General features: G+C 41.2%; 2 protein-coding genes and 1 pseudogene across 3 annotated transcripts; all 3 read right to left on the bottom strand.

The window, feature by feature from the left end:
* Positions 1–23,444: 23,444 nt before the first annotated feature.
* On the bottom strand, positions 23,445–23,876 carry LOC124972375 (60S ribosomal protein L26-like; annotated as a pseudogene).
* Positions 23,877–58,454: 34,578 nt separating this feature from the next.
* Slc25a5 (solute carrier family 25 member 5) lies at positions 58,455–61,413 on the bottom strand. Its single transcript, XM_047536960.1, has 4 exons — positions 61,214–61,413; positions 59,726–60,212; positions 59,365–59,505; positions 58,455–58,878 (listed from the first exon to the last, which is right to left on the bottom strand). The coding sequence occupies exons 1-4, from the start codon at positions 61,322–61,324 to the stop codon at positions 58,721–58,723; spliced, it is 897 nt and encodes a 298-aa protein (XP_047392916.1). The 5' UTR covers positions 61,325–61,413; the 3' UTR covers positions 58,455–58,720.
* Positions 61,414–71,841: 10,428 nt separating this feature from the next.
* Slc25a43 (solute carrier family 25 member 43) lies at positions 71,842–117,317 on the bottom strand. 2 transcript variants are annotated; one of them, XM_047536958.1, is made up of 5 exons: positions 116,986–117,317; positions 110,471–110,712; positions 107,813–107,985; positions 73,821–73,955; positions 71,842–73,122 (listed from the first exon to the last, which is right to left on the bottom strand). In XM_047536958.1, the coding sequence occupies exons 1-5, from the start codon at positions 117,258–117,260 to the stop codon at positions 72,922–72,924; spliced, it is 1,026 nt and encodes a 341-aa protein (XP_047392914.1). In that variant the 5' UTR covers positions 117,261–117,317; the 3' UTR covers positions 71,842–72,921. The 2 variants fall into 2 exon arrangements, with proteins under 2 accessions (XP_047392914.1, XP_047392915.1); XM_047536959.1 differs by having other exon boundaries at positions 107,813–107,952.
* Positions 117,318–144,179: the final 26,862 nt, after the last annotated feature.

Here is a 144,179-nt window from a genome sequence, read left to right as displayed (position 1 = left end):
AGTTCCATCCATTTACTGGCAAATGTTATTATTCCATTCTTTATGACTGAGGACAACTCCATTGTATATATAGCCCACTTTTTTTAATCCATTCATCTATTGACAGGCACCTCAGCTGATGTATAACTTGGCCATTGTGAATTGTGCTGATATAAACATTGATGTGCCTGTATCACTATAGTGTGCTGATTTTAGTTCTTTTGGGTGTATACCAAGGAGTGGGATAGCTGGGTATATGATGGTTCCATTCTTAGACTTTTGAGAAATCTCAATACTGCTTTCCAAAGTGGTTATAGTAATTTGCAGTCCCACCAATAATGTATGAATATACCTCTCCCCCTACATCCTTACCAGCATTTAGTAGTATTTGTATTTTTTGTTGTGGTGCTGGGGATTGAACTCAGGGCCCTGTACTTGAGAGGCAAGCACTCTACCAACCGAGCTATATCCTGAGCCCTATTTGTATTCTTGATTGCCATTCTAAGTGGAGTGAGATGAAATCTCAATGTAGTTTTGATTTGCATTTCCTTGATTACTAAGGATGTTGAACAGTGTTTCACACTATTTGTTGGCCATTTGTATTTCTTCTTTTGAGAAGTGTCTATTTAGTTCTTTTGCCCATTTATTATTGGATTTTTTTTCCTGGCATAAAGTTTTTTGAATTCTTTATATATTCTGGATTATAATCCCCTATCTGAGGAGCAGGTAGAAAATATTTTCTTCCCATTCTGTAGGCCCTCTGTATACATGCTCTTAATTGTTTTCTTCGTTATGCATAAGCTTTTTTAGTTTGATGCCATCCCACTTATGATTCTTGGTTTGATTTCCTGAGCTTTAGAAGTCTGTTAAAGAAGTCGGTGCTTATGCCAATATGTTGGAGGTTGGCCCTATGGTTTTCTCTAGCTGTTGCAAAATTTCTGATATAATTTGTAGGCCTTGATTCACTTGGATTTGGCTTTTTTTAAAAACATTTTTGTAGTTGTAGATGGACAGGTTGCCTTTATTTCGTTTGTTTATTTTTATGTGGTGCTAAGGATTGAACCCGGTGTTTCATGTGTGTTAGGCAAGCACTCTACCACTGAGCTACAGCCCCAGCCCTGGATTTGACTTTTGTTCAGGTGAGAGATGGACCTAACTTCATTCTTCTACATATGGATATCCAGTTTTTCCCAGCACATTTGTTAAAAATGTTATCTTTTCTCCAACATATGTTTTTGTCACCCTTGTGGAATATCAGATAGCTGTAAGTATGTGTATTTGTCTGTGTCTTCTATTGTCTTCATGCCTGTTTGATGCAATATCATGCTGTTTTATTACTATAGTTCTGTAGTATAATTTGAGGTCCAGTATTGTGATGCCTCCAGCATCACTCTTCTTATTCAGGATTGCTTTGTCTATCTGGGTCTCTTATTCTTCCAAATAAATTTAAGGACTGTTTTGTTTTTCTAGTTCTGCTTTTTTGTTGTTGTTGTTGTTTTGTTTGCTTGTTTGTTTTTGGTACTGGGGATTGAATCCAGAGACACTTGGACCACAGAGATATGAGCATATTTTTATGCTAATTTGCCATCTATCTTCTTTGTTCAGATCATCTACCCATTTTCTATTTTGAGTTTTAAGAACTCTTTATATAGTCTGGATGTCAGTCCTTTATTAGATATGTGATTTACAGTATCACTCAGTCTACACCTTGGCTTTTCATTCTCTTAATAGTGTGGTGCTTTTCATGACCCAAGATCATGCAGATTTTCTTCTGCAAGTTTATATTTTACATTTATGTCTACAATACATTTTGAGTTGTTTTTTTTTATAAAATGTGTGACTCGTATATCCATTCATCTTTTTTTTGCATACAGATTTCCAGTTGTTCCCAACCCATTTGTTGAAGAATTTTTCTCTACTCATTTGCTTTTAGACCTTTGTCAAATATCAGTTTACTTAGGCTGGGATTGTGGATCAGTGGTAGAGTGCTCACCTAGCATGTGGGTTCAATCCTCAGCACCACAAATAAATAAAATAAAGGTATTGTGTCCATCTACAACTAAAAAATATATTTAAGAAGTCAGTTTACTTTATTTTTAGATTTTTTTAAATTTTCTGATATATAGGGTCTTTATGGTTCTGGTGATCAAACCCAGGGCCTCACAAGTCCTAAACATGCACCCTACTGCTGAGATATACCCTGAACCTCCTTTACATTTTTTTTTGAGACAGTGTCTTACTCTGTTGCCCAGGCTGTCCTAGAACTCCTAGGCTCAAGAGATCCTCCTGGGCTGGGAATATGGCTCAGTTGGTAGAGTGCTTGCCTTACAAGCATAAAGCCCTGGGTTCAATCTCCAGCACTGCAAAAAAAAAAAAAAAAAAAAGAGAGATCCTCCTGCCTCAGTCTTCCAAGTAGCTGGGATAAAGGCATGGGCCACTGCACCTGGTTGTTATACAGTGTCTTGATTTGATTATGGTAGCTTTATAGTTAAAATTTTGACATCAGGTAGCATGATTCTTCCCACGTTGTTGTTTTCTGGAGGCACTTCTGGCTATTCTAATTTTTTGCCTTCCTATATAAATTTTAGAATCGGCATGTTGGTATATTGTGTTCTTTCTGATTGGTTTTGTGAAGTCTGAAGATCACATTGGGGAGAACTGACACTTTGATAATATTGAATCTTCTGACCTATGAACATGATGTATCTACTTTTTATTAGAACTTTGATTTCTTCCATCAGTGTTTTGTAGTTTTTCATGTTCAGATCCTGCACATACTCTTCAAAGTTATACTTGGGTATTTCATTTTTTTCTGGTGCTATTGTAAATTTTACCTCTTTTTAATACTATATCTAACATTCCTCCTGTAGCCTCTCAATTTAGAATAAGTCCTACAGTGTGTTTTCATTGATTTGTTTTTAAATTTGTTATTTTTTTATTTTTACAGACTGCCTTTTGATTCATTGTACACAAATGGGGTACATCTTTTTGTTTCTATGGTTGTGCACAATGTAGATTCATACCATTCATGTAATCATACATGCACATAGGGTAATGCTGTCTGTCTCATTCCACCATCTTTATTGCATTGATTTGTTTTTAACCCAGATATTTGAGTGGCCACGTCTTGTAAATGAGTAGATGTTTGACTCTGTGAATTGATGTTTCCACTTCCAAGATGAATTCTCATCACAGTCAAGCCATTATATTTTGGGTCAGCAACTCTCCCATTACCTATTTCCTCAAACCTTTCCCTGCAAGCCATCTCACTCATCAGATGGCTCCCCTCCCCAACACACCAAGAACATAGGGGCATACTTGGTTGCACCCATCATTTTGTCCTTGCAGTCTTTTGGGAAAAGGTGCCCTCTTTTTTGCTCAAGGCCAATCCACTATATTTTAGTCATTCAGCTAAGATATACTGAGTATCTGTTGTGTAGCAGATACTACAATAGGAACTGGGGACCTAGTGGAGAAAAAAGTAGCTGACATTTTGAGGGCAGGGATGATCAACAAATGAACTGGAAAAAATATTAGTTAAAACAGTGTGATGTTCTGGTCAGATGTGGAGGTGCACATCATAATCCTGGCAACTCTGGAGCCTGAGGCAGGAGTATCACAAACTTAAGGCCAGCCTGGGCAACTTAACAAGACTGTCTCAAAAATTAAAAGGGCTGGAGATGTAGCTTAGTGGTAAAGCACCCCAGGTTCAATCCCTAGTATCCCCCCCAAAAAATACATGCACACACATCTATATACACACACATGCATACACACTGTGATATATGTGATGAGAATGATGGGTAATTGGGGATGGGCACTAAAGAGGGCCATGTAAACTATATAATACCCAAGTATCTGAGTGAGCCAACCACATAAAGACGAGGGGAAAAGCATTCTAGCAGGTGGCATTAGAAAGTACAGAAACCGGGCTGTGGAGATAGCTCAGTTGGTAGAGTGCTTGCCTTATAAGCACAAGGTCGTGGGTTCGATCCCCAGCACCAAAAAAAAAAAAAAAAAAGTACAGAAACCCCTACAGAGAGAAAGAATAAGCTTACGAAGAAACAGAAAGAAGGCCAGTGTGACTGATTGTAGTGAGCACAGGAGCACAGGAGCAAATAGGCAGCAAGAGGTAAGGTCAGGGGAGTAAGGAGAAACCAGGTCACATAGGATCTTGAAGGCCTGAATAAGGACTTTGGATCTTAAAAGTGGTGGGAAATAATTGGACGATAAGCAGAGGAGTGACATGATATGATTTGTGTTTAAAGTCATTCTTGTTGCTACAAGTGAATGACTTGTTGGGAGGCAAGAATGGAAGCATAGAGGTCAATAGGAGGTTATCACAGTAATCCAGCTGAGAGGGGAGAGTAACCAGGGCAGTAAAGGAAGACTTGGAGAAAGGAAAGCAAATGCTTTTGAGATGAGTTTTAGAGGTTTACTATCAGAACTAACTGATAGATTGGATGTGGGAAATGAGGGAAGAGGGGAATCAAGGCCAGCTCCTTGATTTGTGACTAGAATAACTGAGGTAATTGAGGTGCCCTTTACTGAGCTGGGGAGGAACAGCTTTTGAGAGAAAGTCAAGTGCTCTGTTTTGGACATATTATATTTGAAATACTTGTTGGCTATTTAAATGGAGGTTTCAGGTAGGCAGGTGAATATGTCATCTGAAACTCAATCTGGGAGATCTAACTAGAGATGTAAATTTGGGAGGTGTCAGTATATAGATGTTATTTAAAGCCATAAGACAGGGTGAGATTGCCAATGTAAAAGTATAGATAACAAAGAGAATAGGGTGAATAATTGAGGCCTGGGGCACTGCCTCATTTCATGGTCAAGAAATAACAAGTTAGCAATGAAGACTGAAAATAATGGCTAGTAAGATTGGAGGAAATCGTGTAACTGAATGGTAAGAGAAGGCAAGTGTTATGGATGTGGTGGTACACTCCTATAGTCCCAGAGAATTGGGAGGCTGAGAAAAGAGGATCATAAATTTGAGACCAGCCTGGGAATTTAGCAAGACCTTGTCTCAAAATAAAAAATAAAATGACTTGGGATGGGGCTGGGGTTGTGACTCAATGGTTAAGCACCCCTGGGTTCAATCACTGGTAGAGAGAGAGAAAGAGAATATGAATCAAGTGTTTTATATCAGTCAAGGTATAATTAAGAAATCAAAAACTACACTGAATTTTATTATTTGTTTATTCATTTTTGCAGTGCTAAGGATCAAGCACAAGGCATCTAGCACTGAGCTACATCCTGAACCCTATATTCCAAATTTTAAATAGAAAGAGTTTAACATGAGGAACTAGTTATTCAGGTGATGGAAGAGCTGAGAAGCTAAGGAAGGGGATGGTGAATTAACCCAGAGATTGGCAACAGCAGGAAGCTTCCCTTCAAGGGCTGGAGGGATAAAAGTAGAAGGTGGTGTTATTTAAGTCCGGAATCTGGGACCAGTCAGAAGAGTCAGGAAGGCTGGCCCAACAGGAGCTTGGTCTATGGAGGGAGCACATATCCAATGGGAGCCACAGAGGAGATATAGTCACTGCTGGAGATAATACTCAAAACATGATGCCTAAAACAGGGGGAAAGGAAGGGAAATATTCTGACTTCCCACATGCTCTCTAATCTGTCAATAATGTCCATTGGCCAAACCTGTCAAATCAGAGTCTAGCCAGGCACAGTGGCGCATGCCTGTAATCCAACAACTCAGGAGGACTGAGGCAGAGGATCACGAGTTGAAGGCCAGACTCCATAATTTATTCCTGTCTCAAAATAAAATTTAAAAGAAGGGTTAGGAAGGTCTGGGGTTGTGACTCAGTGGTTGAGCGCTTGTCTAGCATGCATGAGGCACTGGGTTCATTCCTCAGTACCACGTAAAAATAAATAAAGGGAAAAAAGAAGGACTAGTTCAGGGGAAGAATGCTCCTGGGTTTGATCCCTAGTACTGCAAAAAAAATTAAAAATTAAAAAAGTCAGAGTCAAGAAAGGAGCCTGGGAAATGTTATCATCTGCTATACATAGCAGAGCAGAGGAGGAAGGGAATGGTTCTGAGAGCAAATGGGCAAATGACCAGTCCATGTTTAGAGGAAGAGGAAATGACCATCTGCCAAATGCCACAGATAAGAAAGATGAGGATTTGGAAATGCCCTTTGCATTTAGCAATGAGATGGCTGGTGACCTTGACAAGAGCAGTTTGAATAGAGAGGCAAGAGCAAAAGCTTGACTGGAGTGAGTTCAAGAGAGAGGAATTTGAAGCAGTGTATATAGACCCCCCCCCCTTTTTTTGAGTTTTACTGTGAAAGGGAAGGAGAGAAATGGGGTGGGATGTGGAGGGGGAAGTGAGATTACAGTAGATATTTTCAAGATGGGAGGGAAAAAGCATTTTTGAATGCTGATAAGGAAAAAGAAAAGAAATAAAAGTTGATAATGCAGGACAGGATTACTGGAGGGAAGGACTTGAGTAGAAAGGAGGGGGGCGGGATCTGGTACAGAAATGGTCCAATAAATAGGATTTATATAAACTCAGTTGGGGCTGGGAGTGTCCTCAGTGTAAATCACCTGCTTAGCATGTGTGAGGCCCCAAGTTCTATCCCCAGCACTGCAAAAAAGGGAGGGAGGGAGGAAGGAAGAGAGAGAGAAAGAAACAGTTACAAATTTGGAAAAAGACTATAAAAGTCATGCACTCTAGCCTTTGCCTGCATGCAGGAATTTCCAGTGCAGCTTCCCAAATATATATCCGTCCAGTCTTTGCTTGAAAATCTCCAGTGATGGTAAACTTAGACTTTCCCAAAGCAGCCATTTCCATTTTAAGACAGATACAATTATTAGAATTTTTTTCCTTTAAAAATCAAGCAGATGTCTTGTTCTGGTTTGGATTATGGTTCAGACAAACCAACTGTCAGGGTCATTTTAGGGTCAATTGGGAAAATGTAAATATGGGGTATTAGATGGGAAGAAAATGTTATTAAAATGGTAGAGATTGTTGACTGAAAAAAGCATTTTGTAGAACAGTATGTACAGTAATGTTAATATATATGTATATATACACACTTATTTGTGTATATCATACAGAGGGAAAGAGGGAGAGGGAAGTGGGGAGAGAGGTTAGAGGAACATGGTAGAGATTCAAACAGGCATTAAGATGATAAAAACAGTGGTCTCTGGGTAGTCAGTGTGTGGCATTGAGCTCCAGAAGAACTACAATGAACAGATAGTTATTAAACTGTTTCAGAGAATAGAAAAAGATAGCTTTCTCCTACATATGAAAATAGAAAAACTAGCCAGGTAAGGTGGTGCCAACCTGTAATCAATAGCTGTAAAGTGTCAGACTGAGGTTGAGGCAGGAGGATTGCAAGTTTGAGGCCAACCTCAGCAATTTAGCCAGACCCTAAGGAAGTTACCAAGATCCTGTCTCAAACAAAAGGGACCAAGTATTGAACCCCTTGGTTCAATCCCCAGTACCAAAAAATAAAACAACTTGCCTGCTTATATTGGAAATGAGATAAAGATTCCCTTTGCTACCATTGTATTGGGAATCCTAGCCAGTATGATAAGAGAGGAAAAAGAAACAAAAAGTTTAAAGCTTGAAAAGGAAGAAATTATGCTATCATTATTTGTAGAAAACATGATTGTGATAACTCAGTGTTGGGACTAATGACACGTTAACTAACTCAGGCTGACTCCTTATTCCCTGGCGGGTGAGCAAGATCAAGGCCTCAAAGGCGGTTTCAAAAGTTAATGAGGATGAATCGGACCACCGTCAGGGATTGGTTAACAACAGTTCCGCGAATGTGATCAGCTCGTGCTTGCTATATAGTCCTATGGGACTCTCGCCTGCGTGAACCCCCCATGCCTTGCTGACCTTTAAGCTGATTTTCCTGCCTAGCCCCCACCCTACATAAAAGCTGTGTGACTTCCTCAATAAATAAGTTCCTGCTGTGACTGGTCTCCCTGATGCGTCTGATTGTCCTCTGCCCGGAGGGCTGGGTGCGGGCGGTCAGTCGGCCCTACCTTTCCGGGTCTGGCATTGTTGGGGAGTGCTCCCTTTCCTTGTTGCTGTTGGAGAAGAGCAAGGGGGCTAAAGACCCCAACAATTCAGGTTTCAAGCAGAGGATATCTGTTTCTTGGTGAGGCAGTTTTTGCTGCTTATCAATCCCCTGCTGTTTACCCCACTTGTCTACTGCGATCACCTGCAGTCTACCAGCATATTGACACCTTTTTGAGTACAGATTGCTCACTGTCAGGTGCCTATCATCCGCCATTTGCCTGCCTCTTGCCAGTCCATCGCCTATCTTTCACCTACCCATCACCCACCACCCGAGGTTCACCTCCCGATCGTCCAACAGCAGTTAGTAGACTGACCACAGACAGCCAGTGGAGCACCAGCTGCCTGCTGTTGCCTGGAAGTTCACTGTCACAGTACCTGTAGGTTTGGTTACACGTGGTTGCCACCGTTTTAAGACAACAGCCAGGATTTGTAGGACCCCTGGCCGAACTGACTGAGCCCTGTCTCCAGGATCCCTCAGCCCGACTGATCACTCCCTGCCTCTGGGGCTCTTACATTGACTGACTGCTCCCTGCCACCAGGACCCCCAGACCGATTGACTGCAACCTATCACCAGGACCCCCAGACCGACTGATTGCACCCTGACTCCAGGATCCTGCAATGAAACCAAACACACCCCACCTCCAGGACCCCTGTCTGACCAACCAAACCCCGCCTCCAGGACCTCCAGCTGACCACGTCCACCCCTGAGCTGCAGCTCCCCATTTGCCAACACATTTGGAAGCCAGAGTGGCCATCTTGGATAATCCTGGAAGTCGTATCTCCCATCTTTAGGTGGGCAAATCCCATCCTGAGATGCCTGCTGGAGACTTGAAGCTCATTGTCAGGTACCTCTCATGCATCAGGCTACTGAACACTGGGAGGTTTGAATACTATATGACTGTTAGAGTGTAAATTTTCTTTTTCTCCTTATTGAAAAATTTTAAGTATTTATTTCTTTACTTTTCTCGCTCTCTTTTCCTTTTGTTTACTTGTTCCCTCAGAGTCTCTTTCTCCCTTTTCCCATGCTAACAACCAACTTCTTTTGATTGCACTCTCACTCTTTCTATGACCTAGAACTTCTGTATATTCTTTTATTATCCCATTAACAGCGACATCCTACACCCCGCCACATCCTCTTTGTCCTCCATTAGAAACTGTAGATCTTATTGCAAACCTATTTGTTATACTGAAGATAATAATTGAACTCATTCTGTTTATTATGACAATATTGTTAATGTCTTCATAGGGACTGTTTGGTTTCAGGTTGCATACTGTCTGAACTGGGCACTGCTAATATTGATCTCCCCCTTATAAAAAGGGTTTTGGAAACCTATAGGGCCACTATAAGCCTATAGGGGGGAAATTGCAATACCCCAGATCTGCACTACTAGAGGGGAAGATACATGAACAACATGAAAAAACAAGGGAAGAAAATGATCCAAACAAATCTAGAGTCTATATTAATAGAATCCAGTGACAGTATGGTAGAAGAAATGTCAGAAAAGGACTTCAGATTATACATAATTAAAATGATTCATGAAACAAAGGATGAGATGAGAGCAAATGCAGGCAATGAATAATCATACCAAGAAGCAGTTGAAAGAGCAACTGCAGGAAGCAAAAGATCATTTCAACAAAGAGATATAGATTCCCCCCCCCAAAAAAACCCAGAAATCCTTGAAATGAAGGAAACAATAAACCAAATAAAAAACTCAATGGAAAGCATCACCAAAAGATTAGACCACCTGGAAGACAGAACCTCAGACAATGAAGACAAAATATTTAATCTTGAAAATAAAGTTGCCCAAACAGAGAAGATGGTAAGAAATCATGAACAGAATCTCCAAGAACTATGGGACATCATGAAAAGACCAAATTTAAGAATTATTGGGATTGAGGAAGGCACAGAGATACAAACCAAAGGAATGAACAACCTATTCAATAAATAATATCAGAAAATTTCCCAAACCTGAAGAATGAAATGGAAAATCAAATACAAGAGGCTTACAGAGCACCAAATGCACAAAATCACAACAGATCCACACCAAGGCACGTTATAATGAAAATGCCTAACATACAAAATAAAGATAGGATTTTGAAGACTGCGAGAGAAAAGCATCAGATTACATATAGGGGGAAACCGATATGGATATCAGCAGATTTCTCAGTTCAGACTCTAAAAGCTAGAAGGGCCTGGAACAACATATTTCAAACTCTGAAAGAACATGGTTGCCAACCAAGAATCCTATACCCAGCAAAAACTAACCTTCAGATTTGAAGATGAAATAAAATCCTTCCATGATAAACAAAAGTTAAAATAATTTACAAATAGAAAGCCTGCACTACAGAATGTTCTCAACAAAATATTCCATGAGGAGGAAATGAAAAACAACAATGTAGGTCAGCAAAGGGAGGAACTACCTTAGAGAAAAACCACTCAAAGGAGAAACCAAGCCAACTTAAAAACCAAAAATAAGCCAAATGACTGGGAATACAAATCATATCTCAATAATAACCCTGAACATTAATGGCCTAAACTCATCAATCAAAAGACATAGACTGGCAGAATGGGTTAAAAAGAAAGACCCAACAATATGCTGCCTGCAAGAGACTCATCTCATAGAAAAAGACACCCACAGACTAAAGGTGAAAGGATGGGAAAAAACCTACCATGCACATGGACTCAGTAAAAAAGCGGGGGTTTCCATCCTTATATCAGATAAAGTGGACTTCAAGCCAAAGTTAGTCAGAAGGGATAAAGAAGGACATTTCATACTGCTTAAGGGAAGCATAAATCAGGAAGACATAACGATAGTAAATATTTATGCCCCAAACAATGGTGCATCCCTGTACATCAAATAAATCCTTCTCAATCCCAGGAATCAAATAGACCACAACACAATAATTCTGGGTCACTTTAACGCACTGGTGTCACCACTAGATAGATCTTCCAAACAAAATCCAACCAAAGAAACCGTAGAACTCAATAACACAATCAATAACCTAGACTTAATAGACATATATAGAATATTCCATCCATCAACGAGCAGATTCACTTTCTTCTCAGCAGCACATGGAACCTTCTCAAAAATAGACCATATGTTATGCCACAAAGCAGCCCTTAGGAAATGCAAAAAAAAAAAAAAAAAATAGAGGTACTGCCTTGTGTTCTATCAGATCATAATGGACTGAGAGTAGAAATCAATGACAAAAAAAAAACAGAAATTACTTCAACACCTGGAGACTAAATAATATGCTATTGAATGAAACATGGATAACAAAAACATCAGGGAGCATCAGGGAGGAGATCAAAAAATCTTAGAGGTCAATGAGAATGATGATACAACATATCAAAATCTGGGACACTATGAAAGTGGTACTAAGAGGAAAATTGATTACATGGAGCACATTCCAGAAAAGAATGAAAAGTCAACAACTAAATGACCTAACATTACAGCTCAAAGCCCTAGAAAAAGAAGAACAGAATAACAGCAAAAGTAGTAGAAGACAGGAAATAATTAAAATCAGAGCTGAAATCAATGAAATTGAAACAAAAGAAACTATTCAAAAATTGACAAAACAAAAAGTTGGTTCTTGAGAAAGTAAACAAAATAGACAAACCCTTAGCCACACTAACAAAGAGAAGGAGAGAGAAGACTCAAATTACTAAATACATGATGCAAAAGGAAATATCACAAATATCCACTGAGATACAGAACATAATGAGAAACTACTTTGAAAATCTGTATTCCAACAAAATAAAAACTACCAAAGACATTGACAAATTTCTAGAGACATATGCTCCTCCCAAACCAAACCAGGAGGACATACACAATTTAAACAGATCAATATCAAGCAATGAAATAGAAGAAGCCATTAAAAATCTACCATCCAAGAAAAACCCAGGACCAGACAGATTCTCAGCCGAGTTCTACAAGACCTTCAAAGAAGAACTCATTCCAATACTTCTCAAAGTATTACAGGAAATAGAAAAGGAGCGTACCCTACCAAACTCATTCTATGAAGCTAATATTACCCTCATACCCAAACCAGGAAAAGACACATCAAGGAAAGAAAACTTTAGACCAATATCCTTGATGAATATAGATGCAAAGATCCTTAACAAAATATTGGCAAATTGTATCCAAAATCATATTAAGAAAATTGTGCACCATGATCAAGTGGGGTTCATCCCTGGAATGCAAGGATGGTTCAACATTCGTAAATCAATAAACATAATCCATCATGTCAATAGACTTAAGGATAAGAATCATACGGTTATTTCAATTGACGCAGAAAAAGCATTCAACAAAATACAACACCCCTTCATGCTCAAAACACTAGAAACAATAGGGATAATAGGAACATACCTGAACATTGTAAAGGCTATTTATGCTAAGCCCATGGCCAACATCATTCTTAATGGAGAAAAACTGAAACCATTCCCTTTAAAAACGGGAAGAAGACAGGGATGTCCTCTTTCACCACTACTATTCAACATTGTCCTTGAAACTCTAGCCAGAGCAATTAGGCAGACTAAAGAAATTAAAGGGATACGAATAGGAAAAGAAGAACTTAAGGTGTCACTATTTGCGGATGACATGATTCTATATTTAGAGGATCCAAAAACCTCCTCCAGAAAACTTCTAGACCTCATCAATGAATTCAGCAAAATAGCAGGCTATAAAATCAACACACATAAATCTAAAGCATTTTTATACGCAAGCGACGAAACAACTGAAAGGAAAATGAGGAAAACAACCCCATTTGCAATAGCCTCAAAAAAAAAATAAAATACTTGGGCATCAATCTAACCAAAGAGGTAAAAGATCTCTACAATGAAAACTACAAAACATTGAAGAAAGAAATTGAGGAAGACCTTAGAAGATGGAAAGATCTCCCATGTTCTTGGATAGGCAGAATTAATATTGTCAAAATGGCCATACTACCAAAAGTGCTATACAGATTCAATGCAATTCCAATTACAATCCCAATGACGTACCTTACAGAAATAGAGCAAGCAATCATGAAATTCATCTGGAAGAACAAGAAACCCAGAATAGTTAAAGCAATCCTTAGCAGAAAGAGCGAAGCAGGGGTATCGCAATACCAGATCTTCAACTCTACTACAAAGCAATAGTAACAAAAACAGCATAGTATTGGCACCAAAATAGACAAGTAGATCAATGGTACAGAATAGAGGACACGGACACAAACCCAAATAAATACAATTTTCTAATACTAGACAAAGGTGCCAAAAATATGCAATGGAGAAAAGATAGACTCTTCAACAAATGGTGCTGGGAAAACTGGAAAACCATATGCAACAGAATGAAACTAAACCCCTATCTCTCATCCTGCACAAAACTCAACTCACAGTGGATCAAGGACCTTGAAATCAGACCAGAGACCCTGCATCTTATAGAAGAAAAAGTAGGTCCAAATCTTCAACTTGTTGGCTTAGGATCAGACTTCCTTAACAGGACTCCCATAGCACAAGAAATAAAAGCAAAAATCAACGACTGGGATAGATTCTAACTAAATAGCTTTCTCTCAGCAAAGGAAACTATCAGCAATGTGAAGAGACAGCCTACAGAGTGGGAGAATATCTTTGCCACTCGTACTTCAGATAGAGTGCTAATTTCCAGAATGTATAAAGAACTCAAAAAACTCTACACCAAGAATACAAATAACCCAATCAACAAATGGGCTAAAGATATGAACAGACACTTCACAGAAGAAGATCTACAAGCAATCAACAAATATGAAAAAATGTTCACCATCTTTAGTAATAAGAGAAATGCAAATCAAAACTACACTAAGATTCCATCTCACCCCAATTAGAATGGCGATTATCAAGAATACAAGCAACAATAGGTACTGGAGAGGATGTGGGGAAAAAGGTCCACTCATACATTGCTGGTGGGGCTACAAATTAGGGCAGCCTCTCTGGAAAGCAGTGCAGAGATTCCTTAGAAAACTTGGAATGGACCTACCATTTGATCCAGCTCTCCCACTCCTCGGCCTATACCCAAAGGACTTAAAATCAGCATACTACAGAGATACAGCCACATCAATGTTCATAGCTGCTCAATTCACAATAGCCAGATTTCCACAATCTAGATGCCCTTCAATTGATGAATGAATAAAGAAACTGTGGTATATATATGTACAATGGAATATTACTCAGCTATAAAGAATAATAAAATTATGGCATTTGTAGGCAAATGGATGAAATTGGAGAATATCATGTTAGGTGAGATAAGCCAATCTCAAAAATCCAAAAGGCGAATGATCTCACTGATAAGTGGATGGTGGGAGGGGGGAAAGAATGGAGGAAGGAGGGACTGTATAGAGGGAAAAGAGAGGTGGGAGGGGTGGGGGGAAGGAAAAAATAACGGAATGAATCAAACATCATTACTCTATGTAAATGTATGAATATGCAAATGGTATGCTGTTACTCCATGTACAAACAGAAACAACATGTATCCCATTGTTTACAATAAAATAAAATAAAATAAATAAAATACATCCTTGGGCTGGGTTGGTTCAGTGGTAGAGTGCTCTCCTAGCACGTGTGAGGCACTGGGTTCGATCCTCAGCACAAAATAAAATAATAAATAAAATAAAATAAATAAAATAAAATATTAAAAAAATCACACTTTATTTTGTAACTGATAAAAGAAGGAAGAGTACACAAAGAAATTGAAAAAATTTCAAACATCCTCAACATTCACAGCAACTATATTTTTGCCTTGCTTACTTAAAACAAGTGATAGATTTTTCCATAAGCTCTTGTGCAAGAACTTCTTCTCATTCCTCAGTTTGCCCAGAACTCTCCCACTCCTACGTGTTTTTCACCTTCTCTCTACTCTGAAACCCATTACCCGATTCTTTCCTTACCTACCTTTTACTCTTCCTTCCGACCATTCTGCAAATGTGTTCCTAATGTCCCTTGACTAAAACAAAAAATCTGATCTTTAAATGAATAAAAAATCCATGAAAGATCAAAAAAAAAAAAAAAAAAAAAAGAAGACATAGACTGGCAGAATGGATTGAAAAGAAAGACCCAACAATATGCTGCCTGCAAGAGACTCATCTCATAGAAAAAGACACCCACAGACTAAAGGTGAAAGGATGGGAAAAAACCTACCACGCACATGGACTCAGTAAAGAAGCGGGGGTTTCCATCCTTATATCAGATAAAGTGGACTTCAAGCCAAAGTTAGTCAGAAGGGGTAAAGAAGGACATTTCATACTGCTTAAGGGAAGTATAAATCAGGAAGACATAACGATAGTAAATATTTATACCCCAAACAATGGTGCATCCCTGTACATCAAACAAATCCTTCTCAATTCCAGGAATCACATAGACCACAACACAATAATTCTGGGTCACTTTAACACACCACTGTCACCACTAGATAGATCTTCCAAACAAAAACTTAACAAAGAAACCATAGAACTCAATAACACAATCAATAACTTAGACTTAACAGACATTTATAGAATATTCCATTCATCAACAAGTGAATTCACTTTCTTCTCAGCAGCACAGGGAACCTTCTCAAAATAACCATATGTTATCTCACAAAGCAGCCCCTAGTAAATGCAAAAAAAATAGAGATACTGCCTCGTGTTCTATCAGATCATAATGGAATGAAATTAGAAATCAATGGCAAAATAAAAATCAGAAATTACTCCAAAACCTGGAGAATAAATAATATGTTATTGAATGAAGCATGGATTACAGAAAACATCAGGGAGGAGATAAAAAAATTCTTAGAGGTCAATGAGAACGACGATACAACATATCAAAATCTCTGGGACACTCTGAAAGTGGTACTAAGAGGAAAATTCATTGCATGGACCACATTCAAGAAAAGAATGAAAAGTCAACAACTAAATGACCTAACATTACAACTCAAAGCCCTAGAAAAAGAAGTAGAAGAAGGAAATAATAGAAAGTAGTAGAAGACAGGAAATAATTAAAATCAGAGCTGAAATCAATGAAATTGAAACAAAAGAAACTATTCAAAAAATTGACACAACAAAAAGTTGGTTCTTTGAAAAAGTAAACAAAGTAGACAAACCCTTAGCCACACTAACAAAGAGAAGGAGAGAGAAAACTCAAATTACTAAAATTCATGATGAAAAAGGAAATATCATGACAGACACCACTGAAATACAAAACATAATGAGAAGCTACTTTGAAAATCTGTATTCCAACAAAATAGAAAATACCGAAGACATTGACAAATTTCTAGAGACGTATGAGCCTTCCAAACTGAACCAGGAGGACATACACAATTTAAACAGATCAACATCAAGCAATGAAATAGATGAAGCCATTAAAAATCTACCATCCAAGAAAAGCAAAATAGCAGGATATAAAATCAGTACACATAAATCTAAAGTATTTTTATACATAAGCAATGAAACATCCAAAAGGGAAATGAGGAAAACAACTCCATTCACAATAGCCTCAAAAAAAAAAAAATGGGAATCAATCTAACCAAAGAGATGAAAGATCTCCATAATAAAAACTACAAAACATTGAAGAAAGAAATTGAGGGAGACTCAGAAGATGGAAAGATCTCCCATGTTCTTGGATAGGCAGAATTAATATTATCAAAATGGCCATATTTCCAAAGGCGCTATACAGATTTAACGCAATTCCAATTAAAATCCCCATGACATTTCTCATAGAAACAGAAAAGGCAATCATGAAATTCATCTGGAAGAACAAAAGACCCAGAATAGCCAAAGCAATCCTGGGCAGGAAGAGTGATGCAGGAGGTATCACTATACCAGATCTTCAACTCTACTACAAAGCAATAGTAACAAAAATGGCATGGTATTGTCACTAAAATAGACAGGTAGACCAATGGTACAGGATAGAAGACACAGAGACATACCCACATAAGTACAGTAACCTCACCCTAAACAAAGGTGCCAAAAACTTACAGTGGAGAAAAGATAGCCTGTTCAACAAATGGTTCTGGGAAACTGGAAATCCATATGCAGTAAAATGAAATTAAACCCCTATCTCTCACCCTGTACAAAACTCAACTCAAAATGGATCAAGGATCTAGGAATAGACCTAAGACCCTTCACCAAATAGAAGAAAAGTAGGCCCGAAACTCCATCACGTTGCTAGGATCAGACTTCCTTAACAAGACCCCCATAGCACAAGAAATAAAAGCAAGAATCAATAAATGGGATAGATTCAAACTAAAAAGCTTTTTTCTCAGCACAGAAAACAATCAGTAATGTGAAAAGAGAGCTACAGAGTGGGAGAAATCTTTTCCACACACACTTCAGACAGAGCACTCATCTCCAAAGTTTATAAAGAACTTAAAAAACTTTACACCCAAAATACAACGAACCCAATCAATAAATGGGCTAAGGAACTGGGCAGACACTTTACAGAAGAAGATATACAGGTGATGAACAAATATATGAAAAAAGTGCTCATCATCCCTAGTAATTAGAGAAATGCAAATTAAAACCACCCTAGGATTTCTTCTCACCCCTATTAGAATGGTGATTATCAAGAACACAAGCAATAATAGGTGTTGGCGTGGGTGTGGGGAAAAAGGCACACTCATACATTGCTGGTGGAGTTGCAAATTGGTACAGCCACTCTGGAAAGTAGTATGGAGATTCCTCAGAAAGTTTGGAATGGACCCACCATTTGCCCCAGCTATCCCACTCCTTGGTTTATACCCAAAGGACTTCAAATCAGCATACTGCAGTGATGCAGCCACATCAATGTTCATAGCAGCTCAATTCACAATAGCTAGATTGTGGAACCAACCTAGATGCCCTTCAATTGATGAATGGATAAAGAAACTGTGGTATATATACACAATGGAATATTATTCAGCCATAAAGAAGAATAAAATTATGGCATTTGCTGGTAAATGGATGAAGTAGGAAAATATCATGCTAATTGAAATAGGCCAAGCCCAAAAACCAAAGGTCGAATGTTTTCTCTGATAAGTACATGACAATATATAACAAAGGGGTGTGATGGGGGGAAGAGACGAATGAAGGAACTTTGGATTGTGTAGAGGAAAAAGGGGTGGGAGGGGGTGGGGATGGAAAAAGAGTAGAATGAAACACACTGTATTACCCTATATATATATATGTATGATTACATGAATGGTGTGAATCTACATTGTGTACAACCATAGAAATGAAAAGTTGTACCCCATTTGTGTACAATGACTCAAAATGTGTCTGTAAAAATAAAATTTATTTTAATTTTAAAAAAAGAAAGAAAATATGATTGTGAGGTGGGTGTGGTGGTGCTTGCCTGTGATCCCAGCTACTGGGAGGCTAAGGCAGAAGTATCACAAGTTTGAGACCAGCCTGAGCAACCTAGTGAGACCCTGTCTCAAAAAGAGCTGGAGGTGGGGGCAGGGGGACACCTGGGATATAGCTCGGAGATAGAATGCTTGCTTAACATGTGCAAGGCCCTGTGTTCAAACCCTAGTACCAAAACAAAACAAGACTGGGATGTAGCTCAATTGGTAGAGTGCTTGCCTTGCATGCAGAAGATCCCAGGTTGAATCCCCAGCACCCCCCAAAAGAAAACTTTCCAAAACAAAACACCCATGATTATGCATATAGAATATCTAAAATAATTGGAGAATAAACACATAAACTGATAAATGAACATGGAAAGTTTGCTGGACATGTGGTCAGTATAGAAAATCAGTTCTATTTCTGTCTATAAGCAACAAGCAGTTGGAAACTTAAATTCAAAAAATATATTGGGCTGAGGGTGTAGCTCAGTGGTAGAGGGCTTGCCTAGCATGCATGAGGCCCTGGGTTTCATCCCCAGAACTGTAAAAATAAATAAAAATCAATAATGATAATATTGTAAATCATTACAATAGCATAAAACATACCTAGAGATAAATCTAGGGAAGATGTATGATACCTTTACATAGTAAATTATAAAGCAGTATAGAGAAAACTTAGAACAAAAATAAGCTAAATGATAAACTGTGTTCATGGATTAGAAGACTCTATAACTTTAAAGTGTCAGCTCTCCACAAACTGCTATATAGATCCAATGAGATCCCAATCAAAATTTCAACAGTTGTGTGTGCAGAGGGGGTACTGGGTTGCAGAGGTACAGGGGACTTCCCAAAATGATTTAAATTTGTACAGAAATGAAAACCAAGACACTCAAAGAATAAGATGAGAGGACTTGTTCTACTAGATATTTTCTTATTACATATTGAAAGTAATTTTAACAGTGGTATTGACCCAGTGATAGACAAATAGACCAATGAAACAGAAGACAGCCCAGAAATTCCATTTTTTGTGGTTGTACATGATGTGGAGTTACACTGATTGTGTAATCAAATATGAACATAGGAAGGTTATGTCCAATTCATTCCACTGTCTTTCCTATTCCCACCCTCTCCCTTCCCTTCATCCCTCTTTGTCTAATCCAATGAACTTCTATTCTTCCCCTCATCCCCTTATTGTGGGTTAGCATCTGCATAGCAGAAAGAATATTTGGCCTTTGGTTTTTGGGGATTGACTTATTTCACTTACATGTATGCAATGTGTAATGAACAGATCAGTGTAATTGGCATATCTGTCACCTCCAAGATTTACCATTTCTTTGTATTGGGAACCTTCAGAATCCTCTCCACTACCTATTTAAACAGAGGCTCTTGGGACTGGGATTGTGGCTCAGTGGTAGAATGCTCACCTAGCACACATGTGGCACTGGGTTTGATCCTCAGCACCACATAAAAATAAAATAAAGGTACTGTGGAAAAAACCCCAGAGGCTCTTAAGCTCGGCTCCACAGGTTTCGGGGGTAAACTTCAGGAAGTTCCTGAACCCCTTGAAATTAAACGTGTCTAGTATGATTGTGAGCAGATAGAACATTTTTCTAGGAGGAAGATTCATTGATCACTTGATTTTGGTGGGGCATGAGGAAAGAATGGTTAGGAATCATTGGTCGAGTCCTCAAAATGTGAGAGGCAGCATAGTATTATGGGAAATTTACACCTTTACCAGCAGATTGCCTTAGTTTAGGTCCTGCCTCTGTCACCCACTGGCTATGATTTTAGGCACAACGCTTTACCTCTTTGTACATCAATGTCCTCATCTATAAAATGGGGATCATAGAAGTACCTCCTTTATAGGACTCTCGAGAGATAAAAATGAGGTAGTAAGCACATGACCCTGAGTAGATTGCATGGAATGTGATAAAGTAGGTATTATCTTTGAAGATCCAGAAGATCACTGGTACTTCTGTGTGTGTATTTCTGAAATTGGGGGTGGGAAATAGTAGTTGGAACTTCCGGATTGAGGCCTAGAGGTCTGGCAGGGTTAGTGGGAAGGAGTTGTAAAATGATACTTCCTGGGAGTAATTCACTCATGGAGGCTGCAGGTATCCCCATCTCTCCTCCAAAATTGGGCCGGAAGCAGGACTGAACCCCCTTGTATCTAGAGTGATCTTAGGGTGCAATGAGGTAATGACTCCTGAATAGCTCCCCTATAAGTCTACCATCTTCTACATCCTAAAATTTCTTCAATTAGAGTCTCTAATACCTTGAGCAACAAAGCATTTGTTGGCCTGTATGCCCAGGGACAAATCTGTACAGGGAAGCGGGGTGAGGCTTCCCTCACAAATGTTGACTTTGTCCTGAGTTAGATATTTCATTTTTTTCCCCCTAAGAGTCATATTGCTACTGCTGGCTGAGAAAGTTCTTAGTGCTTGTATCTTGTTACTCATGGATGACAAGCTGTTTTCTTGAGCAAGGCACAGTTCGGTACTTGGCCCACGCTTCAGGCCCAGAGAGTTCTCATTATATGTTTGCCCTCAGGTGGGGACCCTTTCTTCTCAGAACAGTGAGGCATTTTGAATGATTATCCATATAATTCTTGGATGGATTTTAAAAGCCTATTTAATTGGGCAGTGTACTTGGCTATTGTCACTCTAGTACGTGATGAGCCACCTGTCCCATATTTCATCATTATAGCAGTGTTTTTTCCTTTGTAGCTTCATAATTAGTTTTCCTTTGAAATTTTCTACATTCTGTATTTGCCTACTAATTAGGTTTAATCCCGACTCCTGTAATTTTTATTCATCTGCTTGTAGACAAGTGTTTATTTCCTTCATTGTCAAGTTTGAAATAGTTTTCTGATTGGTTTATAATATTTTAATATCCACACAGTTTTGTTTGCCATCAGCAAGATTGTTGTCATTAGCATTGGTAACTATCGTCATAACAAAAAATAGTCAGTATAGACTGATGTCCTTGAATTTAAGTCTTGTTCAGGAAATAATTTAGATTTTAAAAATTGGGGAATTTAGGAACATAGTCTCATAAGATGTTGCTCTCTGAGTAATATAAACATATCCTGGTATGAACTAATTAACTCTGAGGGAGAGAGGACAGATCTAAGTGACTAAGGACAAAGGGATCTTGAAATGTGAACAGTTTGGGTTTGCTAAAATGATTTGTTCTCTAGTTCCAACTGAGACCCCAACACCACTTGGCAATCCTATTGTATGTCCCTGGTCAAGCGCCTCTCCAATATCCCAAATCAGCCAGCCATCTCACTCTTTGGTCCCCAACCTGAGCTAGCCCTCTTTTCAGCAGAAAGAATCCACCTTCATTTTCGCAGAGCAGAATTCAGTCCAATAGGGTGAACTCAGCCTCAGGCCCTCTGGCATTGGATTCACCTCAAATGCAACAGCGCCCTCTTCCTCTCTGTCATGGACACTGTGATGTGCTTTCCAGAGCCAGCTTCTGGATAAGGACTCTGCCTACAGCAGGCAGCTCTTGCTGTCAGACAGACCCCTTTGCAGACTGCCTCAGCTGAAGAGAGCTCTTCATCCAGGGACATGCTCCGTCCCCAGGGACGCCAGCATCTAACGAGTGACTGATACAGGGGAATAAAGGCCCGGCCCCCATGTTCCAAATCCTAATTTCAGAGCTTGCCATAGGCTGGCAGCCCAATGGCTCCCTGCTCCTTTCTTGCTTCCATATATTCCTTTCCACTCTGGTCCCCAAAGCTCTCCTGAACAAGTCTACTTGCCAATCTCATCCCTGAGTCTGCCGGTCCTCCCCTCCCCTCCCCCAACTTCCCTTCCTGCCCGAGGCTGATTTCCACCTCCCTCACCTGCTCAGGCCTAGGTTCCCTCACCGCTCCTTGGAATTGATCACTTATCTCCTGTCTTTCCTGCAGCTTCAACTTCTCCATCCCTTTTCCTCCGCATGTAAACTTGAACAAGAAATAAACACCTCCTTTGACACAGAGCCCCTTTCTGCTGTTTCCTGCCCTTTTCCAGTTAAGCTTCTTGTACCAGCTCTCTATAGTCTGGCTTCTGTCTGCACCACTGCTAAAATATCTTTTTGTTTCAGTCCTGTCTTGTTGTTTTTCAACTTATGGTTTTCTTGGTGCTTTATAGTTTTACATAATAGTGACATTCATTTGGACACATTCATAAATACATAGAACATAATTTGCTCCATTTCATTCCCCAGTATCAACCCTGTCTTCTCTTGCCTCTGTGGTACCTTGCTCAGGTGGCCACTCCCTCACCTCTAGGATGCTTGGCTCTCTGCTACTTTCTTTAAATTCCTTAAATGTTTGTGATCTCCAGGGCTCCATTCTTAGCCCTCTTCTCTTCTTGTTCATTATCTCATTCATGACCTTGACTTCAGGGACCCACTGTGTATTAAAGACACCCAAATTTGTGTCTCCTGGCCAGACCTCTTTTACTGAATGGAACACTTGTACATCCAAGTGACTATTAGACATCCCTACATCAATGTCCCACGGGTATCTCAAACCCAGCATATCCACAGTGGCTCTCATTGTCATCCCCTGATCCAACCTGGGTCCTCTCTGTGCTCCCAGTTTCAGTGAAAGCCACTGAATGAGGATAGAATGGCATGGGTAGTGGAATGACTAGGCAGTCAGGATGGTGGGCCTCATTCCGCCATACCAGGAAGCTAACCAGTAAAGGGAACAGTGGGCACCATTAAGGCCCCCCCCCCCCTTTTTTTTGTGGCACTGGGGATTGAACCAGCACCTGTGCTTGCAAGGCAAGCACTCTACCAACTGAGCTATATCCCCAGCCCTAAGCCCTTCTTCAGATGTAAAAACCATGAAGCTCACCTGTGGGAACAACTGGGAAAGTGGGGGTGAACCCAATTAAAACTCAAAGTTGCTGGGGATATAGCTCAGTTGGTAGAGTGCTTGCCTTGAAAGCACAAGGTCCTGGGTTCAATCCCCAGCACTGCAAAAAAAAAAAAAAAAAAAAAAAAAAACCCCAAAAACTCAAAGGGGATAACCTTGGTGCTTTTTCTTTCTTTTTTCTTTTTTCATTTTAGCAGTTTTAATGCAAGTTGTAAATATGGGCACTTTATTCCTGCAGCTTCTCAATTGTTTCTTCTTTATATTTGCCCTTTTCTTTTCCTACTTGGCGAGACTTGGCCTTCCGTTCCAGGATCTTTTTTGCAATCTCTGTCTAGTTTTAGTCTGGTGATAACCACCTTGCTGGGGTGAATGCCCACATGGACAGTTGTGCCATTAGCCTTTTCCCGCTGTACCCATTCAGTATAGATGACATATTTCTTCCTGTAAACCTGGACCATTTTGCCAATATGCTGAACTTATAGTGACCTAGCACAACCTGAACTTCGTCATCCTTTCGGATGGGCATAGATCAAACATTGTACTTCTGTCTCAGCTCTTTGGAAAGAGGGGAGGACATAATCGTCCTGTGTGAAGGTGCACTGAAATGCCTTTTGCGGTTCTTGCTTCGGTCAGAAGTCACAAAAGGATTGAACTTCATTTTAGCCGATGCTGCTTCAGCGATGGCCGCAAGAGGGAAGAGAGCCTTGGTGCTTTTTCAATGCCTGTTTCACATAGATTTTGATGGATACTCATCCAAAACCTATATAAAACCCTAAGCTAGCACACCAAAGTGATATCCTGCTTCCAGGTCCCCTCCCACATTGTGGGGATTTTATCTCTTCTCTTCTCATTTAAATACTTCCTACTCCCTTTGTTCTTCCCTTCCGTGATTGTGAACTTCATTCTTCGAATTTGTGAGACAAAAGCCCAGAAGAAAATTGGCATGTAGTTACTGGGGTTTGCTGCAACACGCCACTCAAGAGTAGTGGAAAAATCCAGCTTTACCAGGGGCAAGCCTCGGGGCTGACACGGGTAGCTAGCTCCTATGGGGCGCAGCTGCTAACACTGAAGTGGGCTATTGCAGCTTCAGAGATCTGCTGCTAGCACAAAGCCATCCCTAAGAGAAGCACAGAATTCGGCCTCATCTCAAAACTCCGGTTTTACCACCATTATATATCCAGTCACTCTAGCCAGAAAAAAAGATTGTTCCTGGCATGATCCCTGTCCCTTATCACCTGCTTCCCAGTAACTCCCAGGTCCCTGTTGATCCTGCTTATTTAAGGCTTCTCAGCACCACCCCTCCCACACCCCCAATGTCCTAGGTTGACTTTGAACCCATATAACCCAAACGTCTGCAATAGCCTCTTCCTCAATCTCCCTACCTTAATGCTCTGTCAACACTGCCAGAGCAGTGTTTCTATTTTTTCCCTTTTATGGCACTGGGAATTGAATCCAGGGGTCTGAGCTACACCTCCAACCCTTTTTATTTTTTATTTTGAGATAGAGTCTTGCTAAGTTGCAACACTGGCCTTGAACTTGTGATTCTCCTGCCTCAGCCTCCTGAGTAGCTAGGATTACAGGCATGTGCATGGTTAGAGAGCAGTGTTTCTTAGAAATAATTTGGATCATCATGCTCCACTTCAAATGTCCCAGTGACTTCCTGTTGCCTTCAGAATGAAGTGAAACCTCCTTTCATTGGCACCTCTCTCACCTGGCTCCAGGCTGCCTGGCTTCATTACCTACCCTCCATCTAGCAGTTGGTAGTCTAGCACAACTGAACTTTGTGAAAAGGATTGAACTTGCCTCAGTCTCCCACTTTTCAGGGCCTCCTTCGTACATGTCCCTCTCTTTGGAAAGCTACCTTGTTACTCTCTGGTAACTGTCCCCTCCCCCACCCATCAGTGGGGCTTCAAGTGTCTTTGCCAAGTTTCCTGGCTCTTTCAGGCTGACGTAGGCCCTTGCGTTTTGCCTCCTCTTTACAGACATCCATTGGATCTACCGCAACCTCCCCAGCACCCCTTTCCATGCCTTTCTACCAGGCTGCTTTCCTTGAAGCCAACAGTTCCATCCTCCATCTAAGGACTTGGCACAGGGATTGGCATGTGGTTGCCACTCAGTCAGTGCATGTCGGATGAATGAGTCAATGAGGTGTGAGTGGGTAGCAGCAGGAGAAAGGGAATGAGAGGCGTGAATGGAGACAGAAGGCAGATTCCCCTGTCTCACAATTTCGCTCTGGCTAGACACCCTGTCTTTTAGTTCTGACAGACTCAGATTATCTCAGTGCAATCAGCTTTTGCCTAGAGATCTGGGGGTGTCTCTGATCTCTTCTCCTTTGTGTGTGTATGTGGTGCTGTGGATAGAACCCAAGGGCCTCGCACATGCTAGGCAAGCACCCTACCACTGACCTACAGCCCCAGCCTGTGACTGTGATCTCTTAAATTCTCTGCATTAGAGAATGGCCATGGACCAGAGCCTGGGAGCCCTGCCTTGTTGCCAGGGCCAGGCATATAAGACCCTTGCCCAACTGCTCTGTAACCATTCCCACTGGTGTCTACGGACACTATGGGTCTCTAAAAACAGGGCCACCCACCTAAACCCTCTGCTGATTGACTTACATAGAAAGCAGGGAAAGATGATCCTGACAATGCTCACTACTGCTTCTGCAACTGCTTTTGTAATGAAACAGCAGCATTTGGTACCCTGGCTGCTGTACAAGGAGTTCAGGAATCCTGCAGCATTAATGCCCTCATCCTTTGGACTGGCTGGGCTGTCTGGGGCAGCTCTGGTCACAAGAAGACACTGTTTGGTTTGGTTTGGTTTGGTTTGGTTTGGTTCTGGGGATTGAACCCAGGGCCTGGCACATGCTATGCAAGCACTTTACCATTGAGCCTCGACCCCAGCCCCAGGAGTCTTTCCTTATCATTGTTGTACAGGTGAGGCAACCAAGGTACAGTGAGATCAAGAGACTGATCCACTCAGGACTGTCAGACAAATCAAACTGAGTAGGGAGGGATAGCTGGCTTCTAACAGAAGAGTAGCTGGTCGAGGCCTGTGCCCGCTAAGGCTGACCAGCAGCAGTGCATTTACACTCTGCCCACAAGAGGTCAGTAAGCTCCACAGGAGCAGAGGGGTCCAAGGTGGAGCTGGCCTTCTGCCACAGAAGCTCTGGGTCCTGGTTGCGCAGTAGCTCTCTAAAAGGACATCCTTCTACCACCAGGACTTCTGGGAAGTGCTTCCTCCAGTGACATATCAAAGGTTGTGGGTAGTAAGGATGTGCTTAGCCCAGGAAGGCCGTGAAGTCCCTAGGGGCAGCCACCTTATTGTATTGCAATCCTCACGATATAATGAGCCATTTGTGGAGGGTTGCCACCATATCCACAGGAGTAACTGGAACCAGAAATATCACAAAGCTGTATCTGCTAGGTCAGAACTGTCCTGGATAAGGGAGGTTGTGGGGGAGACTTGAAGAGCCTTGTATAAACCAAGTCTAGGATTTAGAATCAGGTTGACCTGGGTTTGGAGTTTGGATTCTGCTATTCTCTCTCTCTCTCTCTCTCTCTCTCTCGTCTCTCTCTCTCTCTCTCTCTCTTTCTCTTTCTGTCTCTTAGTACCAGGGATTGAACCCAGAGTCACTTAACCACTGAGTCACATCCCTAGCCCTTTTGCCCTTTTTTATTTTGAAACAGATTCTTGCTACATTGCTTAGGGTGTCCCTAAGTTGCTGAGACTAGCCTCAAACTTGTGATCCTCCTGCCTCAGCCTCTGGAGCTGCTGGGATTACAGGTGTGCACCAATGTGCCAGGTCCAATTCTTTCTCTTATTAACTGTAATCTTAGGCAAGTTACTTAACTACCCTATGCCTTAGTCTCTGTTGTAGCTTGAATATGAGGTATCCCCCAAAGGTCTTATTTATTTATTTATTTATTTTTTTTGTGGTGCTGGGGCCAAAAGGTCTTATTAATTCAAGAATATTCAGAGGTAAATGATTAGATTATAAGAGCCAATCCTAACCAGTCTGTCCTATTTGAGTGGATTGGGTGGTAACTATAGGCAGGTAGGGTATGTCAATGGGGGTAACCCTAGAAGTGTGTATCTTCCCTGTAGCCCCTCACCCCACTTCCCCACCCTGCCATGAACTGAGCAGTCTTTTCCACTGGGCCCTTCCACCATGATGTGCTGTCTCCTCTTGGGTCCATAGCAGTGGAGTCCACCATCTATGGACTGAGACCTCTGAAACTATGAGCCACAAATGAACTTTTCCTCCTCTAAGTTGTTATGTGTTTTGGTCATAGTGATAACAAAGATGAACAAAACGGTCTCCTAATTGTTAGAACAAGGAATAATAATACCTGATTTTCAGGTTGTTCCAAAGATGTATTAATTCATTCCTTTGACAAATAGTGGCGTGCCTATCCTCGACAGACACAATATTAGGTTCAAGGGATGCAGTGATTAGATTTAATGCATGTCACATAGTAAGTGCTGAATTAATGGTAACTTCTCTTTGGAAGCCAGGCCTTGAATTTGGACTCAATAGCAGGCAGGTGGAAGCATTCTGAACAGAGGAGTAGGAGGAAGAAAACACTTAGGGGAGGCTCTGCCCCTTTTTGCAGAACCAGGATTGAGAAATGCCAGTCTTGTCATTTTCATAGGGCACATCATAAATACAATACAGGTAGCTTAGTGGTAGAGCAAGTGCTTAGCATGCCCGAGGCCCTGGGTTCAATCCCCAGCATGAAAGGAAGGGAAAGGAGGCAGAAGAGGCCAAGGGTTAACAACTTGTCAGGAATTGAGCCTATATTGCAATTGGCAAAATCACAAGCCTTATAGTCTCCCTCTCTCCTGGGAAGTGGTGAGGAATGAGGGGGCTGAGAAGAAGCCTCTGCCTGCTCTCTGGAAACTGAGGGACCATTTTTTGGCCTATTGCCTTGCTTGTCTTTGGGCAGTGGCTTTAGGATACCGAAAGAAGGTGTGGACATGCATATTTGGCAGGAAGACCTTAAGCCTGAACATTTGAAGGACACAAGGACACAAGAACATAAAAATACCACACTGCAGCTGAGCCCTGAATGGGATGCAAAGACCCAAACATCCTGGCATCCTTTAATAAGCTATCAGCAACCTATTCATCCGTGGCTTTTGGAAGCTGCAGTATTCCTTTTCAGCCTGTCTCACCCATTAGAATATCTCACATTTTTGCTTCCTCTAAAAGAGAAATTCTGTTATTAAAAACACTGCTTCCAAGTTTCCTCTGGTATGTCACAATTCTCTCTCGCTCCTCTTGGATTTCAGGTTAGTAGTCATCCCCAACACCAGCAAAGCCAAGGATATCTTCTAGGTAGGCCCCTTGCATCATTTTCAACATAAGCAGACTGAGGATCAGGGAGGTAAAGTGAGTTGGCCAAGGTCTCCGGCTACTAAGTGTTAGACAGAACTAGACATTCTCATAAGTTTCTGGTCAAGGATGCCAGTTTGTGCTTTTTCTTCCCTCAAACCAAATAGCTTCCCATTTTGGCTATACTTTTCTAGACTTCCCCATTTCCTGACTCTCCCTGCCCCCACCTCCTGATTTCTTTTAATTCTGTCAGTAAAAGTCCAGATGACTGCTAGACAAGAAGGGTTTGTCAGATGCAGGAGCAGGAGATGGAGGTATCAAGCGAGCTAGGTGCCTCTCCTTTGGGAGAGTCAGCCAGATTTATTCGATACCAACATCAGGGAAGTCCAGCAATGAACTTGCCTGTCAGGACCAGTGAGACCTGCTGGAGCTGGAGTCCTTTCAGAGTCAGACTGAGGGGGAAGCAGGGAGCCTGTGCACCCACAGGCCTGGTTTTCCAGTCAGGGCCATCACCTGGGTGATATTGTGAAGAGTGAGACCAAAGTTAGTTAACTAGAAAAGCCACTACATTTCATTTAAAAAAAATTGAGCACCTCTTATGGGTCAGGTGCCAAGTAGGTGCCCAAGGATGCCACCATGAGAGAGGCAGCCTCTACCTTCCTAGAATTTATAGCGTAGTAAGATCAAAACAAAGTTTTATTGGTTTGCTTTTTGAAAAGAACAAATGTTTTCTACTCACGCATCTGTCCTCTATCAGGTTTAGTCAGGGTTGGAGTTCCTCTGGGACCTTTGAACCTCATGTTCCTGGTGCCAAAGTAGTTCTGAACCTTGGGCTTAACCAGTATTTTGTTGGTAAATGTTTAACGACTGACTTTCTCAAGTGAAATGTGTGGTGTGTATACATAAGTTAATTATAAATTTTACTGACGGAAAGGATGTATAGTACACAAATTACACATAATAACACATAAAATTATTTATTTCAAATTCCATATAGCCAACTGATTCTCAGAGAATGCTTTCATTGATTTTTTTTGGGGGTACTGGGGATTGAACTCAGGGGCCCTCACTACTGAGCCACATCCCCAGTCTTTTTTTGTATTTTATTTAGAGACAGGGTCTCACTGAGTTGCATAGGACCTCACTTTTGCTGAGGCTGGCTTTGAACTCGAGATCCTCCTGCCTCAGCCTCCTGAGCCGCTGGGATTACAGGTGCTAGGATTACAAGCACACCTGGTGCTTTCATTGATTTTAATGTAAATTTTATGATTTTTATTTATTTATTTGTATGTGTGGTACTGGGGATTAAACCCGGGGTACTCTATCATTGAGCTACACCCCCAGTCCTTTTCAATTTTTTTCCAAAAATTATTTTCCCACATATTTTATTGGTGCATTATAGTTGTACATGTTGATGGGATTTATTGTTCCATATTCATGCAAGGTCTTGCTAAGTTGCCTAGGCTGGTCTTGAATTTGTGATCCTCCTGTCTTGGTCTCCAAAATTTCTGGGATTAGCAGGTACACATGACCATGCCCAACTCTTTCATTGATTTGTGCCCAACTCTTTCTGTGGTTGCAACTGATGAACAAATGTAGTTCTGACATGAATGTTGGTTGATATTTTCAATTATGTGTGAACAATGAAGTTAGAAGAACCTCATTTATTTGTCAATGACATGAGTGATTTCTTTGCTAAATAGGTTAATGAGTTTTGAACACTGGAAGTCTATTTCCTCATATTTTGGCATTATTCACAGTGTAACATCTACAGATACACCACACCTTTGGGTTTAATCTGTATTATTAACATTTTCCCCTATCACTTTTTCAGGTCTAGATAGTCAGCAAAACAATAAATTAGGCTTCAATTAGTAGCACTGTTGATTTCTGAATTGTAAATAATCCTACCATGGCTGATTACAAGTTGCCAACTTCAGCATGATGTTGTAGAGATGCAATTGCACACTATTTTATACAGCATTTCAACAGATATTGTAAATGAAAATAATCTTAAGAGCACAGGTAATAATAAGATATAGTAAAATGATTAGAAAGTGATGAGTTTGGAAGCATCCATTATCTTAGGTTTTAATAGAATTTACTTAATTATAATTTTAGGCATTTTTTTGTGGTGCTAAGGATGGAACCCAGGACCTTGCCCATGTTAGGCAAGTGTTCTACCACTGAGCCAAATCCCCAGTAATTGTGTATTTTTTAGCAAGATTTTAAATTTTATTTTGGGCTTGAAACTACCCACCAAAAATTAAGTCTAGGCAATGAGCTGAATATAATTGTATATTTTTAAATAATAGCTGTACCAACTAGGCACAATGGCACATGCCAATAATCCCATCAACTAGGGAGGCTGAGGCAGGAGGATGGCAAGTCCAAGGCCAGCCTGGACAACTTAGTCAGACCTGCTCAAAATAAAAAAAGGGATAGAGATGTAGCTCATTGGTAGAACACCCCTGGGTTTAATTCCAATAAATAAATGAATAATAACTGTGTTTAACAATTGGCTCACAAACTTTCTGAAAATGTAGTATCTGGTTGGGCTCTGTGGTACACGCCTGTAATCCCAGCAGCTCAGGAGGCTGAGGCAGGAGGATATCGAGTTCAAAGCCAACCTCAGCAAAAGTGAGGCACTAAGCAACTCAGTGAGACCCTGTCTCTAAATAAAATACAAATAGGGCTGGGGATGTGGCTTGGTTAGGTGCCCCTGGGTTCAATTCCTGGTACAAAAAAACAAAAACAAAAGTAGCATCTGATTCTTGAGGACGCGAAGGAGAAAGCTCAGCACACCCATGGATCCAGCCGTATTTCCAGGTGTGAATAGCCCTCATCCCTACTCCCACTCCCCTTTGTCCTTCATTCCGACTGCCCCCAGTCCACCACCTTGGATGGGAGCACCTGGATTCTATAGCTAACCCTAGCTGGCACCAAAGCCTGACTGCTACCTTGAATGATGACCCTGGGAATCTACAACAGTGACTTTTCCATGGATGGGTGGCCTGGGCAGGGTGGAACAGAGCCAGGGATGCTTGCAGTGATTCTGGAAGGCACATCTGGCAAGCGCTCAGGCCTAAAGGGAAGATGGAAATCAAGGAAGAAGTCCAGGATAGCTCTGGCTCAGCACTCTCTCCACGTGGCTCTGCTCCTAGCTGGGCTGAAATTAATTGTTCAGGGCTTTTCCGAAAGGCTGGTGACACTGGAGACTATAGGTCATGGGGGTGGGGTGGGGGAATCAAACCCTTCTTTTCTGCCTCTGGGATGGTACCCAGAGCACTTGAAGCTACTCACAAGGGCAATCGGAGTTTGCCCTTGGAGTCTGCATTGGGGTTCTGTTTTCTTCTTCTACAGGAGTGGGTGGCAGTGGGACTTTGATTCTGTGGTTGGGCCTCTGACTGATCTAGGAAAGGCCCAACCTTTCCTGGTGGAAAGCCAGCCCAGCGTTCTGGCAGTCCTCTGCGCACAAGCCACGTGGGTACTCTTGTCTCCTTCCGGGCCACGTGCACTTGTCTCTTCTCCTCAGGTAACCCCTAGGTGACTGACTTATCAGGGATGACTTCTCTGATGCAGTTGTGGCCATGTTGCCATGTACTGCTCTGATGTCATTACACAAGTGAACGTTCCATGTTGGCACCTAGGCTGGCAGCTCTCCAAGGGCACAGTCCTCAGCCCCGCCCCCACCCAGCACGCTACAAAAACCAGCCCTCAATGACTGAATGAATCAGTGAATACAAGCCTGGCTGACAGTCAAGATTTCTCATGGTGAAGCAGAAGCACAGTGAGGAGTCCTGTGGGGGAGCCCTCGTCTTGTAATCTTGGGCAAGGAGTATTGTTTATTATTGCTGACACTTGGGAAAGGGGAATCTCACCCCCCACACACACACATGTGCGTCGGTTTTTACAAGCCAGAACTTCTGTAACCAAGAAGTATGGATGCCAGTTTTTTTCCTCCCAGCCTCTTTCCCCTACCCCCATGCACACTGCTATGCCCCGTGCCTGCCGAGGCTTGTGGAAGTGCTGACTGGGAGTGATTTGCTCTTGGCATCATTCTGAGAACATCCCGTGCAACCCAGAGGGCAGTGCTGCCCTCTCTGTAACACCTAGGATGGGAATTGACCAGAGTGAGGACATGGACATTAAGGGTTCAATATGCTCTGAAAGGGGAGGGCTCAAACCTCAATAGAACCTTGCTACCAAGCCCTGCCCTGTATGATACACGTACCCCAACAGTCACAAGTGTCCATACATGCCTTCTGACAGCAACTTTCACTGGAATTTGGAAGAGTGGAAACTTGCTATGGTGTGTGCAGAGAGGTATGACTCTGGAGTTTCAATATGTGAAAGTCTCCAGGCCCATGGTTTCTCTTGTCATCTGTCAACAGGTCCTGGGGCTGAATGACCTGTGAGGATACCCAACTTGGAAGTTCTGATATTTGCATGCACGTGTGCAAACGTGCATATGCACACACACATGTTAGAATCTTAATACTCTATTTCTACACCAGATATTGTTCCTGAGCTTCAGACCCATCTCCCAATTCAAGTGCCTCCTAGACAGCCCCACCTGGATGTCCCCCAGGCAACTCAAATTTAATATACCCCACAAAATGTACCCTTCTTTCCTTTCCCCTTGAGCCCAGAGTTTGTCCAGTTCGACGATCCCTTTCTCAACAGATGGCACTGTCACTCATCTGCTTGGCCAAGCAGGAAACCCGGGCACACCCTTATCTCATCTGCAGATGTCTACTCTCCAGGTCAGGCCTGTTCTGTGCTTCACATATTCACTTCATGAGTCTAGCCCTGCATTCAGCTTCATGCACTTTAGGCCAGGCCGCCATCTTAAAGTGTGGCAAGACCCACTTAATGAGCCGTCTCGCCTCCAGTTTCCCCATCCTCCCTAGCCCAACCTCCAATTCACTCTCAACCCTTTTGACAAACTAGTCCTAAATGATGTACCCAAGATAGCAGGAAGAGTGCCTGCCTCACAAGCAGTTCCCCTATTTTGGTCAATTCTGGCCAAATATATACTGCCATATCAACTAACTAACAGTCTAGCTTATCCGATTCGCGCAACTGGCACCAGATTTTCTTGACTGAAAGGAAGGAATGTGAAAAGAAGTGTTGACACCAATGAGTAAAGTCAGGGAAAGACCCAGAATAGGGTAATGTGCATGTCCAAGGTCAAAGGAGAATCTCAGGATTCAGGGGAATGGTTTCCAGAAAAGGGGTGGACTGAGTGGCTCCTGAATGGACCATCCAGGAGAAAGCACGGTGACCAGGAAGGCTGCTCCTACAGTGACTGTGCCTCCCTCTCAGAAGCTGTCTGCGAGTGAAGTCTAGCACTAGTTCTCAGAGGAGTGTTAAGAGCTCTTACCCAAGACCTGCATCCTAAAGAGTTAACTGAGCCCACTTTCCTTCTCTGGCTGGGTAAGTCCTGATCCTTCCCAGAGTCTGAAGGAGGCATTCCCCTTACTTGGTAAGGCCTTTCAAAACTCACTTCCTGACCTCCATCCTCTAGGCCATCTGGAGAGTTTGTTGAAGCTACAGCACTCACCAGCCCCTCCATGACCCTGCAAGGTGAGGTTGACGCCCTAGCCCTTTCACGGCTGCCCATGACATGTCCAGGACACTACCCCAAATAGCCCTCTAGGATGCTGACAGCACTGGACTTCTCGTGCCTCAGTCACCTTTGCATCTCTAGTGTGAAGTGTCCCCCCAACACAGACAATCCCTATGTCCAGCCGGCATTGTACCCATCTTTGCTTCATCCTTGCACTTCCTCAGGGGCCAACCGTTTTCCCTGAACTCTTGAGGATCCATGTAAAGTCCAAATTCTGACCATAATGGGCAGTCTCTTCGAATCTGACTGCTGCTTTCATTTCTCACTACTCCTCTCATGACCCCATCCTTTGTAGCCTATGTCTGGTCATGTTTGAGAAACTTCATTTAGAAATAAATTTATAAAACATTGCAAGAAATTTAAAGTACAAGGAACACTTGCATAATCTTTCCCAGTTTCATGTATGTTATCATTTTATTGCATTTCCTTTATTATTTAAGTGTGTACACTCTGGGCACACTGTTAGAGAGATACAGGGATAGAAATATAAAAAGATACATACATATACACACTTATATACACGTTTATATATGTATGTACATTTATCTATTTATACTACATACACATTTATATGCACATTATATACAGATTATATATACACACACTTATATATTCTATACCTATATATTTAGTATGTATATTAAGATACACTTTTTTCTGAACCAATTGAGAGTAAGTCATATGAATCATGGACCTTTCCCCTTACACTTCAGTGTGTATTTCCTAAGAATAAAGATATCATCATCCATAGCTAGAGTTATGTAAGTCATCATTTCATAATCTAAAACTTAAAATAATCTGTCCCTATTGCAATTTCATCAGTCATGTCGTTTAGGAACATTTTTCTCCTCCAGTACCAGAGCTACTCTAGGGTCAGATTTTATATTAGTTGCTCTTTTGAAGTAGCTTTCTTTAATTGGAACATTTCAGTAGCATGCACTTTTGTGTCTTTTTGACCTTGATATTTTGAAGAACACAGTTCCCCCTCCTGCTAACATTCTTTGGCAGAAATTGCCTCCTCTTATGTTTGCCTGATGCTTCCTCCTGATTAGATTGGGGATATGCATCTCTGCTGGCACACAGTGTAGGTAATATGGTGCCTTATCTGCAGGCTCCCAATGTACATCTGTCTCTCCTCGGTGATGTCAGCTTTGATCACCAGTTAAAGGTAGTGCCCAACTCCTCTACTGTTTAGCTACTTTTTACCTTCAATTGGCACATGGTTTGTGGAAGCTATTTCAGAATCATTGCAAATATCCTGTTCCTCATTACAATTCCCCTTAGTTAGCACCCTTTGATATAGTTTTTGTCTGATCCAGTCTTCACAAGTTACTTTGCAAAATGAAGTTTCCAACTCCCACGCTGTCTTCATTCACATTTACCAGTTGGACTACTTTTGCTTCTCCACACCTGTTAAGTCCTCTTGGCTAACTTCCTGTTCATCCTCCAGCCTGGGTGACCACCAATGGCGGCGCACAACTACAGGGGGTGCCATTCACATTGTAGCTATGCCTGTGGCAGTCATGGATTAGGTTTATTTATTTAGATGTTTGTTTGGTTGGTTTTCATATTGGGATTGAACCCAGGGGTGCTTAATCACTGAGCCACATCCCCAGCCCTTTTTATTTTTTATTTTGAGACAGGGTCTCACTAAGTTGCTTAGGGCCTTGCAAAGTTGCTTGAGGTTGGCTTTGAACTTGTGATCCTTCTGCCTCAGCCTCTCAAAGTTGCTGGGATTACATGGAATCCATGCCCAGCTATGGATTATGTTTAGAAGAATTTCCCCTGGGAAGTTTTCGCAGGGTCCCCGAAATGTCAATCAGGGCATTCCTCTCCTTTCTCCAAAGTACTGTCTGCTGATCCCTATTGTCACTCTTGTTGCACTATATGTAATTGTCCTCCTACATCTCTGCCTTCTTCATTTGGAATATAAGATCCACAAGGGTCAAGTTTTTTTTTCTTTTTCTCTTCTGCCTTTTAGCCCCAGAACCTAGCACAGTGCCCAGCCCAGAGTGCATGCTCAGAAACATCAGATCGATTAGTGAGTTTGTTCTCTTAGCTAGTATACATGTATATGTCTGTCTGACTTCTCTGGTAGAGGACAGAGTACTTAAGGGCAAGGAATATACGTACTTGTCTTCACGTCTTCTTCCCCTCCCCTCACTACTTGCACAGGGCCTTGTTCATTACAGGCACTCAGTAAATGTTTGCTGAGTGAGTCCATATGTTTACTGGTTGTTAAGGACACACTTTATTTTCCTTTCTATAGAACTGCACTAAACCATGTGTGGGCAAGACCTGAGCACTTGGGAGAGGTGCCCTCTGAACCCCTACTGTTCTGGCACACCTGGGCCCAGGTGTAAGCATGACGGAAAAGGAATGCAATTGTATGTGAACAGGGTCATTAGGGTTCCCTTAATTGAGGGATTTGAAAACCTGAGTGAATCTCTGAGGATGATCGAGGGCTGTCCTGGCTGACCCATCCTGTTCTCAAGTCTTCCTGGATGACAGTCTCTGGCTTGTCCCATGGAGCTTCCTCCAGCATCCCCTAGCAAAGCTAGACAACTGAGCTAGTTGAGCTGACTTTGCAAGTCTTTTGGTGCTCTGTCATTTGGAAGGCATGCTATTGTGTTGCTATAATGCAAAAAGGAGAGGTCTAGAGAGGAGGCCTAGGAGGGGCCAAACTGACAATCCAGCCCTTTGGAGAGCACAGCAGCACCTCTGTGGTCCAGGACACAGCATGCCAGTCTGACCAAAGGAGCTCTGATGATGGAGTCCGGGTTGCTGGGCAGTGCTACAGGGCCCAGGCCTGTTGCCATAGCAGCACACATATCTTTGGGGAGACTGAGATTTTGCCCTGCCCCACAGCCAGACCAAATCTTCCCAGAAGGCATTGCAAGGGAAACTCTCCATGGACTCTTCTGAGCCCTCTAGAGGCAGAGTAGGGCCCTAGAGCAGCCCCAGGAAAAAGTGTGGTATGAAATTTCACTGACAGAATCCTGCTTTTATACAGGAAATTTAGCATAGCTATGGGCTATTCTTCAGTTTTTTTTCTCTCTAAGAAATATACCATACTGTTGGGCATGGTGATAACATACCTGTAATCCCAGTGACTCCAAGAAGCCAAGGCAGGAAGGAGGATTGCAGGTTTGAAGCCAGTTTTCAGCATCTTAGGGAGATCTTGTCTCAAAATAAAATTTAAAAAGGGCTTGGGATGTAGCTCAGTGACAGAGCAACCCTGGGTTCATCCCCTGGTGCCACAAAACAAAAAACAAAAAACAACCATATAACACAGCAACCAGCTTTTTCCCCACTAGGAATAAAAAACAACACTAACAGGCCCGAGCTTAGAAAGCAAAAACCTTGAAACTTATAGCCAGGAAATAGGGGAAAATGGGTAAAACACAGGAGCCACTGACATGGAAAATTGTATTTTATTTAAAAAGTACCAAACAGGATGCGGGGGTGAAGGCCTGTAATCCCAGCCACTTGGCGAGGCTAAGGCAGGAGGATCACATGTTTGAGACCAGAACTCAGCAATTTAGTGAGACCCTGTCAAAATAAAAATATTAAAAGGACTGGGGATGTAGCTCAGTGGTAAAGCACCCCTGAGTTCAATCCCCGGTATAAAAAAAAAAATCAAAAAGTAAACAAATGTTTAAAAGGCATTCACATAGCCCTTAACATCTACCAGTCACTGTTCTAAATGTTTCACAACCTGTTAACTCAATGAATTCTCATAATAATTCCCTAAAATAGGTACGGTTATCAGCCCCACTTTATGGTGGAAGAAATGAAGGCACAAGTTAGCTAACTCTCCTAAGGTCAAAAGCTGAGAAGTGGCAGGGTTCTAGCCCAGGCAGGCTCTGTTCTCTTCACCGCTCAGACCTGCCACTTCTCTGACTTCACAAGCTTTGTTGTAATGGAGCAGGACAAGGAGTGGCTCTTACTCCTCCCTTTTCCTTTCTTCCATAGGCTCTTTATATGGATCAAGTGCAGAAGTCCAACCCATCTCCAAGTCACATTAGGACAGGGGAGGGAGGAAGGAGAGACAGGCAGTGGCACTGTCTGGATGCTTCTGGAAAAGCCAGCTGTGGTAGGGGCCGAGGAATACTTAAGTACTGCAGTAGTTCAAAAACTCCTGTTTTGCTGGGCGCGGTGGCGCATGCCTGTAATCCCAGTGGCTCGGGAGGCTGAGGCTGGAGGATCTTGAGTTCAAAACCAGCTTCAGCAACTTAGTGAGGCCCTAAGCAACTTAGCAAGACCCTGTCTCTAAATAAAATACAAAATAGGACTGGGGATGTGGCTCAGTGGTTAAGCACCCCGGGGTTCAATCCCCAGTATCAAAAACAAACAAAAAAACTTCTGTTTTATTTCCTGAACCAGAATTCTGAGATGAATGTGTTTAAATACTCCCTGTAGATGACAAAAGCATCTAAACCACTTTAACTCACCTCAGGGAACAATCCCACAAAGAAAAGCTAAAACTAAGCTTTTGCTTGACACTGAGCAGAGCAGGGAAGAAAACTCAGGGTATTCTTTAGAGCTCTACAGTGAAAGATAATGACTTGTTTATTTTAAGCAAGGTCCAAGTGGCCTCCGTAAATCTCAGTCCTGAGAAAATCCATCCGTCCAGAGCTGCAAGCTCAGACAGGTAAAATGTTAATGAACTTGTGGAAATTTCTATTGGAGATCATGGCTGGGATGAAGGCAACAAACATTCAAACCAACAAACTGGTGTTTGAAGGCACACTTTAGCTCCACAATCTGAAAGGCACTGGGGATACAAATACCAGTACGAATGCTAGCATTTGTGCTAAAATGGCTTGCATATGCATGGGTGATCTCCAGGCAGGGACACCAGAATTTGCAAACAAAGATTACCTAGGGGGGATTAGGACACAGGTGGGAGAGGAAGCTACTTTCCCCTGTAAACAAGTGATGCCTTGGGAATTTGGTGTCAAAGGCAGGCACATTTTATCCATGTCATCTATTCAAAGGATAACAGATTACCCACTCTGCCCACAACACACAAAAGATAAGGTTTGAAGGAGAGACAAATTATGTAAATGAAGAAGTGAACAGCTGCATAAGAGTCACACGACATGACTAAAGTGCAGGGGTTGTTCACATCTATGGAGGAACCAGGACATAAAGACTGAATTTACCAATTTCTCTTTCTAGCTTGGGACAGAGTTTGGGGTTATCACCAAGAGGTTTTTTTGTTTGTTTCACCATGTCCTAGCTGCTGGGGGGTGGGGGGAGGTGTGTTTTCTAGTCTTTTCTGAATTTATAACCAGGTGAGACCTGCCTAAGGCAGAGGATGTTGTCCTTTCACGGGTTTGACCTCCTGTTGCTCCTCCTTCTACGGACAAAGGTGACTGTGTAAATGACAGTCATTCCCCTTGCAAACACACACACTGCTCACTGGGCCTGCCCCTGGCATGGAGAACAACTTCCTGACAGACTCTGTGTCAGTGGGTCTCAAACCAACAGTACATGCTCACTCCAGCCTAAACCTGCCCAGGAACTAGCACAACCCTGAGAACCAAATCAAGAAATCAGATTCTGAGCAAGGCTGCTAGCGCATGCCTGTAACCTCAGTGGCTTGGGAGGCTGAGGCAAGAGGATCACAAGTTCAAAGCCAGCCTCAGCAACGTATCAAGACCCTAAGCAACTCAGCGAGACCCTGTCTCTAAAATATAAAAAGGGCCGGGGCTGTGGATCCGTGGTTTAAAGCCCCTGGGTTCAATCCCCAGTACCAAAAATTAAGGAAACAAAAAGGGAAAAGAAAAAAGAAATCAGATTCTGGTGGCTTCAGGATAACAAGTGGTTAACTTGTTCTAGTGTGGATTGTTTTTCCTGGATTACATGCTGATGGGATTTTTAATCCTGGCCTGACTTGTGATCACATACCCCTACCCCCAGGGTACCTTTCAGCTTCCTTTCTTCAATGGTATGCTGGGGAAATAATAATGTAATGATAACTATGATCCCTACTCTTCACTGAACGCTTCCAGGGACTGGGCATTGGGTTAAGAGGACTACCTGCATTATATTTTTTGTTTGTTTTGAAGTACTGGGGACTGAACCCAGGGTCACTCTACCACTGAGCTAAACCCCCAGCCCTTTTTATTTTCTATTTCGAGACAGAATCTCACTAAGTTGGGGAAGCTGGCCTCAAACTTGTGATCCTCCTGCCTCAGCTTCTTGAGTTGCTGGAATTTCAGGCATGCACCACTGCACCTGGCTATGCATTGGATTTCTTGCAGGCCTTACAAACACCCAGTGGGAGAATTCTCCGCCAGATGGAGGAACTGAGCCTCCAAGAGATAAGTAGCTAGTAAATGGTAGTGACTGGATTGGAAACCAGGCCGAGTGGGTATGAGCCCATAACCACTGGCTTTTACCCGCTCTACTCCACTGCCTCCCGTGTAGTTCATTTTAGTATTAGCCTAATCCATCCCTATTTAGGAAGTGAAAGATGCTGCCAAGAAATCACTTATCATCTCCTAAAGCTAAATATAAAAGGCTTTTCTGACATTTCTTATTTGGAGCTATTTAGGCCAAAGCTTCCTTCCAAGGGTCTGTGAAGATAAGAGTTACTTGGAGCATAGCATTTGGGCGGACAGCAAAGCGCCCAGCTCTTTTGGCCCTGAGTCAGGGTCCTAAAAGGTTCTGCTCACAGGGAAAGTTAAGCTTATGCAATCAGTATGGAAATGAAAACATTAGAATAGGTCCTGGGATCAAAAAAATGTCAAGAACCTCCTTCCATTTTACTGCCCCTCGTTGAGAGGCACAGGTCCAGGGATGAGCATTTTTCCACTGTGATGTTGTGCGTTGGCCTCTAATTTCCATTGGGTCATTTTGGAATTCAAGGTGCAAGTAGGCCCTCTGTTACCACAGGTTCCATATCCACTCGCCATGGACCCAAAATATAGATTTGTAAAATTGCATCTGGGGCTGGGGATACAGCTAGTGGTAGAGTGCTTGCTTAGCATGTGCAAGGCCCTGGAATCAAAAAATATTGATGAAAAAAAGTGTTGCATCTGTATTGGACATGTACAGACATTTTTCTCATCATTATTTCCTAAACAATACAGCATAACAACTATTTACACACCATTTACATTGGATTGGCTATTGTACTCTATGGATGATTTAAGTATACAGGAGGATGTGCATTAATTATATGCAAATACTATGCTTTTTTTCCCCCAGTACTGGGGATGGAACCCAGGACCTTGCACATGCTAGGCAAGCGCTCTTCCACTGAGCTGCATCCCTAACCTAGCCCTATGCTGTTTTATATAAGGCACTTGGGCATTCATGGATTTTAGTATCCTGGTGGGGGGAGGGGTCCTGGAACCAATGCCTCTTGTCCAGGATGCAGACCAAAGAAGCTTCCTGGCTGTCTTATTCCATATTCTTCTTTCCCCAAGGTCTGTACCTGCAGAGGAAGCCTTGGGACTCACTTTCCTCAACCTGCTCTCATGAATTTGCCTTCCTCTTCTAAAATGCTGAGGCTGGGAACCAGGAGACTTCTCTACCAATCACCCTAGACACTCTTTCTTTCCTGCATATCACTTCCCTGGCTGCTGCTTTTCCTTCCATTCCACTTCTCTTTCCCCTCCCCTACTCCTTCTTGTATTTGTGGTACTGGGTATTGAATCCAGGGTCCACTACTATTGCTCTATATCCCCAGTCCTTTTCATTTTGAGACAGGGCCTTGCTAAATTGCAGAGGTTGGCCTCTGGCTTGTGATCCTCCTACCTCAGCCTCCTGAGTAGCTGGGATTACAGACTGGCTCCACCACGCCCGCTTGCCCTGGCTTCTTAATGCTGACATGAGGAACTAAGCAGCCTCCTGGTTGGGCCTCTCAGCCCCATCCCAGCAGCCACCATCCTTGTCAATGTAGACCCATTGGGGCCAGCCCAGTGGAGTCACTCGTCAATCCTGGATGTCACCTTTCCTTCTGCCCAGAGTGCCCTCCATACTCTGCTCTCCCAGTTCCTTTTCCTTAACCTTCAATGACTCAGAGCCCTTCACTTCCCACTCATCTGTCATTCATATCTTCTAACTTCTTCTATATTCAATATATTCAGCAGTACCACATCACTTTACTGTTATTACTTACACCAACAAGGATTCCAGCTCTCATTTACTTAGCACTGTGTGTGAGGCATCATCTCACTTATGCACGATCTCATTGAAACCTCGCAACTACCCTGCGACGTGGGTACTGGCATTACTCTCCCTACAATGGTGAGGAAACTGAGGCTCAGGGGGTTAAGCAGCTTGCCCTGAGCCATATTGCTAAGAAGTTGCAATATGGAGCTGAGATCTGAACCTAGGGCTCTCATCCATCCCAGAGCCACTCTCTGAATCAATGTGGGCTCGCTGTTTCTCTTCCCTCAGATTCAGTTTGTTAAAGGAATCTTTGAAATCTTCTGGATTTTCACCTCCCAACACCAGATCCTGGGTTCTGCTTGTGGCCCTGTTGATCTCAGATTGCAGGAGCTTTGCTACCACCACCATCAGGCATGCTGGGCACCACACTCTGCATCTCTAGGGAAATGCAAATGGTGAGGCAGACAGGAGCAAGAGGCAGGAGGAAGTGCCACGTTTGAGCCTTAACCAATGTGCCCCTGACTAGGGCAAGGGCTCTGCAACTTCCCACCTCGTTGCCACATCCCAATTCCTATGCCTCTGGCATTGCAGTTCCTGCTAATAGGGCATGAAAAAAGAATGACGTCAATACCTTCTTTGTGTTTGTTCAGCTAGCTGGAGAATCTAGGATGAAGATTGCCTTTTATTCACTTTTTAAAAAATGTGTTCTTTTTAGATATACATGATAGTAGAGTGTATTTGGGCATATTCTACATACATGAAGTATAACTTAGTCTAATTAGGATCCGTTCATGTGATTGTGCATGATATGGGTTTTAATATCACCACACTTCCATTGAAAGTGGGTTTTGCCAGATAGCATCTGCCCCCTTGTGGACTGTGCTTTCCTGACATTTTGAGGGAAGAGGAGAAAAAAAAAAAACGCAGTCTGAAATTCCTGGACAAATACCATAGCCTGAGGATCTCACAGGGTCTGGCATGGGCCACTCTGACTTTCACTGACAGGGAACCCCGACCTGTGTTCTGGTTTCTTTATTCTGCCATGGAGGGTGGCTCAGTGCTTTGCTCTTTGGCACTAAAACACACTTGTCAGGTGTCTGTATCTTCCTGAGCATATACCTAGCTCCCTTTAAAAACTTGCAGTTGTCTCCCTATCTCTTTTAAAAAGTAACAAACCCTAACTGAGCACGGGGGCACTTGCCTGCAATCCCAACGGCTAAGGAGGCTAAGGCAGGAACACTGCAAGTTCAAAACAAGCCCCAGCAACTTAGTGAGGTCCTAAGCAACTTAGTAAGACCCTGCCTCTATTCTTTCTTTTTTTTTGGGGGGGTACCGGGGGTTGAACTCAGGGGCACTCGACCACTAAGCCACTTCCCCAGCCCTATTTTGTATTTTTTTTCACATAAGAGAGTTTATTAAGCAAACAGGCAGAGTGTCTCCCTGCAGGGTAAGAGAGAAAATGAGAGGAAGAGAGAGAGAGAGAGAGAGAGAGAGAGAGAGAGAGAGAGGGAGAGAGAGAGAGAGAGAAAGTGAAAAGCCAGGAGGAGAGAGCATGAAAGTGAGGAGAGAAAGAGAGAGGCTATTTTGTATTTTCTTTAGAGACAGGGTCTCACTGAGTTGCTTAGCGCCTCACTGTTGCTGAGGCTGGTGAATTCACGATCCTCCTGCCTCAGCCTCCGTCCTGAGTTGTTGGGATGAGACCCTGTCTGTAAATCAAATATAAAAAAGGACTGGGATGTGGCTGAGTGGTTAAATGCTCCTGGGTTCAATCTCCAGTACCAAAAGTAAAAAATAAAAAGTAACGAGTCCCATTGATTGCCCTTTTTCTGCCATGCCTTTCCATTCCCACTTCAATCACCCCAGCCTGTCCCTAATCCCCTCACACTTGCAACAACCTTCACACCAGCATCTCCTGGCCCTCCAATTCAATCCATGCCTCACCCCCCCATCCACATTAGTCACCCAGCATCCCATTTTCCATACAAGGCTCCCTCTTATATAGGAAGATCCCAATCTTCCTATCAGTTGATTAATACCAGCTGACTACCTACTGTATATGCAGTGATCTCCACATGATCACAATGGTTACCCCGTGTCCTTAAGGGCTACAGAAGGTACTTTATACATGTTATGTCATTTCATCTCCAGGACAACTCTGTGAAATGGGTATTGTTTTTCAGAAAAGAAGATGAGTCTCAGAGATGTTAAGCAATTTGCTTGAGGTCACTCAGTCAATAACTGGCAGAACCTGGACTCAAACTCAGGGCCCTCTGACTGCACAGTCATTCCCTTTTCCACAAATGGACACATTTATCCACTCCTTCAATGAACCTTTACAGAGCTTTTTCTATGTGCCAGTTATTGTTCTTGGTGCTAAAGATATAGGGATGTGCAAGCCAGGCATGGCTCTGGTCTCACCTTCTTGGACCTGCTTATCTCATGGGAAAAACAATGTTTTTGCTTCAAGCATCTATATCCAGCCAGGTGTGGTGGTGCACCCCTGTAATCCCAGCAGCTCGGGAGGCTTGCGAGTTCAAAGTCAGCCTCAGCAACTTAGCAAAGTCCTGTCTCTAAATAAAAAATAAAAAAGGGCTGGGGATGTGGCTCAGTGGTTGAGTGCCCCTGGGTTCAATCCCCATTACCAAAAAATAAAACCCAAACAAAACAAAATAAAAAAAACCCAAACCAAAAAAAAAAAAAAAAAAAAAAAAAAAAAAAAAACCAAAAAACAAAAAAACCAAACCAAACCATCTATATCCCCCTAGTTTCTGTTGCTCTGCTTGTGTTGACTCTCACAATTTGTGGGACACTTTGATTTCAAACGACCAGCTCCTTCTTTTCTTCCCTCTCTTCTTTCCTTCCTTCTACTTTCACATGGCCGAGATCCTATTCTATGCCAGGGATGGCGTTAGGCACAGGACTGAGTAGAAACAGAAGCCCTGCCCTCTGGCACTTGCAATCCCCAAGACTTCAGGTCTTCCTGCTTCACACCTTTACTCACACCATTCCATCACTCCAGTCTGCGTTGCCTTCCTCAGGTCTCTTTACCAAAACGCAATCCAATCATCAAAGCCTGCCTCAAATCTCACCTCCATGGTGGACCCTTCCCTCATGGCCCATCCACAATCATTGTTTCCTTCTCCTCCTTCTTCTTCTTCTTTTTTTGTTCGTTCGTTTGTTTTTGGTACCAGGGATTGAACCCAGGGGTGCTTAGCCACTGAGTCACATCTCTAGCCCTTTTTAAAAATTTTGTGATAGGTTCTTGCTAAGTTCCTTAGGGCCTTGCTGAAGTTGCTGAGGCTGGCTTTGAACTTGCAATCCTCCTGCCTCAGCCTCCCGAGCTGCTGGGATTACAGGTGTGCGCCATCATGCCCAACTCATCATTCCCTTCTTGAATTCATTTAGCACTTAGCATTTAGACAACACAAGCATCAGGACAACTTATTTAGCACATGTCTGGTGCTCTTAAGTTTTGCATTTATATATGAATCTTACTGCTTTCACTTGACTATTCCCCTTGTCATCTACCCGGGGAAACATTTTCATTCTCAAGAAAAAGTTACTGAGTTTTTATTATGTATTTAGCATTGGGGAAAGTGACAAAACTTTGTAGAGCCTCTTTTAGTTAACAAAGAGCTTTCATAACTATTTTATCATTTGTCACAAAACACTACCACTTCCGTTTTACTTTTCAACTTGAAAAATGTAACCTAAGTGACTTCATAGATAAATATATTCTTATCATGAAAGTGAACACATTATAGATCTGGCTACCTATACAGCCACCCCACACCAAACTCCTGCAGAGATACAGAGGAGGAAACTGAGGCTCAGAGAAGGGACATGGGGCCAGGTACAGTGGCACACATCTGTAATCCCAGTGGTTTAGGAGACTGAGGCAGGAGGATTGCAATTTCAAAGCCAGCCTCAGAACATAGTGAGGCCCTAAGCAACTTAGTGAGTCCCTGTCTCAAAATTCTAAGAAAGGGCTGGGGATGTGACTCGGTGGTTGAGCACCCCTTGGGTTCAATCCCTGGTACCAAAAAAAAAAAAAAAAAAAAAAAAAAAAAAGGAGGTGGGGAGAAGGGACATGGTGTGTCCGAGGTCACATAGCTAATGGTGTAGGGGATTTTCTGAGTCAATCTTTTGGTGTTCCTATTTTTCCCAGCTGCTTCCTAAGAGGGTAAGGCCCCTATTTGTACTGGGCTCTGCACCAAAGCTAGTCTCAGCAAATGTTTCCCTATCAATGGACACCCTGCAGATGTCTTTCCTTTGCCCAAAAGCATTGCCTTCTGCGGTGGGCTGTACTGACTCCATCTGGTCAGCGCAAGCTCAGAATGGCAATTGAGGCCACAAAGGCATCCTTGTAGATGTCCCTTCTGCCACCCTTAAATTCTGAAATCAGGGACCCTGAGAGTGTCCTTTGGGAGTCACTAAAGCAAGGCCTAGTAGAGGCACGTCAATCATTGGCTGGGCACAGGCCACGTGGCTACCATTGTGCCAGAGGGAACTATACAAGGTACGATACCATTGCGAAGCCAAGATTTATCCATACATCCGACACACACAGCCCACTGGCTAACGTATGTCCAAGTTCTAAATTCTGCAGAGCTTTGATGATGCTTTGGGGGTTAGGGGAGCAAGAGCGTGGCTGGAGTGGTGGGGAGAGGCTTCTTGCAGGAGCTGGCTGGACGGAGGTAGGCGGCAGGCAGCCAGTGTTGAGAACACAGCCCTCTCTGCCCGGCTGGCCCCGGCGCACGGGCCGAGGAGAGGCGGAGCGCGCCCCCTGCAGGCAGCTGCGCGAAGGCGGCTGGAGCCCGGCTGTGCGCGCTGCGTCCGGGAGGCGGGAGGAGCCGGGCCTTGGCTGCCACAGCGGCTGCAGCTGCGCTGAGCTGCGGCTTTCTCAGCCTGTATCTTTCATCCAACCTGGCGCCGTGGCGGCTTCGAGTCATCACTAGCGCCCACAACACTCGCATTTTCCCCTCAGTGCGAGCCCAGCCCACTACTCTCCTAGTTGTTCTTAGTTGCAAGTGTGGCGAGTGGGGACGTTTCCATCAGTTACTAGCCATAATCCCAGCAAAGACTGTTTTAGCCACCACGCTGACGGCGTCCCCTACAGTTTGCCGTGGAAAAATCCGACACCTAAAAGGCACCAGGCCATTCAACAAATGAGAGGCTCCGTCATTCAACAAATTCTTAAGCACTTTTGTGCCAAGTTCTGTGCCAAGCGCCTGGCAAATGCTAACTCATAATCCTAACCACTGGGCCAGCCAGGTGCCATTCTTGAACCCATTTTACAAGTGAACAAACTGAGGCACTGAGAACTTAGTGTCTTGCTCAGGTTCTCACAGCTGGAGAGGGGCAGAACCTTGCTTATAACCATTGCTCCAAGTGCCTCTTCTTAAGCTCCTGATATTGGGTCAGTCCCCAAACAGGGCAGTGGTTCCCATTCTGAGCTACTCCCCTTCCTCTGGGTCTCCCTAGTCATTTTCCAGGTAGCAAATCATCCTGCGGCCCTCTCTTAAGTCTTAAACCTCTTTCAGGGGCTTCAGCTGACAGGGGCTATATGTGGCTTGCCATGTGCCTCTGTTTCCCCCGCTGGAAAATGGTAATCAGAGCATCTGCATTATAAGGCTGCTGAGATGTTTAAATGACACCAAGCACAGTTTGAGGAACGCCTGGTCTATAGTAAAATCTCAAGAAATGATAAGGAATGTTTTTGCAAGAAGGAACAAACCAGGCTGGGGATATAGTTCAGTTGGTAGAGTGCTTGAACAAGGCACAAGGCCCTGGGTTCAAATCCCCAGCACCACCAAAAAAAAAAAAAAAAAAAAAAAAAGAAGGAACAAACCCCACAAACCCCACTTGAGCAGGTCAAAGAGGGCCACATCCACTCTAGGGTTCTCATTTGGTGACAGGGATTGTCTTAGGAGTTGGGAACATTAGGCCCAGGTCTGAGAGCATGTGTGGTCTAATCAGCCCTAATCAGTCACATGGCTGTGCAGTTGGTACAGCTTTAATGGCGGAGTCCTCAGGTGCCGGAGTAACATGCCTGCTCCTCTCCCCTTGGAGTGGCCTGAGTCATCTTAGGTGATACAGTGTTCATTATTGTCACCATCACGACCAGATACCCTTTGAGTACTTACTATGTGGAGGACTCTGTATTAGGAGCCCATGATCAAATGGCTAGCATATGATCAGAAGATGGTAGAACTTGATATGGAGTCATATATGATTTTCACACAGATGTGTGGAAGGGGGAATCCCAAGGTCCTGACTCTCTAGTTCTCTAGCATGGACAACATAGCAGCAGTACAGGAACCACATGATGTCCAAACAGTAGATGCAAGTCAGAAAGACTCTTAATAATTTATTACTGCAGAATTGTCCCCAGGTATCAAAGGGCTGGATTCAGGTCAAATTCACTGATGCTAATTAATAACCAAAGGAACAGTGCTGGGTGTGGTGGTGCACGCCTGTAATCCCAATGGTTTAGGAGGCTGAGGTAGGAGGATCACAAGTTGGAGGCTAGCCTGAGCAACTTAGTGAGACCCTGTCTTAAAATAAAAATAAAAAATAAAAAAATAAAAAAGGGCTGGCTAAGTGGTTGAGCATGCCTGGGTTCAATCCCTGGACCAAAACCAAACAAAAACAAACAAAAAACCCCGAAGGAACAAAACAAATCCTACAACATGTCATTTATTCATTCTCTCATTAATTTCTCCCTCCAAGGAACGTTTACTATACATCCACCATAGGTGGGTTTCTACTCTCAGTGCTGGGAATGTAAACAGGAAAGAGTGATAGCCCCTAATGGAGACAGACAAACACTTAAGTACCATAACATGAAATAAACACTGTAATTCATTCATTGAACAAATGTTTCTTGAACATCTACTAGGTGAGAGGTGCTGTCCTAGGTACTGGGGATACAACCATGAATGAAACAGACAAATTCTCTGGCCTCATGGAGGTGACATAAATAGAATGCTTTGGGGATCCAGAGGAGAGAGCAATGAATACCAGCTGCTGGGGGTGGTGGCTCACAGAAGGTCTGGTGTGCACTGGGTCTCAAAGGAGTGCGTCCTGGCAGGCAGAGAAGGGCATATTGGGGGAAAGTAATCACATAACAAACTTGGAAAGCGGAGAGGGGCATGGTCAGGGAATGACTAGGGGACTGTGAGCACGTGCAGGAGGAGCAAGAGAACAAAGGGCATATGTTACTGTCTCTCCATAGACGGTGCAGAGAAATAGCCCAAAGCTCAGGACCCAGCATTTTTTCTGAGAGAAAACCCTGACTAGAGGTGAAGGGGCGTCCAGTGCTGCCTGTTTATGTGGTTGTGTAGCAGGTTGGGGCCCCAGCCAATGGCCCAGTAAACCCAGCTTCAGCTTGTAACCTCAGAGCATTCCTTGCTAAGGACCTTAACTTTTTTTTTGGGGGGGGATTGGTTTTGGAGATTGAACCCAGGGCCTCAGGCATGCCAGGCAAGTGTTCCACCACTAAACTACACCCCCCGAAAGAGCCTCCATTTAAAAGGCAGGCCTGAGTTGGAAAAGCTAAAGAAACTTGAATACGATTGAATTCAAATCTAGAGCTTTAGGTTTAAGTAGTTTGTCCAACAATGATTCTTAAATTGACTGAAAATAGAAAATCACCCACACTCTAAAATTGAACTCTGTAAACAGTGCTTTGGTGATTACAATTTGTATTTAATATTTGTCAAATGGATTTTGTTGGTTGCTACTGAAACTAGCTGGCTTTCCTATTTGAATACATTTCATGGCTCAAAATAAATAGTTGCACAGGATCACTTTGAAGTTCTCTTTGAAATCTACTGTGGAGTGTAAAGCACACTATCTCACCTTAGTAAACCTCAGTTTCATCAGCTGTGAAATGGAGTGAATACCATACCTCAGGGCTGTTGAGAAAATCAGGAGAGTTAATCCATACAGAGTGACTAGCACAAAGCCTGGCACAGAAGAGGTCAAAATAACAAGCCCTATACCATCTGAACTCCATAGCTGATTATTTCACCAGCAAAAGCAGGCTTTACTTAATTCAACCTGGCTAGCTCTAGAAACCCTGAAAGGGACTATAGTCCCAGTAAAAAATTTAAGAAATGATATTGCAGCTGGACATGGTGGCCCACGCCTGTAATCCCAGGTACTTGGGAGACTGAGGCAGGAGGATCACACATTTGAGACCAGCCTTGGCAACACTGTCTCAAAATAAAAACAAAATAAAATTAAAGGGGTTGGGTGTGGTTTAGTGGTAGGGCGAAACTTCTTTCCCCAGTACAACTCCCCATGCTAAAAAAAAGAAGTAACATATCAACTCAAATAGAAGAGTTGTTTTCCCATTTCCCTGGTAGACCAACTGAGGTACTACTAACTAGGAATGCATGGGATGTGACCCAAGAAAGAGAAATGTGGAGTTAAGTGGGATTATAATTTCAGGGGCCCCTCTTCTTATCCTAATTGGCAAGCAGGATATTTTTACCCAGAAGCCCACACACCTTTACCCCCGACCTTCATTTCTAGGGTAAAACCATTGTAAGGCTCAATTTGTATAATAAATGGGCTCCTGAACCCTGAGCTTAATGGCAAAAATGAAAGGAGATCTTTTGCCTTTAATACGCCTTAGTTCTTTGTCATCGTTTCTCCCCAGCAACTTCTTCCTAGGGATTGAAATCACAGGGTTGAGTAATCAAGCTGGAGCCTTCTGGATTCCTTGAAATACTGCATGAGAAAAGGGAGCTGGGAGGAGCCTGGTGATCCCACAGAACTCCCTGGCTGGCTGGGCAGTGCAGTCTGGTGGTGAGACAGGCCAGATATATTTTTGGCCTTTATTCCCTTTCATAAGCAGTGTTGTAAAACAAGGGCTCTGAGTTGGAGCTTGGGATTATCACTGTAACCACATGCTCCTGTTCAAGCCATTCCAAGATTTTCTTTCGTTACAACCTTTTTTTTCTCTTTCTCTGTGTGTGTGTGATTCACTTGCCATGGTAGCATTTCTTTGAAACTTAGAAAATCTGCAGATCGGGGCTGGGAATGTAGCTCAGTTTTAAAGTGTGTGCTGAGCTTCTTTAAACTGTTTTGGAAAATCTGAAGACTGGGGCTGGGGGTGTAGCTCAGTGGTCGAGAGGGGCTTAGCCTGCGTGAGGCCCTGGACTTCACCCCCAGCACCAAAAAACAAAAAACCAACCAAACAAGAAAGTTGTTTAAAGTAGGTCCCCCGTATTGTTCTAAGCACTTCACACATAATAATCCCTTTAGTTTGGGGGCTGGGGATGTGGCTCAGTGGTAGAGTGCTTGCTTAGTATGCACAAGACCTGGGGTTCCATCCCCAGCAACCCCCAAATCTCTTTAATCTTCACAGATTCCTACGGAAACCAACTGAATTGGTTCCCTCCCTCTGAATTAGGAACAAAAGTTCCCCCACTGAGAGTGGAGGCTGGAGGGGCTTCCACTCCAAACTGTGACAGGCACCATAGAAATTGGGAACTGAGACTGCCCTTTCAGACAGGTCTACCTGCAGGCTAACTAAATCTGCATATGCACATTTCCTCCTTCTTGTCTCACTAGCGGCCACTAGCTCCTCTCCCCTGCCTCTTCCTCTTTAAAAGTTCTGCTAATTTTCAGGGATTGCCATGATAGAACTTTTGAAACAATGAAGTTTCTTCCATGTTGCTTCAAAGCTGGCTTTGAATAAAACCTATTTTCCTACCAATTTAACTCTGAATATCCCTGAAGCAGAAAACATTATTGCCTAGCCTCTTTCTCCCTAGGCAGGATATTGTGCTGCCCTGTATGCAATACTATGAGGTAGGTACTATTGTTATCTTCATATTCCAGATGGGGAAACTGAGGCACAAGACAGTTGAGTAAAATTTGGATAATTGACAAGTGAAAAAAATTAGTATTTGGGAATGAAACCTCTTATTTATTTATTTATTTAATTTTTTTAACGAAAGCTTCTCAGGAGCCAGTCCTGAGCAGAAGATGAAGAGCAGTGTGCTCCACTCTGGGCAAGACCAGGAGATAAGAAAGTACTAGACCTTGGTCTGCCTCTGTCCTGATGTACAGAACTGACTCCACATACCTTCATCTATTCCAGCTCCACGAACAGGAGTGGATCCATGTTTTGTGGAGGTATCAGTTTATAGGATTTTGGCACCCCTTCCTTTTATATTTTTTTAGGTACTGGGAATTGAACCCTGGGTACTTTACCACTGAGCTACATCCCAGTCCTTTTTTTTTTTTTTTTGTAAAAGGGATTGAACTTGGTGGCACTTAACCACTGAGCCACATCCTCAGTCCTTTTTTATTTATTTATTTAGAGATAGGGTCTTCTTAATTTGGTTAGGGTCCCCACTAAGTTGCTGAGGCTGATTCTGAACTCACCATCCTCCTGCTTCAGCCTCCTGAGCCTCTGAGATTACAGGCAGGTACACCACAATGCCCAGTATCCCCAGTCCTTTCTACTTTTTTTTTTAAACCTTTATTTTATTTCAAACCCGGTGCCTCGCACATGCTAGGCAAGTGCTCTACCACTAAGCTACAACTGTAGCCCCTTTACTTTTTATTTTAAGACAGGGTCTGGCTAAATTGCTGAGGCTAGCCTCAGACTTGTGATCCTCCTTCCTCAGCCTCCTAAGGTTGTTGAGATTACAAGTGTGCATGACCATACCCAGTGGTGTCCTTTTTTAAAACACACAAATTATCTTTTGAAAACTTTTGGATGCATCACTGGGGCCCTTCTCAGAGCTTGAAAGGGGCCCATGCCCGTGAGATGAGGTTTCTGCTTCTCTGCAAGACATGTTTGGCATTGTAGTCCATTCAGACAGTGGTTTCCTTTTCACCCATAAACACAATGCCCTCAGAAGCTGGTCTCGCAGCAGCTATTCAGTAGAGGCTTTGCTGTCACTGTCTTTGCAGCCACAAACATCTCCATTCTGGGAGTGAAATCATTAGAGATGATGAAACATCTCTAATGTCATAACATTTGGTTTGTTCTCTTAAATCTCAACAGTGCTAAATTTCCTCCCTGGGTTACAAAAATTGCCCAAAGTTGGTGCATCCCCGTAGTCCCAGCTACTTGGAGGCTGAGGGCAGGAGGTTCACTTGATCCCAGGAATTTGAGACCAACCTGGGGCTGGGGATGTGGCTCAGTGGCAGAGCACTTGCCTAGCACATGTGAGGCACTGGGTTCCATGCTCAGCATCACATAAAAATAAATAAAAAAATAAAGGTATTGTGTCCATCTACAACTAAAAAAATTTTATTTATTTATTTATTTATTTATTTATTTATTTTTTGCGGTGCTGGGGATTGAACCCAGGGCCTTGCACTTGTGAGGCAAACACTCCACCAACTGAGCTATATCCCCAGCCCCTAAAAATATTTTAAAGAAAAAGATGAAAGAAAAAAAGAAAAAAAGACCAACCTGGGCAGATAGTAAGACCCCATCTCAAAACAAACAAGTAAGAAAAACAATGACAACAAAAACCCCACAACACAAAAGTTGCCCAAGGATGTAAAACCCCAAGACGGATATTCACTATCAAAATAAGATCCTACTTCCAGTGTCTCCTTCACTGACAGTCATGGAGAAGCCATGGATTAATAAACTTTAATTTAACTCAGTTTTGGCTCTGAAGAGGGTCCAGTGAAAGCAGCCGCCCAATCTGTCACTTGAACAGTGTTTATATTTGTTGCTGGGATACCGAAGGCTCTTTTAAGCCTTTGGCTAAGAAGAGCACCATGCGTCTGACCTTGTTCACCTGCACATCCAACAAATAATGGCCAAAATGATAGAAAAGCTCCTCCAAACATTTTGAGTGGAACACAAGGCAGTTTTGTGCCCCAAAATTGCAGCATCCAATATTTGTTGTTCAAATAAATCTCAACCTGCATACAGAAGTGCACATTACACATAATAAGATGAGGCTGGGAGAAGACAGATGTTAATTATTTTGAGGTAAACCACATCACCTTTGACCCAAACCCGAGCTGTAATTTTGTTGCTCAGCTTCTTGGTCCCGAAATTAATGTAAATCTTTACATTTGTAATTTTACTTGCCAACGCCAACCCGCCTACACCATCTGTAAATGATTGCTCTGAGTCAGAGACCATTCAGTTACGATTGTATTAGATATTTTAAAATGTTCTCTGGAAGGATTAAATCACCTAATCCTAGTCCTTTCACTGTATCTGTTTTATGGAAAAACGATGGAGCGGGAGGATGTCTCAACTGGGACTTTGAGTTTGTCTTCTCCCCAAATTCCTCCTTTCATGGATGAGAAACTAAGCCTCTGATGTTAGAAGTGACTTGCCCTCAGGCCACTCAGAGACCAAAGGAAAGTACCGGTTTAGGATTTTAATAAAGGGCCACACTTAGAAATCCTTGCCCAGTCTAGAAGCTACCCCTTCTATCTCCCCTGCCCTTCTGTCTCCGATAGCATCTCTAAGTCCTGGCCCCCCAACAGTCTGACATTCTTCTCAAAGAATCGTGCCATTTTGAATCCAATGGGTCAGAATGTGATTCTGATAAATCAGCATCTTACAACAACAGGCATTAATTTGGGGAGGGGAGATGGATAGACAAGACATTGCTAATCATGATGACTTTTGACAAGGCAACGGGGACTAGGGATGGGAAAGGCAGGATGGGGAGCTGTTTACTTTTCATTTTATATCTTCACTGTTTGATTTTTATTACCATGTACAGATACTAACCGTATTAAAACCCTAACAGGCAAATTAGAAATACGTATTCACAAACTTCAAAGGAGAAATAGAATTTACCCCAGTAACGCCCATGCTTGAAAATCCATTATATAGTACAGCAGTACTTAAAAAAAATTTTCTACCAAAGTATCCGCAACAGCAGAAGAGATTGAATGGGTTCCCCCAGGAGTCTGGGGACAGTGCCAGAAAAGGTCCTTGTATATAAGAACTCTCTTTGCAGTTTATGTTTTTAAGATGCCTTTAAATTAATAGGCTCTCTAGCATATCTTCATCTCTTTTAATACAAAAATAATGGCTTAAATGACTTACCATCCACGAAAACTGCCCCTGTGGGAAGACACCCCTTGTTTCTTTCTCCAGCGGTCCGGAGCACCCGCAGCAAACCGCCTCCAGTTACTGAGTGGAGAGGCCCCCCGAATAGGAACCGCGGCTGTGCACGAGCTGACCTGTATTCTGGCTCTCTCACCTGGAATCAGGCTTCACGGATCCTGTTATGCATTGAATAGTAACAAAACAACGGCATAAATTAGGGTGTTGCTAAGATTGTGTACCATCAACGTTCGCATGAGCATAATGGACATAATGAATTCTATAGCACTATCCTGCACAGCTTGGAGAGATTAAAACCACTTTGTCTTTAAATTAAATTTCAAAAATCATTGAACAACAAGAATAGCAAGAACAACAACAACAAAAACCCCTACCTCATCTATGTCAGTCACCCAATTGTAGGAGGCACCACTTCTTGCTTTCTGATCATTAATGCCCGGTCCCATGTTTGTTTTAATAGCTGCCAGCTCAGTGAGTCCACATCTATTGTAATAACCATAAAGGGGGCTCGGGTCCTCATGTATTGTGTATGCAGCCCTAAGTGGAGAGCCTCTTATCCCCTTTCAGGAACAAAATCTATAACTGAAAAAAGACCTAAGCTGAAGTTGATTTTATATAAATACTATGCAGTATAGTATGTCTAGGCTGTGGAAGGAAAAAAAAAAGGTGGGCTTGAATGAGATAGGTCTGGCTAAGTTGCCCAGGTTGGCCTTGGACTTGTGATCCTCCTGCCTCAAACTCCCAAATAGCAGGGATTATAGGCGTGTGCCATCCAGCCCAGCTTTTAATCCGTTCTACTTAGCGCAAATATTCATTCAACAAAAACAAGTGCCAAATTACAAGAAAACCTCCCTCCTGTTGGAGCACTTTCTAGATGGTAGTAGGCATCATATGTACTGCTCAATATGCTTTTACCATGAACTCAATCTTTACTCACAACACCTGAGAAATATGACTAACATTATTATATTCCCATTTCACAGATGAGGAAACTGAGGCTCCAAGAGACTAAGTGACTTGCCCAAGGTCATACAGCTAAGTAAGCAGCAGAGCCAGTATTAAAATTCAGGTACTTCTCACCGATTACACACCTATAATCCCAGTGACTCGGGAGGCCAAGGCAGAAGGATAGCAAGTTCCAAGACCAACTTCAGCAATTTAGTGAGACCTTACCTCAAAATTAAAAAATCAAAAGGGCTTGGGATGTGACTCAGTGGTATAGCACCCCTGGGTTCAATTCTCAGTACGGTGAAAAAATAAAAATAATAAAATCCGGGTACTTCTAATTCTAGAGCCCCTGAAATCTGAACTGCCTCTTAATTATAGTTGCTATTTATGAAGTGCTTATTACATATGTTCTCTGGTAGATGGTTTGCATAAACTATTTGATCTTTGCAACAACCCTCTAAGGTGGACATTATTATCCTCATTTTATGGATAAGGAAAATTGAGGCTTAGAGAAATTAAGTAACTTGTCTAACAGCATAATTAAGTGGCAGAGTCCAGAGTTCAGATTTTTAGCCCAGTCTTCTCTGATACCAGAACAATTTTTAAAAATTCTTTTCTCCAGGAACAACTCAGATGGTATTTTCCCGAAGAGAAGACACATCATCAATGACAAAAGCCAATTGCTGCAAAATATCAAGAGCATATTCACACACAGGAGAGAATGCTGAGCCTCCTCTTTGTGGTCAGAACGGAGTTCTTAACAGCTAAGCTATGACTCAGATGCTTGGCCAGGGGCACACAACAAAAACCATAGGATCTCCCAGGCATCAATGCGTGCTATCATTCATCTGTGAATAGCCCTTATACAAGCCAGTGTGTGGGATGTGTTCCTCAGGAATGTTTTCTCTGAGTATGTGAATCACTTATTCTATCATTTTCTTTTTTACTGGGGATTGAACCCAGGGGTACTTTATCACTGAGCTACATCCCCAGTCCTTCTATTTTTTATTTTGAAACAGTCTCACTAAATTGCTGAGGTTGGCCTTGAACTTGCAATTCTCTTGCTTCAGTCTCATTACTGGAATTACAGTCCTACACCACTTTCATTTTCTATTTTTGACATTGTGGCTTGACAGACAGGTGGTTTATACTTTTTGCAGATCTCATGCTACAAAACCTGCTGGATTTTTTTTTTTTTGCGGGGGTTATTGGGGATTGAACTCAGGGGTACTAGACCACTAAGCCACATCCCCAGCCCTATTTTCTATTTTATTTAGAGACAGGGTCTGAGTTGCTTAGGGCCTTTTGCTGAGGCTGGCTTTGATCCTTCTGCCTCAGCCTCCCCCATCTGCTGGGATTATGGACCTGTGGCACCTCACCTGACTCCTGCTGGATTTCTGTGCCCTCAAGAGCTACAGAAATTGCTAACACTCTCATGGGGGTCCCAAATAAGAGTTTATCCAAAAGAAACACAAATGTCCTGCATTCATGGCCACTTAGCATGTCAGGCAAAATGCAGGTGCTGCTTTCCCCTTGGTAAAATGAGTTCTAAGGTCAGAGCTGTTGTCTAGCACTCTCCATAATCTTTAACAGCACTGCAATCTCAGCACTACATTAACTGTGCCAGCTCTAATCCTCTGCTTTGAATGAGATTAAATAAAAATGGCTTGAGCCAGGTGAAGATGGATGAAGGCTGGCAACTAGATGAAAACTGGTTAACAATAATTACCTTATGTTTTAAAATCTTGTTTAAATGAGATGTTCACACAACAAACCTAACTACTTAAAAGTGAACAGTTCAGCTTGTAGTTCTTGATTACTAACCCAAAGGACTGGGCAAAGTGGGTACAGGGTCCTTTCTGGAAGTCATTCAAATGTAACAGTCCATAGGAAATAGACCAATGTATTTTGGATACACTGGGCTCAGATTTCATTTTGCTAATGTACTTGGAATGTTGACAGATCACACAACAAAGTTCTTCTTTGGCAAATTCATGGCTGATAATAGGTCTAAAACAGTTCATCTCAGGACACAATGTAGTATTTACTCAAATGTAGCACTTAAACACAGTAAATTTTTAATATGAAAAGAAATAGCAAACGAAACAACTGTTTTTAGATTCTTTTATTTCTTCAAATTTGTTATTTATCAGGAGTGACTGAAATAAAAAATATAATTGAGTCCCATCATTATTGTTATCATCATCATGGAAATGGCTTTAAGAGAAAACTGGCCAGATGAATATTATTGCTTCCCATTTTCAACCAGTAAATAGTTGCCATTGATAAACAGCCAAGAGTCTGTCCAGAATGCTCAAGATATGTTATATAATACAACATGCCTGTTCACAGGCGGGGAAAAACCTAGGAAATAACTTATGTGAACTTCTTGATTTCATCGTACAAGACAAGTACAAAAGCACCACCCATGCCTCTGAGAACATTGGACCATGCACCCTTGAAAAAAGCTTTGCCTCCTTCATCGCGAGCAATCTTCCTCCAGCAGTCAATCGTGCCTGTGTACATGATGTCAGCTGTAAAGAATAAAGACAGAATTAAGAGATCTAAGGCTAATGAAAGTCCTAAAATTCACTAAATAAAGCAGAGCCCCAGCTGTAAGAACTAACGCAGTTTTTTGCTCGTTTACAGTGCTGGGTATCTAGCCCATGACTTCAATCAAGAGCTCTACCACTGGGCTACTATACCTCAGCTCCTAAAAAGTCAGTTTAAAACTCAACATTTGCACATGAGCACAGGCAATACTGAAATATTAATGCTGTGATTGGAGAACAACAACAAGCATGTGTAGACTACCCACTGGTCTTAACCTCTAATACCATTTAAGCACCTCATTCATAGGCATCTAAAAGGCTTGCTCACAGGCAGCTGTGTAGCAGACAGATACTATCAACCCCATCCCCTTGACCTGAACACACTGCCTTTTTTAAAGGAAGGCATCACTAGTTTGTGCCCAGTTGCCCCATGCCCAGGACTTTATCTCCTGCTCAAGTGCAACTTACTTCCTTTGCGCCCTGACTGCATCATCATGCGGCGGCGAACGGTATCAAAAGGATAGGAAGTCAACCCAGCAACAGCAGTGACAGACTGTGCAATCATCCAGCTGATAAAGATGTGAGTATTCTTGGGATCTGGAAGCATTCCTGGGAATAGGAAAGAGGCGCTTTTACCAAAAGGCAGGGTTTTACTGACCTATTTTCCACACCCTCCAAACATTTCATCTGTTCATGAGTGTTGAAGGGAGGAGCTTGGCTTGCTTCAGCAATTAAAAACCAAATCTCTGGCCCCTGAACTATTAGGTTGGCATAATGATCTTTTAAACTGCTCATAAGAACACAGCTTCAAAACACACAGCAAACTTACCCTTCGCAGTGTCATAGATACCAAAGTAGGCAGCTCGGTAGATGATAATACCCTGCACAGACACATTAAAGCCTTGGTACAGGCCCTTAATCCCATCAGATTTGTAGATCTTAACCAGGCAGTCACCAAGGCCTTTGAATTCCCTTTCAGCTCCGGCTTTTCCCACATCAGCTGCTAGACGGGTTCGGGCAAAATCAAGAGGATACACAAAACACAAGGATGTGGCCCCTGCGGCACCACCTGATGCCAGGTTCCCTGCAAAGTAGCGCCAAAACTGGGTCCTCTTGTCCACACCGCCCAGGAAGATCTGCTTGTATTTATCTTTGAAGGCAAAGTTGAGAGCCTGGGTGGGGAAGTATCTGATGACGTTGGCCAGGTTACCACGCCAGAAGGACAGGACTCCCTGCTCCTTGGGGATACGAACCACGCAGTCTATAATGCCCTTGTATTGCTTATCTGCGGTGATTTGCTTGCTGGCATGCTGTACCTGAGGGACAGGAAGGAGGCCAATAGGGACAGTTATAACCATGGAGAAGGAAAGAGCATACGTGTATCATCTCTTTCAACACCATTTAATGTTGGCTTCCCTTTCTCCAAATCTAAGACTTCTACATCACACAGGCTGGACCCTACTTAACGGTGGCCACCATCACAGAGGAAAGGGGATCTGCATCACTAAAGGCATTAAGCCTCCACCCCTTCAAGCGGACCTGTGACCTTTAGACCCAGGAGAAAGGTCATTACCTTAGTCTCAGGTTCAGAGGCATTAGGGTGAGTCCCACGTAGGGCAGTCACCTTGTGACCGTGGCCTACGTCTCAGTCTTAGGTCTCCTGAGCTGCTTCCTTCCCGCTCCACCCCGCCCCCCCGCTCCACCCCCCGCTCCTAGAGGTGACCGGTGTGCCACCACCCCTACGCTCGCGGGCGCGCCCTCTAGAGTCAGAGCCAACCAGCGCACAGCGCAGGGAAGCAGGCCGAGGGGCCGCGGCGGCTGCGCGGGGGCGGACGTACAAGGCACATGCGCTGCTTGGCGCCGGCTTCCGGCCGGCGAGGTTTGAGCGCGGCCACAGGCTGGGCAGCCGCTGGACCGGTCCACATGGCCTCCGCAAGGCTGTTATCTCCTTGCCGCGACCTTGAGGTCTTCGGTAAGGACAGGTGTTCCTCCTTCTAGCGCCGGCTTTTAGGCTTTGCCCTTGCCCCCCAGGCCCAGGGAGGCAGTCTCTCCCGGACTGCCCCATGCGAGTTCGCAGCCTCGGCGAGACCTAACCCTTGATCTCTGTCACCTCCCTCGGTCCCCGACCCCTTCCTAGACTCAACTCCTGGTCACTAAAGGCACTTCCCTCAAGTTTCCCTTTTGACTCCACTCTGTGGCCACTCCTACCCTCACCTTCCCATAGGTCTAAAGAACTAGCCCCCACCACCCTTGGGGACATCCTCTTTCTACGCCGACCCCCAACTTCCTGGTTGGGCCCCTAGATCTCAGGACGTACCTGCAGCAGCAGCTTGACCCGCTCGATGGGCGCTACCGCAGTCTTGGAGATGGCCGCGGCCACTCCACCAGCCAGGAAGTCCTTGGCGAAGGACACAGCGGCATCTGTCATGTTGGAAGAGGAGGAGGCGGGCGACTGGGGCACAGAATTGGGTTAGGAACCGGCTTTGACTCCTGGGCTCTGGGGCGGAGCGAAGCAAATGGCCGGTTTATATAGGGGAAGACTGCGCCCCGGCGGCCGGCGTCAGGGGCGGGCAGGGGCGGGCGCCGAGCCCCGCGCGCAGGGCAGTAGAGCCGCTGAGTGGCTCGATGTGCCTGGGGAGGAGCCCTGGAGGTCCGGCCAGGCGCCGCCCTCCGCGCTGCGTGGGCTAGCCCGTGGCACCTGACCGTGCGAGAGGAAGCGGTGGCCCCAGGGAATACCTCGCACCTGGACACCCGACCCTGCCCCAGGCCTTGGAGTGCGGAGGAAGGGCGAAGTCACAGAGTACCTGGAGAAAAGACCTTGTAGCGGGGTCAAACCTAGAGGCACAGTGGTTACCCGGACACCAACAAAACTCAGTGATCAAGATAAATAATATTTAATGCAATATTTTAAAATTTTCACATAGGAGAACCATGGCCTGCAGGCTGGTCACCTGTTTTTGTAAATAAAGTTTAAATGGATACCCAGAACTGCGATCAGGGTGAGGCAAGTGAATCTAGGTCATTCTAGTGCAGGATGGGATCCTATCTTTATTTAAAGTTTTCATCATTTGCTTATTATGGATTTTTGCATTACTTTTGATTTTTTAAAAGCAGTGCATTAAAAATAATTTGTCTCGATTACGGAGTTGTTCCTCACTAAGGTGCATGGCTTATTCACTTCATCCTAGACCTGGCACTGCCCTGCATCTACACCAGTGAAGCCAGAGAATATTGGGGGAATAGCAGAGCCAGGACACTGTCACCATGCCAGAGACCCCAGTTTTCAAATACAATTTAACGAATGTTATTTGGGAAATTGGCCTAGGAGAGTACAAAGGACTGAGTTGAGGGTTAGGAAATGATTTTAGCCAGAAGCCAAATACAGAGATTGTACCCATAAAGGTTAAGAGGCTTAAGAAGGTTAAGAACTAGGCTGACATTTGACTCCCTGGACCCCAAGTAAAGTGCTCTTGGATTGAGTAGATTTCTGAACTCCCCAAAGGTTTGGAGGATTCAATAGATTTAGACTGACAGCCACTGTGTCCATAGACAAGTGCTCACAGAGCTCCTTAATCCCTGCACTGGGTAAGCATTTGCCACAGATGTCCTTAAAAGCTTGAGTGCACTCCCTCAGGTTCGGAACAGCAGCAGGTAGTGTAACTGCAGATCCCACATCTAAATAATCATAACAGTGTTTACAGAAATGAGGACAACTTTTAAAAACAGCAACTGCAGCTGAACCTTAGGTACCCAGACTTTCAGAATTCTCAAAGGCAGAATGCCAGCAGGCCTGTGCTCACTGAAGGTATAGTGGCATATCCCTCACTTTCCTTCCCTGTCTTCTTCCACCTTCTCCAGATCTGCTCACTACAAAACCCAATTCTACAGTTCCTCCAGGATTGTTAGGCTCTTCTACAAATATACTCTGTAATTTGTTAGTCTTCCCAAGAACCCTAGCAATCCAAAGTGATGGGTGCAAACTGCAGGTGTTCAAAGGAGTAATTTTGAATAAAGCTTGGTGATTCTAGGGGAGATCTTTGACCTGTATTAGTGAGAGACTGAGTGGTTTTCATTAGCTGATTATGATAGTAATGCAGTTGGATACAGAAATGACCTGGCTATGCAGTGTTAGAAAATGATAGGGATATCCTCTGAAAGCCACAGTCACCTCTACTTCTGGTGAGAGAAGCAACAGCTAAAGCACAATCCTATAGAGGGTTTTATTTGGAGGGAGGTGGTTTTATAATGCATTTCAAAATAAAATTCAAAACCTTTCTAATTTGAACTGGACATTTTGATTAATGCATTTTATTCAAATGTTAATTGCTCCTTGATATACCTCACTGTCACTAATGCATCCCTTTTCTACATGTGACCTTTCATTGGCCACATCTGCTATTCCCTTTGAGCACCATGCCCCTACTCTATTCTATTCCAGAGCTCTTTTACCATTTCAAGCACTTCCACATTTACTCTTTTTGTTAGATTTCCCCCTCTCTCTCTCTCTCTCTCTCTCTCTCTCTCTTTCTCTCTTCACACACACACACACACACACACACACACATGCATACACAATAGGATAAAATAATTACATGGAATTTGTCCCTTCTCAGTCCATGAGTAACTAAGTGTAGCTTTACTGAAGATGAAATACAATCTAGGTCATTAAAAAACCCACTTCTTGACACGACTTGGAATTTTGCTAAGTCCACAGTGATTTAGAGCTCCCCTAGGTGCCTATTACCATGTATATTTCAAGGATTGGGATGTTCTTAAAAGTGTTGACATAAAAGTGTTGATCATAAAAGACAACGACTGAGGAACATTCAAGGATTAAGAGACAGACCTGGCACCTTAACGTGTTGTGTGATCCTGGGCACAAAAAAGGATATGGTGATACTATTGGTGATATTTGAATATGTGTAGATCAGAATAGTAGTATCAGTACAACTGTTCTTGGTTATGGTGGTTATGTAAGTGTTAACATTTAGAAAAGCTGGATAAAGCATATATAGAGGGCCTGGGGTTGTAACTCAGTGGTGGAGCACTTGCCTAGCATGTGTGAGGCACTGGGTTCAATTCTCAGCACTGCATATAAATAAACAAAAAGGTTCATCAATCGTTAGGTGTGGTGGCACATGCCTGTAATCCCAGCATCTCTGGAGGCTGAGTCAGGAGGATCGTGAGTTCAAAACCAGCCTCAGCAAAAATGAGGCACTAAGCAACTCAGTGAGATCCTGTCTCTAAATAAAATACGAAATAGGACTGGGAATGTGGCTCAGTGACCGAGTGTCCCTGAATTCAATCCCCAGTACCCCTCCCCCAAAAAAGTCCATCAACAACTTAAAAAGAAAATTTAAAAAAAGGATATATAGAAATTCTTTGTACTTTTTTTTTTGGTACTGGGGGATTGAACTCAGGTGCTTTACCACTGAATTACATTCCTAGTTCTGAAAGATTTTTTATTTTGAGACAGGGTCTCGCTCAGTTGCTTAGGTCCTAAGTTGCTGAGGCTGGCTTTGAACTCACCATCCTTCTGCCTCAGCCTCCCAAGTTGCTAAGATTACAGGCATGCATGCACCACCATGCTCAGCTCTTTGTACTGTTTTTTTAAATTAAAATTTATTTTAAACTGATACATAAAGATAATAGTACATATTAATGGGTTACTATGTAATTTTTTGGGGGGGTGGGTTACTGGGGTTTGAACTCAGGGGCACTCAACCATTGAGCCACATCTCCCAGCCCTATTTTGTATTTTATTTAGAGACAGGGTCTCACTGAGTTGCTTAATGCCTCAATTTTGCTGAGGCTGGCTTTGAACTTGTGAACCTCTTGCCTCAGTCTCACCAGCCACTGGGATCATAGGTGTGTACCACCATGCCTGGGACTGTGTAATGTTTTGATATCTGTATACGTTGTGTAACATTTAAAGAGTTAAACATATCTCAAACATTTATCATTTCTTTTTTTTTTTCTGTTATTAGGGATTGAACCCTGGTTTTTTTTTTTATCACTGAGCTACCTCCCCAACCCTTTTTTTTAAAGGGTTGCCAAGGGCAGCTTCAAACTTGCAATTCTCCTGCTTCAACCTCCTGAGTAGCTGGGACTACAGGCATGTGCCACTGCACCTGGTCATTTACCCTTTTTTTATGGTGAAAACTTTCAAAATTCTTTCTTCTAGTCTTTGGAATTGTACATTGTTACCTATAGTCACCCTACTGTGGAGTTCCTTATATATTCTAAATATCAACCTCTTATTAGATGTATCTTTGTACAATTTTTTGCACCATTATTGTAAGTCTAAAAGTTGAAACAAACAAACAAAAAAAAGAAATCAGGGTAAGTCCAGGGGAATAGAAAATAATATTAATGATAATAATAATGCTGTTGATACAAGGCTGACCAAGTCATTAAAGTCTCATTTCTCCAGTGAGACATGGTGGGGACCGTGTTATTAGCTACTTTGTTTCTTGGAGCTATATAGAATACAAGATTAACAAAGAAGGAACTAAAGATAAGGCAGTGCCTAGTAATTCTCAAAAAAAAAAAAAAAAAAAACAAGAGAGTCAGAAGCAATACTAGTGCCTTAGGTATATATGTACTGACACCCAGAATATGGGTAATAAAGCAAATGTAAAATTATAATACAAGCAGGAAAACACAATTTTATAGATATTGTTCAGGTTCTGTATAATGGAACTTATGGCTTTGACATCTGGGAAAGGAAGGGTAAACCTGGTTCAGAGAGATTCCACGTAGAAGAAGAGGAGAGCAACAATTTAGCAAGAAGGTATGACCAGTATAACTCATTGGCTGGAGGGTGAAACATATTCATCAAGAATGAAAAGGAGATATGAGAGTGATTTGGGTTGTGTAAGTATATAAGAGATACTGCTCAGGTAAATAAAAAAGATATGAAGAAGAATTCATAAAACTCATAGAAGCAAGAATGATCACAAATGTAGACCATGTGACTATCTGCTGGAAGTTTCATTATTCTGATAGCAGTACATCTGGCAAGTTTGTGACTGTCTTCCTGATAATTCCAGTTTGCACACAAATGAGAAGCAATGAGGCACACTGCTAAGCTGGGCTTAAAACAATGATTAAGGAAGATCTGGTTAGCAAAGTGAAAGTGACAGGAATCTTGGGGAAAGTGACCGTGTCATCTGGATCTGTTAAGCAAAAGAATGCAAGGCATGGTCACATAGGTCAACTAATTATGTGTGAGTGTGTGTAAGTCACATAGGTTAATTGGTGTGTGTGTGTGTGTGTGTGTGTGTAGACTAAGAAAAAAAGTAAGTATGATATACTGGTCAGATACCAAAAAGGAAAGCACAAGAGGGAGAGGGATCCAAAAACAAAATACCTATCTCTACAATTTCTGTACAATTTTGAAAAATTCCAGTGAGAAATTAAATAGGAGGGATATCTAATAAACTATAGGATCCATATAGATTATTCTCTGATGAGCTCACATTTTAAAAGTACATGTAAAGATGACAGAAGGAGGACTAGGCTTCTCAGGACAAAGACCAGAGTATTACATATCTCTAGGAACTGAATCATAAAGACTAAAGTCCAGAATATATCCAGGCTCATAAAATGGGAAGAACCACAATAAAGGGTTCTAATGCTATATTTAGTGCAAGACATTTAAGGATAAGGAGGTAGAGCTTAACTGTAGCCTGTGTGATAAAGAATTGGGGGGGTCTTTGTGAATTGATAATGTCATAAAGGGCTGAGTCTTGAGCCGGACTAAGAATGGTAGTGAACAGCTCAGGGGGGCTAATTGGTAGAGCTTCATAAAGGTAGACTTCAGCTTGGCAAGAAATTACTTTCTAAAATATGAGGTATTTCAAGGTGAAATATGTTGCTGTGTGAGGTGGTACACTTCTTATTACTGGAAATATTAAAATTTGAGGCAGAAGAGCCTCTTAGTAGGGACACTGTGGAGGATGTTGCTGTGTTGGTTGGGAAGGGAGGTTTACAGGCCTTCAAGTTCTACAATTCTATGGCTCTATGCTTTTTTGTATATCATAAAATTGAATGGGTTCAAACATCTGGGTCTGGGCATCTGGGGAAAAATGGGAAAAGAAAGGCAAGTTAGCCCAGTGGTTAAGTGGGTAGACTCTGGAGTCAAACTGCTTGAATTCAAATTCAGGCTCTGCCACATTCCTAGCTGTCAGATCTCGAACTATGTTGCTTTTCCTCCATAAACTTCAGTTTCTTCAGGTATAAAACTAGAATGATAGTACTTATACTTCAAAGAACAATAATAAGCAATAATGTATGTATAGAACAGAGCCTGGTGCACAGTATGCATTCAATGCTGTTTGATTTTATTACTATTAAGAAAAATACTACCTTAGGTTGACCAACTCTGAATTTTAGTAAACAGTTCACTCCTATCCTGCTTAAGTAGGGTGGTAACCCAGTTCTTCATTGTAGGCAAGAAGCCTTTGTGTACTTTGGCAACCCTATCAGAGACCACAGGATTTCAATTTCTAAGAGGCACTCAGAAAAAGTGCCTGGCTTATGCTTCCAGTGTGGAAGATTAATGTCATAGTTGTGTTTACAGTGTAATTACTGAGGAGAAATCAATACCTATCATTTGTGGATTATTCTTCTCGTGTCTAGTCTCTCACTGCTTCAACTTCTAGAACATTCCTGCCATGTCCACTTTTTATCACATCAGCTGTTACTCAAGAACCTAATGACTCTTTTTTGCTTACTGGATCAAACCTAAACTCCTCAGTGTAGTATTGGGAACCCATTTTTCTCTTCCCCTCAGTGCTTAGAAGGATTTTTATTTCTGGCAGGTTTAGAAAACATTTACAGATTTCAGCCCTGGGATAATTGCTTGAGAGGAAACAAAACAGATTTTACTGAGGTATAATTGTCATGCAAGTAGCTGGGGCCACGGAGCACACCTATAATCCTGAGGCAGAAGGATTGCAAGTTCAAAGCCAGCCTCAGCAATTTAGGGAGGCCCTAAGCAATTTAGTGAGACCCTGTCTCAAAATTTAAAAAAAAGGACTGGGGATATGACTCAGTGGTTAAACACCCTTGGTTTCAATCCCTAGTACCCCCCCCAAATAATTGTCAAGCAAATGAACTGTACATATTTGAAGTATACACTTTGATAACATTTTACATATATGTACAACTGCAGAATTATCTCAGCAGTGAACATAGTGAACCCGTCCATCACCCCCCCCCATTTTAATGTGCCCCTTGGTAATCCCTCTACCCCCACACAACCATTGTTCAGCTTTCTGTCATTCTAGATTAGTTTGCATTTCCTAGAATTTCATATAAATGGAATCATAGTTTGATTTTATACTAATTATACAGTTTTTTGGTCTCATTTCTCTTGACAAATTATTATTATTATTGAGATTCATCCATGTTGTTGTATGTATTAACAATTCTTTCCTTTTGCTAAGCAGTATTCCATTGTAGGGACATAACACATTTTAGTTCATCAGTTGATGGACAGTTGGATCATTTCCACCTTTTACCTATTATGAGTGATGCTGCTATAAACATTCCTTTGTAAGTTTTTGTGTGAACATAGGTTTTTGTTTCTGGGGTACATACCTAAGAGTGGAATGACTAAGTCATATGGTAACTCTATGTTGAAGCAGTTGAGGAATTCAGTTTTTTCCAGAGTGATTGTACCATTTTACATTCCCGACAGCAGGGTACAATTGTCCTGTATCTTCCATATCCTAAGACCTTTGATTATCTACCATCCCCTCCATGTCATTTCTTGTTTCTCTCTTCTCCCCTAGGAGTCTCTTCCCATCCACTCCTTTGATGGTCTCATTCAGTTCTTTCACTTTAAATGCCATTCATCTGCTGATGACATCCAAATTTCTACCTCTAGCCATCACTTTTACCTCAACTACAGATTTGTCCCTGTTTTGAAATAATTATCAACGGTATTCCGGTATTAGTTTCCTATTGCTGCTGTAACAAATTATCACTAACTCTGTGGCTTAAACAACACAGATGTGCTATTTTACAGTTTTGTAAGTCACAAGTCTGACATGGGTCTCACTGGGTCAAAATTAAGGTTTTGGTAGGGCTGCGTTCCTTTCTTTTCGGAAGCTCCAGGGGAAAATCCATTTCCTACTTCATTCGGCTTATTGACTGGATCAGTTCTTTGTGGTCATGGGATTGAAGTCCTCCTTAACCTACTGGCTGTCAGCTGAGGTTCACTCTCATCTTCTAGAGGCCATCTCCATTCTTTGGTTCCTGGATACATTTGTTGTCAAAGCCAGCAGTGAGTCGAGCCCTGGTCATACCTCATTTCTCTCGCCTCTGCTGGATTTCTCACTCTTCTGCCTTCCTCCACCACTTTTAAGGACTCCTGTAATTAGACTGGGCCCACATGAATAATCCAGAATAATCTCTCTGTCTCAATGACTATAACTGTAACTACCTCTGCCAGACCAATTTTATCTTGTAAGAGAACATATTCATAACTTCTGGGGATTAGGGTATGGACACCTTTATGGGAACTATTATTCTGCTTAGCACAACTGGTTTGGACAATTAATAGACAGCCTATGCTCTGGTTAACTGTCTCCTTGACTCCTTGATTTATAGGTCTCCTGGGCATCTTGAATTTTACATGTCTGACCTACACCATTTAATTCCTTCCCCATCAAAACTCTGCCCCGTAGTCTTTCCTACATCAGCAAATGGCAACATCATCTACCTTGCTAACTCAAATAAAAAGCCAAAAACCTAGGTGCCATGTTCAATTCCTTCATTTTACTCACTACATTAAATTGTTCAGCAAATCCTGATGAGTCCAACTCCAAAATATGTTTTGAGCGCATCCATTCCTCTTATCTTTATTGGTACCATTCTCCAAGCCATCATTTCTTGCTTAGACTTCTAGAATCACCTCTTAACTGGTCTTCCCAATCCCAGCCTTGCTTGCCTCCAGTCCATTCTCTACATAATAACTAGAATGATCTCTAAAAAATGAAAATCATATTATATTGCTTTTCTGCTTAAACACCTTCAATACTTCCCACTGTATTTAGGATAAAATCAAACTTCTATCTCTGGACTATGTGGTCACATAAGATCTAGCTCTTAGGATCTGGGGCTGTTGCTCAGTGCTAGAGCATGTGCCTAGCTTGTACAAAGTCCTGGATTCAATCCCCAGTGCCTTAAACACATGAAAAAGATCTGGTTCTCTAATTTAACCTCATCTCACATGCTCACCACACTCTGGCTATACTCCCCAAACCTTTTCCCATAACCAGACTTTTATACCTGTTCTTCCTTGTGCCAGAAGGCTCTTCTTACTTCTTTCCATGGTTGGCTCTTCTCATTCTTTGGATTTTAACTCAAATGCTACCTCTCAGAGTATGCTTCATTGGCTCCCTGATTTAAGCCAGTTCCTTCTTTCCCACATAATCCTTTAATAAACCACTGTTTATTACCCTCATAGCATAACATTACAATGCATAATCACCTATCTATTAGCATACATGTTTATTGACTGCCACCTCATGAGTGTAAGCCTCGTGGGGGCAAGGGCCTTATCTGTCTTTCACACTATGCATCCATAGCACCTAGCAGTTGTTGTATGCATAAAGTGTCTTCTCACTCTATCCCGAACACCCCTTCCTTGCGTCCATCTCTGTGACACTGCTTATGCCTGCCTTCAAGCTGCAATGGCTGGCTTCCTATTCTTGATCAATTAGTATCTCGGGGCTTAGGTCAAGACTCATTACCTTCAAGAGTCCCTGCTCATTAGCACCTGTAATGATCTCTTTAATAATTTATTTAGTTAGTATATATCGAGCTCCTTGACAATCTTGCCAACAGCTGAAACTACATCATCAAACCTTTTCTTGTGTGTGCTTTATAATCATAGCCATGTCACATATGTAGTGTTTTATTCCTTAAGACCATAAGTTACTCCTGAGTCAGTATTTCATAACACCTCTTTATAATCTTCATGAAGTACTTAATCCTGTGTGGTGAACACTGGAAGTGATAAAATAAGGCAGGAAGAGAGAACACTTCCTCATATCTCTGAGGAAATTAAAATAGTCATTTTAGAAACAGAACTAGAGGGTTTTGTTTTGTAGTATGGGGTGTTTTACCACAGAGCTATATCCCCAGTCCTTTTTTTTGACACAATCTTGCTGAGTTGCTGAGGCTGACCTTGAACTTGTGATCCTCCTGCTGCAGTTTCCTGAGTTGCTGGGAACACAAGCATGTACCACTGTACCCAGCCACAGAACTAGTTTGAAAGAGTTGTTCAGAAATGAGAAAAATGAGGCACGTTCTTTTGCTCATTTTAGTATTGAAAAAAATCAAAACTGCAGCTTAGGAAACATTCCTGTGATAAGTAGCAAGAATTTAGCTATTTTATAGTTGTATAAGACTATATAGCAGGGCTGGGGCTGTAGCTCAGTGGTAGAGCACTTTCCTAGCCGGTGTGAGACACCGAGTTTGATCCTCAGCATCACATAAAAATAAATGAAATAAAGGCATTCTGTCCATTTACAACTACACACACACAAAAGAATATATAGCAGATATACTATCATGTATATAACCTGAGGTTAGGATTTTAGATTTTGTACAAAACTGTTTTTGAAGCTTTTAGAACTTTTCGAAAGGTTGTTTGCTTCAAGAGAAAAAAAGAGTGATAAACAAACTATTCACTGGGTTAAAAATTTGCCACCCTCCAAACTCTAACAGATGGGGCTATAGATGAAATTTGCATGTGTGTTAACTGCCATTCCTCATAAAGCAGTCTGCTATAGGAGTTGGAAAAATGAGTTATTTTCATGTATCTAAGTAGGACATCATTCTGAGAGTTTAATATTTTGGCCAGTTAGGTGTTTAACCATAGTTTTAAAGCTCTGATTAATAATAAATGACCAACACAACATTTTTTCCTTTGGAAAATAAATTTAATAGCAAAAATACTTTTAACATACTGAAAACCTTAGTGTGTGTGTGAGAGAGAGAATATGTGTATGTATGAATTAACAACTTAATGTTAGATCTTAATGCATTTTAAATGGATAGGCACTATTTGAAAAGGTATAGTTATATAAACTTTACATGGAATCCTCAAGGTGGAACAATCCTACAATTTGACTTTAAAAAAATTTAGTACGGATTATTAGCCTAAAGTGTTTTTATTCTGTTACATTTTTTAGGGGTATGTGTGTCAAATGTTCCTTTTAATTCTTCCTAGGCAATTGGGACATCTTGTGAGAATAACATGACTAAATAATTTATTTTCCGGGTAGGCTTGCAAACCTAGTTAAAAAGGCAGAGAATTCAGTCCATTTAACTGTATGTGATTTCAATCAGAAGATCTGTGGGGCATAATTGTGCAGTCATGGTAAAAACTGCCTTCCTGAAACACAAGATTCTAAGCCTAGGATGCTTCATATTTTAATAGAGAAGGTTGGTTCTACTATGGTGTGGTTAACTTTTAGAAGTTAATGTTTTCATTTGGTTTCTGATAAAGCTCTAATCTATACTGTGCTGTGTGCTCCCAGAAGTCAGCAAAACTTATGAATTCAAGAACAACTGCTATGAGTTCAGGTGAAAGGAATAAAATTAGGCCAGCAGTTTGTGTGGGCTTTGCATCAACTGTGAGTAACCCTGTGGCTGAGTTTGTGACATAGTCTCTACTTGGTCATTTTATCTACCTGTTGCTTGAGCTGTCATGGTGTTGTGTTTCTATTCAGAGGGTGAATTGCACATTTTGTCACTGTTAGGCACTGGTCATAAAATCTGGTGGGAAGCTGTCGTGACATAGTAGAAGTGTTGAGAAACTTCATGGCATAGGTGTTCATGGACATCAGTTGGGGCTCTGAGGATGTATATGGCCAAACTGTCTAATTTTCAAAAACAGCAAACAGGAATACCCTCTCATTACTCTTCACTTGGACAGTTAGGAGACTACATCTATCTGCAGTTGTAACGTGCCTTCAGCCAGTGCACTGCTAGTTCCATTCAGTTCTACAGTGTTGGTTTCTTAGACTTCAGTTTTCCAGTTTTGAATAATTTCTTTAATTCCCTTAATTCTTGGGGCTTCAAACTCTGGTCCACTCCTGGGGTCAATTTATAGCTCAGAGGAGACACAATGTAACCATTTTGGTAAAGACAGATTCTCTTGCAGAACTCAAAGGTGCTAAACATAACTCCAAAATATGGAACTACCTGTTAAAACAGAAAATGAAAATCGTGTTAAACTCTTTAAATATCAATGCATCTGCAATCAAGACAAATCAGGACAAACTGACAATAGCTGTGGGCAAAACAACATGGTAATTCTTTTTGGAATTGGGGAGAGGGCAAAAAGAGGGCTGGTATAGTGTGGGTGGGGGACAGGGATGATAGCCACTGAAGGGCATGCTCGGGACAAGCAGTGGGCCTGGATTAATATGCATATAGATAATCTGACACTGCCTGTCAATATATATGCTGGCCTTGATTGGAATCATTTACATGTCAGCGAGTGCAAGGTTAGCCCAGAGTTCTTAACCTTAACTCTTTGATCACGGAGTTCTTTGGGAATATGATGCATACACACACACACACACACACACGCATACACACACACACACACACAGAGTTTTTCAGACAATTTTAGGATGGGATTAGGTTCCCCTAAGTAGTCCATGAACCCCAATGTTAGGAACCTCTAGACTAAATGCTCTTCTCATCTAGGATGAGGAGAAGATGCTCTACCACTGCACAGGGACCCACAGGGTCTCCTCTCTTCAGGGCTGACAGCCAGCCTGCATCTATGGGCCTTGTCAGTGCTAGATGGTGTTGTTTCCATGCAAACTGTATGGGTGGGGAGGGTGACAAAGAAAGGGGGTAGAACTGAAGAGGCAGAGAGGCACTCTTCTCACCTTCAATAAGTTGGCTGTCAATCCATTCCAGAGTCCCAGTACCCCTTGGGCCTTCACTATCTGCCGGAAGCAGTCCATTGCTCCTGAGAAATGGACATCTACACCTCCATAGTTGGGAAGATAGGGGCTCTGAGCCTGGCAAGAAATAGAAGGTGGGATGAAATGATTTAAATGCCAGGAAATAAATGTCCTAGTCAAAGAAGCCAGGATCTTAACTCTGGACTCTGTATGTATGCTCCTGTCCAAGATGATGGTAAAGAATGGCTGCCACAGGGTTCTTCTTATTCCATAGATGTAGAATGAATATTAACATGGAATAAAACCAGGATGCTTTGTTCATATGCTTATATATATATATATATATATATATTTTTTTTTTTTTTCCTTAGAAGGAAGCAGGCATTTGGGACAGAATTGATTTTGTGCTTACATTCCCTTCCAGCCTGTGTCCTCTGGACATAACATTTTAAAGTTCAGTTTTTCAGTTTTGAAGAACTTCTTTAATTCCTTTAATTCTTGGGGTTTCAAACTCTGGTCCAACCCGGGGTTCAATTTATAGCTCAGAGCAGACACAATATAACCATTTTGGTAAAGACAGATTCTCCTATAGAACAAAGGTTCTAAACATAACCCCCAAATATGGAACAAGCTTTTAAAAGAGAAAGTGAAAGTTCTGTTAAATTCTTAAAATATCAATGCATCTGTAATCAAGATAGATCAGGGTAAACTGACACTTCACCTTTTTAGTCCTCCCCCTGCAACCTTGTCATAAATGCTCTGTCTCCTGGGAAGCTATGAAGTGGGGGCTGCTTATTTCCCCACATCACAGTTGTCACAGGGTGGGGAGCAGAGTGATAGCGGTGTTTTTCTAGCTTCCTGTTGCTGTTCTCAGGCCCTTACTGCTTCATTCTCATACCAAAGTGTTCATGTGGGGCTCATGTCCCTCAACCACATTCCTTGTCCTGCTATCATCTACTTACCTCCTGGCTACTCTTCCACATTCACTGAAGAGTGTGTGACACCTGATGGCTCACCCTCACCCAGCCTACCATCATCTTACATAACTTTTACGATACCCATGCTATCGTCAGATTCTGGCCCTCAACTTCAGTGACTTCACAGTTATATCACTTTGGCCATCCTGTACCTTAGCTACTCCATGGACTTTATTGCCACCCCAAGAACTATTGTGACTGAACCCTGTTATTATCCAAATGCTCTATCTCTGTAGGTAATTTTTTTGTCCATTAGAAAAAGACTTATCTGCTGGGCACCGTAGCTCACATCTGTAATCCCAGCAGCTCAGGAGGCTGAGGCAGGAGGATTGTGAATTCAAAGTCAGCCTCAGCAACAGTGAGGTGCTAAGTAACTCAGTGAGACCCTGTCTCTAAATAAAATACAAAAAAGGGCTGGGGATGTGGCTCAGTGGTTGAGTGCCCCTGGGTTCAATCCCAGTACCAAAACCAAAACCAAAACCAAAACAAAACAAAAAAAACAATTTTTTGAGCAGATAAGATGACTTCAATATACCATCTCTACATAAAATCAACTCTACCTGTCTACTGACTTTCAGAAATGGTGTTGTGTTTACATTTAAGCTGTGTACATAGTTTGGTTGGATTCTGAACTGTCTGGCTGAGGATATATAGCATATTGTAGCAATGGAACCAAGACTGAGAAGAGCATGACCCTGGAGTTGCACAGGTCAGGTTCAGTCCTGGCTTCTCGCTTGCTGTCCGTGTTGCCCTAGACAATTTACCTAACCGTCTTGAGTTTCCTCATTTAGAAAATGGGAACGGTACCTACTTCGAGGGTCTGTTGTGAGAATTAAATGAGATGACACATGTAAAGCACTTAGCATGTCAACCACATAGTAAGGATCAATACATAGAAGCCAGCACTGCTGTTAATTACTATTATGAAGAAAGTACTGTATTGATCAAATCCCTTATTTTATTTACTAGTCCTCATATCTACTTTGAAATCTTATATATCAGAACTGTTCTGACCACAATGTCCTTATCCATCCAGCTATCTCATTCACTGTTCCCATTCGTCATCATTCTTCAGATCATTAGTCCCTCTGGTCACCAGCTGGCTTCTTTATCTCTAGATCACCAGTGTTCTGCTGGACTGGATTCCTATTTCTTCTTATTCATCCTTGCCGCTCTTTTATATGTATATCTATATTTTTTTGGCTCCTACTCTCAAATTCTTTGCCACTTTTCCTACAGCAGATCCCCACATCCCCACAAACTCCCTCTGCTCCATGTTGCTAAAGATGAATCTACAAAAAGGCAGATGGGGGCTGTGGAAGCTTTGGGGCCTTTAACCTTTGCCAAGGCTCAGACTGCAGAACGAATCTTCAAAGTATCCTGTGCCATTTCTCACAATGGCTTTTCCACACCTGACCACATTCCCCCACACCCACATCTTCCACTCTAGGCAGGTGATCTGGCCTCCTAGTTCATGGGGAAAACAGATTATACAGGGCCTCTACCTTCTGCTGCTTTTTGCTAACATCTTTCCTTCCCAGTGCCCCGCTGGGTCTCAAATATTTCAACTCCTCTTGGGCCCTTTCCCAAGAGACCTGCCTTTCCCCCTTAGCAAATGAACAAACTCAGGTCCTTCCCATCTCAAAAGCAGTTCCTTCTCCATTCCTGACTTTGCCCTTCAGATACTGTCCAGTTTCTCATACAGTGCAGTGAGCTTGTTTTGGTATCAAATTCTAGGAGCAGCGAGCTATGAACACATATATAGATTGGTATGACCACCACCACAATCAGGGCATAGAATGTTTCCATCTGCCCTCAGATTTTCATGACTTTTATAGTCAAGGATCACTCCCCCTTGATCTGTTCTCTATCCTTATAGTTTTACTTTTGAGAATATCATAAATGGAAGCATAACTTTTGAAACTGGCTTCTTTGACTCAGGGTAGTGCCTGTGGGATTTATCCATGTTGCTGGGTTCATCAATAGTTGCTTTATTGCTGAGTCATATTCCTTTTGTGCTTACACCATAGTTTGTTTCTGCAGTCACCTGTTAAAGGATACCTCATTTCTTTCTCCTTGGTGCTTCCTGAAATGGCTCTCTGGTTGACTCCACTTCTTCTCTCTCACTTATTGCTGTACTACTTGCAATCTGGCATCTGTCTTGGTTTCTCCACTTAACTGAATGTGGTCAAGCTATTCCATGCTTTTATTTTCTCCAGAGCACTTACCACCTTTCAATATTTAGTATAATTTACTTGTCTTTAAGAATCTGCTTCTTGTCAGGCACAGTGGCACATACCTGTAATCCCACTGGCTCAGGAGGCTGAGGCAGGATGATTCCAAGTTTGAGGTCAGCCTCAGCAACTTAGCAGGACCCTAAGCAACTCAGTGAGACCCAGTCTCTAAATAAAAAATAAAATAAAAAGGATGGGATGTGGCTCAGTGGTTAAGAGCCCCTGGGTTCAATCCCTGGTACCAAAAAAAAAAAAAAAAAAAAAAAAAAAGCCTTCTCCTCCCCCAACTAGAATTTCAGCTCTGTGAGATAGACATTTTTGTTTGGCTCACCACTGTATCCTTAGTGTTCTTAACAAGCATAGTCAATATTCAACAAATGTTTGGATGAGCAAAATGTATTGCATGTAGTGACTTCCTAACTGCCAAATCAAATGGAATCATTTTGACCATTTTCTTACTTGAGTTTTGGGTAATATTTAGCACCAATAACCAACAACTATTTGTCTTCTTCAATTTATATACTCTGTCTAGCAAGTTCTACCATAGCTCTGAGACAGTTGGAGACCACCATAGGGACAGAAGGCAAATGAACAGCCATTAAAAGGTAGTATAAGTACCCCTCCCCCTAACTTTAACTCATAGCTTATTAAAAGTTTGGTATGTACCTTACCTATTCCCCCTTAAACAACCTTATTAGCCTCAGAGACCAGGTACAACATTGTGGTGTTGCGGGGATAGGGTGAGGATGCTCTTGCTAGGACACTCTCCAAGGACAACGTAAGGATAAACACTGCTGAGGAGTCATCAAAATATCAAATTTCCAGGACCCTTATCTTGTTACTTGCCATGATTTGTGTTCTCTTCCATTTCCACCAGCTACAGCAACTCATCCTTATCACAAGACAGAGATGTTTATACAGAATGCAGTCCAGATATAAAAAATGAACTTTTGGCTCCAGGATGCCTTCCTCAGAGTTAAAGTGCCCTCATAGGAAAACAAAAGCACACCTCTGCAATGTACCTAAAGACAATTAACACTCCTAAACCCTGGCCCTGTCCCTTGCAAAAAGCCTTTTCACATGAATAAAATTAACTCCCTCCCTTTGTTGGGGAAATCAGTCTGACAGTGGTCAGTGGTGTCTCACTTCTCTTATGCGAAGCCCAATGAAAGTCTTGCCTGTATGTTTTCTTGCTTGACTTGTTTTCATTTCTACCCATCATCAAGTCAAAGTTCCTATGTTCAGCATCAGCTATGGCTTTTAACACCATCTATAGGTTTCTTTATCTTCAGCATTAATTTCTTCCCCTGAGCTCCAAAACCAAGCACTCAACTGCCTACTGGACCTCTCTACCTGGACAGCACTCAAACACTTGACATACCTAGAACCCATGATTGTCTTTCTTCTGAATGGGGTCAACTTTATTCTTTCCTATTTCTTTTCTTTCTTTCTTTTTTTTCCTTTCACATGGTGCTGGGAGATGGAACCCAGGGCCATGTGCATATGGAGCAAAGCAAGCACTTGACCACTGAGCTACACCCTCCGCCCCTTTCATAATTTTTATTTTAGTAAATAGCCTCACCATTCAACCAGTGGCCCCAAGGCAGAGACCTGAGAGTCCTTTGTGTCACTCACAGTTACTGCCCTATCCAGTCAACTATTAAATCCTACCGATTTTATCTTCTAAATGTAGTGATTTTCAGATTATCTCCTTCCCTATGTCCTCACACCTACCTTAGTTCATGCTACTATCACCTCATGTATTACTGCAACCATATCTTTACTGACCTCCTGGGCCCACTTTTGTCCCTTTCAATTCATTCTTTACACCGCAGCCAGAGTGTACTTCTATGATTTCAATTTGGACCACCAACTCCTTCTGACTATCTACCACCTAAAGTATGCAACTCAAGCTTCTTAGAATGACAAAATCCTTCAGGGCAACTTTTCCAGTACCAAAAGCATCCTTCAACCCAACCATACTGATTGTATTCCTTAGATCTCTTTCTGTACTCCCACTCTCCCCTTTGAAGATTTTGTTTATTCCAATATTTTTTCCTGAACCAACAACTGACACATTGCCAGTACTCAATGAATGATTTGCTGAATGAATGCATAAAATGCTCGGTATAGGAGCAGAATGGATTTTTAAAAGCATTTAACATAATTTTATGCATGATTATAAAAATGACAGATCAATACAATGGCAATCAAATGACAGATCTATACAAAGTAATGCAGAATCATTTTAGAAAATAAGTATCAAAATTTTATTATTTAATTTCCTCTTCACAACACTTTGTAGATAGTCCTACTTTACTAAGCTGCAACAACATAATACAAAATATCACATATGTAGTCCATAATAATGCTACTGCCACTAATAATAAATAGCTACTGATCTTTATTAACTGCTAATGTGCCTATTACAGTTGAGGAGACTGAAACTTAAGGACAGGCTAAGCAATTTGACCAAGGTCCATGTAGCTAGTTACTAGCACATTTTATTCTGTTTTATATTATAGTAAGTTGCATCATGTCCCTTTTTCCCAGGATACTGTTAGATCAGTGATGGCTAGGACTGTGTTTTACTTAGCTTCTCTCTCTTCTCTCTTCCATAAAAATCTATAGACTAGAGGAACAAATTATAATCAGAGTAGTGCTAAAAATCAGTTATAATGATTCAAACCAAGCCTTCTGGCCTCTTGATTTTTGTTGCCTGTGATCACTGAAACCTGACTCTTTCTTGCTCTCCTTCTGAGTCCTAGATCTTCAAGGAAGTGATTACTCTAGGGCCTGTGAACCCAGAATTCCCAGATCACAGATTCAAATTTGAAAGGGACCTTAAGATCTTCCAGGCTAATTACTTCATTTTACAGATGAAAACCCAAGACCTTGAGAGGAAGAGTAACTTAACTCAAAACTCCATTTAGTGTGCAGCAGGGGCCAGACTAGAAATCAGATGCTCTGTCTCTTAGTCCACTGCAATCTACTTTATGGAGTCCTACTTCCAAGTGACTCTCTGACCTTGACCTCTAGGCTCTAAGGTTTAAAACCACAACTTGGGCTGCACCTGACAGCTATCTATCTCATGCCCTTGCAGGACACCCCATCCCAGTTCCTGTTGCTGCATAGTCCCAGCAATGACAGCCATCATACCTAAGTTAGACTTTAACTTGTGAGCTCCTGCTGTAAGGACATTCAATAAACCATACAGTAAAGTATCACTAATTCCAACTAGTGCATACGTGTAGGGGGAGTGAGTAGAAATTATAAAAATTTGGCAAGATGTTCTATTTTACTATTTATGACTAGAACTAGATTAGTGAAGAGTCACCTAGTGGAGAAACTTTTCAGGCCCTACTTTTATGTGCAGTGCAGTGGTTTGTGGAAGCCTAAGTAGATCACCAGTGTTCTGTCTGTGGGATTTAGCATCAAACGGATCTGGATTTGAGTCCTTGTCTCTTCCACTCGCTAGCTATTTGATCATAAGTAAGTTCCTTAATATCTCTGAGCTTCAATGTCCTCATTTCAAAATTGGGACTGATAACTCCTATCAGAGCTGCTGTGCAAATTAAATGAGACAATGAAGAAGAGTTCCAGGAACATTATGAGTGTCCAATGGTGTTAGCCATTACTAGGATTAAATAGGTATTTCAGTAGGCTTTACAAGCAGCTTCTTTTGGGAGAGTTTAAATATTTTGATAATCATGCTGTTTATATGACTCACTTGCTTTTTAAGCCCTGGGTTATTAGAATTTTTAGGTTAGTGACATGCAAGTTAATGAAATTTCCTAGTTCTTTATCTTCTATTAAATGACTACCATATCTTTCCTCATTAATCGAGCTTAAGGGATCAACATTCTATACTTTTAAAATATAGGGGACTTTAGAACATCAGCCATGGCCCCCTTCTTCCTGCCGGGAGAAGTCTGTATTATTACCTTTAAATAAAACCTGCTTAATCTGCTTGCCTTGGCGTGCTTCTCTAGTGTTCAATCTTCAACATTAGAAGGAGCAGAACTCGTCACCGGTAAACGGCGGTATCAGATTTGGAGGTCCCACCGAGATTTACGCCAAGGTATACAAGTTTTTAAAGCAGGGAATTTGTCAAGCTGCTATTCTCCAGATTAAACTTGCCTGTAATGGTAATCTTAAACTTATAAAGAGTAAATTTTAATTGGGGATTTATTTCTATCATTTAATGTTCTATTATAGGACCTGCTATCAATAGGGTATATGTAAAATTTGTTACTTTTTACACTAAGATAAAGAATTTAAAATATAAATGTATTTATAAAAGTTAGAGCCTGACTTGTTTAAAGGTTAATTTTGTGAAACATGAAGGTATTTTGCCACTTTATCACACAAAAGGAGAGTTAAAAGCTCTCTCAGCCTTTCTTTGATTCATGGTTTAGATACAATGTTAAATTGTGTTAATTATAAAGTTCATACAGACCCAGGAATCAATATATGTAAACTTCTTAAAATGATATTTAAGAAAGAAGCAAAGATCAACATCAAAATTAGAACACTTAAGATTTGTAAAGAGCCACGCCTTACCTGAGATAAGGCTCTGCCTCCCACCTTACTGCATGTTAGAGTGACTCCAAAATAAGTCAGACTTCAGCTTATTTAAAGTTATAGTCAAAAGATTGGTTCTTATTGTAAAAGTACTGTGATCTCAAATAGGGGATATAATGGGGTTCTCAGTCAAAATTCAAGATAGCTATTATACAAGCTGAATATATTTTTACTCTTGCTAATTTCATTTTGTAAAACTGTTACCTGTTAATGTTTTGCAGAAGTAGCTGCTTCAAGAACACACAACCTAGGTAACTTGTGATAATAAGCCATAACCTATAGAACAGATAGTGGTAACTTCCAGTACTAATGCAGACTCCAGTTAGATAAAAGGGTAAATAACTGTAAAGTTATGGACATTGAAGTTAAAGCCCAGTACTCTTACTTTATGACTGGTGAGACTGGCTTGCTGGATGATTAAGATCAAACTTAGAAATTAAAATTAAATACAGAAGGCAAGATAGACCAGTATTTGGAACTTTTGCCCTCAGTCAGCCTGAACCCACGAACAAGAGAACTTCTCTAAGGAGCTTTGCAACTCTGGGCATCACACAACCTCCTGATCAAGGAGATTGTTGAGACTAAAGGATGAAAAATCACTCAGTGCATCTGCTGCAGAGGAGGGTCATGGAAAAAGGGAGACATCCCTTAATGCTTCCAAAGGAGGTCGCCTCATCAAGGAGACCCTGCCTAACCAATGGCACTGGTGGAGCTAAGAAGCTGCTCTTAAGTTCTCTACGAGTGGCCCCTGTGGGAACTCAGCTGACTCTTTAACAAGACAGGAACCAGGTTAATTTGACCAGCTTGATCTTAGACACCCAGCAAAACAGTTAAAACCAAAATATAATCATTCTTGGGCATTTAAAAGAAATAATAGTTAAATGTAACTTAAGATGTACACTTGTATTAGCCCACTAGAATAAAGACTGGGAGTTACAAATGAAAGAAAGATTCTTGGGCAAATGTGCCTGATAACTATCAAAAGAAACTGCCAGAGTCAGAAGTTTTTAGTCAGTTTAAGGCCTGCAGACCTTCCTAAGCTACACAGGTAGACTTAACCTATGTTTGCTCGTATGATTATCTAGCCCTAAGTAACAGAAGTATAGAGCTCTCTACTAAACACGGGTTATACCAATAAAGGGATATTTTACAAAAATCAGATGACATTAAGTAGCTTAACTATATTTTCTGGGGACATCTATGACATTAATAGTTAAATGTTGTGTTTACATTCCTGATAACCTGGACAATGTTAAAGTCCCCAAATAAAGACCTTGTCCTCTCCAACCTTTGCTAGGCCTAGTTATGGGAACAGTTTCTCAGTTCTTCCACCTCCTGGTGAGAGATTGACTTCTGTCATTTTCATGATACTCAGTGGCATGTTTTGGATGCTGCAACATTTACTTTATACTAATCTCATTTCAGTACTCAAGTCTTTTTGTTCTTCTATCATAGAAGCACCCACCCCCAGATGACTTTACAACCTGCTCTTCCCCAACCAGACTTCTACCTTGGACCCCTCGATTGACCCGATTTTTAAAAAAGGAACTCCAAACTGCTTGCCCCTCGCTGCCCCCTTTCAGCTTCGAAGCAGCCAGAACGATCAACGCCCCCTTTCTTTTCTTACAGCAGTTAGGAGTTCCTAAAGCTAAAGGGGGGAATGAAGCCAGAATTAAGGACAGGTAGTTAGTGTAGAAATAGGAAATCGAGTCAATTCGAGGAAATGAAGCCATAAAGCCATCTGCCTTTGGAAGTTGGAGACTGCCCCTGGAAGAATGGAATGTCAAGGATCTCCGGAGTCCATTGATTACCAAATTTACCTGCCTTTATCAAGGACTGCAAGCAAGGAGCTGCTAATTAATGCCCCCTGGGCCCTTGCCTGCCTGAATCACCTTGGCCCTCCCCCTGCCCATGGCTTCTCACTTATGCAAAACCAGGCCTAGTCACGTAGGCAGGAAGGAGAGAGAGATAAGGGGGGAGAAAACTGGAGAACAAAAGAGACTTTAACCTATAAAAGATGTAGGGTGCCCTCACTTCTTGGGACTTTAGAACATCAGCCATGGTCCCCTTCTTCCTGCCGGGAGAAGTCTATATTATTACCTTTAAATAAAACCTGCTTAATCTGCTTGAAAAAAAAATATAGAGCTTTCCATCAAGGTGAAGGGTGACAATTCTGAATTTGACCTTCCCTTTGAGGTACATTAACACCAATCACAGGCCAGATTATTAGAACTAGAACATGAAATGGATAAGCTGAGTCTCCTAGCCTAGAGTTACAATAGCCAAAATGGTCAGGGGTCTTTGGCAAATGTCATACAGTGTTTCCCTTAACACTGTTCAGACTTGGCCTCCTTTCCATCTTCTTCCATCAGTAAAGAGCTATTTCCAAACAGATATTAAACCTCCTTCCCTCTTAGAAAGAATCACAAGAGGGCTGGGGATATGGCTCAGTTGGTAGAGTGCCTGCCTTGCAAGCACAAGGCCCTGGGTTCAATCCCCAGCACCGCAAAAAAAAAAAAAAAAAAAAAAAAAAAGAATCACAAGACTTCAAGTTCCTCCTGCTACTGTGTGACTGAAATACTGAAAAGAGGAAATGATGTTTGTGTAGGAAAGTAACCTTACTTCCTAGGAAATAATGTTTGTCTTCTGCTAGTTTGTAGTACAAATTGTAAAAGGTTCAAGTCTTGAGGCAAAGTAATAATTCTGTAACCTTTTACCCCCTACCACAACTAAAACAAAGATGCTAAACTAAATGAATTATATAATGGGTCAATTATAATCAATTTGTGATAAATTCAGGGCCATCTTTATTCAGGGTAGGACTTTAACACTCCTCCAAATGTCTTTATTTCACTCCCCCTCCACTTCCCAGCTACCATCCTTGTTCACGTGGGTCACCACTTCAGCTTCCTTAGTGGTCTTGTCGTTTGCCTCTCTATCCAGTCTCTGTGATGATTTTAAAAATCAGATCCTTTGAATCATCTGCTTCAAATATTTTAATGGCTTACTTCCAACTTTGAATGAAATCTAGATTTCTTACTGCCTTCAAGCTATAGTGGCAATATGGTGGTAAATGTTTACCAACTGGATCTCTGGGGGGAAATAAAATCTCTGAGTTGAAACATCTGCCAGTTCCAATGGTATAAATACTTCTACCATGACTGATTTTAGAGTCCTGAATGTCAGGTCAACCAGCTCCCAAATTTCCTGAAGTTAAGTATTAGCTCCCTTGAACCAGCAGGGGCTGGCTCTAGCACCCTCCTTGTAGGCTATAAGGCCTTATATGATGTGCCCTGCCTGTCCTTGCCACTTTATCATTCTTTTGTTCATGTACTAACATTTTCATGGCACTGGCCTGCTTTCTATTGTCCTCTGCCTTATGTTTTCCAGATTTCCTATCTCTCTGAGCCACAGGATCATGCAACTATCTTCTTGACATCTGCATTCAGAAGTCTAATAAGTATCTCAAATATTTTATGTCCCAATCAGAAGTCTTTATTTCACTCTACTCCAATCTTGTTTTTTTCTTCTTATCAGTATAAGGCAATGCTAGGGATCTATTTGCTTAGCCCCAAACCCGAGTCGCCCATAAATTTTCTTTGCCTCTTAATTTTCTACTACTACCTAATTCACCACCAGCTAGTTCCAGTAGCTCCAAACATATCCCAAATCTGTCTATTTTTCTTTTTTTCTACCATCATCATACAAGTCCAAGAGCCACCATTATCTTTTTATTTCCATATTACAACTTTTGGTTGACCTGCCTTCATTCTCATCTAGTCAGCAGAATGATCTCATCAGGTTATTCCCTTGACTTCAATCCTTCAGTGTGTCCCCACTGCTTTCAGGATAAAGTCCAGTCTCTAATCTGCCTTACTAGGCCATCCATACCCCAGCCTCAGCCTACTTCTCAATCTGATCTCTTGCTATTTCCTGCATCACATTCTATATTTGAGCCACTTTTCAGTTCCACTGCTGGTACCTCACATCATTTCTCTTGATTGAGGGCTAGTTTCCTCACCCATTTCTTGATCTCAGGCCTCTGTCCCCCTGCCATTCATCCTCTACACTGTGGCCAGGTACCCTTTCAAACTCATCAGATGCTCCCATTCCTTTGCTCAGAATCCCTCAACAATTCCGTTTTCCAAAGAAAAATTGAAAAACTTCAAGAAAAGAAGTTCTCCAAAGGATTTTTCTCCTCCCACCCTGTCTTCTTGGTACCAGGGATTGAACCCTGAGGTGCTTAACCAGAGAGACACATCCCCAGCCCTTTTTATATTTTTATTTAGAGACAGGGTCTCACTAAGTTGCTTAAGGCCTTGCTAAATTGCTGAGGCTGTCTTTGAACTTTCAATCCTTGTGCCTCAGCCTCCTGAGCTGCTGGGATTACAGGCATGCACCACCATGCCTGGCTCTAAAGGGGTTTTCTAAAGAAAAATTTAACAGAATTCAAAACCCTTCATAATTTGGCCCCCTTCTGTTTTTCCAGCATTACTTCCCACTACAACCCTGTGATGACTAATCTCCTGTGTCAACTTGTTAGGACGCAGTACTCAGATAATTGGTCAAAGACCAGACTAGATATTACTGGGAAGGTATTTTTTTAGGCAAGTAATATTTAAATCAGTAGACTTAGAATAAAAGAAATGATCCTCCATAATGTGAGTGGGCCTTATCCAGTCAGTTGAATGCCTTAATAGAAAAAAGCCTGAGGTCCCTCCAGGAAGATGGTATTCAGACAGCCAACTGTCTTTGGGCTTGAACTGCAAAATCAACTCTTCCCTGGGTCTTCGGCCTGTCAGTTCATCCAGGAGAGTTCCAACATTCCATTCCCTAAAGTCATATGGACCAATGCCTTAAAATAAAAATCTTTTTCTCTTTGTACATATACATCTCATGGGTTCTATTTCTATGGAGAAACCTAATACATATTCCTACCCCATGAACCCTATGTCCATGTACACTTTTCAACACATCTCCTGAACAGTATGAAAACTTTTTTCAGATGGGCAAAACGCTAGTCACCCAAGTCTGGATTACAGGTTACCTCATTTAACATTTTTTTCTGATTCTGTACTTGAAACTGCTCATTCCCTTTCTCCTTCCCTCTTCGTTGTATCTCCCTCCTTTCCTTTTCTTAAACTTTACCTCTTTCTCTCTCTGTTTTGAAGAGTTTTTACTGTGGAAAATTCAAACATATACAAAAGTAGAGAGGCTAATGAAATGAACACAAAATTCCAGTGCCTAGCTTTAGCAATTAGCAATACATGGCCAATATGTTTTCATCTCTACCCCCACAAGATATCATTTCAATTTGTCTGTGAATATGTAATTATGTTTCTCTAAGTTATAATGGTTCCTTAGGATGATCTACCTACCTATCTATATATCATATATGTAATATGCATATATATATATATATTCTGTATATATTACCATTATCACACCTAAAAATTTGTAATTCCTTCCTAGTGGCTTGGGAGGCTCAGGCAGGTGGATTGTGAGTTCAAAGCCAGCCTCAGCAACTGAGCGAAGGCCTCAATAATATATAAACCTTAAAAAGGGGCTGGGGATGTGGCTCAGTGGTTAAGTGCACCTGCATTCAATGTCTGATATAAAATAAAATTATAATTCCTCAATATCATCATATATCCAATCAGTGGTTACATTTCTTCAATTATTTTATAATTGTTTTCTTTTTCTTTATTTTGTCCTTTTTTTCTTTTTCTTTTTCTTTTTGCAGTGCTGGGGATAGAACCCAGGTTTTGTGCATGATAGGTGCATGATAGGTTAGCAGTCTACCACTGAACTATACCCCCAGGCCCTTAGAATTGTTTTCTAGCTTAGAGTTGGATTTTTCTCCCTGCCTTGTGTTCCCTTAGCTTTTTGTTTAGGCTTCTGCTGTGGCATAGTTTACCCTGTATGATTTATCTGGGTACAAGTCTTTATGTCCCCTCCCAACCAGGAGGCTTCTGCAAGCGGGCCTTCCTTGTCAGGTTAGCACTTAGGGGTCTAACACACTGCACCGGAAATCTCAGACACTCAGTGACTCTCAGATCATATTCCCCTAGATATCAGCATCATGAGTAGCTTTTCCCAAATGTGGCAGCTTACCTGTGAGCAGGCCCAAATAACCCATGTGAATGGTCATGAAATAAAGAAATGGTCAATGCTCACTGAGTGCTAGGTGTCAGTCATTACACTGAGCTTTATATGTACCATCTCACTTAATCCTCATGAAATCCTTATTAAATGGATAGTAGGATCTTATGAGCCCTATTTTATAGATGGCAAAATGGAGTTTGTGAAAGGATAAATGCCAGTCTCCATAGTCACAGAATATGAGCTAAAACATCAATCAGAATCTGGGTCTGTTTGATTAAGAGCCACACTCAAATACTACCTTAGCCCTTTGCACACTTGTGACCATCCATTACCAGGTGGACACAGCTGCCATGGCATGTATACTGAATGCATTTTACTTTTGTGTGGTACTGGGGATTGAACCCAGGGGTGCTTTCCACTGAGCTACATCCTTGGCCCATTTTCTTTTCTTTTTAATTTTGAGACGGTTTCACTAAGTTGCTGAAGCTGATCTTGAACTTGCAATCCTCCTGCCTCAGCCTCCCAAGTTTCTGGGATTACAGGTGTATGTCATCATGCCTTGTTGAATGGATTCTTTATGCAAAGACTGGAGCTTTCGGCATGGTACGAATAAGTGCCTCTACAAGTGTCGTATTAAATGGGTATCCAGAACATAAAGGCAAACATGTATTGCTGGTCATCCCCAAAGGGTGAAGGGATGATTAGGGTAAATACCAGTGCTTTTCTTTTTCTGAGTAGTTTTTAAAATATTATTGTATTTTTATGCTTTTATTTATTTTTATGTGGTGCTGAGGATCAAACCCAGAGCCTTGCACATGCTAGGCAATTGCTCTACCACTAAGCTATAACCTCAGCCTATACCAGTGCTTTTCAACCCTTAGGTGCATATTAGCTTAACCAGGGAAGTTTTATAAGTCATTAATGACTGGGATCCACCCCTAGTGATTATCATTTAACTGACTTAGGGTGAGTCTTGGACATTAGCATTTTTACAAGCTCAATCTCCAGGTGATTCTGATATGTATCCAAGTTGATACCCATTGGTGTGGGCCTTCCACAGCACATGCAGCTCAGGGCTCAGATCATCAACCTGCTAAACACACTAAGAGTGCCTGGGGAAAGCACAGAGGCCCTGAAGCTAGACAGCCTGGAGTGACTTACTAGCTCTGGGACCTTCAGCAAGTACCTTGGCCTTTCTGAGCCCCAATTTCCTCATCTGTAAAGGGGGTAATAATAACACCTACATTATCAGATTATTGTCCATATTAAATGATTTAATATATGCAAAGTCCTTAGAACTGTATTTGACTTATAGCAAGCACTAAATAAGTAACCACCATTATTAATGTCATTATTATAATTTCTAAACTTGGAGAAGAGACAAGTATGCTAAGGACCAAACCAACCTGCTACACTGGAATGCTAGATTACCATTTGCCCAAACAATATCTTGCTAGTAAAGAAAAACAGCACATCAGGCTGCTAGCCACAAGGACCTGTATTAATTCCTCCTTCTATACAAACCCAGGCAACTATCCAGGCTAATAAAATGTAGCTGTCTAGTTCAGATTCATAGCTCTCAGGAGAATTCTGGATTCCAAAGCATGATATCATCTGAAAAAAATCAAGGGAGCCAGGCCTGGCTCTGCCACTGTTTGTGTAACCTTGGCCAAGTCATATACCTCTTTGAACCTTTGGAGCCTCATTTGTCAAGAAAAGAGATTGAAATGAAATGACCTTGAAGATCCTTTTCAGTTCATACTCCTTGATTCTGGCCCGACTCCTTCGACCTGACTCCTTGCTCCTTCCTGCCTCTAAGACCTCAGTTTTGCCATTTCCTCTGTCTTGCTAATCTGTTTTATTGATCAGGATAAATTTCCAGCCCTTCCTCTGGAAAGTAGTCTCAGATCCCCAGACTAAGTCAGGAGCCTGTTGAACACTTTGGTGACCCTGTATTTTTTCTTCAGGACACTTAACACAGTTTGTAATGATCTATTGTGCAATTATTCCTTTCATGTGTCCTCCTACCTCCATTACCTCACCTTTCTAACTATAAATACTATAAGGGCAGTGATAACATCTGTCTTGACCATGGTTTTATTCCCTAAAGCCTACCAACATGCCTGGCACATAGTAGGTGCTTATTACATATTGAAGAAAAGGAGGAACAAACTTACAGGAGATGAAAATGAAGAAAAAATACTTTAAAGCACTTGAATGTTTCTATGACAAACTTCATAAAGGCCTTCCAAAAGAGGTAATATTTTGGTTACTCATTCTTTCTTTCTTTTTTTTTTGCGGTGCTGGGGATTGAACCCAGGGCCTTGTGCTTGTGAGGCAGGCACCCTACCAACTGAGCTATATCCCCAGCCCGGTTATCATTCTTTTCATGAATACTGAAATAATTTAATCAATAATTAATTAACCTAGTTTTTGGTTCTGGGGAATTGAACCCAGAAGTGCTTTACCACTGAGCTATATCCCTACTCCTTTTGATTTGCATCTTGAGACAGCGTCTCATTAAATTGCCTGGCCTGGAACTTGCCACTGTCCTACCTCAGCCTCCCAAGTTGCTGGGATTACAGGTGTGCACCACCATGCTCAGCTTAAACAATATATATAAAGATGTAAAACACATATATCCTTTGATCAAAGCAATTCTACTTGGAAGAATTTATTCTACAGATATATCTGTACATGTGGGAAATGATGCATGTTACAAGGATATTTGTTATAGCATCTTTAGTAATACTAAAAGATTGGAAATAATCTAAATGTTCACAAATGGGACTAAAGAAACAGGTCATCATATTATGGAATACTATATCACAATTAAAAAATATGTGGCAGCTCCATCTGGACTGATATGGTGTCATCGCCAAGATACAGTTTTAGGTTAAAAAAAAAAAACAGGGTGCAGAAAAGTATGTGCAGTATGCTGCTGATTACCCTTAAACAAAAGAACATAAATGTGCATGTTTATATGGATCTTTGCATACACCATGTTTGGAAAGATACAGATAAGAGACTTGTAACAACGATGTTGTCTCTGGGGAGAACTGGGTGGTTAAGGAATAAAGGATGGGGAGGCTTAGTGTTCAATGTACACTTATGGCACCTTTTGGATTTTGTATGGTGGGCTCAAAAAGATAGAATATTTAATTGTAAAGAGCTTTAAACATATGTGACCTACCAAGAGGATACAGACAACCTAAATGAACTGATAACAAGCAATGAGATTGAAGCAGTAATAAAAAGTCTTCCAACAAAGAAGAGCTCAGGACCAGATGGATTCTCAGTTGAATTTTACCATCTTTAAAGGAGACATAATGCCAGTGTTATTCCATGAAACAAAAGGCAGGGAACACTTCCAAACTCATTCTACAAAGCCAGTATCATCCTGACACCCAAACCAGATAAGGACACATCAAGGAAAGAAAATTACAGAGCAATGTCCCATAAACATAGATGCACAAATCCTTAATAAAATACTTACAAATTGAATTCAACAACATATTAAAAAGATCATACATCATGATCCAATTGGTTTCATCCCAGGATTCAAGGATGGTTCAACATTTGCAAAATCAATAAATGTAATATACCACATAAATAGAATCAAGGTAAAGAAATCACATGGTCATCTCAATAGGTGCAGTAAAAGTCTTTGACAAAATCCCTTCATGATTAAAAACACTGAAGAAACTAAGGATAGAAGGAATTTGCTTCAACTTAACTAAGGCTATATATGACAAGCTAGCATCATATTGAATGGGGAAAACTGTAAAGAATTTACTATAAAATTAGGAACAAGACAAGGATGTCTACTTTTACCACTCCTATTCAACATAATACTTGAAATTTTATCCAGAGAAATTAGGCAAAAGGAAGAAATAAAAGGGAGGCCGATAGTTAAGGGAAAAAGTCAAATTTCCCTATTTGCAGATGATGTTATCCTATCCTTAGAAGATCCTAAAGGCTTTACCTGAACACTGATAATAATTAAATCCAGCAAAGTAGCAGGATACAAAATCAACATAAAAATCAATAGCTTATGGATGTATATGATAGTTAATCTGGTATATTCATATATGTACATAAGAAAGTTAAGTCCACAAGACACTAATTAAAAAAACAAGTATGTAGCAGATAGATCAGTAGAGCAGAGGGAAGGGAACAGGAGAGGAAGGAGGAGAGGGAAGGGGAAGTAATGAGGACTGATTAGAACAAATTATATTCCATGCTTTTATAATTATATCAAAATGAAAACTTATGTATAACAGAAAAGAACCAATAAAAAGAAAAAAATCAATAGCTTTTCTATAAACCAATAGTGAACCCATTGAGAAATCAGGAAAATAATTCTATTCACAACAGCTTCAAAAAAAAAATACCTAGGAATAAATCTAACCAAGGAGGTAAAAAACCTCTATAAGCAAAATTTTCAGAAAAGTAAATTGAAGACACTAGAAGATGGAAAGACCTCCCATATTCATGGATAGGCAGAATTAATATCCTTAAATGGTCATATGACCAAAAGTGATCTACAGATTCAATGTAATCCCCATCAAAATACCAATGACATTTCTTTATGGAACTAGAAAAAACAATCCTAAAATTTATATAGAACGAATGATCCAGAAAAGCCAAAGCAATTCTGAGCAAAATGAGTCATCCTGGCGGTATCATACTACCAATACTAATGTAATTTCAAATTACATTACAGAGTCATAGTAACAAAAACTGCACAGTACTGGCATAAACACAGATGCATAGACCAAAGGAATAGAACAGAGGACACAGAGACAAATCTACACAGCTATAATGATCTGATTCTTGACAAAGGTGCCAAAAACATCAGAGAAAAGACAGCCTCTTTAACAAGTGGTGCTGAGAAAACTGGATAACCATACATAGATAACGAAACTAGATCCCTGTCTCACCTTGCACAAGTCAACTCAAAATGGATCAAAGATCTAGATATAAGATTAGAAACTTTGCAAGTGCTAGAAGAAAACAGGATTAACTTTCCAACATATAGGCAGAGGCAATGACTTCTGAATAGCATTCCTCTAGAATAGGAAATGATAGCAAGAATTAGTAAATGGGATGGCATCAAATTAAAAAGCTTCTGCACAGCAAAGGAAACAATTAACAGCATGAAGGGAGAAACTACACAATGGAGAGAATCTTTGCCAGCTACTCTTCTGACAGAGGACTAATATCTAGGATATGTGAAGAACTAAATAAACTCAGTACCAAAACCAAAAAAGCAAAAAAAAAGAATACACAAACAAATAATCCATTCAATAAATTGGCAAATGAACTAAACAGACACTTCTCAAAAGAAGTAGTACAAATGGTCAACAATTATATGAAAAGAGATTAAACATCTTTAGCCATCAGGGAAATGCAAATAAAAACTACATTGAGATTCCAGCTTACACTCCACTCAGAATGGCAATTATTAAGAATACAAATAATAATAAATGCTGGCAAGGAATTGGGGGAAAATGAATTTGTATATACTGTTAATGGGAATGTAAATTTGTACAACCACTATGGAAATCAGTATAGAGGTTCCTCAAAAAACTAAAAGTTGAACTACCATATGATTCATCTATACCACTTCTTGGTATTTATCCAAAAAAATTAAAGTCAGCATACTTTAGAGATACATGCGTACCAATGTTCATCATGACACAATTCATAGTAACCAAGCTATGGAACCAGCTTAGGTTAACAAATGAATGGATAAAGAAAATGTGGTATATATACACAATGGAGTTTTACTCAGCCATAAAGAAGAACAAAACTATGTCATTTGCAGGGAAATGGATGGAACCAGAGAGCACTGTGTTAAGCAAGATAAGCCAGACTCATGAGGATCTCATAAAAGTAGAAGGGACACCATTAGGCTAGAGAAAGGGGATCAGGGGAAAGGAAAAAGGGAGGGTAAGGGGAGATATAGGGGAATGAAATTGATCAAACTATGTCATATGTTTGTATGAATATGTCATAATGGAAACTATTATTCTGTATAATTAATATACACCAATAAAAAGGATTGATACAGAAATGAACACATTGACTATTTTATCCTCAAGCAGTAACATAATAGCAAAAGTTCTTAGAGATAAATTATTATTATTATTTTTTAAAATATATTTTTAGTTGTAGGTGGACACAATACCTTTATTTTTTATGTGGTGCTGAGGATTAAACCCAGGGCCTCACACATGCTAGGTGAGTGTGTTACCACTGAGCTACATCTCCAGCCCCAGAAATAAATTATTTTTGATCAGACCATTAAAATAAAAAATACCACTTATTCTAAATCAGCAATCTCTTGATTTTTCTATTTTAGTCTCATGTATAGTTATGTGCTTGAATTTTTCTAAGCTGCTAAGTAATTTTAGTAACTTATTAGAATGAGACTTTAATTTATAGTAATGTCTTTAGTTTTTGCCAAAGATTATGGAAAAGACCAGACACTAGTCTAGATTTTAATAGACTATTTTTCCTAATGTCACAAATCCAAATGGCTAAGATACACTTTTATTTTTTTGGTACCAGGGATAGTACCCAGGGGTGCTTAATCACTGAGCCACATACCCAGCCCTTTTAATTTTTTTTTTTTTTTTTTGAGAAAGGGTCTTGCTAAGTTGCTCAGAGCCTTGCTAAGGTGCTGAGGCTGGCTTTGAACTCATGAGCCTCATGCCTCAGCCTCCTGAGCCACTGGGATTACAAAGATGCACCACCATGCCCAGCGCTAAGATTCACTTTTAAGATCTTCTATACACAATAAGCTTTGTTCAAAACTTTTCTCCAGAGTCATGCCAGTTTGTAAACATTGAAGCCACAATGACCTACTTTGATGGTTGAAATGTTTTGCTTCAGGAGCAAAGGATATGTTTTGTGAAAAATGCTTACATTAAATAATACAATTTTTTTTTTCAAAAAGAACTTTAAGAAGGAGAGATAAAGTCAGGCACAATCATGCACACCTGTAGTCCCAGATATCTGGGAGGCTGAAGCAAAAGTATCACTTGAATGCAGGAGTATGAGGCCAGTCTGGGCAACATAGCAAGACCCTATTCTGAGAGGGGTTTGTGGGGACAGGCAGGCAGGCAGGCAGGCAGAGAGAGACAAAAGGAAGGGGAACAAGTAGAGAAAAGAGCCTGCCAGCTGGAGCAAAGAGGAGGTCAGAACCTTTCAATTTGTCATTTGGAAGTGAGCTTTATCTTTTGTAGATGTGCAGTATTCAACCTGAAGACAGAGCTGTCTAATTTCCAAACCATCTGAGACATATATATGTGGAAGGCAGTTGTGGTACACTTGAATCTCTTGGCAAATTCCCAATAATCAAACAAAAAAAGTCAATGAACTGGAGCAAAAAGACCCTTCTACCCTGTGAGCCACATGACCCATGTTTCTCTTGGCATAGCCACGACTCAAATAGATGTCCTCCTACAGCTAGGAAATCCTCAGTCGGCAGTGGGGATATTCATACAAGTTGGCTTTAGGCAGCTGCCCTCCCAGCACAGCATGCCTATGAGATTCTCTCCTGTTCCCTCAGAGTGAATGTTTTACATTTTAGCAGCAGGCCAGAGTGATGACTAGCTGATCACTAAGCCTGCCATCGCTATGGGGGAAGTGAGCAAATGACAGCAGGTTAGTATTCTGCTTGGGTAGAGAGAAGAGATAGAGTAGGTTCCTGTGTTGTCCCTGGGGTAGGAGTTGGAGAAGTCTAAAGGGCACAGCTGGGCCTGCTTGGAGAAAGCAATTCAGATGCAGGTGAGCAAAACATGCTGCGGCTGAGGCCCAGTGCAAGACAGCCCCATGCAGAACAGCCATGGCCAGCTTTCAGAAGAGCCAACTTCGAGAGTGTCAAAACTTGACTGAAGGTGAGAATGTGTAAAGAAAAAGATTTGGAAGATGACAGTTTTTAGAAGGCTGGGTATATCCAGATATAATCATGACTTTTGTATGGTGGCCTCTCAGAAATTGCTTATTAAACTATCCAAACAAAAGAATTAAAAAAAAGAATAATGAACTCTTTTACCATCCCTGCTCATCATTAGTATAGAAAGAGGACCGACTGAGGTTTTATGATCTGGGCTCATGTGTGGGTTTAGAGTAATCACAGGAAACAAACACCTGGACTGGCTTTTATAATCAGGCCTTCCATGCTATGCATAGATTATGTGCCTGGCTCTGGATCTGCAATAACTGAATTCAATCTTTTCTATAGGTGTATGAGGGAGGCACAATTCTCATTCCTATGTTTGATAAATGAGAAAGATAAGGCTCAGAGAAGTTGTATGGCTCATGGAAGTTCATGTAAGAGTAAGGGGCGGACTGGGACCCAGAGTCCATACTGTGACCCATTAAGCTAGTCTGTCCATTAGAGCCCCAGCAAGAACACAGCCACTAAAAACAAACAATTGACAGTTATGTGAAAAAAGGAGGTGAAATTGGTGCTTCATTTCCAAAGTTGGCTAGAAGCCAGCGCAGGGGTCAGCAAACTTCAGTCTCCCTACCTCCTCAGAGCCAGGGCTTCCTATGCATGCTCATGGCCAGCTACAGGACCTACCCTGGTTGACAACAGGCACTTTCTGGACCCTTTCTTTCCCTTTCCCCTACCACTGTCTTCACTCCCACTCTGGTGGGGAGAGAGGTGGGCTGAAGCTCCTATCTTAGCTGCTGTTACTGTTCAAGTGGAGCTCAAAGAAGCCTTCCTAGCACAGGTGGTCATTGTGACTCCCAGACCTTTATCCCTTCAAAGGATCAAGTCAGCGGGGACAAGGAGAAAAGGGCAGAATGATTTTATATTCAGTGGAATTAGGAAGGCTCCTCCCAACTCCCTCCTTGCCAGCTCCCTAGGGACAGTCTTGTTTCCATGATCAACAACTACCATCTCTGAAGTATTTAGGGCACTGTATACCTTTTGGAAAAACAAGGGGGACAGTTTTCCTTTCCCCTCACTTTAATAATGAGGTTTTAAAAAGCTACCTTGCCTAAGAAATATCCAGGCATCTACCTGGATTTGAAAAGCATCCTTTTTCTTTGACAGCCAAGGCAATGCCACTTACTTAGGCAGAAGTTATTCCTCAAAGGGAGCAGACCTCAAAGCCAGATGACAGCGAGGAATTAATTGAAAATGCAACAAAGGTAAGGATCCCATCCTCTCTCACTACTCTGAGAGATCAGCCCTCAGCAATGTTTGTACTTCCAGGTAGTTAGTCAGCTCTGTTCGAAAAACAGAGGTCTGATCCTACTGAGAATAGATGCTATGCCAACCAAGAGAGGTTGCAGGAGGCAGAAACCCTGAAAATCTGTTAGCATCTCTTAGCCTGGGTGATGACAGCAATTTTCTCTCCTCTCCTGGGGCTTTGTCCCTGTTCCCCCAAGGGCTCAGAGAGCCAGTGGGGCTTTCTTCCCAATCCTTCTGAGCAGCCAGGGTTAGTCCAGCCAAAGGGTCCGTGACTGTCGAATGATCTATGCCTGTGGCTCACTGTTCCTCATTACGATCTGATCTGACAGCTTCAAGTCAAAGCTGCCAATTTGGACAGCATTCTGTTGCCAGGCTGCCAGGGACTAAAGTGAGTCCCAGGACAGCCCCATTTTCCTAAGATTTTCTTTCTCTCACTTGAGTTAACCATTTCCAGGCCAATGTTATGGTCTGAAGGTTTGTGTTTCCCCAAAATTCTATGATGAAATCTTGACCCTCATGTGATGATAACAGGAGGTGGGATTGCTGGGAGATAAGTAGGGCATCAGGGCTCCACCCTCGAGAATGGGATTAGTACCCTTACAAAAGAGACCCCAGGGGGTGGCTCTACCCCTTCCATCATGTGAGGACACAGGGAGAAGTGTCCCCGCTTCCAGAACCAGGAAGCAAGCCCTCACCAGACACCAAATCTGCCTTGTCCTTGGACTTCCTAGCCTCCAGGATTGTGAGAAATAGATTTCTGTTGTTTATAAGCTACCCAGCTTTTGGTATTTTTTTAATGGCAGCCTGAAGGGATTAAGACAAGGTTCTTGCCTGTCAGTTTCTGAGCTTGTGTGCTATTATTTTTTCTCAGCTCCTCTTGCATGGAGGATTTGGGTTCCTCATTCTCGAGATTTGGCTTCCCTTTCTCTCATTCCTTACTCCAGCACCAAGGGCAAGGGAACTAAAGTAAAAATTAAACAATTACCTAGCATCTAGGAACAAGTCCCTGGATTCCTGGTGGACAAAGGAAGGGTCTGAGGAAGAAGAGACCCAGGTTCAAGTTCCAGCTCTACCACTTATCAGTCATGTGTTGTTTTGGCAAATTACTTACCCTTTCTTGCCTTGCTTCCTCATCTATAAAATAGGAATGATAATGGCACTTAGTTGGTAGGGGTGACAGAAGATCAAATGGGTTAAGAAACTCCTTTGTACAAATTAAATAACCAATATGGTAGTTAATATTATATTGCTATAATTTTTTTTTTTTGTGGTACTGGGGATCAAACTCAGGACCTTGTGCTTGCAAGGCAAGCATGCTACCAGCTGAGCTATCTCCCCAGCCCGCTATAATTTTTTTAATCCTGGGGAGGCATTCCTGTCAATACCTTGCCTGACATAGTTTGTCTCCGTGCTTACCCTGACAAAAGCCTCTCTACCAAAGAAGAGCACAGATTTTCATACATTCATTTAGATCTGGTCACAGTTACTGAAAGCAATCAACTAACAAATATAAATTTGATGATGCTGTAATTTTCCAAGTACTTCTAGGTACCACACATATTAGTGAGAGGCTAGAATGGAAAGAGTAAAAATCAAAATGGTGTGAAGTTTTTGTCCTCTGTCCTTCCAGGACATTTGCCTGCCTTGAGCTATTATCAGCTGTTTGCCCTGAGCTGCACAGAGCCCAACTGCTAAGGTAGGGGATGGAAGATGTGCATTGTCAGAGCGAAGCACATAGGCAGTCTCGGGCAGGGGACAAGCAGAGGTTTCCTTGGGCTGAGAAGGAAGGCTTGCGTGTTCTTACCTTCAGCTAGGGTAGGTACAACTACATAGACTTGGGCCTCACTCAGCAACAGCTAAGGTTTAATTTTGTACTTGCAGCAAGATCTTCTAAGCCTACCCTACACTTATTTATTTTGGTACCAAGGATTGAACCCGGGGGCATTTAACTACTGAGTTTCATCCCCGTCCCTTTTTTATATTTTTTAAAATTTAAAGACAGGGTCTCACTGAGTTGTTTAGGGCCTCAATAAGTTGCTGAGGCTGGCTTTGAACTTGCAATCCTCCTGCCTCAGCCTCTAGAGTCACTGGGATTACAAGCATGTGCCACCAGGCCTGGCTGAAACTTAATTTTTTAACAAGTATCAAGTGCCTGCTGTGTGAAACTATGTATTTTGGGGATATACAAATGTGTAAGACATACTTCCCATAGACAAAGAGCTTACAATTTAGAGAAAATAAGGAACACAAAAGATTGTAGTACAAGGAAACATGTGACCTGGGCCATAAGAGAGCTCTTCAGGTTGACTATCCCTTATTTGAAATGCTTGGGACTAGAAGTGTTTCAGATTTTGGATTTTGGAATATTTGTATATAAGTAATGATATCTTGGGGATGAGATTCAAGTATAAACGTGAAATTCATTTATGTTTCATGTATATCTTACATACGCAGCGTGAAAATAATTTATGCAATATTTTTATTGTGCCTGCATATTTGCTGCAGCCCTTCATATGAGGTCAGGTGTGGAATTTTCCACTGGGGTTATCCTGTCTGTGCCCCAAAAGTTTTGGATTTTGAAGCATTTCAGATTTCAGACTAGGGATGCTTATCTTGTAGCAGGGATGAGCTAAGGTCCTTGTGAAGGGGGAGACCACTTCTGCTTGGGGAAGTGAGTAATGACATCCGGAGGTGGCTGTGACAGTGAAGAGACAGCAGAGCAATGGTGCTGAGATGGGAAAAGGTGGGGGCATGGAGAGAAATGCTAGGGAAAAGAAAGTGACTGGATCAGAGGTCACATACAGGCTAACAGCATCAATGAAAAGGAGTTATTCAACCACAACCTTTTGGAACAGAATAACTCTGCTCTTGGGTGGGGTGTCGGGGAGTCCATGCAAACCCAGCATCCACAGTTGTGGACAGAGCATGTCATTTGTTAACTCAGCCTCCTGCCCCAGAATCCCTATTCCACTAGCCTGCAGCAGCTGCCCTGTGATTCTACATCCATCGAAATAAGATAGCTGTTTTAGGAAAGGTCAATATATTTATCAAACCAACACAGGCCAGGAGAGACAGCCCTCATTGAGGCAAACTCAGATGAGCCTTTAAGTAAACAGCAGAGATGCTGAGGCACAAGTAGCCACTTGAACAAAGGCGGGGTGATTGGAATGTAAAATACAGTTATTCTTTAGGGCTTGGGTGAGGGGGACTAAGAAGATCACTTGGATGAAAATGGAGGCTTGAGTAGAGCAGAGGTCATTAAAAGGCATGTTTTGTTTAGCCCAGCCAGTACTTAATTGTTATTTGTAACACTGAAAAACTGGGAGCCCTTACGTAAAAATCTGGATTTAGGCACTCTTGAAAACTAGGCCTGCATTTCGAAATGGCATCCATCCTTTGGAGAAGAGCAGCTTGTGGCTTGCCTACAGCCTCCACTGGCTCATTTCATTCCTTTCTACTATCCATATTTAAATGCTAATCACATTTTGTGAACACAGTGAAATTTAGCTCTCCAGAATGCTTTCAAAAGCCATGATGGCTCTGAGCACATTTGAAGGATTATTCTTTAGGGCTGAGTGCGTGTTCTCTGGGTTACCCCACATTCTCTTTTCCATGTTACTTTTGAGTTCCTACAGGCATTTGATTTTGCAACTCCTCATACAAAGGGCCTCTGTGTTATGAGAATCGCAAAGTTGGTAAGGGAACACGCGAGGCCGAGGGGCTCAGCCTTTATTCTCTAGGAGCAATAGAGAAGGACCAACACAGGCAGATCTTAAGAAAATTAGTCTGGCAGAAGCCCATGGGCCAGGCTGGAGGGGAATGAAATGAATATTGACCTTGGAGACAAGCTACCTGGGCTTATATCCAGTTCAGTTATTGGATGATAAGCTAGTAGGCTGCAGAACCTTTCTGTGCCTCAGTTTTGGCAATCATAAAATGGATTCAATAACAACAGTGCCCACCTCATAAAGTTGTAAGGATTAAATGAGATAATGAACATAAAGCCCTTAGGACACTGCCTTCTATAGCCTAGTATTGGATGCTTATGATCATTTTTTGAACGAATCCTGGAGACCAACTTGAAGATTGCTGTAATAGTGTAGGTATGAGCTGATAAGGATTGGGACAGGGGGCAAAAACAATAAGAAACCTGCGTGGGAGAGTTAGGAATGAAGAAGTGACCAGGCTTGATATTGACTGGGTCAGCAGGAAGACAGTCAAACCTGACTTCTGAATTTTCAGTCCGCTTAACTGGGACAGTGATGGTATTGAGATGGAAAACTCTGGAAAACGAAAAAGAAATGGAAACCTCTGGTTTTTTGGGAACAGAGAGGTCAGTTTGATACATATTAAATTAGAGTTGATGGTGGTGATGTGATGACTAAATGATAATGTTTGGCACACTGTGAGAACTGTGGAATCAGGGCTCAGAGGGAGGTCAGGGTTGAAGACAGACATTTGAGCATGAGAAGCAACCATGTCCAATCTAGCAAAGGCACCTTGGTTAGATATGGAATCTCTATTTGAGCAGGCTGGGGCCTCTGTTTATTCACTGACCATGTGTGTTCTGCTCAGTCAGCTGTGCCACTCGGATACTACCTTTGTCCTTCATCTTATGTGCTTTCAGTCCAAATGCTGACCTGGCCCAATCATGCTTACCTTGTGAGCTGTGGTGATGGGGTCAAAGTCCACTGGGGTATAAAGCAACAGGCTGACACTTGGTTTTATGTTGTTTTATGGAGACACCTAATATTGGCAACAGGGGAGAGTGTCAGGCAGAGTTGTGTGTGGATCAGGCTTGGGCCTGCTGCCTCCTTCCTGATTCTTTCAGAAGGCCTATCAGGCTCTGAGGCTCCTGCCTTCTTAGCTGCTCCCTGGAGTTTCAGGGCAGTGTTCCCCCACCTATCTACTTCTCCTCCTTATACACATGTCCCCACAACCATATTCTTGGGATTCCCTGGTCCTTACTGGGGGCCCACAGGTTAATTACATAAATTAATCTTTGCCAATATTTCCCCCTCCTTACTTGTTTTCTCAATACACTAAGTGCTGCCAGTCTCTTCTGGCCCAGATTTGGGCCAGTTGTGGGAGATATAGATAAAAGGGCTGGACTGTACCAGGAAGAGCTTGGACTATAATGCACAGACATGTGGAGAAAGGAATTTCAGACAGGGTGGTCTTAGAGTCCATGAGAGCACACCAGGTGGGGGCACCTCAATTCATTTGTGCACAGGGTTGACCCACCCCCTTCCCATCAGAAACATTCTATCAAAACATGCACATGCATAATTTATTTACCTCTCCATTCTCTAGCATGCCAGACAGGAGCCAAGGTAAGAAAAAGAAAAAAAAAAAAAAGGAAAAAAATGAGTGTAAGCATGGTGAAGGAAGGGCTCAGGTGGTTAAACAAGACTTCTGATTATTGTCATTAACATTCAAAATAGTTCCAACCTGATGTGGCATTAAATGGGCAGAGTGTATGTGTGTGTGTGTGTGTGAGTGTGTGTGTGTGTGTGTGTGTTTGTGTCTGGATAAAAGCCTATTAGGAGAATGAGACATTCAAAGGGGCTAGTCAGCGTGGGGGATGAGAAAAATTCCCTGTCCAGTTGCTTGTCCACCAGACACCTGCTACTGATTTGCTTTGTGCTGGGCAGTGCAATGGGGAAGGTCAATGGAATGCAAATATTACCATTAAGTATGTTCAGGTCACAGGAGCCTGGTTGCCCTGCAAAGGTCTCTTATTACAAATTCTGCTGGCAAACACTGTCTACTCCAGTGAGGCATATAGTTCTTAAAGTTCGCTCTTCTTGGTGAATTTGGATTTTGTGGTTTGTCTGTTGTCATCATGAGGATAAGGATGATAACTGAACAGAGATCCCTGAGCTGCTGGCTCTAGTACCCCCAGATGGTGCTCAGATAATTTCCATTTACCGCAGCGACATCTAATGGCCAGAGAAAGTAATGCTATGTTTGCATTTAAAAGCAGCCTGTGGTTTTGTTTTGGGTGTTCATTTTTTTAAATATTGTACGAACAAGGTATTATTATATTTACTAACTCATGAAAAGTAACAGTTTGACTGCAACACTAAGAATTTCTTTTTATGTCTTTACGTGACATTTATGATGATATTCATAATTAGATGCTGATCCTATTTTGTGAAACAGCACAACTACCTCTTTGGATTTTTTATTTTTACAACTATCATGATTTTGCATTTATTTGAAAGCTTTTCTTGAAACTCTTTGTATACATTATCTGGAAGGTTCCCATACAAAGGAAAAGATAATCAGGATCGCCCTCAAATAATCTACTTCTAGTATATCTTACCCCAGTTCATAGCAGATTGTTGTGGTCAGTGTATATTGTAGTATAGAACATATTCTTGGCTACTTCTCCCAGAGGAAGTCACTATTCTAGCTCCCAGGAAAATAAACGAAAGCTAAAGGTTTATGGAGAAGACTGAAGCCCCTAAGCCCCACATTGAACTTCATGAAGTCACTGAACTTCATCTAAAACCTTCCTCACAACAAGCACTACCTCCACCCCTCAGTCTCAAAGCCTTGGTTTTGGATAGGTCGGATAGGGGGAGGAAACTAAGCTCAGCAAATTTAATTATGCATAAGGAATACTAAATTATAAGAGGTGGCAGGAAGTGCTGGAGAGATGCCCTTGGCAGTGAGAGAAATTCTTAGGACCAGGATTTTGTGGTACTGGGGATAGAATCCAGGAACGTACTACCTCTGAGCTATATCACCTGTCCCTTTTTAAACTTTTATTTTGAGACAGGTTTTTACTAGCTTGCCAAGGTTGGCCTTGAACTTATGATCCTCCTAGCTCAGCTTCCAGAGTAGTTGGAATTATAGGTGTGTAGCATCACTCCTGGCAGGGCCAGGATTTTTAAACACTTGAGTAAAAGCTTGTAGCATATCATACCTCCTTCCCAACTGATCCCTTCTTCTCATTTTATGTTTCTTTTTTTTTTCTGGTGCTGGGGATCAAACCTAGGGTCTCATCCATGCTAGACAAGTACTTTGCCACTGAGCTACATCCTCAGCCCTCAGTTTTTGCTTTCCTTTTTCTTGTCTTTTTTCTTTTTCTCTTTTTGGTAATGGGGATTGAACCCAGGGTAACTTCACCACTGAGTGACATCACCAGTTCTTTTTATTTATTCTTATTTTCAGACTGGGTTTTGCTATGTTGCTTAGGGCCTGGTTAAGTTGCTGAGACTGGCCTCAAACTTGGAATCCTCCTGCCTCAGTCTCCAAGGGATTATGGGCATTCACCACCATGTCTGACAACTTTTTTTTTCTTTTTAAAGAAGGTATCTTTTTTAGAAAGAGCATAAATACCATCTGAAGAAAATAACTTTTCTAAGGGTTGAAATACGTGAAATTGCCATTTAATATGTCAAAATGTTGGATGCTGGCAATTTCATATGGTTCAACCTAAAGAAAGAGAACTAAAGGAGAGATATATTCCTGAAAAAGATGGAAAGTTTGACATAATTTATTCCATGTTTATAGTTTAATGTAAATAAAGTTCTAAGCACAAGGTAATTCTAAAGTTTATCAGGAAGAGCAAATGACTAAGAGTAATCAAGGAAATGTTTAAAAAAAGAATGATGAAGATAAAAGCTATTATAAAGCTATAGTAATTGAAATAGCATGGTACTGGCACAAGAACAGATGAACAGATCAACAGAATAGAATATACAGCCCAGAGATAGAGGCCCTAGAATATTTCTAATATTTTGCATGTGGTGAAAGTCATATCACAAAGCAAAAGTCATTAAAAATGGTACTTAAACAATTGGTAAACTATTTTTTAAAAGTTAGATGACGCCTCATATCATGCCCCATGTAAATTCTAAATGCATTCAAGTGTTAAGTGCAAAACTCTAACAGTATTAAAAGAACATATAAAGCTGGGCTCAGTGGCACATGCCTGTAATCCCAGCAGCTTGGGAGGCTGAGGTAGGATGACCACAGATTTGAGGCCAGCCTCAGCAACTTAGCAAGACCCTAAGCAACTCAGCAAGACCCTGCCTCAAAATAAAAAAAATAAAAAGGGCTGGGGAATGTAGCTCAGTGGTAAAGAGCCCCCCCTGGGTTCAATCCCCAGTACCAAAAAAAAAAAAAAAGAATGTATAGGTCAAAAATTATTCATGAGATTTTGTATGGAGTGGGTCTTTTAAGCAGAAAAGCAAAGTTAGAAAGAAAATAATAGCAATAAAAATACATACAACAAAAAAGCAACCTATAAACAGAATTAGAAGCCAAATGTAAAACTGGGAAAAATATGTGCAATATGTGACATGGGTTAATACCTTTAATACATAAAGATTTTTTATCAATCAATAGAAAAATCTGAGTGTCCGAGAAAAATAGGCAAAGGACACAAAGAGAAAATTTATAAAGAAATACAAAGGGCCAAATGATATATGGAAAATGCACAACCTCACTGAGAAACAATAAGATACAATTTTTTAGCTACTAGGTTTAGAAGGATTTTAAAAGTAATGATAATATATGTTGAGAATTTAGAAGATGAACCACTTTCCCTTTCCGCTGGTATAAGTGTAAACTTACAAATTTTTGCAGTGCAAATTTCATTAAGAGCCTTAGAATAATTTATATCTTGTGAACTGTTTATCAATTTCTAGGAATACAGCCTAAGAGTACTATCTCAGGTATGAAAAAAACACAAGGGTTTTCATTGCAATGTTATTATACTTTAAAATGAGAAAAAGTCTTACTATTTAAAAAAACCCGAGAAACTATTAAATATTTCTGGCACACCCATTTGGTGGAATATTATATGATAATCAAATACTTAAGAGCCTGGACCAATATCCATTATATAATACATGGAAAAAGCAGGAAACTCATTTTTATATACCATCTGGACACAATTCTCTGAAAAGATTTATTTATATATATACCTACATTTGTGTATACATACATACATAGAAGAAAAACTATTCATCATTATAATCCATGGGCTGATGGGTAATTTCTATTTTTATTTATTTATTTTCAGATGGGATCTCATTATGTTGCCGCAGCTTCTCTCACATTTGTGAGCTGAAGTAATTCTCTTGCTTCAGCCTCCCAAGTAGCTGGGCCTACAGGTATGCCACCATGCCTACCTATGGGCAATTTATTATTTTTAATATATTTCCCCAACTTTCTACATCCCATACGCATTACATTTTTTATTGTGGTCAAATACAAACAGCATAAAATTAACCACGTTAACCATTTTAAGTATATGTGGACTACTTTTAAAATTAGAAACCATCCTATTAATAAATAAGCATGCACTAAGCAGGCTTTCAATTTGCACCCACACTACATTTATAACAATGTGACTATTATTTATCTGGTCAGGGACAGGAAAGAACCCAGACAGATGATAAGTGTCATAGACTGGAGTGGCAGAAATGAGTGTGATCATGTATGTTTGTCCAAAGGGAGCTTTGATAAATAAGTACTTTCAGGCTTTTTAGTGCTTAGGTAAGCAATGGCCCCGATCAGCAGAGAATACTACAGAGGAGAAGCAGGAAGTGGGGAGGGGCACTGAGCAAGCAGACAGACAAGTCAGAGTCATGTGGAAAAATGAACAACTGAGACTAATAATTTAAAATTGTAGGGACTGGGGATATAGCTCAGTGGGTAGAGTGCTTGCCTAGCATGCACAAGGCCTGGGGTTCAATTCCCTAGCACCATCAATCAATCAATCAATCAATCAATCAATCAATCAATCAAACAAATTGCAAGTTGAGTGCAGTCGCTCATGCCTATAATACCAGCGACTATGGAGGCTGAGGCAGGAGGATTGCAAGTTAGAGGCCAACCTCTGCAACTTAGCAAGACCCTGACTCAAAAAAAAAAAAAAAAAGTAATAAAAAGGGCTGGGGATGTAGCTCAGTGGTAAAGCACTCCTGGGTTCAATTCCCAGTACCAAGAAAAAAAATTGCATTAAACTGACTCCAAATTCATTTCTATGCAGCTCTTCAGGAATATATCACTTATATAAATCAGGATTTGTCCAGAAGAGGTAAGGGAGGGAGACAGGCAAGTCAATGGAGGTACAATTTGAAGGGAGAGACCTAGGTTAAGGGAGGATTCAAAGCCACACTCCTGCTTGGATTGGGAGCCTGCCCCTATTATACAGATGTGGCTGTGATTCCCCAGCCTTATTTGAACCAGTCTGATTTTTTCTTTCATTGAAACTGCCTTATATTAAGACAAGCCTATTATTCACTTTTAAACCTCTGCTACTAGGCTTTCGCCTCTATGGTATCTAGAAAAAATGCAAGTTCCCCAGGTAACAATTAGGACAAGGCATGGCCAATCCCACTAGGATGTGGCCTATTTTACCATTAGTCCTGCAGTTACTCCTCAGTGAGGGTGTCAGGGACTATTGGATCCTTGCTGGCTACAGTTGTCGGCTTATTTCATCCTATGCAATCGTTTCACTGAGGCAAGGTACAGTGAGGAAGCAAGAGGGCTGCACATTCTTGCTATGGATGTGGCAAGGAGAGGGTGAGTTAACAGGCTACATTCTATATTCTACTCCGTGAATTTGGAGGAAGGAGAATCACAGTGCTGTATCCAGGAAGAGAGGACAGAAAAGGGCCTCATCCAGAAGCTTCATGAAAGACTGAGAACAGCATATAGTATGAGGTGGCAGCTTGGGCTCAGGCCAACAGCCCTGAGGTTAGTAGCAGAAATGCCACAGAGTTGGCGTTTGTATAGTATCTGCATGAGCAGTCATGAGATCCTCAGAAACCTGTTGTTACCTACCTACAAACACTTCAAGCCATCGTCTCACCTGCCACCATCACTCCTCACCTGCATCTTTCTCTTCACGGTGTCAAAGGGAAAGGAGAGGGTCTGGGTCACCACAGCAGCCAGACAGACAGTGGTAAAGTTCTGTAGCAGAGAGAACTGGTCTCGGGGTCCATTCCAGATCTTCTCCAGGTTCATGTAAACTAGAAGGGAGCCAGCGGAGAATGGGAGAGAACCTGCAGAGCAACAAGAGGCTGCTGTCTGGGGAAAACAGTGGCTTGAGAACATGTATGCTGGGACACCTCCCAGCTAGCAAAGGAAAAAGGAGGGACTCTGGGCTTGTTGAAACCACTCTGACTCAATGAGCACCAGGGCACTTTCTCAGGGGATCACACACACACACACACACACACACACACACACAAACACACACAAACACACATTTATTTATTTATACTGGGGACTGAACCCAAGGGCACTTAACCACTGAGTCACATCCCCAGCCCCTTTTTGTTTGTAATTTCCACAAACCCAGAGTGCTGGGGACTCGAACCCAGGCCTCCAGCATGAGAGGCAGACCCTCTACGAGATGGGCTATATGGCCTGCACCCCCAGCCCCTTTTTGTATTTTATTTAGAGACAGGGTCTCACTGAGTTGCTTAGGGCCTTGCTAAGTTGCTGAGGCTGATTTTGGACTTGTGATCCTCCTGCCTCAGCCTTCCGAGCTGCTCGGATTCCAGGCATACGTCACTATACCCAGCTGATTTCTATATTTTGATAGGGGTTGTGTTATTTGTCAAAATGCATCAAATGGTTCATTAAAGGTGAAGGTTTGTGTGTAGTTTGCTGTAAATAAATTGGACATAAAAAGAACCATAAATATTGAACTTGAGTTAATAGTATACATTTGAAGTGTTTAGGGCTGAAGTGCACTGATATTCACAAGTTACGCTGAAATAATCAATAACAAAGATGGACTGAAGATTAGGATGGATAGATATGCAATAAAGGAAGAATGTTAAGTGATCTGGGTGTGATGGCACACACCTGTCATTCCATTTATTCAGGAGACTGAGGCAGGAGGAACAAAAGTCTGAGGCCAACCTGGGCAACTTAGTGAGACCCTGTCTTAAAATTAAAAATAAAAAGGGCTGGGGGTATAGCTCAGTGGAAGAGTGCCACTGGGTTCAGTACCCAGTACTACAAACAAACAAAAACAACCCCCAACAAAACAAAACAAAAACAACCAACCCCCACCTCCACCCTGGCAAAATGATAAGTGTAGCATCTAAATGGTGGGTATATGGGTGTTTACAAGTCTTTTAACTTTTCTGGGAGTCTAAAATAAAATGTTGGGAAAAATCACTCCCATAGAAGAAAAGTTAGTGGGCAGCACCTAATCACATTTTGGAGCTTAGAAGGGACTGGTCTGTAGCTATGAAAGAAGCATTTTGTGAAAACTGTATTCAGGGAGGGTACCTGATATTGGATGCAGTAATATCAGGGCCCAGTGGGCACCCTACCTTGTGAGGCATTCTCACCTTTCTAGTAACTAAGAAGGTGAGCAAGTAATGCAGTAGGTGGCCCTCATAAACTTTGGGAGCCATCTTCAATTTACAGAGGGACTAAATTTCTTCCCCAAAATGAGATTTAAAAGAGGGGATAATACAAGTGGGATAGCTTATCATTAGACCAGGTAATATTTATTAAAAAAGCATATGAAAATAACTCACCAACCTCCCATTTACCTCTATTCAGAAAATCTCTGGGGAGCTCATGCTATGTGCTCTATGCCAGATGCTGGGAATACAAAGGTGCAGGCTATAATTTCAGGAGATGCTTACCATTGAGGCAAGAGACATCCCAGAAAAACTAATAGGGTATCATCCCTGTTATGCATCATAATAGGGGCCTATACAAGATGCTTTAGGTACACAAGGATTGAAAGGATTCAGTTTGGGAGAATGAGGAAGGACTTGACAGAAGAGAGATCTTTTGAACTTGGTCTGGAGGAAAGGGTAAGAGTTCATTAGGCATCAAGAGAGTGGAAAGGCAGACTAGGTAGAGGGAATGGTATGTAAAAAGGAATAGTATTTCTGGGAAACACAAGTCCTGTATAGCTGCACATGAGTGCAGATGGAGGCATGGCATTGGGATGAGATGAGGTGGACAGGATTGGCAGGGGCAGGTTGAAGGATCTGAAATGCCATAAGGAATATGAGCTTTCCCCCTTAGCACAGAAGAGCCAAGGAAGGCTTTTGAAGAGGGCAGGTGGTGACGGGGCTGGGGTCATAGCTCAGTGATAGAGCACTTGCCTAGCACGTGTGAGCCACTGGGTTTGATCCTCAGCACCACATAAAAATAAGTGAATAAAAAAAGGCACTGTGTCCATCTACAACTAAAAATATATTTTTTAAAAGAGGGCAGGTGGTGAAACAATCAAATGTATTTGAAAAGATCATGCTACCTGGCAGCAGTGTTGGGGACTGCTTTTCTGCCACTATTGCTGAGCCACCTCTACTCTGTACTACTCTCTTCCATGGGATGTGACTGGCCAAAGTTTAGGAGTGGGGTGTATGGTTATGGGATAGATAAAGTAATTGGCTCCACACAACCTTGACCTTGGTAAAACTGATTTAACTGGTTACAAAGGTATACGATATATTCATATATGCAGAGAACACAGCCTTTTCTTGAAGAAGGTAAAATGTTCCATCTTACCTAAAATAGTGAGGGAAACCCCTCGATAAAGGGCCAGGAACCCTTCCTGTTGATAGACTGTAGAAAAAGCATGGAGAATCCCCTTGTAAGACGGTTCCAGCATGTTCTGCACAATCAACCGGGTTTTGATGAGGTCTGTAGGATATGTCACAATGGTGGAAACTATGCCTGCGAGACTCCCGGCCATAATGGAGCTCTGTTGGGAAATATGGCCCGAGTCATCTGTGAACAGCCCAACAAACCTGGGAGAAAATAGGGGAAATCCCAAAAGAATCAGATATGGATTGTGCTTCTATGCTGTACAGTACTTCTCAAAATATTTTCCAGCATCTGTGAGTGCTTTATTTACAAGGTGATAATTTCTACTCTGTTAGAATTAATAGAGTAGAAATAATAATGTCTTTAAATCCTACTATATTTTTATAATGCTAGTTATCGATAAAGAAAAGGTGCCTAACCTTTCTATTTATATCTGTCCTAAATTCTTCCCACTTTGTTTCAAGCAGTTTCCCCTTTCATCTGCATACCTGTCAAGTCTAGCTTGCCTGTGAGGTATAACACACAGAAGTATTTGGTAAATACGAAATTGGAATGTACTCTTTCCATCCTGTGAAAACTGAAAAGGAATGGAGTTTCTTGAAATGATGTCTTAGCATCCCAGGAATTGAATTTTGAAAATATAGGTTTAATAATGTTAAAGTTTTCTAGGAGGTCATGGATTTGGATTGAGCACCTATACTGGGCCTAACAGATCCAACTGATAGTTTAATCACAATAACTGAGCTTTGGCTGGCAGCAGAAGGTCCTATAGCCAGCTAGTTAACTTATTAGGCTATAAATAACCAGTTAAGCTGTAACCAATTGATTAGTTGACTCAGTTGTTCTCCAGGCTTTCCTCCTGTTTTCCTATAAATGCTGTCTGATCACATTGTTGGTTGGAGTTTGCCAAGCTGGCTTGATTCTGGGAGCTGTTCAGTATGTGAATTTTGTATTTGTTTTGTTCAAATAAGCGCTACTAAATTTAATTGGTTTAAAGGAATCTTCCTTTTAACAATAATTATAAAAGAAGATGCTCTGTCTCACTAGTTACCAGAAAAATGACAAACTAAACAATGACAAGATACCATTTCTCACCAAGCAGATTGGCAAAGATCAAAAAAGTCTGATAATGCCAAGTGATGGTGGAAATGGGTAGAAAAGAGTCTCACCCATTGCTGGGAGAAATAGAAATTTGGCCACTTTGCAGTACCTAGAGAAATTGGAGAAACATCTATATTTATCCCATTAATTTCATTTGTAAGTGTACACTCTAGAGAAACCCTTCCAAGTATATGTACGAAGACACATACTACAGTAGTGTTTGTAAATATGAAAAACTCAAGCAGCCTAAATGTCCATGGGTGAGGGGATGGATAAATTTTGACTTTGTCATACCATGGATACTAAGTAACCATTACGATGAGTGAGCTTGGAACTATGTGTCAATATAGATAAATCATAAAAGCATAATGTTGAATGAAAAAAGCAAACTGCAGAGTGATATATAGTGTATGATAACCATCTATTTAATTTAGAAACCCTTAAAGCAATACCTTACATTATTCATGAATAAATATATATGAAGAAGTATAGAAATAGACCTCTGGGAAAGGGGAGAGGGAATGGGACTGGGAATGAGAATGAAGACGGGTTCAGCTTTTTCTGTTATGTTCTCTTATATCTAAAAATGACATGTGGCTGCCCAATGCAGTGACCCATACCTGTAGCCACTCTGGGGGCTGAAGTGGGAGGATCACTTGAGGACATTTGGTTTGAGTGTTTACTAGACTATTCTTTTTATCTCTCCACAGTTTTACAATTTAGTTAAAATGTATTTGGGTGGAGTTTTACAAATGCAAAACATAAAGCTTCTCTGTTACAATTTTTCTAAGCAGGGGATCCCCAGTCACAAGGGCCCAGCCTGGCAGAAACTGTTACAAGGGGACTTCTCACAATACCTGCTCCCTGGCCAGGAAGCAAAGCGGTTTTACTCTTTGCTGATGAAAATGAAATATGAAAGGGCTTGGAAGTCAGGAAAAATTATATTTTCTGCCAGAGAGTAGAAATAGGGAGCGAGATAGTGAGGGCTTGAAATAAAAGTGAACAGAGCTAGATTAAAATAAGTGCTTTATTTTTTTTAAAATGAAAGCATCCCCAGTAATTTAGCTTTAAAACCTCCGGTGAAGAGGTTATTTTTTGCTCCTTCAGCTGTCAGCAGCCCAGGGCCCTGTGCATGATGAGTGAGTGTTAAGGTGAGACCATTTTAAAAGGTTCTAGGCTAGCGCTACTGCTCCTAGAAAACACTCATTGATTAAAAACATCTCCTTCAAGCTACCAATTTTTGTGTGTGTGTGTGTGTGTGTGTGTGTGTGGGGAGCAGTACTGAAATCAAACTCAGGAGTGCTTTACCACTAAGTAACATCCCCAGCCCTTTTTACTTTGAGACAGGGTCTCATAAGTTGCCCAGGCTGGTTCAGTGGTTAAGTGCTCCTGGCTATAATTCCTGGTGCAAAAAAAACAAAACAAAACAAAACAAAAAAAAAACACAACAACAACAACAACAAAAAAAAAACAAAGCATGTAATTAAAGCTGGCATTCACCAATATACTATTTGCCTCAGTCTTACTGTCTGTGTCCTTCCTCATTCCTCCCTCCTCCTTTGGCACTGCTGTCAAGTTGGAGGGGCAGGGGAGGTAGAGGAAGTAGAAATGCTTGATTGGATGTTGGTAGCAGCTGGAACAACCTAGAAGGTGGAGTTTGAATTGCCAAAAGAAACATCATTCATTCTCATTGTCCCACCCTTCTTCCCCATTCCATTTGGTTACTTCTAGGACACTGATTAATTGATTACCCATTTGTTGAACATCCATAATGTGCCAGACACTGTGCTAGCTCTCAGCACAGATCACATAAGAGAGCTGAACAAGCCTGATAAGGAAATGACTGACAGGGCAACCAGTGAGAAACAGGCTGTTGGTCCTCTCAATGACTTGAATAGAAGCAGAACCTTATCTTATTTCAGTCTATTTTATGAAGTAGGGTCTTACTGTTAAATATACAAAATTAAAAAGAAGAACCAAAGGAAACCCTTTCTTCTTAGACTCCTATCATCTGACATAGGGATGAGGAACACCAATCTCTCATTAGAATTGCTAAGTCAAGATAGGCAACCCTGATAGGCCAGCAATGACGTTATCCTGGTGTCTACATCTTAAATGCTTGTCTGATTGGCTGGGGATGCTGGGGTTCCCATTTCTGTTCTTCCTCCCACCCCCACACAGACATACATGCACAGAAGCTTTTCCCTGGGAGGCTGGATAAGCTAGTGAACTGCAGTAACCCCTTCCTTTCAGCCAGCACAGACATTCCACACACCCTGGATACATGTGATTAGAATGGCTAACACCTCAACCTAACACACGCTAGCAGCAAATATAGCAAGCACACGCTCATGGAGTGGTTATTCAACAAGGAAATGGTGTGTTTCTAAACAATTTCAGAGCAGCAGGGACACAAACCAAAGTTTTTATAGACAAACAGTTGTGGAATAAAGTTGGGGGAGGTTTTCCATTTGATGTATTTGTAAGTCATCCACTGTGTTATCTATCACTGTTTTATGACAGGAACCTAGCTACTGATAGATACTATCAAGTAGATTTTCCATCTTGAATTTGAGTAAGCAGATATTTCTGCTGTGAAATGGCAGACAAAGCTCTGGAGTGACTCCATAAGCCAGAAGACCTGGTTTCAAGTTCCAGCTCTGCCATTGTGTTTGTAGCCAAGTGGTTAACCACTCTGTTCCCTAAATGTGCCAACCGTTTATGCTTTGTTCAAGCCCATGAGCAGAAGCAGTACCATTATCCCATCTATCCACCTGTTTTACAAATTTGTGGTAAGGAAAAGAGCAGAAATGAATCATATAATGATGAGTCAAGAATATCATCTTTAGGTAGGAAGGATGACATCTTGATTTATCAACCACTTTGCTTTCCATCTATGCCTTGCCATTCATTGAAATATTTCCTTTTAACTTCCAGAAAGAAAATAGTCTTGCAAGAAGAAAGATATTAGCAAATCTAGTCTACACAATCCTGTGTTCTTCCATGTATCATTCTCTTTTACTGTCACCAGCCTATTTCAGGTGCCCTCAGATGCCACATGGACTAGAGCAGGCTCCTAATTGGTCCTGCCATCCCAGCCTTCCTCCTTTCTAGTCATCCTACCATGCCACCATGTGACAATGATTCTATGTGAACTGTTTTAATCACAGCACTGCCCTGCCACCCTGCAAAAAAATTTCCCACAGCTACCCTTGCATACCAAGTCAAGTCTAAACTCCTTAACCTGATCCTCCAAGATCACATCCCAACCTGCCTTTCCTGCTGCATTTCCAGTCATGCTGCATGCCTTCCCGCCTCTGGCCTTTGCAGACATCACCTGCAGTTCTTTCTCCCAATCTTTACCCAGCAGACTCATTCTTTTTCCCAAGGCCAAACTCAAATCTTTTTCCTCCTCTCTGAGGTCTTCATGCCTTTTTCATCCCTCATCAAAAGTGCACATTTCTATAGCACTTTATCCACAACAATCATGTGCTACTTTGTAATTTATGGTTAGAGATGCACTCACTAGTCTACTGGTCTTATTCTTCTATTACTCTATAAGCTCTTGGGGGGCAGAGAGATCACGCCCCTTTCATCCTTGCATTGACCTCAGCATCATAAACACAGTGAGTATTTCAGGTACCCTAACTAAATTAATGTCAAATGAATTCAGACATAATAGAGTAAGAGATCTGGCATCAGAGTCAGGTGGTAGCACTCAACTCTGTGGCTGATGTAGTATACCAGTCTGAGTCCAATTCTGCATCTCTCAAATGGACATAATACTTCCTGTCTAAAGACCTTACGGGGCAGGAGTTGTAGAAATCTAATGACACACACACACACACACACACACACACACACACACCACACTAGGTGGTTAGCAGAAAAGTCACAATACACACTGCCTTTTGAAATTCTGCTTCCTGCTCCCTGGTACACGTTTCTATCCCACACAAAGGAAGATATCCATATCACTTTGTGGAGAAAGGGGGAAGTGAGGAGAAATCCAATGATTAAAACCCAGAAGAGATTGTTTACAGACTGCAGGCCAGATGTTGCTGAGGGCAAGGGGGGACTGTGGAGGGAAGACGACCTTGACAGAAATGCCACACAATCCTACCCATGATTCCCTCCCTAGAGAAAGAGAAGGGAATTCTCCTCCCAGGCAGAAGCAAAATAAATGCCAGCTGACAGGACTCTGTGAGAAGGATTCTGTTTGACATGTCAGGTGAGCCTTCCAACTCTGGCCTTCCAAGTTTAACAGCATCAAGGCAAAAATCCTTTGACTGTTAGCCACCAAGTCTAAACTATGTAGTCAAGGCTCACCAGCTCTTGGGACTGGAGTTGTAGCTCAGTGGTAGAGGCTTGCCTAGCTGGGGTGAGGTTCTGGGTTAGATCCCCAGCACTAGAAACAAACAAACAAACAAACAAAAATACAAACAAAGACTTTCTGGGCTATGGGCTGTTTGTCTAATTCAGAGCCAAGGCCAGTGCCCACCGAATAAGGATCACAAGGACAATCCTTCCAAATACAGAAATAGCTCTCCTTCCTAAAATGTCACTGCTCCCATTTCTTCTTTTAGGTTTTTTTGGTTCCAAGGCAAATGTGTCTAAGCCCTGAGGAAGCTTTCAGGTGCATCCCACATTTGCATCTCTAGATTTTTTTCCTAAGGAGTAGCTGTGGATGTGGAAGAAGGTGCACAGGCCCAAAGAACGAGGCCAGTGGGCAAAGGGCTGAGGTGAAGCATTAGGCACAGGGGACTGACTCTTCAAAGCTCAGGAACAGGGAAGCTGCAGCCTCCATTGGGATCTAAAGTCAAGCTTCCATTAGTCTGGGTTTGGGGCTGGGCAGGAATCTTTGGCTTTTCTTGGGCAAGGGACCAGTCCCTCCCACCTGGCTAAGACCTTTTTTTCTTGGGCATTGGCCATACACACTTACATACACACACCTTCAAGAGGGTCTCTCTCCTAAGTCAGCCAAAGCAAAAATTTCCAAGTTTGTTGAACCGATGGGAACGGTCTGGAGTCATCTCTGGAGATCTCTTCATTCCTTTACCCCAAATCTCCTTTTGCTCCATTCCACCTGCTCACCCCTGTCACCCCGGAAAAAACGCCCTGGGCCTGGGCTGCGTGCCACAAAACTGCATCTCGCGGGGCAGGAATCCCAAAAGCAAGTGAAAAGCTTTGGAACTGGGCTTTGGGGGCCCCAGGTATGGCCTTGTGGCCTAAGTGCTCCGGGGAGCCCCCACGTGATGTAGGAAGGGGGCAGGCCCCGCTACAGGGCCCGACATCAGGCGGTAAGGTGGCGGTGAACCGCCGCACCCGGCCTGGTCCCGGCCTCCCTGCCCCGCCCGCGCCGGCCCGGCTCTTACTTGCGGTAGGCGGCGAGCTGCACGGCGCTGCAGGGGAAGAGGCGCAGGCACGCCACCCCGTTCCCCTTCCACAGGGCCCTGGGCCCCTCGGCCCGCCACACCCGGCGCCCTATGGCCCACGGTCCCCGGGCGTGGCCTCGCGCGACGCCGACCTGGGCCAGCACGGTGGCGAGCTCCAGGGGCGCGGTGAGGCTGAGACTGAGCGTCCCCGCCAGCCCCGCGCACAGTAGCCGCTGGCTGCCGGTCAGCCGGCCGTCCCGCCTCCACGTAGCCATCGAGCCCGGCCCGGCCCGACCCGGGAGACCGCGTGGCTCGGGCCTGGGGTTCGTGGGCCACTGGCAAAGGGGCGGGCCAGGCCCCGCCCGGCGTGGGGCGGACCCGTGGGAGGAACGGAAACCCCGTCCACGCCTGAGCCGGCCTCGGGGCTAGGGGTGGGGTCGAAGGCCAGCTGACCTGGGGCCCTGGGACCTCATGGTTTGAATAGCGTGGAGTCTCTTCTGGTGGCAAGACTCGATTTTCAGTTGAGAACGGTCACTATTTTCTCAAGGCCTAGCAGCTAGACTGTTTGTTTCCTAAGCGATCAGCGATTCCTCTGCCCCCTTTTTTGTCCCTTATCTCATGCCTCCTGGCCTTCTTTTCCCCCCTGGCTCTTCCCTCTTTCTCCTTTTCCCTCCAACCTTTTTTTTTTTCCTGCCCAAAGAAAAAGCCTGGAAAACTATGCAGTGTAGAACGAACAAACCAGTAACAGTCATGGCCGCTACCCATCAAACACTTGACAAGTACTGGATTTTACAAATATCATCTCAGTTAATCCTCAGAACAGCCCTTAGTAGGTGTGACCTCATTTGGAGAGACTGTAGGTGTGGTGGTTAGAACATGGACTCTGGAACCTGCCTTAGAATCTTGACTGCAATTTGCAAGCTGTGTGACCTTGGGGAGGTCCTTCAACCTCAGTGTGCCTCAGGTGTTTCATCTGTGATGTGAAGATTATGGTTTCTTTCTCCTAGGGGTTGTTGTAAGGATTAAACGAACAAAGACTGGGACAGGTAAGCACTACTTATGTTAGTTATGGTAGTACTTTACAGAAGAGAAAATTAAGATCCAAAGACATTGACTTGCTAAAGGTCACAGTACTACTAGAATGCAGAATCAGAATTCAAATCTTGATCAATTTTCTGCCAACTTTCACTAAGAGCTACACAACACATCCATTAGTACTGCAGAGTGTAACTCCAGTAGGGACATTATCAGTGATTCTCTTAGTTACCAGGACAATTAGAGGCTAAGAAGTGTTCAGAGTGACTTGACCAGAGTCCAAGAAGGATTTTAATAAGTTTTAAGAAACTTCCATTTTATTTTTGTGTTTCTTTTTTTTTAAACTGGGGATTGAACCCAGTGGTGCTCTACCACTGAACTACATCACCAGCCCTTTTTTATTTCTTTTAACATAGGGTTTCGCTAAGTTGCTGAGGGCCTCTTTACATAGCCAAGACTGACTTTAAATTGTGGTCCTTTTGGGATTACAGGTGTGCAAGACTGCACTAGGCTGGCTCCCTGACATTTTTTTTACAGTACTGGGGATTAACTCAGGGGTGATCTACCACTGAACTATGCCCCCAGCCCTTTTTATTTTTATTTTTTTGAGATAGTGTCTCATTAACTTGCCAAGTCTGATCTTGAACTTGGGATCCTCATGTCTCAGCCTTCCAAATTGCTAGTATTACAGGTGTGCACCACCATGCCCATCTCTCTCTCTCTCTTTTTTTTTTTTTTACAAAAAACCATATCAATAATAATAATTACAAGGAAAGGGACAGTGAGCAGTCTATTAGTGTGAGCAAGATGTTCCAGGGACCGGTTACTTTTAGGATTGTGTAGTATTTTCTGCATCTATTAACACAGGATGATAAATGAATCTTTTTTAAGCATGTGTGCGTGTGTGTGTGTGTATTTAAATTGACATATAGTAATTGTACATTTGCATATGGTACAGTGTAATATTTGGATACATGTATATAATGTTTCAGTGTATTTGCATATCCATTGCCTTGAATATTAACAATAATTTATTGTATATTTCAAAATTGCTAAAAGATAGGATTTTGAATATTTTTAAATATTTCCAATGCAAAGAAATAAAGGTTTTTCTGAAAGGCGCTGCAGGGCTTTGATTGGGAGAACTTGTTCTACTTACATTAGCCCTGCTCTGCTCTGAGGAATTGGGAAATGCTTATTTTTCATGTTTTGTGAATTATCCTGTGTTCCTGTAAGTTTCTTTTATAGATGTGGGAATATGGCAAAAGTAGGTTTATGACTGGAAATCAGAGGACAACAAATTTTAAAAGGGCTTGAATTGGAATTTGGGACTGTGATAAGGAAATCTTCAGGCACCAGCCTGTTCTAAAGCATTCGGCCAACAGGACTGGGTCCTAAAGCCCTTGCAGGGAGCCTCTGTCTGGGACTGGAACAGTTGATGCAATACCCTATTGTATGGAGATGGGATCAACTGAGCTGTGTTATTTGGTTTTGTTTTAAGGCAAGTTATGTGAGAGTTTCAGTTGTACCAGTCTTGGGAACTGAATACCCTTTTCTTTAGCATTGCCAGCACCCCACCCCCTTCAGCACAAATAAGATGTTCAAGTGAGCCAGATGCAAGAAGGGCCATTTTAAGTCTTCATAGCTAGAGGCCAAGAAAGATAATGAGTCAATGGTCTATTTTAATCTCAAAAGTATATTTTAGTATATTTTCTCTGCAGATAACGAACTGTAAAATGAGTAACAGCAAAGTATGTATATGATGCCTTCTGTGTTTTCATGATAATGTGCTAACAAGATGTGTTCATTTTTGATTCAGTCAGTCTCATTCATTTGCAAAGCTTTGGGTACAATATGTGCATTGATTTTTTTTTGTATGTGTGTGGTGCTGGGGATGGAACCCAGGGTCTCCTGCCTGCTAGGCAAGCGCTCTACCACTGAGCTACATCCCCAGTCCTATATATTGATCTTGAGCATAAATAAACCCCTGAGGGTATCCAGTGTTTATATTGTGGACTCAAACTAACCTTACTGCCTCTTTTTCATACTTGTTGAAAAGTCTTTGAAGGGCATCATTAAGATCTCCAACTTTGGGAAATATATGAAACTTGTGTGCTATACTAAAAGCAAATGTATAACTAAAAATAAGGAGAAGTAGTCAGTCAGTTAAAAAAATCATAGGAGAAAGGTAGCTAGCTCATTCCAGTCAATCACCTTATTTAGGCCTTAGGAGATACTAATGGTTTGTTATTCCTCCAACTCTCATTTTTCCATTTCTGTTCTCACTGAAAATTTTTGCTCAACACATCATTATCTTAGCTTGACTTGCTAATAGTTCTTATAATCTATCTTGCAGCATTTATACTAATGCTCTTTGATTCCTAGTCTAATTTTTCTTTTATTCAGTACTCTTATGGAATCTTGTAAATTACAAAAGTGGTACATATCTGTTGTGCCAAGTTAGTACAGAAGTGTACTGAGGAAAGTGACATCCATGCTCTGAGATAACCACTGTTAAGAACTTGGTGTGTGTGTGTGTGTATTCTCTAACTTTGTGCTCAAATAAATGTCTACTTATATGGGGTTGTTTTCTTCTTCCTTCACTTCCCTCCCCTCCTTATGTCTTTCCTCTCTCCCTCTCCACCTTTTTTCTTTCCTCCCTCTCTCCCACCCATTTGTCCTTCCTTCAGAATAAAAATGAAATCATTTCTCTAGAAGGATAAAACAATCAAACAAAACGAAACCCCCAAACCTGGTAATCAGGATATCTTTGGGAAAGGAAACCAAAACATTTGGGAACAGAGGTGGAAGAGGGATTGAATTGTGACTTCATTTATTCCCCTCTTCTTTTTGCCAAGTGTTTTAGTCAGTTTTTTTTTTTGGCAATGGGGATCGAACCCAGGGCCTTGTGCATGCAAGGCAAGCACTCTACTGACTGAGCTATCTCCCCAGCCCCTTAGTCAGCTTTTTTAATACTGTGACTAAAAGGACCCAACCAGAACAATTATAGAGAAGGAAAAGTTTATTTGAGGGTTGACAGTTTCAGAGGTCTTAGTCCATAGAAGTCTGGCTCCATTCCTTAGGGCTCAAGGTAAGGTAGGACATCATGGCAGAAGAATGTGGCAGAGGGAAGCAGCTCACATGTTGATCAGGAAGCAGAGAGAGAGTCTGCTTGCCAGATACAAAATATATACCCAAAGTCATGCCCCCAATGCCCCATCTCCTCCAGCCACACCCTACCACTTCAGGTACCACTCAGTTAATTCCTATCAGGGGATTAATTCACTGATTAGGCTAAGACTCCCACAACCCAATCATTTCTCCTTTGAACCTTCTTGCATTATCTCACATGTGAGCTTTTTGGGGAACACTTCACATCCAAACCATAACATCATGGGCATGTATAATCAATTGAAAAAATTCTCTCCTCCTTCAATTTTCTCTGAAGCATTCCCATCAGATGCGGTGTTTTCTGTGGTACTGCCTAGTGGTGAGGTGTTTTGTTTTGTTTTTTAAAGCAAACAACTCTTGATTCTGAATGGAGCAAAATTCCATCTTCCTTCTATTTACATGGTGCTTGCATTCTTGGAAAATACTATGTATGTAAACACTGTGAAGAACATGTTTTGTTTTTAAGGGTAAAGCAATATTAAGTTCTCAATTCTGATATTTATAAATAGGTTTTCCACCTACATGATCTGGTGGGATCTTTGAAAGTTATGCAGGATTGTCTTGTGCATTGCAGGTGTGGAGCATCCTGGCCTTTGTCCTTTAAATACCAGCAGAAACCAGGCGGGTGGTGCTTACCTGTAATCCTACATATGAGAGTCTGGGACAAGAGACTGAGACGTGTTTGAGGCCAGCCTCAGCAACTTAGCAAGACCCTGTCTTAAAATTAAAAAAAAAAAGTAAAAATGACTGAGGATGTGGCTCAGTGGTAAATCACCCCTGCCTGGGTCCAATCCCTAGTACCAAAAAAAAAAAAAAAAAAGCTAGAAAAATACCCTGATCATTTTTCCCTCTCCATTTCCAAATGCTTCCTAGGAAGTGATGTCATTCATGTTGACAACTACTCTCTACTTGCTGTGCCTGCTTGGAATGTTCTGTCCCCTGTTTTTTGCAGAGTTGGTTCTTTCTTGTCATTCAGGACTCAGCTTAACTGTTACCTTCTCTGAGATGGCTTGCCTGACCACCCAATCTATGGACCCCCCCCCATTTACTTTACACATTGCCCCATTTCAATTCTCTGGATAGCATTTAATCCTATCTATCATTTTTTCTTTTCATTGTCTGTTTCCTCCTATCAGGATGTAAGATTCATGAAGCAAGGGATCTTATCTCTTGTTCACAGCCCTGTGTGTTCTCATTAGCTGGAACAGTGGCTGTCTCATCATTAGTGAACAGGAGTACACAGGAGATGGAGAAAGAACACAAGGAAGGAGAGAAGAAAATCTCTTCAGTTGTATGAATTGGAAAAGGTTGGCAGAACACAGTGTCTTCATGAACTGATTTATTTAGGGAATATATCATAAATTCTAAAAGATGAGCTAAATCCATAAGATCAGTAGATTAATCAATTTGCAGCAAATACTAAATCAGTACTGTCAGAAATTAGATATTTGCTATTTTAAGTCTCCCGCCACTTCTGTGGACTGGTATTTGACAGTGACACTTGCTTTGCTTCCAAATCATCATTTTCACCATTTCTTTTGTAACAATTTTGGCAAGTGTGTCTAACAGTGGCTTCAGCAGCTCTGCATTTTGCAATTAAATTTAATACCCTTAAAAGGTGGTTTCCACAGCTTTTGCATTTGGCCCAATGAATTTAACTTTATGCAATGCTTGAATGTCCTTTCATTTGGTTTCAACATTTTTGGTGACATTTGAAGCAGGAAGGTTTCGTATCAAAACGAGGGAACCTTTCACTCGCTCACTACTCACCCATTCACTCATTTATTCATTACAAAAATGTTTATTGAATAGTTATCTGTATCAGGAACTGTGCTAGGGACACATGTCACATAATGGAATTCAATTTACTCCCATCACCAGGCCATGATAATCCAAATTTGTTATTTATCTTGGTAGTCACATGATGCTTTTAGTTTCTTTGTTGCTAGTATTTTTCCATCACTAATAGATGGCCATACTTCTGTAATACTGATCTGAAGACCTAGGAATAAACTCATGACACATATACACATTTAAATTGATATACAGTAATTGTACATATTAATGTGATACAGTATGACATCTCAATACATGTATAGAATAGTTACAATCAGATCAGTGGCATATCTATCTCCTTAGACATTTATCAGTTCTTTGTGATATATTCAAAATCCTCTACAAAAAATCCTCTCTATAGGCTAATTTGAAATATTCACTTAATTGTTGTCAATCATAGTTATCCTCCTGTGCTAGAGAACATTCAAACTAATTCCTGCTATCCAGCTGCACACCACACCCTTAGCCATCCTCCTTCCATTTCCCCCTCCCTTCTCAGACTCTAGCAACTGCTATTCTACTCTCTACTTCTATCAGATTAACTTTTTAGCTTCCACATATGTGAGCACATGCAGTATTTGTCTTTCCATTTCTGACTGATTTACTTAATGTTCTCCAGTTCCATCCATGTTGTTGCAAATGGCAGAGATTTCATTCTTTTATACAGGTGAATAATATTCCACTGTGTGTGTGTATATGTGTGTGTGTGTGTATGTATCGTCTTTACCCATTCATCCATCGATGACTCCTAGGCTGGTTCCATATCCTGGCTGTTGTGAATAGTGCTGCAATAAACATGCATGGACAAACAAAAACCTTCCATCCAAATGCTCATAAGAATGAGTAAGTGAGGGAAAGGTTCACATGTTTTTATGTGAAACCTTTCTGATTCAAATGTTATCAACAGTGTTGAAACTGAATGAAAGGACATTCAAGCATTGCATAAGCATGATTATGATTGACCTTGTCTAGCCCTCATTTATGTTGGTATGACTTGCTTCATCAGTGTTCTACCATTGCAAGAGAAACTGAGTGTGATGATTGCAAAAGCAGTAGCTGCAGCACCCATGACGTGAGGGACATTGTGAGGCTGGGGCATTAAATGCTTCTTATTGTCAGAATTATCTAGCTGCGGATTTTACTGAAGAATTGGCTGAAAACATTTTGATCATAATGAAGAGACTCTTGAATTGCTTGATTAAGTGTCTTCTAAAGAATTTCCCCAAAGTGGATGGCAGTGGCGAGTGGCTAATTGTGTCAATTTGGGTCCTCTAGGAAGCAGATGCTAACATGGAGTTAGGAATTCATGATGCTGATTGGGGATGATGCCTGTGAAAGATAAAAGGGCAGGGAGCAAGATCAGGCAGGGAAAGCCTTCAGATCATAATGCAGATCTGACACATGTGAGAGCTTGAGGGGAAGAAGAAGAATTGGGCAGAATCTCCTTAGACTGAGGCAGGAGTGACAAAGTCTTGGTCAACCCAATGGCAAGTTCTGGAGGAAAGGCTGCCTGTTACTAGTCCAGTGTTGGATGGAAATGACCAGACCTTAACTCTGCCACCCTGCTTAGTCATCAACTGGAGGTTGCACAGGGAAAACATGGCCTTGACAAGAATGCTGTGGCTGCCTGGTGTGGTAGCACATGCCTGTAATCCCAGTAGTTTGGGAGGCTGAGGCAGGAGGATCGCAAGTTCACAGTCAGCCTGAGCCAAAGCAAGGCCCTATGCAACTCAGTGAGACCCTGTCTCTAAAATAAAATATAAAATAGAACTGGGGATGTGGCTCGTTGGACAAGTTCACCCGAATTCAATCCTTGGTACCCCCCCAAAAAAGAATGCTGTGGCTGAGGCCTGAGCTAATTGCATTCTCACAGACATATGGCAGATTATTTCTTTTTTTTATGAGACAGAAAAAGTGAATGATATCTTATTACTAATACCAAAAATGAAGAAGAAATTTTCATTACTTCACTTTAAGCCCAACACAAAATCAGAGAATAAAATATGGGTAAACTTATTCTAACTAAAATGAACATGAAGTAAACTTGGCAAAGCTTTTCAAAGTACACATAAGGCAGACAAACAATATAGAAAGATAATCAAATTTTTCTAAAAGGCGGAGTATTTCTTGAAGAGAGAGCTGAACTGCATACCTCCATGCCTGCCATGATCTACCCTCTGTTTACAGTAACTCCTCCAGATACGTTCAGAGTTCCTGTGGACCTCTTTTTATGAAGGAAAACTTAGAATAGGGGATTAATAGGAAGAGCTGCAGCTTGTCTTGCTGCAGTGGTGTCAGGGCTGCAACTGGCTCTCACCTTGTCCCTTCTCCACTACCCAAATGCTATCTCTGTATCGATTTTCTGCCCGCTTGATCTATTAACTACTGACAGAGAGGTGTTGAAGTCTCCAACAGTAATAGCGGATGTATCTATTTCTCCTTGCTGTCCTATCAGTTTTTGCTTCATTTATTTCGATGCTTTGTTGTTAAGTGCATACACATTTAAGATTGTATTGTCTTGAGAACTGACCTCTTATTCATTACATAATACCCCGCTTTATTTTTTTTAAACTTTCACTTTATTTATTTATTTATATGTGGTGCTGAGGATGGAACCCAGTGCCTCACACATGCTAGGCAAGCGCTCTGCCACTGAGGCACAACCCCAGGTCCTTTATTCTTGATAATATTCTTTCTTCTGAAGTCTACTTTTCCCTGATAGAAATACAGCTACTCCAGCTTTTTTTTTGATTAGTGTTTTCTTGGTATATTTGTGGTTATCCTTTTACTTTTAACCTACCTATGCCTTTATATTTAAAGTGGGTTTCTTGTACACAACATGTAGCTGGGCCATTTGTTTTATAATCCACTCTGACAACCTCTTTTTTTTCCCTAGAGATATTAAATAACAATTATGATGAATGATTTATAATTATGCAAAAATCAATGAATAAACCATAAATAATAAACCAAACATTCAACACAATTTACAGCATTTAAATATATAAAGTGATAAATAATACTCAAATCTTATCAACTAATTTCAAAAATAGATTTTTTTAAAATTTATTTTTATTATTAACAAATCAGGACAGCCTCTTTTAATTGGTGCATTTAGATCATTCAGATTTAATATGATTATTGATGTACTTAGGCTAATATTTATAACTATTTTCTGTTTGATGCTATCTTAGTTGTTTTTTGTTGCTATAACTATTCAACACTGGGTGATTATGGAAAACAGGTTTACTGTGGCTTATGATTTTGGAGGCTGAAAAGTCCAAGCTTGGGCAGTCACATCTGGTGAGGACCTCATGCTGCATGATAACATGGTGGAAGGCAGCTTGGTGGGAAGTATGTGTGAGAGTAGTGAGTGGCCCTTTTGGAAGAGGCCAAATACATGGGTGGTCTCACTTTATAATGACCAGCTATCATGGTAACTAATCCAGTCCTGTGAACCCTAATCCACTCTGGATAGAAGGCATTAATCTTTTCTGAGAGTAGTACCCCTATGACCTAATTAATTCTCACTAGTTCCCACCTCTCAAAGGTCCCACCACCACTCAGTACCATTACATTAGGGACCAAGCATCCAGTATATGAATCTTTGACATAAACCATATCCAAACTGAAATAGTTGCCTTTGTTCTTCCGCGCTCTCTTTTTCTGTCTTCCCAGGTTTTTAACCAAGCTCTTTATATGATTCTATTTTATTTCCTTTTCTTGGTACTGAGGATTGAATCCAGGAGTGCTTTACCACTGAACTACATTCCCAGCCCTTTTTATTTAATTTTTAAAAATTTTGAGACAGGGTCTTGCTAAGATGCTGAGTCTGGCCTCCAATTTGCAATCTTCCTGCCTCAGTTCCCATGTGGCTAGGATTATGGGCATGTACCATTGAGCTGGACCCATTTTATCCCTCTGTAATGGTTGCCCTAGAGTTTATAATACACATTTTTAACTAATCTAACTTTACTTTCAACTAACACTATATTACGCTTGAACTATTGCTAGTATAGCATAGATACTTTATAACAGAATATTTCTAATTCTTTCTTCCCATTTCTCAGGCCTCCAAAATACTCTGGTAGCAGCTGTAACTCAGAGTTCAGTGGCACTCCTGCTGAGCCCCTGTGGGGGAGTACCTCTTACACTCCAGAACTCTGATTGTGAAGAATGAAGGCAGGATTCTTCCTACTGGTAGGTTCTGCTTCTTGGTTCCCGCACCCATGTACTATAATTTTTCTCTTGGGGAGATGGTGCCATGTAGAGCTCTCTGATTTAGTGTTTGCACTGTACCCTGGATGATGATATCACATCTTTGTAGAGTGTACTTCTCAGCTGATGCCTCAGCTGTACCTTCAGCAGGCCATTCCTTTGTTCTTTTGGGCCAGCTACTTATTAATGCTGCGGAATATAACATGCCCAGGGGATTCCATGGTCATGGGCACAGTCCCAAACTATGGTATTAACTACGAAATAAGTTCCTTGGTCAGATTCTGTGCTGTGTTGGATATCATTGTGTGGAGCAGGCACTTCTTGAGACCCTTAAGGTACTGGATGAAGTTCTGGGGCAGGAAAGGTAAAACCTTACTCAGAACAAATGTCCATTCCTGTGAAAATTGCTGGACTTTCTAGGACGGAAGAAACCCCATCATTCCCATTGCTGGTTACAAGCCCAACCCTGTGATTGCCTCTCCCACTCTCTGTCCTGACCTGCAGAAGAGTCACACTGAGCTTAGTGATGCTGGTGCCCCTCTCACCAGCACATTCCTCATGGCCTGAGTAAACTGTACATTCTCTGAGCCCTTATGTGCAACATGATCACCCAGTGGATCTTCTGACCTCATATGTCCACTCCCACATGCCCACCTCCCTAAGGAGCCTTTTACTTCATTTCTTCATTGTCTATTGTGGCAATTCAGGCCTTGCTACTTGACTTAGTGTGGACAAACATGTCTTCCAAGCTTCTAGGATCCTTGCTAGCAGTGTGTTTGCCCCAGGGTCCTTGCCAGTGTGTTAAATTCTTTATCCCCGGAGGGTCCTCTTATATATTGGTAAACTATCTATGATCCACATATGTGTTCTATCTCCATACTTGTTACCTGGAACCTTGCTATAGAGAGACTTTGGGCCTTTTGATTTCAGTCTCCAGTAGTCCTCTAAATATCTCTTCTTGGTGTAGAGTCACCCAAGTAAGTGGTCACAGCTCCCCTCAGGGAAGGAATAGTATCATAATTATGGTATACAGGCTTCTTCTTCTTAGGGACCTAGTCAATACCTCTTCAGTCAATGGGTTCTGGGTCAAAAAACCAGCTCAGATCTAGGAACTGGGCAAGGGATCATATCTATTTGAAGTATTGACCCTTAGCCTCCTGTTCATTTATTGCTACTTTTAAAAAATTAAATAATAAAATTAAATAATATCCTTGTTGGAAATCCATATATTTTTGTCTCTAGGAACACCATGCTCTATTAATCCTCTTTACTCCTTGAGGGTCAAGCCACCTTGGCTGCCCTGGTGACTGCTGGTTGTTATGGTAACTGTGGCCTCCTGGCTTTAGACAGTCAAACACAGTCACCTGGCCCTTATTATTTGGATCTCTATTAACAAGCCCAGCTCTTGTGACTGCCTCTCCTACCGGTCTCCTTGTCTTGTGGAGAAGAACCACTGGAATTTCTTGGTGATGCTGGTGCTTCTCTCAGGCAACATAATTATCTAGTGGGTCTTCTGGCCTCTGAGTAATAAATCCACTCCAGCAAGTTCATCTTCCTGAGCCTTTTAGTTCCTTTATTTTTATCATCTTCCTTGGTAATTCAGGCATTTAATTCTCACTCAGTGTGGGCCCTTACTTTCCACCAGCCTCTAGGAGCTACCCAAACAGCAAGTTTGCACCAATCCCTAGGATCCTTGCCAGATTAAGTTCTGTATTCCAACACAGTGCTCCCAAATCAATAAACTTCTTCTTGTTTAGTCTTATATTCTGACCTCATTGATCAAACACCCTGTAAATCAAATCCATGGTCCTCTCTCTCCTTCCAGTATATGTTGGCTGTCTTGCAACTTGTTTAGGGGCATAGACTCTTTCCTTTCTTACCACCCAGCACATTCCTGGTTGGATTATACCTTGTATTAACCATTTTTTACTGTTCTTGTAGCCAGAAGAAGAGATGGAGACATATCTTGTTTCCTTATAAAAGTGAGAACTTTCTACGATTTTCTCACAAGGTGGAAGACCTTAATAGGGAGGTGTGAGTTATCTCTGCAGGATCTAGGGGTTCAGAGAAGTCTGGAGAATAAAAGTTTTTAGGAGTATACACTTAGATGTTTCAGTGCCATGTGCCAGGATTCTAGCTTTGTTCAACTAAAGCCTTGGAAACTAGTTCACTAGTTGGAACGACTTGGATGAATGTTTATTTATCTTTGAAATTTGGTGACTGAGTAGAGAGTTTCATCTTCAGTTTTTTCTGCTCTCCCAGTGAAGGAGAGAGGGACCTCTTTGTGAGCTAGAAAAGAGGTCTTCTGGATCTCACACTTAAGTTTTCAATTGTTAACTGTCCTCAGCGGTTCAATTATCCCTCCATACAGGGTCAATGTATCTCAATAACAGCCAGTCAATTCCACTGCCTTGTGTGCAAAGTGATCCATCTCTGCTTTTCATTGCATTTGTCAGGGCATTTTCTTTAACCAGAACATCCTTCCAAATCACTACTAGTGAAAATTTTTGTAATTGGATCACCATATTGTATCAGGGACTGTTGCCCATATACCACCTGTGATGGCATCTTCATTTCAGTGAATGGTTCAATATCAGTGTTCCACCTTACCCTTGCTTTCTCAGCTCAGTCCTCGTACCAATTCTATTAGTTCAGGTTCTCTGAGAAGCAAACACTGTGAGAGTTAGGAGCACAAGAGACTTAAGAGGAGGATGCAGGATTGGGCAGGAAATGCCTCAAGACTGTGATTATAGACGTGTCATTTATGAGCAGACAAGGAAGAGGCAGAATAATTGGCAAGGGAGATTCTCAGACTACAAAGTAATCTGGCAAAGTCTAATACCTGAATGTCAAAATGCTCAGTCCTTGGCCCTCTTCCCTTCTTTAGCTACACTTACTCCCTTGCTAATCCTTTCCAGTTTTATGGATTTAATCATCTCCTCCATTGACAACTCCAAAATTTATATCTCCAGTTCAGACCTTTCCCTTGAGTTCCAAACTTATACATTCAATTTCCCACTTGAAGATCTACTAGATTCCCAACACATCAAAAATGAACACTTGCTTTCAACCTAGACCCATTTCACTCTTCCTAGAGTCTTTCTCATCTCAATAAATATCTACCCCTTTTCACCCAGTTTTCAAGTTACTTGCCATTGAATATTTCCCATGCATATATAGTGCATTGTCAAGTTCTGATATGCCTTCTGTTCTTCAACCATGCCTAAGTATTTCTACTTTAAGACCTGTGCACATACAGCTCCCTCTGTCTGAAATTATCTTACCAAATTTTCACATGGAAATACTTTTCTTCCTTCAACTCACATCTTATTGTTTCTCCAGAACAATATGAGCACTCTCTGATACTCTCTCATAGCATCATACTTTTCACTAATATCACTTATAAATTTGTCTGTGTTATGTCTGTATCCCTCACTAGCATGTGAGCTCTATAAGGGTCTCATTTGTTTTGTTCTCTGCTGTATGCCCAGTAAGTGCCATTTAGTAAGTGTTCAATAGTATTGATTGAATGAAGAAATAAGCATATTTGTAATAATTTCTTGTCTTCTATCTTTGAACAGAAGCATTTTAATAACTGCATTTTAGGTAAGAAAAGAAGTATACTTAAGGACATTTGATTCCAGGAATATGGCAGACAAGATCAATGCTTAATTAACAAATTAATACTGTCTTAGTTTCCTTAGATAACCTGTTATCTTAAACTGGGTACAAAGATTTCTTGTCTAAGTTCTGGGGCCTAAAAGTCTGAAATTGAGATGTCAGCAGAATAGGTTTCTTCTGAGGGTTGTGAGGAAGATATTTTTCAGGTTTCTTTCCTTGCTTCTGGTAGTTTACTGCCAATCTTTGGTGTTCTTTGCCTTATGGCTGCATTACTCCAATTTCTGCCTTCATCTTCACATGGCCTTCTCTCCATATCTCTGTCTCTGTATTCAAATGTCCTCCTTTTATAAGGGCACCAGTCATACTGGATTAGGGCTCACCGTAATGACCTCATTTTAACTTGATTACCTTTGTAAGGGCCCTATTCCCAAATAAGGCTACATTCTGAAGAAGTTAGGACTTAAACATCTTTTTTGGGGGGATATAATTCAACCCATAACACCAACCCTTTTGAGGATGGGGATAAAAATATCAGAATGTATATGTATATTTTTTAAACCAAAGAGTAAGATATTAATATTTAACATATGAACTGATGTCATGGGTATACTTATTTAGTCATATGTCTGACTGTTGGTGTTGAAAACAGGGTGGAAAGTTGCACAACATGGAGGGTTTGGCTATAGTGCCATACTGACTTTTGGTGTGTTGCAATATTCTCCTGTTTACTGTGCCATGCATAGTAAATTTATGGACAACATGATTATGTTTAACCCAACCCTTACAAAATGATAAAGTGAATTAAAGTGATTCTTGTAGCTGGGTGAAGTGGTGCTTGCCTGTAATTCCAGTGAATTGGGAGGCTGAGGCAGGAGGATCTCAAGTTCAAAGCCAACCTCAGCAATTTAGCAAGGCCCTAAGCAACTTAGAGAGACACTGTGTCTGAATAAAAAAAATATAAATAAAAAGTGATGGGGATGTGACTCAGTGGTTAGACAACCCTGGGTTCAATCCTGAACACCAAAATAAATAAATAAATATAAATAAGAAATAAAAATATTCCTATAAAAACAAACACCCCTCTGTTCAACTTCTGCCCAATCCCAGTCATGGATTAGAAATAACAATAAGAACTTTACAAGTAGAATAATAAGAAATGTTAAAAATATCTGCAAACCACAAGAGTAGACAGACATAATCAATGCCAACTCACATGTGAATACTGTTTGACTGTTTTCCAAATGCTTTTACATTTATTATGTCATTTGATCCATGTCACAAATCATATAAAACCAGTGAAAATGTAACACGAAGGCTTCAAACACAAATAAATAGAAAAAAAGAAAGAAAAAATAGGGTAAATGGAAAGCTAGCAATGACAAATATAAACAGATGAAACTTGCAGATTAAATAACATATATTACAGACTGTTTTTTAAAATTTCAGTTATATGATGTTTATAGAGATGTCCCTAAAACATAAGGATACAAAATATGAAAGTGAAATGATAGAAAAAAAATGCCCAGGAAACAACCAAAAGAAAACTGGTGCCACTATATTAATGTCAGACAAAATGGACTTTAAGAAAGAAAACATTATTAAGGTAATTTTAAAGCCACATGTACTTGAATATTTATAGTTAAATATCACAGGGATCAAAGAAGAAATCACACTGAAAACTAGAAAATATTTAGAAATGAACGATAATGAAAATACCAAATATCAAAACTTGTGAGGGTGCAACTAAGGAGGTATTTAGAGGAAAATATGGCTTTAAAGTGTTAGATAAGGTGAAAGACTAAAATTTAACTAAAATAGTTTGAGATGTAACAAGAAAGTAGAGGGAAATACTTTGTAAAGTATGAGTAGAAATTATTGAAATAGATCACAAAACAAAACAACTTGGGAATAAATGTAACCAAGGAGGTGAAAGACCTCTACATTGAAAGCTATAGAACATTGAAAAAAGAAAATGAAGAAATCCTTAGAAGATGGAAAGACCTTCCATATTCTTGGAGAGTCAGAATTAATATTGTCAAAATGTCCATGTTACCAAAAACATTATACAGATTCAATACAATCCCCATCAAAATGCCAATGACATTCTTCACAGAACTAGGGAAAACAGTGGTAAAATTCATTTGGAAGAAAAAAAGACCCAAAGTAGCCAAAGCAATACTGAGCCAAAAGTGTGATGCTAGAGACATCAGAATATATGATCTCAAATTATACTACACAGCTACAGTACAAAACAGCATGGTATTGGCATTAAAAGAGATGTGAAGATCAGTGGAATAGAATAGAAAACACAGAGACAAACACACATACTTATGGCCATCTGATAGGTGACAAAGATACCAAAACATATGATAGAGAAAAGATAGCATTTTTAATAGATGATTCTAGGAGAACTAGTTATCCATATGTAGAATGAAACTAGATCCCTCTCTCTCACACTGCACAAAAGAAACTCAAGTGGATCAAAGACCTAGGAATTAGATCAGAAATGTTGCAACTGCTAGGAGAAAACATAGACTTAACACTCCAACACATTGACACAGACACTGATGTCCTTAACAAGACCCCTAAAGCTCAAGAAATCAAGCCAACAATCAATACATGGGATGACACCAAATTTAAAGGCTTCTGCACAGCAAAAGGAGCAATTAAGAGCATGAAGAGAGAGCCTACAGAATGAGAGAAAATCTTTGGCAGTTACTCCTCTGGCAGGGGATTATTATCCAGGACTCATAAAGAACTCAAAAAAAAGAACAACACCAAAAAAAGTCAATAAATGGGCAAAAGAACTAAAAAGATATTTCTCAAAATAAGAAATACAAATGACGTACAAATATATGAAAAAACATTCAATATCCCTAGCAATCAGGGAAATGCATTATTTCTTTGTTTATTCTTTAACTTAATTCACCAATGGAACCACCTGATCTTGAAGGCTTTTTGCATGTCAGAGTTATGTTAACTACAAATTCAATTTGTCTAATAAATATAAAGCTATTAAAAATTACACTGAGATTTCATCTCACTCCAGTCAGAATGGCAATCATCAAGAATACAAATAAGCTGAACACAGTGGTGCACACCTGTAATCTCAGCCTCATGGGGCTCATTTTGACATAATCATACATGCATGGAATATAATTTGCTTCATTTCAGTACCCAATACTTTTTATTCACTTTCCTCCTCCCTCCCCCGTTCCCTTCTTCTTCTCTACGGGTCTTCTTTCCATTTGTTTATAGTTAGGCAGGAGGATTTGGTGTTCAAAGCCAACCTCAACAACTTAGTGAAGCCCTAAGCAACCTAGTGAGACCCTGTCCTAAAATACAAAATAAAAAGGGCTGGGGATGTGGCTCAGTGGTTGAGTACCTCTGGGTTCAATCCCTAGTACAAAAAACAAAAACAAAAACAAATAAAAATAGATCCTTGACTGGGTTCAGCTCAGTGGTAGAGTGCTTGCCTAGCATGTGTGAGGCACTGGGTTCAATTCTTAGCACCACATATAAATAAAATAAAATAAAGGCCCATCAACAACTAAAAAAATATTAAAAAATAGGTCCTGATGAGGATGAGGGGGAAAAGGTAAAATCATACATTATTTGTGAGACTGCAATTAGCACAACTACTTTAGAAAGCAATATGGAGATTCCTCAAATGACTTGGAATGGGACCATATGACCCAGCTATTTTACTCCTTGTTATTTATCCTAAATAATTAAAATCAGCATATTACAGTGATATAGGAACATCAATGTTTATGGCAGCACAGTTCACAAGAGTCAAGCTATGGAACCAGCCCAAGTACATGTCAACAGATGAATGGATAAAGAAAATGTGGTATGGCACATGGAATGAAATTATGGCATTTGTGGGTAAGTGGATGGAACTGATGAAGAACATCAGGCTTAGTGAAATAAGCCAGGTTCAGAAAGTCAAGTGTGAAATGTTTTCTATCATATGCAGAAGCTAGGTAAAAATAATGGAAAAAATGGGGATCCCATGAAAATAGAAGGGAGATCAGTGGAGTAAAAGGAGGGGTAGGGGGAAGGTAGGAGGGACAGGAAAAGGGGGTAACAGTGGAATTAAACTGACCAAATTGTGCTATGTACATATATGTATATACCACAGTGAATTTTATCTTTTTGTATGTCTATAAAGCACCAATTTAAAAAACTATAAATAAATAGAAGGAAGAGTAGTAGAGTAGAGGAAGGGGAATGGAGAGGGAGGAGAGGAGGGAAAGAGGAAGTACTGAGGACTGAAATGGAGCAAATTATATTCCATGCTTATATGATTATGTCAAAATGAGCCCCAATACTATGTATAACTATAATATGTTAACAAAAACATTCAAAAAGAAGTGATTGAAATAGAATACTAAGATCAAGAGGATCAACAAAATCAAACACTAGTTTTTATATGAATATAAAGTTGACAAATATATATGGTAGATATGCCAGATTAGGTTTGATCTCATATAGGTAATTTTTATGTTAATAGGCTATTATTGTTCTTAAAGTTTATATTTCTTCTCATGTAAGTTATTCTTTATAGGAAAGGTTAAATAGAAAATCAAATGTGGTTTAATCTTTGTAAATTCATGTTGTAGATACATTTACAAACAAAAAAATACAATGAAACCCTAGTTGTTTTATAAAGATGAATAAAATAGATCACTCTTTGCTAGATTGACAGAGAAGAAAGAGAAAAAAGGCACAAGTAAAAACTAAGAATGAAAATAGATGTAAATTAATATAAAATTAATTATTTTACAATAATTAATATAGTAGGATATTAAAATAATAAGAGAATCTTATGAATATATTTATGTCAATAAATTTGGGAACTTAAATGGATACTTTAATATAAATTACATCTTAACAAATTTCTTTCAAGAAGAAATGGGAAAACTAAGCAGATTTGTGATTATTAACTAAATTAAAGCCGTGGTTAAAATCTATCAACCAACAAACCAAGAAAGACACAAACCACCATTCACCCCTTAGAGGCTTAGTTGTATAGTTTAGTTCTATCAAACGTTCAAGGAATATACTATCTATTGCACTAAATTTCCTCCCAATTAATGTTATAAAAGTAGCATAACCTTGATACCAAACCAGGTAAGAATATTATGGGAAAATAAAATTACAGGTTAACTTCAGATAAGAACATACAGGCAAAAACCCAAAACAAAACGCTAGCAATTAGAATGAATATGTTATGACCAAGTTGGGCTTATCTCAATAATTAAAATGATTTAATACTAGAAAACTATAAATGTACCACAATCATAGAAAAAAGGAGCGAAACTACCACTTCTTTTCAACTTTGTACTGTAGGCTCCAATCAGTGTAGTAAGAAAAGAAAACTCTAAAAAAATAAGAATCTAAAAAGAAGAAACAAAGCTTAATATTTGTAGATGACATGATTGTCTACATAGAAAATACAAGAGAATATGCCAGGTGCGACGGTGCACTCCTTTAATCCCAGCTGCTTGGGAGGCTGAGGCAGGAGGATCATGAGTTCAAAATCACCCTCAGAAACTTAGTGAGACCCTTAGTGAGACCCTGCCTCAAAATAAAAAAATATAAAGGACTGGAGATGTGGCTCAGTGGTTAAGCACCCCTGGGTTTAGTTCCTGGTAACCCCCCCAAAAAAATCCCACCCCCCAAAAAAATCCAAAAAAATCCATGAGAATAAGCAAAGTATTGAAATAAGAAAGACTAATTAGCAATATTTGAGAACTTAGGAACAATATTAAAAAAATCAATATTGTGACAATTAGAGCTTACAGTTGCAACAAAAACTAAAAGACAGCCAGGAATAAATCTAACAAAAGATGCACAAGATCTGTATGCAAGAAAGTATAAATATTAACTGAATGATATTAAAGAAAACCTAACCTAAAGGAGGGATAAAATGTTTTCATGTATATGAATACTTACTAATGTAATGATGTCAATCCTCCCTAAATTAATTTTGAGATTTAATACAGTTCCAATTAATATTCCAAGTAGGACCAAAGGTAGCCAAGACAATATGAAAGTAACACAATATACCCTACCAGATGTCAATATTTCCTATAAGCCATAGTAATTAAGAGGGTACAGAGAAAATTAGACCAGTGAAATATAATATAGAGAGTCTAGAAACAGACCAGCAAATAAATGGAAACCCAATACATGAACACTATGGAAATGAATAATTTAATGTGTCACTGGAACCATTGGGTATCCACATGGAAAAAATAAAATTTTATCTCAATCTCACACTATAAAAAAAAAACAAACTCAAAGTAATTTTTTGACCTAAATATGTGACCAATACTTGAAAACTTTTAGAAGATAACATAAGCAAATATCTTTATGACCTTGTGATAAGGATTTCATAAACAAAATATGTATTGATAAACTATAAAGCAAAACCATTATATATTTTACTACATTAAATTCGTGTACAAGAAAATAAATCACAAACAAAATGAAAAAACAAGCCATTGACTAGGAAAGTATATCTACCACATGGTTGTACCTACTTTAGACCCTTGGCATGTCATCTTCCTCTGCTTAGAACAATCTATGTCCAAATATACATTTTGCTTTCTCCTTCCATTAATTAATGGCTCTGTCTAAATGTCACCTTCTCAGAGAGGCCATCCTTGGCTAACCTGTTGGAAATACTACCATCCATCTTCTTCCTCTGCTTTGTCCCCTTAATTCTTATTACTACCTGACCTCCATTTGCTATCTTATTTATTGCCTGTCTCCCCACTAAAATTCAAAAGTCCTTTGAGAGCAGAGTTTTGTTTTGCTGGCTGCCATATACTTCAGTCCTCAATCAATGTCTGGCCCATAGCATATACTAGAGTAATACTTGTTGAGTAGTATGTGCTATGGACCAGACATGGATAATTATTGAGTGAATGAACAAATGAATATAAATGAAAAGGGATTAGTATTCAGAATATGTAAAGAAGTACAAGTCAATTAAAAACTGATAAATAGCTCAAGAGGAAAATTGCGAAGGACTATGTATAGGCTGTAGAAGAGGAAACCTGAAGGGATAATAAAATATGGAAAAATACTTAATATAATTTGTAATCAGGAAAATGCAAAATTAAACAATAATGAAACTACCACTTCATAATCAAGTGACTGGTAGAAATTAAAAGCCTGATAATGCTAGTTATTGGTAAGGACTTGGGGGAAAGAGGAACTGTTCACTGTTAACTGTACAACAAATTGGCATAAGCATCTTGGAGAAGACTTTGGTAGTGTCTAATAAAGATATTCATAAACATACCCTCTTTCTATTTCCAGGCAAATATGCTAGTGATACTTTTTCTTATTTGACTCAAGGGATTACATAAGAATATTCAAAGAAGGACTGTTTGTAGTAACAAATGACTGCACTGTAACTCAAATGTATATCACCAGTAGAATAGAAAAATATACCCTAATATATTCATACAATGGAATGTTATATGGCAGTAAAAATGAACAAATTATAACTATGCATATTAATGTGGATGAATTTCATTAACACACTGGGAAAAAGAACCAAATTAAAGAATACATGGGGCTGGGGAGATAGCTCAGTTGGTAGAGCGCTTGCATTGCAAGCACAAGTCCCTGGGTTTGATCCCCAGCACTGCAAACAAAAACAAAAAAAATAAAATAAAAAAGAATACATGCTATATAATTCCAGTTATGTAGTTTTAAAACACAGCAAACAGACATATATTGTTTATTTTTTAAAAATTTATGGGGGCTGGGGATATAGCTCAGTTGGTAGAGTGCTTGCCTTGTAAGGCCTTGGGTTCAAATCCCCAGCACCGTAAAAAAAAAATTATTTATTATTATTTTTTGATTCATTGTACACAAATGGGGTACAATTTTCCTTACTCTGGTTGTACATGAAGTAGATTCACACTGTTTGTTTAATCATACATGTACATAGGGTAATGATGTCTGTTTCATTGTATTATCTTTCCTTCCCCCCACCCCGTTCCCACCCCCCAGTTCCCTCTACATATTGTTAATGCATAGATGTATATGTGGAAGAAAGATAGTGGTTACCTTTGGAGTCGGAGGGAGTGGTATGGGATCAGAAGAGCCTGTATGAGGAGCCTTCAACTATGTGTTCCTTATTACTTCAAAAAGAAGCAAAAATGTTAGGATTTAACAAAAATGAATAGTAATAACATCATGACATGAATTATTTTATTATTCCCTTAGTGTATGTGGAACAATTCATTTGAAAAAGCACCATTAGTTCAGTATCATCAATTTGTGTGCATTTATGTTACAGATCTGGAATGCCCTCCCCAAATCTTACGTGTTAGGCAATGCCTCAATGCTCAGAGGTGAACTGATCAGATCATGCAGGCTGTAATTCCATCAGTGTATTAATCCATTTGATGGATTAATAATTTCAGTGGGTTTCTGGGTGGTAATGGTAAGAAGGTAGGGTATGTCTGGAGGAAGTAGATCACTGAGGGTGTGCCCTTTGGCATCATATCCGCTCCTGGCTCTTTCTCTCTTGCTCTCAGTTTCCTGACTGCCTTAAACTGAGCAGTCTGCTATACCTTTCTGCCATGATGTTTCTGCAATGGAGTCAGGCAACCATAGACTGAGACTTCTGAACATATAAGCCAAAATAAATCATTTCTCCTCTAAGTTGTTCTTGTTAGGTATTTTGGGCACAGTGATGAAAAGCTGACTAAACTCTGTGTGTGTGTGTGTGTGTGTGTGTGTGTGTGTGTGTGTGTGTGTAAGAGCATAAGCAGTTTGGTAATGCTCTATTTTTCCATCCTTATGGCCTCTCTGTTTATGCTGTCCCAGGTTTATAGTTATTTGCTGAACAGGGATCACATAGTTCTTGAGTTTGAAACTGAGCTTAACTTGGGCAGGAGTCTGATAACTTTTTCTGGAAAAGGCCAGATAGCAAGTATTTTCAGCTTTGTGGGCCATATGGTTTCTGTTGCAACTACACAAGTCTGCCATTATAGAGTGAAAGCAGAGTGGTACATAGAATTCTAAGATGGCCCCCCAAATTCCTGGCCCCTGATGTACACATACTTTATCTTGGTTAGTCAAACACTAATCCAAGTGCTGCTGTGAAGGAATTTCAGAGATGTAATTAGGTCCTAAGTCAGTTGACTTTAAGATAGGGAGATTATACTCTGTAGGTTTGACCTAATCAAGTGAGCCTTTTAAAAGAATGGGGCTCTTCCCAATCAGAGAGATTCAGAGGTTTCATGTGAGAGAGATTTTGTTGCTGACTTTGAAGATGAAAGGGCCATGTAGCAAGGAATGTAGGCAGGCTCAAGGAGCTGAGGGCAGCCCTGGGCTGATGGCCAGCAAGGCAATGGGAGCCTCAGTCCTACCACTGCAAGGAACTGAATTCTGGCAACAACCTCATGAGATGAAAGAGGGCCTTGAGCCTCAGATAAGACTGTTGCCCCAGTCAACACTTGGATTTCAGCCTGGTGAGACCCTGAACTGAGAGCCTAGTTAAATCCTCCCCAGTCTTCTGACTTACAGAAACTGAGATAATACACTTGTGTTCTATTAAAGTGAGGTTGTGATCATTTGTTACATATCAATAGTTAACCCATACAAACAGCCACAGACAATACAGAAGTGAATGTGTTAGGGAGTCTGTGTTCCAATAAAACTTTATTTATGGACAGTGAAATTTGAATTTCATGTAACTCTCATGTGTCACAAAATATTCTCTTTTTGACTTTCCCCTACCATTTAAGTATATAAAAATCATTCTTGCAGGATGCTGTGGTGTACATTTGTAATCCCAGTGATTTGGGAGTCTGAGACAGGAGGATCACAAGTCCAAAGCCAGCCTCAACAACTTTGCAAGGCCCTAAGCAACTTAGCAAGACCCTGGCTCGAATTTTAAAAAAAGGTCTGGGGATGTAGTTCAGTGGTAAAGCACCCCTGGGTTCAAATCCCAGTAGCAAAAATAAAGTAAGTAAAAAACATTCTTAGCTTATGGGCTATACAAAAACCAGTAGTGGGATGGATTTGACCTGTGAGTTATAGTTTGGCAAGCCCTGATCTAGGAATTGTTACATTTCAGTCAAATTCTCTGAACTTGTGTGTGTGTGTGTGTGTGTGTGTGTGTGCGCATATCAATGTATGTTTCATGTTGGGGATTAAACCCAGGACCTTGCGTGTGCTAGGCGCATGCTCTACTACTGAGCTACTCCCCCAGTCCACCTCTGAACCTCTGAGAATTTTTCATGTCTGATGGAAATATGGAAGTGAGTCTTTAAAACATTTTTTCTTCAAGATTTGAAATGAGTTATAGCTCATTTTCTTCACATAGAATTTTAAGTGTCATAGCATTTAAACATGTAATACATTTATTTATTTGGTTTTGGGGATTGAACCCAGGGACTCATGCATGCTAAGCATGAGCTTTACCACTGAACCTACCTCCACACAGTATGGTTTAAAACACTATTCTCTAATGGTCTAAATCTCTTATGAATATCAAATCTAATTTATACACCAGTTTCTAGCATTCAAATAGGTTCAAAGGAACATTGCCAACTCTAATGAAAACATTGTAGTTATTTATTTATTTTAAGTCCCCCAAGGAAATACTTTTTATTCTGTTGATTGTATGATTCTAATTAGTTGATAAACATGCATAGCCTTTCTTAAGACATGTTAGTTAGTATGGATGTTGCTACAATATTCTGGCAATTTATGTTTTCCAAATATCTGATATATCATGCATTGATTTTTATCATTTAATAAAATTGCTAAATCAGGAATTTAGAATGCTATGCTTTAACTTTAATTATAAATGAACATATACAAGTGGGTAGAATCCTTAGAAACAACAGTTTAACACAAAGTAATCATTTTTTTGGGGGGAAAGATTTTCTGGATTAGTTTCCTGGGGCTGCCACTACAAAGAACCATAAGTTGGGTGGCTTAAAACAATTGAAATTTATTGTCTCACAGTCCTGGAGGTTACATGTCAAAAATCAAAGTGCTTTCAGAGCCTGTTTCCTCTGAAAACTGTAGGGGAGAATCCTTCCCTGTTTCTCCTTAGCTTCTATTATTTTCTGACAATTGTTTGTATTCCTTGGCCTGTGAATGTACCCACCCAATATCTTCCTCTGTCATCACATGCCATCTTCTCCCTGTGACTCTCCAGGTGTCTTATACACTTCTTGTAAGGGCATCTGCCATATTGTATTAGGGCCCACCCTAGTGACCTCACTTGAACTTGATTACATCTGTGATTATTTCCAAATAAGGTACCATTTATAGGTACCAGGGATGAAGACTTCAACATATGGTTTTGGGAGACATGAAAAAGGAAAACGAGAATGTAAACTGGAACCAGAATGATAGAATAGGAATGAATGTAACAATTTTTTACACAGCTACCTATTTTTAAATTTGGAAAAACTGAAGCAGAGAGAAATTAGAAGATTCTCCCAAGATCACACAGCTAACAAGGAAATAAGCTAAACAAGGAAAGGGTTAGGACTGGAAATCAGTAATGACAGGGAAATTTACAAATCCTGCAAATATGTTTCTGAATAAACACCTAAAATACTTAATGCTGGCTCTAGGATAAAAGTGGGAATTAGGCAAAGCTTATCTGAGTCTTCTCTTCTTCCTTCATACCCCTTACCTTAGTCATCTTGTCCCCTCCACCCCCACTGTGAACAAAAGACCTGACCAGAACATTTTAGAGGAGGAAAAGTTTATTTGGTGCTCATGGTTTTAGAGGCCTGTCCATAGAAGACCAATTCCCTAACTCTGGGCCGAGGAGAGGCAGAACATCATGCTGGAAGTGGGTGGAGGAGAAAAGCAGCTCAGGACATGGCAGTCAGGAAGCAGAGAAAGAGCTCCACTCATCGAGGACAAAATATATACCCCAAACAGAGAAACAACATGTATCCCATTTGTTTACAATAATATATATATATATATATATATATATATATATATATATATACCCCAAAAGCATGCCCCCAGTGACCTACCTCCTCCCGCCACACCCTACCCACCTATAATTACCATGCAGTTAATTCATTCAAGTGGATTAATGCCCTGTTGGGGTTAAGGTTCTCATAACCCAATCATTTCACTTCTAAACTTTCTTGCATTGTCTCACACATGAACTTTCAGAGGACACCTCATATCTAAACCACAACACCCCTTTTCCTCCTTGTTAGAACATCTTAGCCTCTAGAATCAGGTGACATTTGCTGAGTGCTTCCTATGTGCTGGACATTGTGCTAAGTCTTCTGTGGTATTATCTCATTTAATTATCATAACAGTGGTAAATGCTATTAGTATTTCATTTTACATAGGAGGAGCTGGGTACAGTGGAGCATGCCTGTGATCCCAGAAACTCAGGAGATGGAAGCAGGAGGATTGTAAGTTTGAGGCCAGCCTTATCTACATAGTGAGACCCAAAGCAACTTAGTGAGATCCTGTCTCAAAATAAAAAAAATAAAAAGGTCTGGGGATATAGCTCAGTAATAAAATGCCCCTGGGTTCAATCTCCAGTAACCACCCCAACATGCACAAAAAAGGAGGAAACTGAGCTTCAGAGAGGTTAAAGAGCTTTCTCAGTGGCCCCTGGCTTATAAGAGGCTGAACTGAGATGCAAACATGGCAAGGACCATATTGTTAACTACCGTGCTATTCTATATCTTCCTTCTTGCCACCAACCTTAATACACCCACAATCTACTTTCACACCCTTTATGCTTTGCCTACAACCCTCCTCAGAGGTCTTAGAAAGCCTGTCATCCCTGGCAAGGTCCTGTTTTCAGAATCATCTCTTGGGCTTTGCCAGTTGCAGTGATGATGTGGTAAAGAAAGGAACTGGATGCTGTAAGAGCGAGGCCTCTCAAGGGCCTAGGGGCTATTTCTGAAAGGGCCTAAGGTCTGTTTTGCAAATTCAAGGACTCAGACACTTTGTTTTCTTGGCTTCCCCAGGAGTATTCAGGTCTAGGGATGGAATTGCCCTACTTCAATTTACAAGCAGTTGATTGCTAATCCAGAATACCAGTTTGGAAATTTACACTACATGGCCCTGCCAGGGTTCTGTTAGTGAGATTCTGGTGCTGGGATCTGGGTCCTGGCCTCCCCTCCTAAAATGATCAGGGCAAATCGGGTGGCAGTTCCTAAAGAATCCTAAGGCAGAGAGCCAGATGCTGTGTGGAATAGGGCCAAGGTTGTAGTAGGAAAGCCAACACCATGAATCAAGTCCAGAGAACAGAAAGGGGAATGTGAGGAGGG

The sequence above is a fragment of the Sciurus carolinensis genome, chromosome X (genome assembly GCF_902686445.1).
Source record: "Sciurus carolinensis chromosome X, mSciCar1.2, whole genome shotgun sequence".
NCBI classification, from domain to species: domain Eukaryota; kingdom Metazoa; phylum Chordata; class Mammalia; order Rodentia; family Sciuridae; genus Sciurus; species Sciurus carolinensis.
This window is presented reverse-complemented; position numbering and strand designations above follow the sequence as displayed.

What these genes read in the sequence shown, in the direction of transcription:
- Slc25a43 (XM_047536958.1), bottom strand. Translation starts at nt 117,260, where the DNA reads ATGGCTACGTGGAGGCGGGACGGCCGGCTGACCGGCAGCCAGCGGCTA. An exon ending in GGTTTCCCTCACTATTTTAG is followed by an intron (nt 107,986 to 110,470) that starts GTAAGATGGAAC and finishes GTTGCTCTGCAG; the next exon opens with GTTCTCTCCCATTCTCCGCT. An exon ending in CCGTGAAGAGAAAGATGCAG is followed by an intron (nt 73,956 to 107,812) that starts GTGAGGAGTGAT and finishes ATTTCTTGCCAG; the next exon opens with GCTCAGAGCCCCTATCTTCC.
- Slc25a5 (XM_047536960.1), bottom strand. Translation starts at nt 61,324, where the DNA reads ATGACAGATGCCGCTGTGTCCTTCGCCAAGGACTTCCTGGCTGGTGGA. An exon ending in TATCTATGACACTGCGAAGG is followed by an intron (nt 59,506 to 59,725) that starts GTAAGTTTGCTG and finishes TCCTATTCCCAG; the next exon opens with GAATGCTTCCAGATCCCAAG. An exon ending in GCAGTCAGGGCGCAAAGGAA is followed by an intron (nt 58,879 to 59,364) that starts GTAAGTTGCACT and finishes TATTCTTTACAG; the next exon opens with CTGACATCATGTACACAGGC.